The sequence below is a fragment of the Glycine max genome, chromosome 14, assembly GCF_000004515.6.
Source record: "Glycine max cultivar Williams 82 chromosome 14, Glycine_max_v4.0, whole genome shotgun sequence".
NCBI lineage: Eukaryota > Viridiplantae > Streptophyta > Magnoliopsida > Fabales > Fabaceae > Glycine > Glycine max.
This window is the reverse complement of record NC_038250.2, coordinates 7,938,568-8,082,447: the sequence shown is the minus strand read 5'-3', so window position 1 is coordinate 8,082,447 and position 143,880 is coordinate 7,938,568. Positions and strand designations below refer to the sequence as shown.

General features: G+C 32.6%; 14 protein-coding genes and 1 non-coding gene across 24 annotated transcripts; 9 read left to right on the top strand and 6 right to left on the bottom strand.

Moving 5' to 3' along the window:
* Positions 1-5,521: 5,521 nt before the first annotated feature.
* LOC100798382 (peptidyl-prolyl cis-trans isomerase FKBP62) lies at positions 5,522-12,268 on the top strand. 2 transcript variants are annotated; one of them, XM_041009275.1, is made up of 12 exons: positions 5,522-5,857; positions 6,115-6,459; positions 7,025-7,105; positions 7,198-7,278; positions 7,816-7,932; positions 8,542-8,631; positions 9,071-9,246; positions 9,478-9,600; positions 9,691-9,837; positions 10,927-11,054; positions 11,147-11,267; positions 11,987-12,268. In XM_041009275.1, the coding sequence occupies exons 1-12, from the start codon at positions 5,686-5,688 to the stop codon at positions 12,074-12,076; spliced, it is 1,671 nt and encodes a 556-aa protein (XP_040865209.1). In that variant the 5' UTR covers positions 5,522-5,685; the 3' UTR covers positions 12,077-12,268. The 2 variants fall into 2 exon arrangements, with proteins under 2 accessions (XP_040865209.1, XP_003544491.1); XM_003544443.5 differs by having other exon boundaries at positions 5,525-5,857; positions 7,816-8,010.
* Positions 12,269-18,802: 6,534 nt separating this feature from the next.
* Positions 18,803-25,282, top strand: LOC100797494 (WD repeat-containing protein PCN). Of its 2 annotated transcripts, none has more exons than XM_003544441.5 (11): positions 18,803-19,117; positions 19,221-19,355; positions 19,547-19,838; positions 19,936-19,999; positions 20,202-20,315; positions 20,474-20,636; positions 22,013-22,166; positions 22,485-23,062; positions 23,649-23,845; positions 24,218-24,499; positions 24,847-25,282. In XM_003544441.5, the coding sequence occupies exons 1-11, from the start codon at positions 18,956-18,958 to the stop codon at positions 25,133-25,135; spliced, it is 2,430 nt and encodes an 809-aa protein (XP_003544489.1). In that variant the 5' UTR covers positions 18,803-18,955; the 3' UTR covers positions 25,136-25,282. The 2 variants fall into 2 exon arrangements, with proteins under 2 accessions (XP_003544489.1, XP_014628643.1); XM_014773157.3 differs by having other exon boundaries at positions 22,395-23,062.
* Positions 25,283-26,649: 1,367 nt separating this feature from the next.
* Positions 26,650-29,029, bottom strand: LOC100802291 (protein SOB FIVE-LIKE 5). The gene is made up of 5 exons (XM_006595932.4): positions 28,144-29,029; positions 27,457-28,035; positions 27,270-27,350; positions 27,070-27,142; positions 26,650-26,960 (listed from the first exon to the last, which is right to left on the bottom strand). The coding sequence occupies exons 2-5, from the start codon at positions 27,835-27,837 to the stop codon at positions 26,938-26,940; spliced, it is 558 nt and encodes a 185-aa protein (XP_006595995.1). The 5' UTR covers positions 27,838-28,035; positions 28,144-29,029; the 3' UTR covers positions 26,650-26,937.
* An 11,561-nt stretch (positions 29,030-40,590) lies between these two features.
* LOC100801755 (putative nucleobase-ascorbate transporter 10) lies at positions 40,591-45,369 on the bottom strand. The gene is made up of 14 exons (XM_003545296.3): positions 45,216-45,369; positions 44,807-44,904; positions 44,549-44,725; positions 44,338-44,438; positions 44,175-44,250; positions 44,017-44,076; positions 43,339-43,523; positions 42,789-42,885; positions 42,515-42,601; positions 42,360-42,418; positions 42,140-42,231; positions 41,393-41,470; positions 41,159-41,310; positions 40,591-40,809 (listed from the first exon to the last, which is right to left on the bottom strand). Exons 1-14 carry the CDS (start codon positions 45,367-45,369, stop codon positions 40,591-40,593), a joined length of 1,635 nt encoding a protein of 544 aa, XP_003545344.1.
* A 2,441-nt stretch (positions 45,370-47,810) lies between these two features.
* LOC102669116 (uncharacterized) lies at positions 47,811-49,628 on the top strand. Its single transcript, XM_026127632.1, has one exon. It carries the CDS (start codon positions 47,811-47,813, stop codon positions 49,626-49,628), a length of 1,818 nt encoding a protein of 605 aa, XP_025983417.1.
* An 18,141-nt stretch (positions 49,629-67,769) lies between these two features.
* On the top strand, positions 67,770-69,220 carry LOC100800670 (uncharacterized). The gene has a single exon (XM_003545295.5). It carries the CDS (start codon positions 67,947-67,949, stop codon positions 69,051-69,053), a length of 1,107 nt encoding a protein of 368 aa, XP_003545343.1. The 5' UTR covers positions 67,770-67,946; the 3' UTR covers positions 69,054-69,220.
* Positions 69,221-77,893: 8,673 nt separating this feature from the next.
* On the top strand, positions 77,894-80,441 carry LOC100800141 (exocyst complex component EXO70I). Its single transcript, XM_003545294.4, has 2 exons — positions 77,894-78,667; positions 79,125-80,441. Exons 1-2 carry the CDS (start codon positions 77,894-77,896, stop codon positions 80,439-80,441), a joined length of 2,091 nt encoding a protein of 696 aa, XP_003545342.3.
* Positions 80,442-81,077: 636 nt separating this feature from the next.
* On the top strand, positions 81,078-83,365 carry LOC100799602 (F-box protein At3g12350). Its single transcript, XM_003545293.5, has 2 exons — positions 81,078-82,129; positions 82,747-83,365. The coding sequence occupies exons 1-2, from the start codon at positions 81,332-81,334 to the stop codon at positions 83,254-83,256; spliced, it is 1,308 nt and encodes a 435-aa protein (XP_003545341.1). The 5' UTR covers positions 81,078-81,331; the 3' UTR covers positions 83,257-83,365.
* Positions 83,366-84,298: 933 nt separating this feature from the next.
* Positions 84,299-86,370, bottom strand: LOC100527547 (uncharacterized). Of its 3 annotated transcripts, none has more exons than XM_006595473.4 (6): positions 86,251-86,370; positions 85,914-86,107; positions 85,292-85,388; positions 85,166-85,206; positions 84,992-85,081; positions 84,299-84,823 (listed from the first exon to the last, which is right to left on the bottom strand). In XM_006595473.4, exons 2-6 carry the CDS (start codon positions 86,046-86,048, stop codon positions 84,596-84,598), a joined length of 591 nt encoding a protein of 196 aa, XP_006595536.1. In that variant the 5' UTR covers positions 86,049-86,107; positions 86,251-86,370; the 3' UTR covers positions 84,299-84,595.
* Positions 86,371-88,085: 1,715 nt separating this feature from the next.
* Positions 88,086-88,157, top strand: TRNAP-UGG (transfer RNA proline (anticodon UGG)). The gene has a single exon. It is a non-coding gene; the product is annotated as a tRNA-Pro (tRNA).
* Positions 88,158-93,194: 5,037 nt separating this feature from the next.
* Positions 93,195-95,169, top strand: LOC102668716 (uncharacterized). Its single transcript, XM_041009326.1, has 2 exons — positions 93,195-94,434; positions 94,594-95,169. The coding sequence occupies exons 1-2, from the start codon at positions 93,982-93,984 to the stop codon at positions 94,729-94,731; spliced, it is 591 nt and encodes a 196-aa protein (XP_040865260.1). The 5' UTR covers positions 93,195-93,981; the 3' UTR covers positions 94,732-95,169.
* A 2,195-nt stretch (positions 95,170-97,364) lies between these two features.
* LOC100796960 (A-kinase anchor protein 17B) lies at positions 97,365-100,836 on the bottom strand. The gene is made up of 4 exons (XM_003544440.5): positions 100,181-100,836; positions 99,097-99,256; positions 97,980-98,177; positions 97,365-97,834 (listed from the first exon to the last, which is right to left on the bottom strand). The coding sequence occupies exons 1-4, from the start codon at positions 100,789-100,791 to the stop codon at positions 97,829-97,831; spliced, it is 975 nt and encodes a 324-aa protein (XP_003544488.1). The 5' UTR covers positions 100,792-100,836; the 3' UTR covers positions 97,365-97,828.
* Positions 100,837-110,074: 9,238 nt separating this feature from the next.
* Positions 110,075-112,532, top strand: LOC100527274 (hypothetical protein). Of its 3 annotated transcripts, none has more exons than XM_026127627.2 (4): positions 110,078-110,266; positions 110,990-111,095; positions 111,381-111,436; positions 112,304-112,497. In XM_026127627.2, exons 1-3 carry the CDS (start codon positions 110,157-110,159, stop codon positions 111,393-111,395), a joined length of 231 nt encoding a protein of 76 aa, XP_025983412.1. In that variant the 5' UTR covers positions 110,078-110,156; the 3' UTR covers positions 111,396-111,436; positions 112,304-112,497. The 3 variants fall into 3 exon arrangements, 2 of the variants coding, with proteins under 2 accessions (XP_025983412.1, NP_001336913.1); NM_001349984.1 differs by having other exon boundaries at positions 110,080-110,266; positions 111,381-111,441; positions 112,304-112,532; XR_005888168.1 differs by having other exon boundaries at positions 110,075-110,266; positions 110,990-111,441.
* LOC100799086 (protein NPGR1) lies at positions 112,289-117,542 on the bottom strand. Of its 3 annotated transcripts, none has more exons than XM_006595931.4 (7): positions 116,927-117,542; positions 116,577-116,620; positions 116,163-116,467; positions 115,781-116,039; positions 114,256-115,475; positions 113,779-113,926; positions 112,289-113,649 (listed from the first exon to the last, which is right to left on the bottom strand). In XM_006595931.4, exons 3-7 carry the CDS (start codon positions 116,355-116,357, stop codon positions 113,339-113,341), a joined length of 2,133 nt encoding a protein of 710 aa, XP_006595994.1. In that variant the 5' UTR covers positions 116,358-116,467; positions 116,577-116,620; positions 116,927-117,542; the 3' UTR covers positions 112,289-113,338. The 3 variants fall into 3 exon arrangements, with proteins under 3 accessions (XP_006595994.1, XP_040865204.1, XP_006595993.1); XM_041009270.1 differs by lacking the exon at positions 116,577-116,620 and having other exon boundaries at positions 116,927-117,057; positions 117,221-117,542; XM_006595930.4 differs by lacking the exon at positions 116,577-116,620 and having other exon boundaries at positions 116,621-117,542.
* Positions 117,543-120,586: 3,044 nt separating this feature from the next.
* LOC100795910 (interferon-related developmental regulator 1) lies at positions 120,587-126,606 on the bottom strand. 2 transcript variants are annotated; one of them, XM_003544438.5, is made up of 14 exons: positions 126,288-126,606; positions 125,898-126,078; positions 125,435-125,515; positions 124,585-124,679; positions 124,399-124,514; positions 123,889-123,999; positions 123,601-123,710; positions 122,574-122,883; positions 122,260-122,337; positions 122,117-122,167; positions 121,943-122,032; positions 121,723-121,800; positions 121,057-121,135; positions 120,587-120,890 (listed from the first exon to the last, which is right to left on the bottom strand). In XM_003544438.5, the coding sequence occupies exons 1-13, from the start codon at positions 126,295-126,297 to the stop codon at positions 121,091-121,093; spliced, it is 1,356 nt and encodes a 451-aa protein (XP_003544486.1). In that variant the 5' UTR covers positions 126,298-126,606; the 3' UTR covers positions 120,587-120,890; positions 121,057-121,090. The 2 variants fall into 2 exon arrangements, with proteins under 2 accessions (XP_003544486.1, XP_006595991.1); XM_006595928.4 differs by having other exon boundaries at positions 125,898-125,967.
* Between the last annotated feature and the right edge of the window lie 17,274 nt (positions 126,607-143,880).

Here is a 143,880-nt window from a genome sequence, read left to right as displayed (position 1 = left end):
AAAGGTGTATGATGTATTATTTGTTAAAGAAAAGAAACTACAAGGAATGAAGTCTTCCTTTATACCAGAGCACTACTCCTTACAGAGAAAACGGAATTCTCTGCCCAAAAAGACAAACAAATGATTACCCAAAAAAATCCCCCTCACTTTCTCTCTTTTTTCCCATATAATCGAATTCTCACACATGAGTCACACGCACATCCCACTATCTGCCTAAACATGATCATTCTTATTTTGTCCCTTTTTTTCCTCTCCTAGTATAAACTTTCCAAACTTTGGGCTCAGGCAGCAACTTACTTGAGCCCATACTCTTATCTAGAGCCTCATCATTGCCTCCCCCTTGAATAGCAAACTTGTCCTCAAGTTTGAACTCAGGAAACTGGCTTCGAATAACAAACTCTTCTTCCCAAGTGGCCTCCTCAATCGATTTCCCTTTCCACTGAACTAACAACTTATTAACAGTTTCTCCTTGTTTGGAAATGGTCTTAGCAACCTAAACTGCAATAGGCTGAACATAGGATAGTTGGTCTCCCCCTAACTCAATAGGAAGCTCATCCTCAACTCTATAATCCCCAACATATTTTTTTAACAAAGGAATATAAAAAACAGGATGAATATGAGCAGATTTAGGCAGCTGGAGGCGGTAGGCCATTGCACCCACTTTCTAACACACTAGAAATGGGCCATAATACCGAGGGGCCAATTTGGGGCATATGCGAGTAACCATAGTCAGTTGACCATGGGGTCGTAATTTTAAGAAAACCCACTCACCTACTTCAAAACTGCGGTCAATTCGTTTCTTATCCGCTTGAACTTTCATTTGTCCTTGAGCTCTAGCTAAATGAAACTTCAATTGTCTAAGTACTTCATCTCTATCTTGTAATTCCCTGCGTACAACCTCCACCTTAACCTCCCCTAGTAGAAAATAGATTAACTTAGGAGAATGTCTCCCATAAATTGCCTCAAACAGTGTAGTGCCTATGGAGATATGGAAAGTAGTGTTGTACCAGAACTCAACCCATGACAGCCACTGCAACCATGATTTAGGCAGATCCAAAATAAAATACCGCAGAAAAGTCTCCAAACAACGATTAATCACTTTCGTTTGCCCATCTGTTTGAGGATGGTATGCAATACTTATCTTCAACTGTGTCTCTTGCAATTTAAACAACTCTTTCCAAAAACTACTTACGAAAATTGGGTCTCTATTACTGAGTATTGATGCAGGGATACCATGCAGTCGCTCCACTTCCTTAATAAAAATTTCAGCAACTACCCTTGCGGTATAAGGGTGCTTAAGGAGAATAAAGTGGGCATACTTGGACAACCTATCAATGACCACTAAGATGGCCTTAAATCCCTTGGCTTTTAGCAAACCCGTAATGAAGTCCATGGAGATTTCCTACCATACTTGGTAAGGAACATTAAGAGGTTGGAGTAAACCCCCTGGAGCAGTAGCCATGTATTTTTGTCTTTGGCAAATATCACATTCCATGACAAATTGTTGCACACTCTTCTTCATTACCTACCAATACAAATTTGAAGCCTTGTGCCTATATGTTTTGTAGAAACCTGAATGGCCTCTTTGAGGAGTGGCATGGAATTCTTGCAACAACATCGAAATCCAAGGAGATGTCTTCAAAATCACCAATCTGCCCTGGTACAACAATACATCATTACTATAAGAGAATCATTTTTTTGTCTTTGTCCCTTGTTGTAATGCAACAATAATGGGCTTTAATTTGTCATCTTTATGAACCTCGTTAATGATTTTGTCGCACTCCAACCATGTTGGGCAGTGAACTAAACTCTGGAAATGACCCTCTTCATACATGCGGGATAACGCATATTCTCCTTTATTTTCAAGGCCTGGTTTGTACACAAGATCAAAGTAATAACCTAGCAGTTTGACAGCCTAATTCTACTTATCTGAAGTAATAATTTGCTGTAGAAGCAACTATCTTAAGCTTTTCTGATTGATGCACACTACGAAACTTTCTACCTAATAGGTATGGCCTTTAATGCTAGATGGCCAAAGCAACAACCATTAATTCTTTCTCATAAGCTGATTTGATCAGATTTTTTTCGCTAAGGGCCTTGCTGAAATAGGTGATGGGTTTACCTCCTTGCATCAAAATAGCTCCTAGTCCCAAACTTGATGCATCATTTTCTATGACAAACTCCTTAGTGAAATCAGACAATGCTAAGACAGGTGTGGTGGCCATCTTCTATTTCAGCAACTCAAAAGCCTTTTGGGCCGCCTCATTCCACTTGAAACCCTCCTTTTTTGTGAGGTCAGTCAGGGGTTTTGCCACCTTGCCATAATCCTTAATAAATTTTCGATAGTACCCTGCTAATCCTAAAAAACCACAAACCCCTTTTACAGTTTTTGGGATAGGCCATTGCAGCACACTAGCAACCTTATTGGGATCCATTGCTACCCCATTCTTGGAAATAATGTGGCCTAAATACTCCACAGACTTTTGGGCAAAGAAAGATTTCTTTTTATTAGCCACCAATTGATGAACCTACAAGATTTCTAAGACAGTTGCCAAATGTGTCATGTGGGTATTCCAATCTGAGTTGTAGACTAGAATGTCATCGAAGAACACCAATACACACTTTCTCAACAATCCTCTAAAAACCTCATTCATCAACGATTGAAAAGTAGAAGGGGCATTCATTAAACCAAAAGGCATCACTAAGTATTCGAAGTGACCCTCATGGGTTCTAAAAGGGTTTTTATGTATATCTTCAAGCCTAACCCGCACTTGGTGATAACCCGATTTAAGGTCCAATTTAGAAAAGAAATAAGCCCCATGTAGTTCATCTAATAATTCATCAATTATTGGGATTGGGAATTTATCAGGTATTGTTACCTTGTTGATAGCATGATAGTCCACACACATCCTCCACGCAACATCTTTTTTCTTTACCAAAATCACAGGACTAGAAAAGGCGCTTTGGCTGGGCTTGATGATTCCAATATTGAGCATTTCTTTCACATGCTTCTCACTCTCATTTTTCTGGTGATGCGGATAACGATAAAGTCTCACATTTATAGGGCCCTGGCCCACCAACAAAACGGTGGCATGCTCTTTTTTTCGCTCAGGAGGAAGACCTTGAGGTTCCTAAAAAACTTGCTCATATCGTTTAAGTAGAGCCTCAAATTCCTTCTCCTACAACTCACTGCATCCTTTCTCAGATTTAGGTGCTTGCATTTCTCCTGCCAGAAACAATCCAAGTACTACTCATTTTGGTTCATTGAAAAAACTTTGCAAAACATCTTGGGTTATGTTTTGTGAAAGTTCCTCTCTCAGCTCCACCCAATTCTCAGCCAACTGGAATTTCATGACTTGTTATTTCCAGTCAACCCATATTCCTCCCAGAGAAGCCAGCCATGCCATACCAAGGACCATATCAATTCCCTTCAATTCGAACAATAATGCATCTACCTTGATAGAAACATCACCCATGACTATCTCCAATCCTCAACAATGCCCTTGCACCACCGCCATGTAACCATCTCTTAGCTTAATGGTCATGGGTCTAGTATCCTCCACACCTCACCTAATGGTCGACACCATCGTCTTGGAAATGAAGTTATGGGTCGCCCTTCTATCCACGAGAATCAGAAAGGGTACCCCTTTCACCAATCCTCGCAGTTTCATAGTTCAAGGGTGTCATTGCTTGTTGTTAATCAACCCTAAATACCCCATCATACTAACTCACCTCGCTCTCCTCCTTAGCATCTTCATCAATTACCAGAAGCTTGAGATGGTGATCTGGACATTGATGGTTTCAGGGATTAAAAGGACCACCACATTTGAAACACAACCCCTTTTGTCGGTGTTCCAACAGTTCTTGGTATGGAAGATGACACACCATATCCTTGTGTGCCCCCTTTTTCAGTCCTCATGCCTAGGCCTATTATGCCTATTGTCATGCATTTCCTTGCTCTCTCGAGTAGGCTTCCACTCACTGTTACTGATGCGGCCCATTGCATTTGGGCCAAACGAATAATATGAACTGGAGCGATGATAGGAATCCGATCCGAAATGGTTTTGAGCCCCACTGCTCCATAGTGTACTTCCTCGTTGTACTTGTAGCTTGTACTCCACTGCGCGTTCCACATTCAGCAACCTCGACCTCGATAGCAGTCCTAAAGCTCGCATACTATGCACTCTCCCCTTTATACCTTCCTTCAAACCATGGATTAAATAGCCTGCAAATTGTTCATCACGAAGACGTTTAACTTGAGAAGTCAAGTGTTTGAACTCCTGAATGTACTCCTCCACCGAGCCTAGTTGTTATAGGCTCGCAAGCTTCTCAACCATGTCACCCTCTATGATTCCTCCATAGTGCTTAATCAACTCCACTTTGAGCTGCTCCCATGTTAATTTGACATTCTCATCTAGCAACGATTTAAAAAATGCAACGTGTGGCCCTCCATACACAACTGTGCAAGAACATCAAGACTGGTTTCTTGCACTTAGAAGTACACCTCTGCTCATGTTATCCATCCCGCAGGGTCATCGCTATTGACCAACAGTAATTCCACCTTCTTGACCAATTGGTGGAACTCATCCAGGGGCTCTCCTTGAAGTTTCTTCAACCCGTTATTTTGGAGTTTTCGGTCATCGTCTCCGACGTGGTCTTCACCCCTAACGTGTCTCCACCAACGTCTTCTGTTCTTTTAGTTAGTAATACGATCAACTTCTCTTGATTCACGTCAACCTTGAGGTTGAGCACTTGGAGAACATCCTTGATGCTCACGACCTCGTTCTCTAGAGTTGCAACCTTGGCTTCCATTTCCTTTGGTGGCATCCGCAATTTCAAAAGGCTGGCTTAGTGGGTGTGATGAAAAATGCCCTCACAAGGATCCAGCAGGTTGGACCAAATTGATAAGACACCACGTAACGGTAAAAAGAATATACTAAAGAAATAAGATGAATGAAAAGGTGTGTGATGTATTATTTGATAAAGAAAAATAACTCCAAGGAATAAAGTCTTCCCTTACACTAGAGCACTGCTCCTTACAGAGAAAATTAAATTCTCTGTCCAAAAAGACAAACAAATGATTACAAAAAAAAAATGCTCCTCACTCTTCTTCCTTTCCCATGTAACCAAATTCTCACACGAGTCACACACACCCCACTAACTGTATAATTATCATTCCTATTTTGTCCCTTTTTTCCTCTCCTACTATAAACTTTTCAAACTTTGGACTTAAATAGCAACTTACTTAAACCCATACTCCTATCAAGAGTCTCATCACAGATAAACAATTATTATGAGTTACAAATATAAAAGTATTTTACATCATTCAATACATAAACAATTTTCTTTGAATAAATATTTGTTCATGAAAAAAATAGTCTTGTACACCATTAATTCAGTCAAAAACAGTATAAAATTTTGTTATGTTGTTGCCGAGTTCAAATTTAACATGTATAAATAAATTTATTGATTTTTATAGAAATTATTTAAAATTCATACCTAATTAGATTTGATTTCGTCAAAATTTTAAAACCTCAGCATTGAAATTAAACACTATATATTTCATTCAGTTCGAATTAAAAAAATTATTCACGGTTTGTTTGTGTTCCCTGTACTCACTCACTCACAGACACAGTTCAGCAGACACAGAGGCGTGGTTGTTGTTGTTTTGACAATCCGAGGAAAATGGTGGTGGTTTTGTCGGATCAGGATGAATTCGACGAGGAGCCCGGCGAGGTTGTCGATTCGGCGCCACCGCAGAAGGTCGGCGAAGAGAGACAATTCAGCGGTTTCAAGAAGAAGCTTCTCAAACGCGGACAGGGTTGGGAATTCCCCAACTTCGACGACGTCGTAACTGGTTAGTCTTAGTCACCAAAAAGAAATGTTCAATGTTCAATCTACTGATACAAAATTTAGTTATTTACCACCTACGGAGATATAAGGTTGGCGCAGTGGTTGGGGGAAGTGTGAAGGGAGAAGGGAGGGGGGAGACGTCGCAGTTTTGAATTCCCCCAACCGACATTTCTAACAAAAACTAACAAACTAATATTTGCCGAGAATTTTTTTTTACCACTTACCACTACATATAACGTTTTGTTACATTATTCGTTGCAGTTCGCTGTGTTGGAATTGGAACATTGCTCGATGGAACAACGTTTGATTACACTAGGGAGAGGGATCGACCTAGAACGTTTGCTCTGGGCAAAGATGATGTTGCTGCTGGGTTGGACCGTGGGATTTGCACTATGAAGAAAGGGGAGGTGGCATTGTTCACGTTGCCCGGAGATGGTGGTGATGGTGATTTTACGCGTGATTCCGACGGCTCGGTTGTGCGGTTTGAGGTGGAGCTCGTTTCGTGGATCACGGTGGTGGATGTTTGCAAAGATGGTGGAGTTGTCAAGAAGATTATGGAGAAGGGGAGTGGGAACGAGCGCCCCGGTGATCTTGATGAAGTGCTGGGTAATCTAATATAGTTGATTGTGATTGATTATGCATAATGCATGCTTTTTTCCTTCCCATGGATTGAAGATATCACCAAGTTAAGTGTTATATATAGAATTTGATTCTCATAACCATTGAGTGCTTGGATCAGCGCCAGGTTGTTCCAGCATAATGAGTGGTCTTGAGTGAGAGAGTGCTTTGTTGTCCATAATGGTCTTGTCTGAGTTGAATAGGTACACATAATTGTTTCCTGTGAAGGGTGCATGTGATTTCCCACACACAAAAAAAAGACAAATTGATTTTCATATTTTGTTAATGTACAGATTTTTATACTATCAACCAAGTAGAAATTAGATATGATTTTTAAAGTAATTATTACTAAAGGCAATAATCTTATCACACATGGTGATCCATGATTGGATGTCAGTGTAAAAAGCCTTTACACTGTTAGGGCATTTTAATTTGATTCATGTTGTTATTCATTTTGATGTTCTTTTTTTGGTTGCTGTATTGCTTTTGGCATGTTTTATGAATAAAGATTGTGCCGGCTTATTAGTTCTTGTTGGATATTTTGCTTCTGCAGTGAAGTATCAGGTGGTGCTTGATGATGGCACTGTTGTTGTGGAGACACCGGAAGGAGGAGTTGAGTTTCACGTGAAGGATGGTAATAATGTTGAGTTGTGCTCTTTTTTTGATGGAATATAATTTCGTTTTTCTTCTCACAGTTTGTTTGACCAATTATGGTGCTGGTTGTAGGTCATCTTTTTCCTATATTGCCGAAAGTAATCATGACTATGACAAGGGGAGAGAAGGCTGAATTAATTGTCCAACCACAGTGTACGTTTTTTATTGTTCTAATCTGCCTACAATATCTGTATTTTTGTTGTTTTTGGCAACCAGATGAAAGGTTTATTATGTGGGCATATATTTCCTCATTTTGTTGAGATGCACGAAATTTTGGTCTCAAAATATGACTCTGATTGAAATGAAAATGGTGTAACCATCTTTGCAGTCCATTGAAATGATTCTGCCTTCTTCCAGCCAGTTTCTGTTTGCTAGCACTTTGGTTACTTTACCATAATTGCCGTTGATAAATTGATCAGTCTAGGGAACTGCAAGCATCAACATCAGTGCATCAATTGTGAAAGCCAATTGAAAATTAAGCTAGCTTTTGGCATAATTCTTTTCTGTAAATTGGGGTTATTCCATTTATTCTTATTAGATTTTGCTGCTTCTTTCAAATTCTTCTTGGCTACAAATTATTCCATATTTGGATGTCAGCTTGGAATTAAACTTTTATTCATTAGCTTGATGGATATTGCAGTCCACTATCTCTTGTAACTAATTTGGAACTTATTTATATGGTTACTCCAGATGCCTTTGGGGAGAAGGGGAGAGAAGCTGGCAGTGGGCTCTGTTCAATTCCTCCGAATTCAGTGCTGCATGTTAATATTGAATTGGTATCCTTCAAACCTGTCATAAATGTTACTGGTGACTCCAAGGTGATTAAAAAGATTTTGAAAGAAGGAGAGGGTGTTTTCACAGCCAATGAGGGTGCAAATGTTACTGGTAAGAAAACAATACTCATTTAAGCTCAACAGGTTTAACCACTTGGGTTGATGGGTTATTAATGTAGTTGATATGAATCATAATGGATCTAGAATTGTAAGGATTAATGTCATAAGATGCAGGAGGAAATTTCAAATCTATGGCCATGGCCAGATGTTTCATTATAATCTATATTAGCAGAATCTTTGTGTGACTCTAATTTTTCTATTTCTGATTTCTTTCATTTCCTTTAGTGTTTAAATAATAATCTAGACAGGCCACAATAGTACAATCACACAAATAATAATGATACAATGACTATTGTTGTGGCCACCAGAGACAAATAATACAAATTGCACCACGTAACTTGTATATAGCTTCTTTCTAGAATGGTTTCTGGCTAAATACTCCTATTCTAAAAAGTTTGTTGTTTCTTTACAGTAAGAAGGCACTGCAACTACAATTTTATTTATTGTGAAAATTAAAATCCAAGAAGAAAAGAAAGAAAGATCCTCAGTTTACTAATTGCTTTTGATGAAATTGCTATGGCAGTGAGGTTTACAGCTATGCTAGAAGATGGCACTGTATTTGAGAAAAGAGGAATTGGTGAAACACAACCCTTGGAATTCATAACTGATGAGGGTGAGCTTATTCTTATCCTTCTTTTATTATGCTCTTTTGTATGTTTTTTAGTTAGAATATATGAAAATATCTTATCATAACTTGGAATGTCTTAGATTATGCTCTAGGATTAATTTCTCTATTTACTCATCATTTAGTCTCGGTTACCATATTTCCTAATCTAATCATGATTTGTTTCCCTATTTAGTTAATATTATGATTAGTATAAATAAGGGTTAGTGCTCTGTTTTATGAACATATACTCATCAAGACATTGTAATAAATCTCAGTTAATATTGATTCAATGTTTCATTCTATTTTATCTCTTCCTCCCATACCTAAAACTTCATAATTTCAACATACACATTTTCACCCTTGCTTGGTAATGAACTGAGGATTATTGAGTATTTATGACATCCAAGAAGGGATGATAATAGTGTTTTTAATTTGTTGTCTGTAGAACAAGTAATTACTGGTCTAGACCGAGCCGTGGCAACAATGAAGAAGGGTGAGAGAGCGATAGTTAGCATACATCCTGATTATGCATTTGGAAATGTTGAAGTGAGACGAGATCTTGCTATTGTGCCACCAGGCGCGACTGTAGTCTATGACGTTGAGATGATGGATTTTATTAAGGTAAGAGGGTGGAAAAATCTTCCGCCATGTCCATTGAGAAATTGAAGATCACAGGTTTTCCTATAGACTGATGGAAACTTTATCATTTACCAAAAGAGTGGAGAAAACCAAAATGACTTGCAGTATGCTTTAGTTTCTCTTTCAGTCTATAGTTTGTCTGTTAGATACATATATGTATAGTTTCTCATGCAGCATTGCTTTCAATAGTTCTAACTTTTATATGATTGAAAGGAGAAAGCACCATGGGAATTGAATAGTAAGGAGAAAATTGAGGTGGCTGGGAGGATGAAAGAAGAAGGAAATGTATTATTTAAAGGTGGCAATTATCAGCGAGCAGGGAAGAAATATGAAAAGGTAAATCCTTGACTTGTGTTGGCTTTGGGTTATTAAGATTCCTTTAGTTCATGATTTCTGCCAAATCCATGATACCTTGTTCTCTCACAGGCTGCTGATTTTGTTGAAGAAGATGGATCCTTTGGGGATGATGAGCAAAAGCAAGCTCAGACACTGAGAGTGTCATGCTGGTTGAACGGTGCAGCTTGTAGCCTTAAACTTAATGACTTTCCTGGAGCAATCAAGCTATGTTCACAGGTAACAGCCAATCAAGTCATGCATAAGATTTGAAGCAGCCAATTCTATGAGCAGATTGGCTAATTGGAGAGAATAACCATGGTGGGAGAAGTGATAACAAGTTGTATGCTTTAGGTATAACAAATTGGTAGCTTAAGGAAATCAAAATATTTCTCACGAGAGTCCCGGTCTGCTATTTCTGAATTATGAGTTTCTTGAGGTAACTAACTTGTATGCAATAGTCTGATAGAAATTCTTTCGCATAGTGCAAATACTGGGAATTAACTGAGATTACAGAAACAGAAATAATAGTGTTTCAAATATTCAGAGAGTGATAATTGTGTTCTTACAACAAAGCTAGGTTTTTAAGGGGCTAGCTTCCTCTCAAGTTCCTCCCTTTCCACTGAATTATTGCTTTCATCTCCTTGCTCCTTCTCTTTGCTTTTAACAATTAACACTTTAACAGGCTTCACCCTTTTCTCACTCTTCCTTTCCACTACTGTCAGATGTCTAGACAGTTACAAGAGAATCCCTCTTTGTGTCCCCTTTTCCTTATCTCTCTTGCTCACGTGGGTCAATAAGACACCACATTTCCCGTTATGTCTTCACATACAGACTCTAGTAATAGAAGAGTATCTTTATCTGTCAATTATATATTCTGCCAAGTTGTTTCATCAGATGATGATGCATAAATGGCTGTAATGGTCAAGGGGGCTTCAACACTGGTTGTGCTGAGATTGTTCTTTGCATATTTAATATTTAACAGGAATTTTAGTATTGTTGTATGCTAAAGGCACTTATATGTTAAAATTATGAAAAGATTGACACTATATCTTCTCAATTTCTAGATGAATAATGGCAATGCCTAAATGTAACTACCACAGTATGGGCATAGAAAATTATTATGTTGGCATATGCAGATACTGGTAAATTTGTAAAATAGTTAAATGGAAAATTTTCCACATATATTGGAAGCTTCATGTATGCTGATGCGTGCCTGTGTGCAAACAAGGAAATGGATGGATTAATATCAACTCATCATTCAACTTCTAAGATGTATGCCTAGTTATTAGAGTAGCTATCATAATGAATTTCTTACAATTTTCTCAGGTGCTTGATGTTGAATTTTGCAACGTGAAAGCTTTTTACAGACGAGCACAAGCATATATAGAAACTGGAGATTACCTTTTAGCAGATGTAGACATCAAGAAAGCTCTTGTGGTGGACCCACAAAACAGGTACTTAAAAGGGTTGATTATCCAAAAATAAATTACTGTTGGTTTAAAATGGATGCTTCTCATTGAAGAAACAATGATTTTTCATTTTCCAGGGAGGTGAAGGTAATCCAGAAGAAATTGAAGCAACTTCAAGCTGACAGTGACAAAAAAGATGCTAAGCTATATGAAAACATGTTTGCACGTAAAACAAAGGACTCGCCCATGGCTATAAAGGTGAATGTTGTTGTTTAGACTTAGTGACTCTTTTTGCTTGTGAATTTGAAATTAGGAATTTGTCCTGCTTTAAGTCCTGCATACCTATTCTTTTGGGAGAAAATTGAGTACAAGTAGGGTTGAAATAATAGACATACTTCTTTAGAAAAAGAAAAGCTAAAAGGAGAGAAAGTAAAGATGTTAATTTAACCATTAATTTTAGGTAAGGACGTATGGTGCTATGGGTATGATAACAGGGTCGACTTATGTTCACTCTTATATTTTATTGAAAATGTGATTTTGGGGCAGATGCAGAACCCAAATTATTGTTGTTTGTGTGGATCTAGAGTCAGATTGTGTGTATGCACTTGTGAATTGTTCGTCAATGACCGAATCTTAACTAGGAGAGGTTCTTTTTTTAGATCCCTAGGCTTACATTGTTTAATGTGGACATCGTTTTCCGATCTAATAACTGCTTGCGGATCTATGAAGCTAACATGGGTGCTACATAAACATGGAATTTTCCTTCCTAGTCTAGGTTGATGCCTTGATAAGGCAATGGGTAAAAAAAGGTTTCAACAATTCCCATGTTTTGTCACTATAGGATTTTTTTATCATTTCTTCTCCTTATCATTTTGTTCTTAGTCGCTGTTGTTTTTCGTTGTAAAATATAAACACCCAATGTTGTTGCTTCTATTTAAATTGTATTTGTAACTAAAGCTCTTGCTTTTCTCAAACAGAGATTGAAGGTTGAAAAAGATGAGAGGGAAAATGAAGAGGTTGCAAGAATGGAAATTGATGAAGTTGCTGATAGCCCAGTGATTCAATAGTTAATTCTTGTTGAACCTGTATAGATTATAATATAAAGTTTCTATTAACAAAATATATAAACTAGTAAATGGAAGTTGCAAATTCGATTCGGATGAAAATCTACATGTTCCAATAGAATTCATTCATGTATACCATCTTGTAATATTGCCACATTTCAGATGAACATTATACACACTACATTCGCATGCAAATCTTGTTTAATTTTAGCTCTTTACATTTATTTTGGATAGTGATATTGTACCAAACACCATTAGGTGGCTAACAAAAGAAAGTGTACTGTTGTTTAAGATTCTAGTAATATCACTTTGGTCAATGATTTTTTGATCCTTAGGATTTACAATAACTCATTATCGTGTTCGTCCATCAATCAATTGATGGTTAGACTTTCCTTGACAGTGTAATTTAAGAGGAGAGAATGTTTAAATGAGAACTACAATGAATATAAATAGGCAGAATTTGATAGATTTTTTAGCCAATATAATTAAAAATAATTTAATTTAAAGATAAGAGAAAATAAAGGAACATAATAGATAATTGATTAGAATCAGACCTAATTTTATGTAACAAAAAAATCAGAATCAGATTTTATTTTATTACATCCAATCTTCTTCAAAAATATTCAAAATTGCTTTATAATTATAAAACTAACTATACACAAAAATTAGTGAATACTAAAAGAAAGAATTTGAATAAAAATAACATATTTTATAATTTGAATTAGAATTAGAATTAGAATATATGCTTGTGCTACTACTTTGAATATTCAAATCATGAAAATCATACTAATTATAATTACCCTAATTACTATAATTATGAAAGTTTATAAATGAAAAGTAAATAAAAGATATCATTCAAATTTCACCATAAATTTTTTACATTCTTATCATAAATAAGAAATAACTAATAGAGAATATCATTTTAAGAAGTTAAAAATATTTCTTTGTAAGAAAAAAAGAAGTTAAAAATAATTATAATGTGAAAAAAAATATAAATTACAATTTATAATCTGTATTTATCATTAAAAAAATTTATAAATAAAAAGGAATAGATATAGTAATTTGCAATATCTCATTATACTTAGCAACGATTGTAAAAGTAAAAAGTAAAAAATTAAATTAGGGAAATTATAATTTTTATTATATTAAATAAATAATTAAAAATTCAATTCAATTTAATATGCAAACTTAAAAGACATGTATGGAGAGGTGCTATGTGCAATAAAAAAGACATATATAAAGAGGTTATCCGTTTTTCGTGTGTTGCTTACTCTAACTATCATTGCATTCCCTTTTATATATATATATATATATATATATATATATATATATATATATATATTACATTGAAAAATTAACATGATACTTATTTGGGACAATTTTTATTTCAAATGTGATATTTGTTTTAGGATGGAGGGAGTAATACTTTATTGTCAGTTAGAACTATGCATAAAAGAAGCAAAAGTTAGGAACAAAAATTAATTACATATTTACATTGTGAGTATAAGTGGTAAAGTTAATTTATACAACATAATTTGGTCAGATGAGGTGCATGTTTGCCAGGGTGTCAAATTCAATTGGATCGATGTTAGTGAAAAGCAACTATGTGCAACTTCTACTGATTTTGGCTATTTGGACGTGGAGAAAGAGTATTGATCCGCGTTGGTTAATCTTTTTCCAAACACGTACAAAATATAAAGATATGGTTCTCCATAAACAAAGAAACCAACATTAAGTATATTGTTAAGATCATTTCAACAACAATCAGGGAAGCCCTTTTTTCTCATTTAGAAACTGAAAAAATAAAGAAATTACTCTCCATATTTGAAGCAGAAAGATGTTGAGGCATAATATAAGTTTAAGCTCTCTGCTCCCCAATGAACTTAAACCTTAAATATAACATATATGAAAGTTTAAAAGAATACTCTTGACACATGGAAAAGAAGATCTACTTAATAATAGTTCTGAAAGTTGAATGGATTTAATATCTTTCATACATGTTTTGTCACCTAGAGGTTCTTGGGCTTGCACCTATGACTATGTGTCTTGGTTTTACAAGGTTTTTCATCCTATGTTATTCCATTGGAGGAAGGACAACCATCACATGGCTTTGTACATTTACCACCCGTCAGAATATAGTCACAGCTTGGGCAACTACTGGTAGGATAAGTATCAGGTGGAGACTACTCTTGTCAGGTAAAACAAACGATCTTGTTGATTTTTTTTATGCATTGTCGCTGAAAAATAACTATTAATTATAATGTAATTGTTATTGTAGGATTGATTTCAAATAGCGCCAAAAGTTATGAAAAGCTTGTTGAACCTTAGAGTTGTGCCAAAGGACATGGGTCATCATCAATTTATACAACAAGCTTTGGAATTGTTGTAAGAGGGTTTGTGACGCTCTTTACCCCTCACACATATGTACTAATAATAAAAGAAATAAGAAATCATAATTAATTTAAAGTTCTTAAAGCACATTTAAATAAAATCCTTTCAAAATGGTAAAAGACTCACATTCACTTCATTATTACCAGATAAACTTGTCAGAAACATTTTTTGTTCAAAACATCATGTAATTAAGCAAAACTCATGCCTTAATGTCACATCTTATCAGAGCATTGTATCCCGACGTTTTTCAGCACAAGGTTCCTTAAAGCAATTCACCTAGTCATCTGCTTCCACGAACACAAAGTTCGAGATCTTCACATGATCCAAACACAAACAACACACTAGGAGTGAGTTATCACATTCCTAACTAATAGAGAGAAACAAGACAACATGTAGGTATAAATATCATATAAACAAAATAAAACTTACTTAAACATAGCTCACGTTATTTCACCACTTTGTCGCCCAACATCACATCACAACACAACACGTCTCATTCATTTTCACAACATTCACGTATTCAAGGATCAAAACACAATATCACCAAGTCAATCAATATCGATAAATACATAAGCATTATGCAACATATACACAAAGACTCAATCTTATATGCAATGTGGTACCATATCAGTGAAAAATCTCGTCGGGCGCCTAGGAGTACATGACAAGACAAACCACACACTAGTAAGTCAGGTCACTCTCATTAGGTAAAATCATAGGGAGACCAGTTAGGGTCACACTGTTTTGCGAGAATGCTTCAACCATGTGGGATCGACACAACTTAAAGGAGCACTCAAACCAGATGTATTTACCCCCAAGGCCTACACTCCGAAGAGTCCGTCAGGGTCTCTCCCTCCTGATTCAGGTCCAACTCATAAAACATTTTAGTACACATACTCTAGCTATGAACTGTATAAAACACACGACTCCTCAATTGTTCTCAAAATAGTTTTATCTCATCGCGCTTGTGATTAAACTCGTCGGGTCCCCACAGTGGTTCCCATCACAATACTCATCGCGGATTAACTCGTCACCCTTAAAGGGTCTTAGCATTAACTCGTCGCCCTTAAAGGATCTTATAGTTGTGTGATTGTACAATTCATAACTCGCAACTCAATGCACACAACATCTCAACGCACATATATATTACGAGTCAATAGATACTCAATTTATCACATATATTCAGTCTCAATCACAATGGTATAATCCCAAAGTAGCATGTTATCACACCTCATGAATCATATACACTTTACCTATGAACTATGCAATACACACAACTATTTAATTGTTTTCAAAAACATTTTAACTTGTCGTGCTTGTGATTAAACTTGTAGGGTTCCCACAATGGATCTCATCACAATACACGTCACCCTTAAAAGGTCTTACAATTGTGTGATTGCACAGTTCATAGCTCACAACTCAATACACATGTATTTCACATTTCATCACAGGTTCAATTTATCACATACTCACAATTTGAATCACAATTTCATAATCTCAATATAGCAATTTATACAAAAGGTTTATCACAACATGGGGAGTAAAATTCCTCAAATAACTTTACATAATTATATCAAAATCAATTAATCAAAATAATAGGTATGAAAAATAAAAACACCAAGAGAACTCAATTTTATCAACCAATTCACCTCAGGACATTAATATTGTATTTAAAATCATAAAGGAAAAATTCAATAAACATCCCAAAATAAACCCAATTTAATCTTCTAAGGATCTCTACACATGTTCGTTCTAATCCCAATTGCAATAAATTCATTCCTTACCTCTAAGCGGACTCACGTGTGTATTGTGACAGTGATAGCGGCATCTCTAGTGGTTTTCTGAGATTCCTCAAGCTTTTCTTTTGATTGCTCTAATAGGGTTTCCAAGCGTTAGAGAGAATGGAAGGGATTGAAGTCTTCATTCCACTGTATACGTGCGATACATATTTCTCCCTCCACAAACATTATTTTCCAAATCCCAACGGTGAAGATGTGCGTAAATGAACCATGAACCAGATATCCAAATTTCACAACAATCCAACGGTTAAAAATCTAGAATCATAGTTTTACTGAGACAATTTTGGGGTTCTGCGGGAAAAGAAAAAGCTACGATGAAAAGGGTATTTCTCTCAGCTCCGACATATTTTCATAATTCCCAATGGTGAGAATTTTTGGAAACGAGTTCCAAACCTGGTGCTCAAATTTCACGATGATCCAACAGTGAATTAGTCTAAGATCCTCCTTTTTCTGAGACAGGTTTGGTGGTATGCAGGAAAGAGAGGATTTTGGGAGGAGATGGGAAAACGAAATTGAAAGGAAGAGGAGGCGCAGAGAGTATCGTTAGTATAAAAACTGACCTAAGATGCATTTATTTATAGTTAAGATACTTACAACCTATTATTTACTCTATTTTTCTTTGTTTATTATTTTATAAACAAATACTCTATTTTTTATTTCCTATCAAATGAATAAATCAAAAAAAAAATTTTCCCTTCAAACCATTATTTTAATTAATAACATTGTTTCTCCTTGTTCATTTTATTATAAAAAAACCTCGTTATTTTCTAAAACTCTATTTTTTTAACTAAAAAAAACTTTTTAATTTATATACGAAAAATGGGATGTTACAAGGTTTGTAGTTGGGTGTAGTTTTGGACGCAAAGAGACCCAAGAAAAGGACTAGCAAGGATGGTGGCAAAGATGACAGAGGTCATTGACTTTTTGTCGTATTGTTGTATTATTAGTATATTTGGATGCATTATGCACAATTATTGTTGTTCTCGACTTATTTTAGTTTATGTTAGATTGAATTACTTTTTTTTTTTGCGTTCAAGGATTGTTTAAACAACATGCGCCTAGTAATAAGAATTGTTTTTTCAATTGATTCATAAAACAAACATTAACATGAACAACTAAAGAAGCACTAATAATATAAACTTTTCTTAAGAAATACCCAATGTATGATTTTTATAAAGAACAAACATGACTACACAGATGTATTACAATCAGAGCAATGATCTCATCAGCAGATCTGGGTTTCCTTGGTTTGCACAGCAGGGTAAGGACTTCATATGGAGATTGACTAAAAGTTGCATTCAACCCAATTAGACCTTTGCTACTAAAATTTGAAAAGATGAAAAATATTTTTCCTACATCATCGTCGCGTTTAAGCTCCATACACTCGTATTCAACACAACCATCTCCTACATAAATAGGTTGGCGGTAAAAAAAGGTAAAGTAAAATTTTGCTACCTCCAATGGTGTCTATAATTGTTTTCCTTAAAGCATCAAGTGACATATCCTCACTTATTAAGATGACTTTAGAATCACTAGGACATTCAAACAATATCTCTTTAGATGATGAAGTCATTTCATCATCACAATACACAATGATAGGTACATTCTCCATGCTTTCAGTAATATGGTGAATATTAGGGCAAGAAAAACTATTGGAACTTTGGGAATAGTGGTAACCAAGCCTAGAACTCTAACAGATCCTCTTGGAGTGTTGGGAATGAAAATGAAAATTCTAACTAGAGTTTTGGGGATCCTAAAAGTAAAGATTCAAACTGGGACAAGAAAAGTAATTGGAATTTGGATTTGGTGATGCTAACCAAAACACCATTTGGAGAAGCAAAAATAGTTGGAACACAACAAATGCCTCAAGTGATGACTTTGGTCCGACAATATAGACGATTTAGACTGCGTCTATATTTAATATGGTTGGTATGCGTGTAAAAAAAAGTAGTGTTCAGTCAATATGTATTAGGAAAAGTAATGTTCAACCAATAAAAGTAGTGTTGTAGTGTTCAATCAATAAAAAACGCAAAATGTTTTTTTTTCTTTTTTATTCAATTTTTTTTTAAAATAGTACAACAAAATCAAGATTTGGTTATTTAAGTTTTTTTTTATCACAACGGAATAATGATTTTGTTATGATAAGGGGGTGCCAACAATAATAACAACGAAATCTCAATTCTATTGTGATTAAAAAAACTTAAATAACAAAATTGAGATTCCATTGTGATAAGGGGGTGCCAAAAAATAATAATGAAATTGTGATTCCTTTGTTATGTCTAGGGAGAAAAAATATAAAATGGAATCACGATTCCACTGTGATAAGGGGGGATGAATTTGGTTATTCAAAGAAATAATGATGCCATTGTGTAATTATGTGGGAAGGACATTCTCGGAATAAAAAAAATCTGTCTTCCCCTTGGTAGGGGCCAAGAGTAATTCTAGTGGGGCAAATAGTAATCCCCGTGAGAGAAGCTTAATGGGCTTGTGATGCCGAACCCGGAATGTTATATACGGATCCATCCAAATCCAAGTCCCCGCTTAAACCTCAGGAACAAAACCTAACTAATAACTATGGCCGCATTGTGTTACTTTCTCGTCTTCTAGTTTCTCTACCCTACTATTCTTCATTCTTCAAAATCAAAATTTTCACTCGCACCACACTGCACAATTTCGGAGTGTGGCTGGCTCCATGGCTGAACTCTACAGGCTCAGCTCCGTCGAGTGGAGCCCTTCTCCGGTCATCGCTTTAGCCACCAGCTTCGACGGCTCCCGAGTAGCCGCCGCTCGCAAAGACGGCTCCCTCGAAATCTGGCTCGTCTCTCCCGGCTCCATCGGCTGGCACTGTCAGCTGGTAACATCCTAACTAACCATCATTTCACTCTTCAACTTTCTCCTTTACAACGTCGTTCCCTTGTTGTTCTCGTTCTGATTCATTTGATTTTTGGCGCTTGCAGACTATACACGGAAACCCTAACGGAAGAGTGACGTCGCTTATTTGGTGCCCCGGTGGCCCCGACGGAAGCCGCTTGTTTTCGTCCAACATAGATGGCTCCGTTACTAAGTGGGATCTTTTCCACTTGACGCAGAAGGTATCTTTAGGAGATAAGATAATAGTGCGATTCAAGCCTGTGAATTCTTTTAAGTGTTTCATTGAAGCTTGTGAACTATTTTATGTGTTTTTTTTTTTGTCAGGGTAATGTTTGTTTGTTATGGTTTGGTCTTTATTCTTTAAAGTGTTTTTATTGTGTGGGTTGCTTAATTTGACACGTGGTGCTTGCAGACGGTGCTGCCATCGGACGGTGTCACAATCTGGCAAATGGCAGGGACTTTCCCTAAGGGTGACGAGATCGATGATAAAAGGAAGGGTGAAAGAATGGGGAATGGGTTTCATGGTTTTGATGAACATGAGAGCAGTGAAAGTGATGACGATTCTGATTCACCTGGTTCTCCCGAGCTTTCAGTTGGTGAGTATCCACGCGTGGCGATTGCTCTCGACAATGGATGTGTGAAAATTTATGATATCTCCGACACAGATGAATTTATTCATGTAAAATCTATGCCCCGGGTCAAAGGTGAGGTTTTCCTCAAGTTATTTGTCTTGTAGCAGGTTTCCCTTTTGTTGTTTTGCGTTACTCTCATTAAGAGGATGTTTTGTGTTGTGGTTTGCAGGGCGAGTTTTAAGTGTGACTTGGAGTACAGATTCTAATTACGTATATTCAGGAAGTAGTGATGGGTACGTATTGAAGTTGTGATTCATAAAAGTTCATTGTGTGTGCTGCTAAAGTTAATTTATGCTTGTCACCTATTTTCTTTTTTCTAGAAACCAAAATTGTATGCTTGATTTTAAGTAGATCTGGCAACGTAGACATTTATTAATTGGTGTCTTTACATCATTAAGTTTCCTTTATTTATGTTTCTTGTCTGTCTCCTAACAGGTTGATACGATGCTGGAATGCTACATTGGGCAATGAAATCTATAGGATTACAGCTGGACTTGGAGGGTTGGGCAGTGGACATGAACTTTGCATATGGTCATTGCTGTCTTTAAGGTGATAGAGAATGGATCTTTTTGTTGAATTGCCTTCAAAATGAAACTAAATATGCATACTTCTGCAATCCACACCCACCATATTGTTATAATTTTGATGGTAGAGTTCTTTCTTCCTATTTGCAAACTCTTGTAGCTAATTGGTTAGTTATTATCTAGGTCTGGTACACTTGTTAGTGCGGACAGCAGTGGTAGTGTCCAGTTTTGGGACAGTCAACATGGAACTCTCTTGCAAGCACATACTTTACACAAGGGACATGTACACGCTCTGGCAGCATCTCCTAGTCATAATAGGGTGTTCTCTGCTGGTTCTGATGGCCAGGTACTGAGCTGCATGATTTGTGAATCTTATGAAACCGTTTTTATTTATCTTTTTGACATTTCAATTGGCTGCTTATGTATGTGTATTTGGTAGCTGTTTGGCAGTATATATTGACATTACTTGTTAGTTTTTCACACATTTATAAGATGTTATTCGCATAATTGCCATTGTTGTTGAGGTCAAATTCAAGTAGTGGCTATGTATATTTCGCTCTGCACTTTAAATTAATATGTTAATATGTTTTATGTGCTGCCACATGGGAATGTGTATGGTGTTTTCATTGTTGGTAATGTACATATATGAATGCCATATTGCAAAGAATAGTAGAGTTAAAGGTTTAAATAGTATAATGATTGAGAATAAGTGGAAACCAAAAATCACAAGTAGAAATTGAAATGATTAAAAGGATATGGTTGAAATGGACCACTAGAGAGGTAGTTCTATTCTCTCGGATAAGATGAAAGGCATGTGAGGTTTCCACTACTTCTCTCCAAGGATTAAAGATGACAGCGATGATTTTTTTTGGTTAATATTTGGTTGCATAATTTTGTCAATAGAAGTAAGAAACAGTGATTTTTACAAAACATAGAAATTTGTAGTTTGAACATTTGGTTTTTGATATTGAGATGGTTAGAAGCCTTTAGTGTAATTTTATGAAGAGTTGATTTAGCAAGTATCGAATTTCGCATGATTCATAGTGTCTCATCATTTGTGATGATTGATTAATAAGTGAATATTGAAGGTTTGATTTGATAAAATTTGATCTGATCCAATCCGAATCGATTAAAATTAATGTGATCGGATAAAAAAATGCCACAAATCCAATCCAACCAACCCGACTTGTGCCCACCCCTAAGAAATTCAATAACATGAAAAATATTTTTGTTTGTTTTGGATTTCTATTTCTATTTTTAGTTCCATTTCTATTTATAGCAAGTTAGAGTGTTCTTTATTAACTTACAGGCAAATTATTGTGCATTTCATCCATATAATTGAAAAGTATATAGTTTTTTGCTAACCATATGTATAGTCTTTGCATTCTTGTTTGTTTCCTGTTTTTTTTTTGAAAAATAAATAATCTTACATATGTATCTTCTGGATGTTTCCAATGTGTGGGTCACTGTATCTTGAATTGTTCTTAGTGGAGGTCCATTGTTTATCATATTTCAGGATATAAATTTGTATTTTGTCAAGAATAATGAATAATGATGTCCATTGAATAATGAATATTGAGTCAGTATATTGTTTTGTTGCTATTATTTATTCATTAATTTATTCTGTTGTCCTGTTTCCAATCAGTTGCAGTGTTATCTCATTCGTAGTCTGTTGATGATGTGAATTATAATAATGTAGTTTTAGTTTTTTTTTATTTGAAGGTTATTCTTTACAAGCTATCTAGTAGTCAGTCAGCATCATCCGATGATATCAATTCTCCATCAACAATGAAGAGATGGATTTATGTTCACTATGTAAGGGCTCATACACATGACATCAGGGCCCTAGCTGTTGCTGTACCGATAAGTCACGAAGGTCTGTTTGGAAGTTATTGTTCATAAAATTTTTTTGCTATTTTTTTTTTTTGCAAATATTGTATGAGCTGGTTTGGATGAGCTTTGGGTCTAAAGCAAGCATTCTTAGAAAAGTTAAATTTTTGTTTTTAAGAGAAAAGTAAATGTTTTTCTTCTATTTTCTGACAGTCAATATTTCATTACAGCCAACTGTACTTTTCAATGCTGATAAAGTGTTTCTTTGCTGTAGAAAAGCTTATCCAAATGGGCAGTATCTTTTGTTGCTATTTAGGCATTTGGCATGTTCCGTTCCTTAGCTGTGCATTTTTGTGTAGCACAGATATTAAGCCAGAAAAGAGGATTAAAAGAGCTCGACGTGCAGAAAATCCCATTAGTTTCCGTTACCATAAGTGGGCTCATTTGGGGGTTCCTATGCTTATCTCAGCTGGAGATGACACAAAACTTTTTGCATACCCAGCGAAAGAATTCACCATGTTTTCTCCTCATGATATCTGTCCTGCGCCTCAGAGAACACCCATTCAACTAGTGCATAATTCTGTCTTTAACCAACGCAAACTGCTTTTAATCCAATCTTCGCAAAAGATAGAGGTTCATTTGCTACAACTAAAAAAGGTCTGCACCTCTGGAGGCTTTACAAAGAACGATGTAGTGGCTGAAGTCAAGAGTAAGGGATCTCGGAAGATAATTTGCAGCACCATTTCTAATTCAGGGGCACTATTTGCGTACTCTGATCATAAAAAGCCTAGTCTTTTTCAATTGAAAAGGAATGAAGTTGGAAAAATCAAATGGGATGTTAGAAAAAGGGAGCTTCCTCAGATATTACCATTTGGCCATTCTATGATTTTTACTCATGACTCCTCCAAGTTGATAGTAGCAGGTCACGATAAAAGGATATATGTAAGCTAGCAACATGCTTCATCTCTATTATGATTAAATTGTGTTTTATTTAAAGTATGGGTACTTTATTTCATAAGGGAATTTCTTTTGCTTGTCTTTGCAAGAATTTCTGAACTTATCCAAACTATGGTTATTTTACTCTGTACTTTTTGATAATCATGCTGTGCATCATTTGTTGTTTGCTATTCTGGCCCTTGTTTCATTGGAACTTTGTAATTTATTTGGACCTGAAGACTGTTTAAAGTGAATTTATGTTGTTTTCCGTTATTATTATTATTGTCCAGATAGGATTTGAGTGTCAATCAACTGTAATTTGTTATCATATGCTCATGTAAGCTACCCTGTTTTTTCTTTATTTTTGGTGATTTGTTGAACAGTGCCCTTCCACCCACACACACAAATGCATGAGCACTTGTGATGGTTGTTATGATTATTTACTAGAATTTAAGGTTGAATTAATTGTAAATTGATTTGTATAATTAACTTCTAAATTTCTCTTTTGGTTGATTTACTTGTCAGTGGTTTCAGAAGTGTTGAAAAATAATCTATTTGTTTTATCAATACTCTTTGCTTTTGAATGTTATAGGTTGTGCATGTTGGGGGGGCAGATGAAGTTAAGTCAGAATTACTGCATACTTTTACACCCCTTCGCGAATCACAAGATCAAGAATTACCTCCAACTGAGCCACCCATAACAAGATTGTTTACTAGTTCTGATGGGCAGTGGTTGGCAGCTGTGAACTGCTTTGGGGATATATATGTATTTAACTTGGAGATACTAAGGTATTGTTTCTAATATGGTTAACTTTTTGTTTTAATTCAGGAGACCTATTACTGTAGCTGCTTTGCAGCGGATAGCTTGGACATGTTATTGCTTAAGAAAATTGAAAATAAAAGTACAGCCCTTTGGGGGAGACACACAAATACACGATACAATCTTCAGAAGGTTTTGATTGGATGTTGCCTTTCTTTGTGGTAGTTTACAGTATCATATTGTCTGTTTAGGTGTAAAAATAATTTAACTGTTAATTCCTATAGATCCCTTTTTCTTGGCGTGCACTTTGATTGTAGGTGGTGGCAATGACTGCATGAATTATTTGATATTGATATTGATATTTTGTTGTATTTAATAAAATTAACCTGCTTTTGCTACAGCCAGCACTGGTTCATTTCAAGATTGGATGGCGCCTCTGTTACAGCTGGTGGCTTTCCTCCCCAGAACGACAATGTACTGATAGTTACAACTTCCTCAAATCAAGTGTATGCATTTGACATAGAGGCCAAGCAGTTGGGAGAATGGTCCACAAGACACACACATGCTCTTCCTAGGAGATACCTTGAATTTCCTGGTGAAGTTATTGGGCTCTCATTCCCTCCATCAGAAACTTCATCTTCTCCATCGGCAACTTCATCTTCGGTTGTTGTTTACAGCTCCAGGTATGCCTTTTTATTTTCTTTATAAATATGAATTTGACATCTTGCACTGGTGAAATGATAAAAAATTAAATGAGAAGTAAATGTAATGAGAAAATACTTTTTTTTTTTTATATATGAAACTAATGGCTTATTAATTTAATACTCATGATTTATTTTATTTTATTTTTATGTTGTATTTATTACATGTTTTATTCTGGGGCTTCATATATATCATGTCGGTTGGTTTCAGAATTGTGATATTAACCATTCATGACTCAAAATAGGAACTATGATTTCTGAAAATATTGTTTTTCTTTTTATTTATTTTTGAAGTATTTTCTCATGTTTGGAAATTGTTCTATCTTCAGGGCTATGTGCTTGATTGACTTTGGATTGCCCGTGGAGCAAGATGAAAGTGATATGCTAAATACTAAAGATTCAAGGGCAAGGAATTTACAAAATTTTAATGTTAAGAAGAGGATTGAAGTTATGAAGGAACATAATAGGAGGAATTTTGAAGTTATACCTTTCGAGAATCCTGTTTTATTTTTAGGTCATACTGCAAAAAATTCCATCTTTATGGTTGACAAACCGTGGTTGCAAGTGGTTAAGAGTTTAGAAGGCCGACCAGTCCACAGACATATATATGGGACATGAGGCATTAAGCAAACCTAGAGAATTGTTCTCAGCTTGAGGGGATACATTATGGGGATAAAAGTCCCTTGTTTTTCTTTTTGTCTCTTCAGGGCTGGGGACCTAGAATCGTGTATTGTGTTATCATAATCAATTTTGTTCCATTAGTAATAGCTTCACTTCACAATTTATTCTATTTTTTATTTACACATGTTCTGTACTTTTACTTTTGATAGCACAAATTTCAAACCTTGATAGCACAAATTTCAATCACTTGCCGGTTTTTGCTGCTTGTAGTAGAATCTTTTGACACTTCTAACCCTATGATTAAGATGTAATTAAAATTTCGTATAAACAAAGTGTAATTTTGTGCTGTATAATCAATTTGTAGGAAGGAATAACCAATGTTTGGTTTGCTATGGACTACTTCATAAACTCGTTTTTTGATAATTTCGTACTAGTTATTTCCTCGACTGTTATTCGTTGTAATTTAGTATAACTGAAACTATTTTTCATAATGTCATGGTAAGGCATTAATAGGTCTAGGTTGCAGCAAGCGCAAAAAGAAGTACAATTTCAATTGGTCTATTCTTATTTTCTATTCTCTAATTTTGATCACTCGAAAACCAACTTTATTTTTTACATTTTGCATTTTCTAATTTGGTCTATAACTTGCAAAGCAATGTTACACTTTCATTCTAAATCTTGCATCTTCCAACGTAGGCAATGAACGTGTGCTAACACCGTAATTTCCAATTACAAATATTAATTGAATAATACTCAAAAATGACTAGTAAAATCGGGTGTGCTTGTCCGTTTCCAAATATTTGTGTTATTTTTTTCCAATAGATCCATGCAGTTGGTTGGAGTCTGAGGATTTAAAAAATTACGAATAAAAAGATTTTGTTGGATATCCTACCAAAACAAAATATTAAATAATTGTACCGAGTGTTATGAATGGATCACATTTCAAGGGGGTGGCTTTCACAAGGTGGTGGGTCTGCCCCGAAAATGAAGCTTGGCTTTTGGTTGCATTTGGATACAGTGTCCATTTTGGGGTGTGAAGCTCACTTACCTTGCCACATTTACCCACCCAAAGTGGTTGTGAGCTAGGCTGGCAGTGGCTGAACTTAAATCAAGTGGGTCACTACTCATTACTACTAGCCCTTTGGATTTGATATATGCATGCTTCATGGTGAAATGACTTTTTCCTTTTTCTCTAGAATGAGTGGTGAAATTAGTTAATACAGTTTTGTGCTTTATTATTACTGGTGAAAAAGGATGAGTAGTGAATGGAGATATAAGATTGACAAAGTGGTTGGGGAATGATGAAGGGAGAAGCGAGGAGAAACAAGAGATGGCGGATTCGAATCAGCTAGTTGACATTTCAAACAGGACTAATAAACTAATATTTGACGTTAAAAAAAAGAATGAATAGTAAATACCATTTGAAAGAAAGAGGAGTTTGTGGATAGTATCCAAAGAAGAAAACCTGGGAGGTACCAGAGATGCCTGCCACAAATGACAACAAAAGAAAATGGAGGACAGAAACCTTATTCAGTTTCCTATATTCTCTTAGGTTGCTTCCAATAGCATAGGCAGTAGCATAGCAGCAGATTAAAAAAAAAGAGAGGGTAAAATTACAACATAAGAGCTTTTCTTTTTTCAATATTTTGGAAAAAATGAAAAGAGAAAAAGGGGAAAAAAAGAAAGAAAGAAAGAAAAAGAAAAGAAGTTCCTTTTGACAGACATTGAGTAGCTTCTCTCCTTTGACATCCATTCTTCTGGTCTCTCTTTCCACAGCAATGCAGCAATAAACAGTGAACTCATTTCCCTTCATCAAAACCACCTGATCAGTGATGTAACAAAGAACTTGTTAGATATTTCCTTTCAAATCTTTATTTCTTTTTTTTTGAGTAACAAAACAGAATATTTAAGACAAATGGATCTTCATTCACCTTGTTCCTCTGAGGCTAGTTTTCCACCAAGAGACTCTAAGAAACCAAAGTGCTTCTGGAATTTTGTCTTTCTCTGCATAGACCAGCAAATTTAGCTCAACACAATAAAAACTGTGCAATTCAAAGGGCTGGTTGTAGCTATAACTTATAATGCAGAATGAAATGATTTAATAAAAGAATTGGCAATAGAACTTGAGTACCTTTATTCTTGTTGCAGATACACATTGAGAAAAATCCAATGCACTCTCCACTGCTCCATTCCCTGAGAAACTATCTTGCTTCTGTACAACAACAACAGAACCAACCCATTAGCATTTTTTTTAAGAAAAAAAAAATTTGCTGCTAAGGAGAAATTATAGACACATATATTATGTCAGTGACACTAACCTTGTGACTCTCCTTGGAAGAGTTGAAAAAAGGAGAGCTTGCGGTGTCATCAAGAGGTGAAGGCTGTTGACTTCTGCCATATTCTTTGACCTTCTTGTTCTTCTTTTGGGATTCTTTGGCTTTAGAAGAAAGGCAAGGATACCAATTCTGACAATAGCATTCATTATCATAATGTGGAGGTCCAGAAGAAGCATCAGAGACCATGGACAAATCTTCCTCAGAGTACTCCTCCATTCTTGCTCCTTTTCCTTCACACTCCACAACACCACCTCTCCTCTGGTAGTAATTTTCAGAAAGAGAGGATTGGTCCAAATAATGGGTCCAGCCTGATTCACTAGCACTACTGTATTGTGAAGCAGCAGATATATGATGATAATCCATTTCTTTCTTCTAGTATTAACTAGGCACCAAGGTTGGTGTTTTCTATAGATGCTCAATATGTATTGTATGATATGAAAATATGATCAAAGTGAAAGATGAAAGATCATATATAGTGGTAGAGGACCTAGCTAGAGGTAGCTACTTTGCTCTATCTCCCAATGTCTCTTACCCCTTGTGCTTCCTTCTTATGTAGTTCTTCTTCTCAGCATAAGTTAGAAAAGGAGTAAAAGGAGAATTGATAAAAAAGAAAAGAAAAGAAAGAAAAAGAAAAATCATTAAACTAAGAAAGAGAGAGGGGGATTGCACCAGAATTCTAAACTGGTTGTGTCCTTTTGCACAATCCTTTCGTCTTCTTATTTTATCTTTATGCGAATGAATCAATATTGCCAGTTGGCCTTGTGAACGTGTGTGTGTACGAGACTGTCTGCTAGTGAAAGAGTGAGAGAATGTGATAAGGGGAGAGATTATGTATGATTTATGGCAGCATTTGCATTTACATTACCATGATGCTCCCATTAAAAAGATGGTGCTGTCCTTTCAGGACAAAAGTTAATCTTAATTTGGCCAAGTCACAACTAATGATACTTTAATGATTAGCTTTTTGTTTCTATTAATGGTTACGAAGGCTTTGCAAGTTGACTCCACAATAAATGCACTCTGCTCCCTCTCCTAAGGCTTTCCCTATTTTCTTTCTTCCACACCCTCAAACATTGTTTGTGCTTTGCAACAACCAACAAACTATAGTTTCTCCCTTCATTTATTTCTCATTTTTGCTCAACATATACTATGTCAAAAACCAATATTTACCACTCAGTGAAGTTTACCAGTTGTGATGTGAGTGAGGGTTACTTTGGTTTCTTTACCTCTTTGACAGCTGAAATTGGGCAACTGGGCATGTCACTAAAAAGTTAAAGGGCGGGGGGGGTTTACAATTTCAAATTTTTTTTATATGTATAATTGCAATAGTGGAACCATCTCAAGTGTTGTTTAATTTAGTTTGGTTATTCACTTTGACATAAATGACTACTTTGAGTAGTTGTTTGCTCTCTCGTACTAGAAGTTCTACGAATGTGAATCTCCTCAATAGAGCTAGACAGACCCACGATTCATTGAAAGAAACCACTAATGACCACCTGATTTGAATGTCACACTAGTAAGAAGCATTTGTGCATACAATTAAAGACTGCTAGTTAATTACTTATTTGAGTTTTATCTTTCCTTAATGCTTAATTTCTCTCTTTAGTCCCAAGAGGTTTTACTTGGCCATGTTTTCTCTAGTGCTTTCCATTTTTCATGTCGATGATTTTCTTTTGGTAAATAAATATGGTACGATTAGGAGGCATCTTAATTATTATCAGGACGCCAAAGACATGTTAGGACTGTCAATAGAGACTTACCTAAAAAGAATAAACAGTTCTAGTTGGTCACAACTATCTTAACTTTAATCTTGAACGTCAAAAGATCTTCTTTGAGAGAATTACTCAATTCAAACTCATTCATGAAAAAGATGAAAGTTTAATCCAGATCTCTAATCACTAATATCAACTCGCATTGAGTAGTTACCGTTTTTTTTATTCAAATACAAAACGTTACCCATGTGGTATATCTCATAATTTCCTCAATAAATACACTTGAAAGTTACGCAGGAGTCAAATTTAATGCAGAAAGCGAACCACACAAGCCTTGAGAGGACAATGTACAAAAGATAACCATGAGGATGCAAGGGAGTCTAGTACAATTCAGATTCAGAAATGCCGCATAGGTACAATTTGCTCCTAGTGACAAAAACCCACCTCGTCCAAATGGTAGAAAATCCATATAGTACTTACGACACACCTAGGCCCCACTTGAGCTTTGCTCTACCTGTGATTTGGGTGGGGAAAAATATTGTCACATTTGGGTAACATTAGGCTTGGAATCTGATATTATGTATGTAGCTTATTGTATGTATTGTGTACTATGCAATGCATTGAACAGTAAAAAAAAAAACAATTCGTCGGTTGACATGGGAAACGTGATAATAGTATTATGAATAAATCTTGCTTTTCTTAGATTGGTTTCATGCCCTATTTACTATTTAGAATTAATCAATTAAGGGTAGTCACTGACCCTACCACATTGCAAGAAGCCGGTGAACCCTCTCTAAATCTTTTTTATTTTTTCTTGTGTCGATTGACAATGAAATGTGACTTTATGTAAAGATCATAGGGCCACTATATGATTCTGGTCTGACTCCAATTGGTCCCGCCCCTTTTCATAGAATGTGTCCCTTTGCAGGTTTCTAATGCATTCTGCTCTGTTAAGCACTGGGGTTATCCATCTCAATCATAGATCTACCTGTAGAAGGTTCATGTCTAATCCATCATCTTAAATAAACAAACAAACATACACTATTATGTAAATGAAATAATCATGGAATTTAGGAGTTAGGACAGCAATGTTTATCTAATAATGATGAGAACCAAACTGAGAATCTCACTCTAAATCTAAATGGTGTTATCATGCCTATCTTTTCTGCCTTCACTGAATTTGTTATAGTAAATATCTTGGTTTTGAAAGTTTGGAGTATGTCTTTTAGAGACGACAAATATCTTTTGAACTAAGTAAAGCAGTTATAGATTACAAAATTTACTTTCTAAATATTTAATAGAATTGTATACTTAGATATTGAACTAAAATTCTAAATATTTAATATAATTGTAAACTTAAACTCGAGAATACTAATTAAAGTGATTAAAGTAACTGTGATAATTTTGGAGTCTATTTGAGAACACTTTTTTTTTAATGTTGTTATATAAAATAATAAATTTCATATACTATGTGTAATCATTTATAATTTGTCCCAGATGTATGTTAGTATTATGAGACCGTACGATTGGAATGAAGATACTATAGTGTAGGAACTGAATTATAAGTATGATGTGTAAGTAAGAACTAAAAAATGCAAGATATTTAATTTTAATTTACTCTCTACCTTCCAATATGTTGTCATAACACCAGCATAAAGTGTTATAATAATAACATACGACGAAGACCAAATCCAAAATAATTGTACTAGACTAGATTGAAAGGATTTTTTGTACAGTCAAATTAAAAATGAGTCTACATATTAATACCATAAATATATTTTAAACCTAATTTGTTGAAATGGAAAAAAAAATTATATAAATGAAAATCACGTATGGTTACATCCAAAGCACTTATTTTAGAAAAAAAAATCTCATGTTCCATCTGAAAATAAAGTGACAATATGATAGTAAGGCTTAATTAAGTCTCGGGTCTTTAAAATATTTTTTTATTTGATTTTTTTTCCAAATAAGTTTCTTATTAAACATTGTTCTTTACTGAATAGTTCTTTTCTATTTTTCATTTTTTTAATTTCTCCAAATATTATAAATTTTCCTTTTAGTCTTTATACTTTAAGAATTTTTTATTTAGTTCTTCTAAATATGGTGAGATATTCTCATTAATCCTCCTAATTCTCCTTAAGGAGTGCACATATATAAACAACAAAATATATAATTTAACCAAATCTGTTCAAATGGAAAAAATATAGATGAAAAACAGTACTCTTGGTTGCATTCAAAGAACATATTTTTTTTTTAAAAAAAAAAAAACCTGTGTTCACTATAAAAATATAATATAACGATATTATAGTGAGGTTTAATTCAGTTTTTATCTATAAAAATGTATTTTTTTCATTTGATTCTTTTTTTTAAATGAAGTTTTTATAAAACATTTATCTTTACCCTTTGTAGTTTTCGTCTTCTATTTTTTTGTTGAAGGAGTCATCTATTATAGATTTGTGATTTAGTCTTTAAAAAATGTTACAAGTTTTTCATATGATCTTCTTAAATATTACCAATATCTTATTAGGTCTCTAAAAATAGAATACTAAATATTTAGATGAACTAAAAATAAATATAGAAAGAACTATTTAATATTTTTTTTATAAGAGATTCATAAATAAATAAATAAAAACATGATGATAAAAGATGCTTCTAAAGAAAAAGACATAAACCAATCAAAACTCATCCACGCAGATGAGCAGTTCAAATCATCATGTGCTGTGGACTCATATACGTTCCTTCTACTGCTATATAGACTATCAACTAAAAGATAGAGAAATTGAAAAAGAAAGAAAAAGACACTAAAATAATACCCATGACAGAAAGTATCTCATAGACCTTTTCATTTGTTATTATGCAACTAGCAGATACTACTATATCACTGTGCGAGTATGGGGGATTTTCCAGCAGCACAAAGTTTTTGTAACTTTAGTCCCCTTTCATACGGCAAAGTCAAAAATTGCTTATTGCAACAGTGCCTAACCACCGATCGACTAGAAATTCAAAGTCTTGCATGCACCCTTTTTTTCTACTATGCAACTTTCTTTCTCTTTCAAACCCCATCCATGCTACACTACATATCACAGGTGATCAAAGTCAAATAATCTTAAGGTCTAATTTCTACCTATCTATACAAGAGGGTCATAAGGTGGTGTTGTAACTTGGAAGGTTATGAAGAATTCTAAATTTTATATATGTATCGCCCAAAAGGGAATAATAAGTCTACAATATGTGGATAATTGACTCAATTATTATCTACTAAGTGTTGGATGGTTAAGAATTCCACATTGTATGCATGGCCCAAAAGGGTTAATAAGTCTACAACATGTGGCTAATTAGCTCAATTATTATTTACTAAGTGGAATGGTATTAATTAATGAATGAGAAAGCTATTATGAAGCATGGAAATTAATGTAGTGGTTCATATAAATCAAGAGTGACTGAGTGAGTGAGAGTGACTAGTGTATGCAGCAGACGTTGACATAATTTAAAAGTTAAAACTCACTAGTTCTTCTTCAATTTGTCCTTCAAAAACAAAAGTTGAGTCAATGTGAATTCTGAAGCTTCATAGTGGTGATGGTAAAATGCCAACCAACTCTCTCAAAGCGGTAAACTCGCACACGCACTTGTCAGCTAGCTCAGGACCACGAACCACCCTAATGATGTGAATGATTGTTTTTTTCTTTTTTTATTACAATGGTGTAAATGATTTTTTTTTTCTTCAGGTTTTTACTATGGTCTAAAAGATTTAACGCTAGATGAAATTGTAACAACGATATTTGAGTAAATTACATTGAGATCTTGAATTTTGTTTTTAAGATTGCACATGATATATATATATATATAATCGCATATGATATCTTATACTAACTCTCCTTATATATATTTTCTAAAAAAATATCCGTGTAATTTAGTGATGATATTTACATTTTATACACATTTTCATTGTATAATAACTCTGAATAATAAAAACTATAGAATCTTACGGTTTAACATACTCTATATCTTTTCGTTTGCTGAATAAGTTGTACATAAACTTTTTAACATTATATTTATTAGAGATATAGAATATTAATATTATTAGAATTGGCTCTGTAACTCACAATGCATTCATGTAAACTGATTTTTTCATTTTGAGTAAAATCCATCTTTTAGTCTTATTATTTTTTTTTCTATTTTCTCTCTTCTAAACCATGAATTCTAATAATATTTAAATACCTCATATATATATATATATATATATATATATATATATATATATATATATATGATACTATCCGGCCATCTTAAGTTGGAATAAAACGAATGCCATCATAAATATATGAGAAAATTGTTCTAATTTTCCTTCTATTTCATATTTATTAAACAAAATAACTTCTATCACTAAAATCTACCCAAATCCCCTCCTATTTTTAAACATGCTACACTCGAATCCATTTTTTTTCTATTATAAAATATAGACTTAATTATAATATAATTGTTCCCTTAATTATAATTAAAAATTCAATTAAATTTCTCAGTTATTAAAAACATCACAATTGTGTCATTTTCGTAAGCTCCGTTAGTTTATTTGATGAATGTTCTATAAATATTTTTCTTACATAAATTGTATTAACCATCAATGTAAAATTATCTTTTTATGTCCGTTGTATTGATAACGTAAAAATATATATTTACATAAGCTACAAATCTTAATAAAGATATCTTCTTACATCAATTACAAAACGTTCTTATTTTACGTTGATTATATTGACGATCGCACTGCTAGACAACAAAGAATCTATGTCGGTTAAAATCGTAGTTCTACGTCGGGTGTAATTGTATACAGACAACGATTACGACAGTTAAACCTTACTCATCTTTGTAATAAAAGAAGACAACGTCAGGTCCATCCTAGAATATATGGTTCTGTCAATGCATGGTTCTGTCAATATATCTAACATGTAAAGGGTATATTATAGTATTTTTAATAATTAAGAAACTTTTAATAATTCAGAGATTCAATTAAATTTTTATTATAATCAAGAGATCAATAGTACATCAACCCTAAAATACGCAAACATATCTTTATTATAAATTATTTCTTATTGTACAAACACTCTTGATTTATTGAAAACTAAACAAAACTCTTTCTTGTTAATTTATAAATACAGTACAATTAAATTCCTTTATTACAGTAAAAAAAAATTAAAATCATTAATTCTTAGGAGGTGTTTGATAGACAGAAAGTTTTTACTTTAAAGTGATAAACTATAATTTTCATGTTTGATATACAAATTAATAAAAAAAAAGATTGAAAGGAAATTATGATTCCCAAAAATCAATTTTAGATTACTTTCCCATAAAAACATTCTCAAAGAAAGGAAAGAAGAGAAGAAGAGAAGAGAAGAAGAATTCAACTTTTCTTTTTTGATTATATATTTTATATGAATCTTTAACGAGAAACATATTAAAACTAAACAAATGTATCTTATACATTATCGGGAATCATGACCATCAAGAATTAACTTTTCCATTCAATCATGTTTGTTGAGTATAAAAAACTTATTTCCCGCCAAATCCGCCTAAGTGTGGCAAAAGTTTTAGAATAACTTTACAATATTATCTCAAAAAATAAATTATTATTTCATATTTTTTTTCAATTATATAAATTTTTATTAAAACATAATCACACGAATTATTTATAATTAAGATAGAATAAGATATTTTTAAAATCATTTTTAAGAATTAAATAATAAAAAATAAGATCATATTTTTATTGATTTATTTATTAATAATTCACACGATTAAATTTTTATTCAATTATTACAATAATTTTTAAATAATCCTTGTTAGAAATAATATTTATTATGATTTATTTTCTTCTATTATTTTAATATTATCTAAAAATTTGTATCGTTTATATATTAACGATTTCAAATTTGTACTGTTGCCCAGAGATTTTTAATTGTGTAATATACATAAAATAGAAGGGTTTTGGTTGGGTGTAAGTGTATCATATTTATAAAATACAACGAGTTTTAGAGATTTTAGACATCGAAGAAGTGTTATATATGTAAGAAATGTATCATGCCAGACTATGAGCTCCTTCCGGAAAACCTATAATTTTTTTTTAAAAAAAAATGCGTAAACTCTAAGCAATGATGATTGCTATATATAGCTAGGCAGAGGTGTGACCTAGGTATATATTTAGTTAAGCTATTACTTCACGCTGAGTAATTAATTATGATGATAATAATAATAATTAACTTGTTATTATCCCTCGTGATCAGAATAGTCAATATATATAGCTTTGTTTTGATGTTGTACCAAATAAACTGAAACTTTTTTTTAGCCAAATAACATGATTTGATGTTGCTCTAACTCCAGAAGAACATGTAGGATCTAACGCAACTATAAGGCCCTTCACATGAGTTTATTTTTTTTATTGACCACGGTATCCATCACTCAGAGATGTAATACTACTCAAGTGAGGTAAAATCATTATAAATGATAATTTTTTTAATATTTAATATAATTATATACTTAAATTTAAATTTTTTAGTTAAATTTGAAATAATCTTATACTAATTAATTCATGCGCTTGGTGTTCTTCACGTGAATGTTTTTGTTGGCTTTGGGTATTGTGGGAAATATTTTATTATTCCTAGAAAAATAACATGAAAATAAATGTTTATATTTGGTACAAGGCAATAAAAAGCATTTCTAATAAAAAGATTTTTGGAAATGGTAATTTGTGAGGGTAATTTTTTGTGTGTGTGTGATAATTAATACTAGACTCTCATTCTAATCGCTAAAATTGTGAGAAAATGTCATAATAATATTTGGAATTAAAAAAATATCAAATAAATTCTTAAAATTGAAATTTGATAGTCTCGTTAGTATCAGTGGTTAACTTTGTTATGAACTATTTTGATAGTAAGTTGTACATATTATATACTAAAAAATAGTGATCATTTTAATTTCAGGAATTTATTTGTGCTACTATGACAACGTCCCATTGATTTATTATATGTCAGAATTAGTTTTAATAAAATAAAATTTTGTCATTAAAATAAAAAAACAAAACACCAAATTATTTTTTGTTGTGAAAACATCACATTCAGAGACAACAAAAAATTCAAATTGTTGTGTGGCAGTGGCTATATGGGTGAATGCATAAAAAAAAAAGAAGCCGTGGGTGTCAAGTGTCAATAGAAAGGGGAATAGATGTTTCTCTCAGGTGTCAACCAACGACTACTTATATAAGAGAATACCATAAAAATATGTTAATATTCACATTCTGTTGCAAATATAAGTGAGAAGTGCTATATATGGTGCAAATTAAAGCACTTTTTCATAAAAGTTATGTCTCCTAATTAATAATATATTTTTCCAGTAAAAGTAATCTTCATAAATATTTATAAATGACATAGCAAATATAACAATATTACCGACTATTATCCATTAAAAATAAAGAAATTTTGCATGAAAACATAGTAGAGTGCATTTGCTAGGGTGTTGCTGATATGCTTAGCCTTTTAAAAGTGGCATACAAAATTAATAGGTTAGTCATTATTTAGTCCTGTATTCTTGGTTTAAATAGTTTCTAACCATCATCGAGTGCTTGGTGAATTGGTCACTATTAATATATCTCATGTTTTAGAACATAGTCAAACTTATCAAATAATATAGTAATGTAAAATTGAATGACAATGTATAAAAAATGTTTAATTATTTATTTGATTTCTATACCAATATAATCTATACATTTTAGTTTCTATAATTAAAACTACATATTTTAGTCTATATACAAAGCAAAATCTCTATGTTTTAATTTTTGCTGTCGAATATCATTTAATATCGTTAACTATGAAATAACATGGTGCCCCTAACATAGCGTTGGCATGTCTACGCTTATGTTATTATTTTTGTTTTACTCCTTATATTTATACAATTTTTATGTTTTAGTTCATATATTTATACAATTTTTATGTTTTAGTTTTTTTTATACAAGTATCTTTATATTTTTTTAATTCCTATCAAAACATTTTCCCTCTCTTCTTCCTACTCCTTTTTTTAATCGGCAAAATTCAAATGTATATTATTGGGTATCAGAAGTACCAAACAGAAAACGAAAGGTGTAAATAGTTTGTTCTCTCATGAGTTTGGTTTATGTCTCTCCGTGGCTTTTGTTGATCTCTTTTTTGGTTTAATAATTTCTTGGCTTGTTGGTTGCTGAATTCCGTTTAAGTGATGTAAACCTAATTGGTACTTATTACACAATTCCTTTTCCTTTGCAACAGCCATGCATCCTCTTTTGATTAAAAAAAATTGAGATGTCGAACTAATTAAATAATGAGTCAACCAATAATTAGATAATTAATTACAAAACCTAGTTTAATTTTAATACCATGTGAGTATAAACAAATTCTACACAGTCAATCAATTATATATAATTCATTATGGATATAATTATATTTTTAAATAATATTCTTAAAATTAGCAGTTTTTATTATACATAAAAGTATTAGATAACCGTATAAATACATTTAAACTGTAAGTGCATTGTAGGTAGATTCTATAACATGTCTTTACACTATTAAAGCGTAAAAATTCAAATCCTATACATAAAAAGCCTCATTGTATAGGTATATATAAAAATTAAAGTGCCGAAAAAACCACTCAACAACAAGAAGTAAATATTTTTCGGTTCGAAGGGCCACTTATGGCATGAAAAGAGGTTTCAAATTATCATTTATAAGACCATAGGAAAAAGGTTACATTATTTTGAAAATGAAATAACAGCTAAGGGAGAACTTGAAATTCCAAAACCATTCTTTTAAAATGAAATTGTAACCACGAATGCATGGGTGTTCATAATAATAGTGTTAAAAATTAGTTGAATATGTACATGAATGATGGAGGCAGAACACAAGTAGCTGTAAGTGAGTGTGTGTGAGAGAGAGAGAGGCAATAGCAACAGAACGAAGAGCACTAGCTGTAGCTGCGTATGATTCAGAAAGGAAAGCGAAGATCCAGTTACCACTGGCCATGTTTTTCGGGTGATATTCTGTAGCCAATGTTTCAATCTCTCACACAGTGTTGCATTACATTACATTATATTGCATGTCAGCAACATATATTAAGGCCAGATGTGATCGTATCACCCTATAATCCCTAGTTATGATCTGCTGATGAGACTTCTTTCCCATCATCACAAGATACTTGTACTTGTGTGACTGGTTATCACCATTCCACGCACTACTTTCCTGTATATTTATGGCCTTATACAATTTCACCTTACATGTTATAATCTGTACATATGGTAAGAATTAGATTTATATTTTATAAGAATGAAAGTTGAATTCTCACTATTGATATAAAGGCTTTATTATAGAATTTTTAGTATCATAGAATTTCACTTGTTACAATTAATCCATATGATGAAGATTGAGTTCATATATTATAAGGATGTAAGTTAGAATTTTCTTTTTGATATAATTTTTTTATCTATTAGTTGTTAAAATATTAATTTTATGAATAGAATAAATCGAATATGTGACATTCTTCTCTTATACTTCTCTTTTTATCATTTAACTCATTTTATATTTTTTTTAGATCTTATTGACACATAATCTATATGTATCTATATATGTGAGTATTGTTTGAATTTTGAAGTTTATCTTTGATGTTTGTGATATCTTAAAACTTAATTTATCTAAATTTTCTTTTAACCAATAAACAAAATAATTACACTTCATTTAAATTATGTTTATCTCTTTTTTTTTTTTTTGAAAGACCAAAACAATTTTATTAAGACATAAGTAGTTCAAATCAAATAAAGCACCACACGTGCCTTATTTGTTATCACCCAAAAGTACAAAGTACATGCAACACCCTTTATAAAACAGCAGTGCATAAAACAACCCCCCCTTCTCGCATAAACGAAAATTCCCAATCATAAAACAATCCCCCTCGTCACTTAAATTATGTTTATCTTTAATACAATTTTTTATTAAGCTATACTAATATTTTATTACATGAATTGTTGAGATAAACTCAATTTTCATTAGAACAACAAAATAAAACTGCGTAAATTTTGTCACATATGTTTGGTCTTTAGTCTTTGAAAAGTCAACCTTCAAATTTTAGCTGTATGTGTATTCGGGTAAGAAAGGAAGTCGTGTTTACAAATCTACAACATTTCTTATTTTCAAGGTGTTTGTGGATTTTTAGATTTTGAGTTTTAAAAGGCAAATTTTAAAATAGAACATGTTCTATTGAAATGGAACTCAAATGCTATGTCCCCTTACCAAAAAAAGAAATGGATCTAAATGAATTAATTTTTAATTCTATTTCCAAAAATTATCATAGTTTAAGGGTTAGATTTTTAGATTTTCCCTCAATTTATTTTTAATAAACGCATTCTACCATTATCATATTTGTTTGTTACTATTACTATTTACTAGTGTCGTCATTATTATTATCATTAATTACCATTGTCTTTTACTTATTTATATTTATAATTTTACTGTAAAATAATTAATTTAAATATAAAATCAATTACTACAAACAACTTCATTCTTGGAAACGATTCTCCTAGACAGTTCAAATGAATGAATAGTTTTAAAAGCACACGTACTAAAGGTCTATTGTAATTTGTATCTTGTAGGCAACTTGGGCCAGTATCTTGAAATTTTTTAATTCATTTTGCAGGAACGAATTTTGCTTCGGTTAAGATGACAAACAGATTCAGAATACTACTAAAATAAATAAAAGGTTAAATTAGTTTTTTATTCTAATTTTTTATTTAGATTTAATTTGATTTTCTAATTTTTTTATTTAATTTGATCCTTTAATTTTTAAAATTTATTTAATATGATTCTTTAGTCTTTTTTTCTTCAATTTAATCCTTTAAATTTAAAGTCAATTTTTTTTAAAAAAATATGACGGCTTAAAATGATTTAGTGACGATTTTGATTCATCACAAAATATGATTTCTGACCATTTAAGTTAAAGGAATAAATTAAATCTTAAAAATAAATAAAGAATTAAAAAATTAATTTAACCTAAATATCTTCAACGAAATTAAAAATAAAATGTACAAAACCACCAAATGTTAGAGCATGAAGCAAAGCATCATAAATAAGTCGAGTTAATAGCAATTGAACCTTGCATACCAATTGCCCCATATATAGCCTTCATTTGCTATACTAACAAATGCAAAAATATTAAGTGGCTTTTACTTCTTTGATTCCATTAGCTCCAAACATATCATCACTGTGAAACCACATTATAAGAATCCACGTGGAAACCTTGTGACAATAAAATTGAATATAAAGAAAAAGTGAGGAACCACAATTGCATTAATCACGGAAATAGAATAGCCAATAGCAAAACATATTATAAGGTGGTGTCTGCCTTAAATGGGTGGAAAAAACTTATCAAGTTTGCACGGTAAAGAATAGAATTCATCATTCTTAACACATGAGCTGTACAAGCTGAACCTTTCCCACCACTGCAAACCGATGGCTTTACGTGCCGCATCATCTTCACGGGACAGTGTGACATCCAAAACGAAAGCAACCAAGGCAGCAACTGTTGTGTGGGACATGAAGATCACAGTCACAACATCATTGAACTGCACACTCATTCAAATAATGAAATCAATATTATTAATCACTCACTAAGGAAGTGGGAAGTATGTCACATGGCATAAATGAAATTTGTTTTAATTATTCATTCGGTTCTTATACTTGTACAATTTTTACGTTTCAGTCCATACAAATTTCCTTATTAGTCGGTTTTGGTTCTCATACATACATATTTTAGTCTGTTCTAGTCCCTATCATCCAAAATTGTAGGAACTAAAACGGATTAAAAAATGTGTAGGACTACTAGAATGAAGATTGTGCTAGTGTATAGATCAAAATGAATAATCACGACTAACCACGAAATTTCAATGATAGTTTTGGTTAAAGATATCTCACCCATCTAGGAACTCCATGATGTTGCTTCACATGATAATATTCTGTGAAATATTGTGGTATGGAGAGGCCTAGGAAGAATGAGAAGCCCAACACAAATTTGGTTCTGAAATTGTTGAGGTTACAGAATTGGAGAAAACCAAGACCCGCAGAAGCTACACATCCCAAAATAGTAACCAACACTGTTAAGTCCTATCTATATGCAAACACAAAGACTATTAATTAGAGGGAACTTACACACATAGCCGAATAACACACAATATAATGCTGCTATAATTGGCATAGGTACTGAAGCAAAAAATGCTCCAAATTTGCCTGGTTGAAGAAAAAATAACAAGCATACAGCATGAGATATCATGTCATTTAATAAATAGAATAACAAAGCAAGGGAAGCATAAGAAGATCGATACTTGAATTTAATTTATTAATAAAAGAAAAGAAATTCATTTGTTCATGAAAATAGTTTCTTATCCTATCATATTAGACAAACTATTTTTGGCCATATCACTGTTCCATGTTGGATCTACCCATATAAACTATTTTTGGCCATATCACTGTTCCATGTTGGATCTCCAAAACTATATACTACCAAGACTCTGAAATTATAAATAGTATAGAGTATTTACAGCCTACAGTGGTTCATGAACAATAGTTTCTAATCAACAACAAAATTTTATCTCATTAAGTGAGATCGGCTATATACATCACACAACACCACTTGGCATAGGTGAAATCAACAATAGTTTTTAATCATTGGCCAAAAATGCAAGAAAGAAAATCATTGGTTCATCAACATTAGTTTCTCATCTTATCATATTAGAGAGACTAACTTAACCCTAAAATCTAACTCAAGGTGAAAGTTACACCTTTCTCGTATACCACTATTGTTGGGCATATTACAACTCTATGTAGGATCTCCAACACTAGAATACTACCAAGACACTGATATTATGAATAGTATAAGATCATATTGGTCTACCATACCAAATATAGAGAAGAAAATCATAAAACCAGATGATATTTGGACGACTCTTCGGCTTCCTGCTTTTGTCAATGCCAACAAACCTGCATTTTCCCTGTGAAATAGAAGTAAAGCATAAGCAGAAAAATACAGGGGAAAGAGAGTTCCAAGGTAAGATAGCAACCCTGTAATGTAAACCAACTATAAAATTGAGACCTCTAGGAAAAATTTGCCTGAACTTACACTGATGCCGTACATCCAGTTATAGAACCAAACATGCCATTGAGCAAAGTACTTACTCCCTAAAATCACAATAACAACGACACAAGTAAAATGGCCTCACAATCTTTTATGTACACAAGAGTCAAGGGAGACTTGCAAAGTTTGGTGAATCCTACCATCCATCCAGCTCCACGGCTGATAACAGATGGTGGCACTGGTGTGGCACTTCCATATCTTGCCACGGCATAACATGTACCAGTATACTGCATATAAATGTATATCCAAAAATGTTATGTTTCAAGGCAAACAAATAGTGAGCACAAGATGAATATCTAACTGATTTTTCAGTTTTACATGGTTTTCTTTAAGAAAAACTATTGACTAGTTACTGCAGTTTCATTATGATTGAGAGACATGGGATTCTATTAAGAGGTATAGTGTAAGGCCTACCTCAAAAAGAGAAACAAAAGAAGCAGCCATCATAGCAAAAGCCTCCCCAGCATTGAAAGTAGGAGACCCCCATGGGAAGAAGCGAGGAAAATACACCCTGCGTAAATGGTGAACTTTAAGCCCATCTGCTTAAACCCCTAAAGGCTTATATACATGTAGATGTAGAACAAATAAAAAAAGAGCAAGAGTGGTAGTAGGACTCGTAAGGTTATGTTATATGAACAATTCATAACCTCAGATCAATCAATTGAATATTGATTAAATATGAAATCGATCGAACACTACTTGAAATCCACTGTTTGGAAATGAAATCGTCCAAATGTTCCTAGAAATTCTTGCTATAGGCAAAATCATTAAGCATTTTTGCACAACTAAATTTTCATACATACATACATACAACACATTTGTTGTTCATGTGGCCCTATCTTCACATTTCTTAATCTCAAACTTTCTACAATTTTCCTTACAACAGAGAATCATGTTAACCTTTAAAAGCATTAAAATGATAGATCATTAATTGAGAAAAAAACCAGTGTTGAGTTAATCTTACCATGGAGCGGCACTCATAAGTCCAGCACGATCAGTGCGGCAACTATTCTGTGTACTTTCTGGCTTGTGGTTATACAGAGTGCATGAAGTTAGAAACAGTGCAAATAACCATGCACTTGAAACAGTGAATAGCACTGAATACCGGTCAAATATAGGCTTCTTGGTGCCAATATAACGATTAAGATACTGCAGAAGCATAGAACACCATCAAACACTTGCACAAAAGTTAAAGAAGAAAAATCAAATTGGCTTAAATTTATTACTGTCCTATTTTACATTTTTTAAATTCTTTCTATAAATTTAATATATCATCACACAACAACTCTGCTAGTCTACTTCATTTGATAGATGTATTAGAGCTGTTCAGATGAACTTTTTCGTAAGCACTTACAGACAAAAAAAACATGAAGAAAAAATGAAATAGATTTCTCCCATATGTTAAAATTAGTTTATACAGGAGTTAAAATCAGCTTATTTCATTTTTCTTTCTTGTGGAAAAGCTTATATATCCAAACAGGGCCTTAGCAACTTCTACCAAAAAATAGGCCTAATTGCCTAGCACTTGCACCAAATTGTTCTTATTGGTAAATATGTATACAAATCTTTGATTGGTTGGCCCACCAAGATCAAGAAGAATAATGCAACCAGAGCTACAACTATTACAAGGCTAATTACTTGCCTGCGAGATGAAAATAAAGATAATTAGTGCCGGTAGCCCAACTTCAACACATTTTGCCAACTGCAACGATCAAGAAGGGGGGATATAAAGCTGTTGTCAATTCAAAACTTGCAGAAAGCTAACTGAATGGAACATATGGAACTAGGAATCACAAATACCATGGGGAAACCAAGACGATAGAGACCGAGTCCAGTGAAAGTTACATAAGGGGCTACACAGAGTGGACTAAGAAACCTGAGACAATTTAAGTAGTTAAGAAGATAAAATAGTTATTGAAGAAGTTTATCAGCTGATGAAACAAGCCATGAAAATCAAACCAACCTAACAGCATTCCTCCATAAACCGAAAAATCCCAAAGTCATCTGGAAACATGAAGTTATGATCAAGGCACCTTGAATCCCTCTCATTATCTGAGTAAACCTCTAGAAAAGTCAAGCATATTATGGGCTACGTCAGCAAATATCACAAACAGAAAATGAAATGTTCTCTAACATGTAGCGAAAAGATATGAAGCAAAAATAGTTCCATTGACCTCATAGGGATCTGTGTATGAATTATATCTGCTGGCTTGAATAATAGACATTATAGGTATTATGTAAGTGTATGAACCAACAACTACAATTGGAAGTCGAGTTCCGAATAAAGATTGAAGAAATGTGCTTATTCCAGAAACAAACATAAGTGTCTGAATCACTCTAGCCTTCTCAGCCTACATTGAATCAAAGCATTTAGTTTCTATTTATAACATTTAAAACCTCAAAAGCAAACAAAAACTGGAAAAAGTGCTTACATTTCCTCCACCCATTTGAGGAACAAGTATAGTAGGAATCAGAACGGTAATGCCAAGAGTCAGAAGGTAATGCTGAAACCCCAATAGCAGTGCTTCTCCTGCATCATGATGAAACATTCAATTAATCATATAGTCTCTCTGGTCTGTATTATTTTAATAAAAATTCTTCCTTTCAGATCTTCCAAAAGCAAAATGTGACATATCAAAATTTCCTGAACAAACTTGGAATCCTTGTCACACAAGCTACAACATGTAATTAACTAGTAACGCATGATACATAAACACATTAACATTGTAATGATATGTTAGCATTTGTGTTCTAAATTTCAACAAATTACTAAATTTAGAATCAATAATAATTCACATTATCATCATTACTATTATTATAAGTAAAGAACAGTGTACGAACGCCATGGAGGAGGACTCTTGATGCAATATTGAACTCCAGGTAATTGCTCTTGCACAGCATGTGGCTTCACCTCCTCCACTTTTTTGGCGCCACCCCCAGAGTTGTTGTCAGGGGCACTGCTTGCGTTGTTGCATGCAGCATTTTCTTGAGCCATCTTTTGCAGGCATCAAATTAGAAGAAACGTTGAAAACGACTGATCAATTTTCTAATTTAAAGAGAATTGTATTAATTTCAATTGAATGGCCAAATAATTGAAGATTTGGTTTTTATCAGTTGCACATTGGGATTATACACCATTATTTCTACTAATTAATCACATAAAACGGTCTAGTACATTAATACGTTAATTAATTACAATGCTATTCATTTCTGAAGTTTTCAAAACCGGTCATTTATTTTATACGACCAATAAGATATGGCAGAACAGTGGAAGAAAGTTACAATGTTTTTACTATCTGTCAAAAACACACACTCACCAACAAAAGTAAATCCAGTTGGTAAGGATCAATCCATATTCCACAAGGACATGGGTTCTCCGATGTCAATGTGAGAACTTTGTTGGTAGACTATCTTTACGTATAAACCGTCTGTGAGCCTTGAGGCATGCCTTGACCCTGGTGAGAAATCCAACTCACCTAAATTTTATCCCATAAAAAAAACATGCACACTGCCAAAAAAATTTAACGGGAAATGGACAAATGGTGGGTTCAAAAATAGATTTAAATCTCGTTATTATGGTTGACATGAAGAGAGTATCTAGAACTTTTCATATTCTTGTGTTGTCTTGTCAGAATGTAGTGGCTTGAGGTTGTCGGGATGGAAAATGTTTGAAGGTAATGTTGATTATATCAAAGGCGTAAAAAACATGAAATTTGATGAATGTACAAAGATGGCTTTGGAAAGATAAAAACTGCCTGCATTGAAAATTTTCCTCTGCATCAATTAACAGAACCAGGAAGTAAAATGAGCAAGAGCTTAAACTTTTGTGACATTTTAGACCTACATAATTAAGATAAACAACTATACATCGGAGTTGTTCTTTAGAACAACTCCAACAGCACTGCTAATCTCAGTTGCTTAAAATTAAGAATCAGTGCTTAGTTACAATTGGAGTAAGTTTTTTTTTTTTTTCAGATACCATTGGAGTAAGTTATGTGGCATTGCTTATACAAGCAACATTCAGTAATGTTGCTTAACTATGTTCTTTAAAAAAAAATTATAGTTTCAGCATAGGCCAGAATCATTGAAAAAAAAAGGAAAAATAACGGATCATTTTTACAGAATCAAGCTCATACAAATTGATTTAGGACTACAATTGCTCAACGAGAAAATAAAAGAAAACAATCACTAAGAGGCCAATGCAGAATCATTCGAGGACTACCAGGCACAAGGGTCTCTACACTAAATAAATGGAAGTTTCTGGAGAGGTTATGAATTCCACAAAGATCAAGTGAACGAATTTACAAATAAATGTGTGTGGTTTCTTGAATCGAAAGTGTTTTGTAAGTAAGTATTTAATTATTGATGTTAACTTTCTATATGAAATATTCCAGTTAAAAAGATGATACACAACAGGCTCCACCACCCCCCTCCATAAAAAAAATTGAAGATAATACACATCTTGAGGTGTATTTTTATGTCTTTCGACATAAGTTGCCCTTGTAGCCTTTTTTTTCAAGTCATAAATATTCGTTGTGACAATATTTTCTTAAACATAATATTGGATTACATAAATTTGTGAGTTTCTTCTTTTTTTTAAGTATATTTTATTTTTATTCTTTTCAAGCTGTTTCACTCTTCTACCTGCGTGATGTAATGGGGCTTTGCATCCCTCGTAACCCTCCCTCTTAGTTGGCTATTGCTTCCCAGTTGCTTCTGGCACTCCCTTTTTGCCTTCGAGAATATAAAATTACATTCTGAAATGCACTCCCTTTTTTGGTTTCCAGAATGTCCAATCCAGGAGGTAAAAAAACATTTGGAAAAAAGTGCAAGAAGTAACTTGGGAAGTGCAAAAAGCTATGAAGCATCGACACCCCAGCCCTTTGTCGTGTCCGGGTGTCCGACACGATGCCCGTACGACAGGTGTCCACATTCTAATATTTTGGACACCGACACCGACACGATGCCCGTACGACAGGTATCCGTATTCGTGTCGTGTCCGGTGTCCGTGTTAATGTCAATGCTTTATAGGCAAGAAGCAAAAGTCCTCTCAGTTTTGTTTGTTTTGAGCCATGAGCCCGTTTATCACGACAACATCTTAGCGGAAGCTTGTTAATCAGTTAGAAATCTGTTCAGTAGTTAGTTAGTTAGGTAAAAAGATGTTAGAGTTAGTTTCCTAATGTAACTAACTGAACTACTCAAAGCGCTTATCTTTCCTCTGCAACTCTGCAAGGATATAAATGCATAATAAATGCAGCAATAAAGAGCTCATGCAGTATTTGGTCATCTTTACGTGTTTTACGCATTTTACTACATTTTCTCTCTCTATGGCATGATACGCTTGTTAATATGGTATCAGAGCTCTTCTTGTGAAGAGTTTTGCTGTGTCACCATTTTCACGCTCACGTTTTTGCTCTTTTTCATCGTTTTCTCACCATGAACGAGTTACTACTGAACTCGGAAAGCTATCTCTATCTCCACCCAAGTGAGAACCCAGCTGTTGCACTAGTTTCTCCAGCTTTAGATTCCAGCAATTACCATTCATGGAGTAGGTCCATGATAACGACATTGAGCGCCAAGAACAAAGTAGAATTCGTAAATGGAAAAGCACCCGAGCCACTGAAGACCGATAGAACATACGGGGCGTGGAGTCGCTGCAACAACATGGTGGTATCCTGGTTAGTTCATTCAGTGTCCATCTCCATTAGACAAAGTGTCTTATGGATGGACAAAGCGGAAGAAATTTGGAATGACTTGAAGTCTCGATACGCACAAGGGGATCTTCTAAGAGTTTCTGAACTCCAACAAGAAGCTTCATCCATCAAGCAAGGATCTCTTTCGGTTACGGAGTATTTTACAAAGCTACGAGTCATATGGGACAAGATCGAAAACTTCAGACCCAATCCCATATGTTCATGCACTGTCAAGTGTACTTGCTTAGTGCTCACCACCATAGCTCAACGAAAACGAGAAGATCGAGCCATGCAGTTCCTGCGAGGGTTGAACGAACAGTATAGCAATATACGATCTCATGTATTACTCATGGACCTAATACCTACAATACCGAAAATCTTCTCGTACGTGGCACAGCAGGAAAGACAACTTACAGGTAACAACTCTTTATCAAGCTTTAATCTTGAAACTAAAGAAGGACCTTCCATTAATGCTGTCAAAAGTGTTTGTGAATTCTGTGGATGCATTGGCCATAATGAAAGTGTTTGTTATAAGAAGCACGGAGTACCTCCGAATTACGATGGGAAAGGGAAAGGATACAACACAAGAAAGACATGTACTTACTGCGAGAAACTTGGACACACAATAGATGTTTGCTACAAGAAACACGGGTATCCCCCAGGATTCAAATTCAACAATGGCAAAACAATAGCTAACAATGTAGTGGCAGTAGAAGAAAAAGCCACAGATGACCAGATACTACCCCAAGAATCCCAAGAACTGGTTCGTTTCTCACCTGAGCAATACAAGGCACTGCTAGCTTTAATACAACAGCCATCGGCCGAAAACTCAGCATCCATCAAGCCACAGGTCGCTTCTATTTCATCTTGTTCCAATAACGATGCAACAGGTATAATTCTGTCTTGCGAAAAAGCCAATTCTACCTCCTGGATCTTAGATTCAGGAGCCACTGATCATGTTTCCTCCTCCCTAACAAACTTTCACTCATATCATCAAATTAATCCCATCACAGTTAAATTACCAAATGGTCACCTTGTCTATGCTACCCACTTAGGCACAGTGCAACTTTCTACATTCATTACACTAATTGATGTCTTATACGTACCTTCTTTTACTTTCAACTTAATATCTATATCAAAGCTTGTGTTCTCTACTAACTGCAAATTAATATATTCATCAAATATTTGTATTTTACAGGATACCAATACCAAGGTGAGGATTGGTACAACTAACGTGAGTCGCGATCTCTATCAATTCACCCCCGAAGCATCAAAATCACACACCATATGTTCCACTATTACACACCCAAAATGTAAAGTCCTTCCTATAAATCTGTGGCACTTTCGTATGGATCATCCTTCCCTCGAAAGATTACAAGCCATGCAGTCCTATTATCGATTTTTGAACAACAACAAAAACTTCATATGCAATACATGCCATTATGCAAAGCATAAGAGATTACCTTTCTCTTCTAGCATCTCTCATGCATCAAATAAATTTGAGCTTTTACATATCGATATTTGGGGGCCGTGCTCCAAAACATCCATGCATGGGCACTGATATTTCTTAACCATCATAGATGACTTCTCCCGATATACATGGACTCATCTCATGCACACAAAAGCCGAAACACGTAAAATCATTACTGATTTCATTGCATATGTTGAAACTCAATTTGATAGTAAAGTTAAAATTTTAAGAAGCGATAATGGAGTTGAATTTCTCATGCATGATTTCTATGCTCGAAAAGGTATATTCCATCAAACTACTTGTGTCGAAACGCTCGAGCAAAATGGCATTGCAGAAAGAAAGCATCAACATCTCTTGAATGTCACACGAGCACTCTTATATCAAGCACAGCTTCCACTTAATTTCTGGTGTTTTGCATTGCTTCATGCTGCATACCTCATAAATTGTATTCCTACCCCTTTTTTGAAAGACAAATCTCCTTATGAAAAACTATATGCGACACCCTGTGATATCTCTAATCTTCGCGTTTTTGGGTGCTTATGTTACGTTAGTACTCTCCAGAATCATAGACAGAAGCTTGATCCTTGAGCTCATCCTTGCATATTTCTTGGTTTTAAACCACATACAAAAGGGTATCTCGTTTATAATCTTCATTCTCATAACATAACTGCTTCTCGCAATATTGTTTTTTATGAGGATCATTTCCCAATATTACATGAAACCCAACACTCCAATAATACACATACCCATATCTCATCAATTCCCTTCTCTAGCAACACCCAAATCCCTGACACTACAATAACACACACAACCAACCCAAACAATCCTACCTACCTCATGATACCTTCTATCAACTCACCTCCCTCTTCTACTCAGGACAACTCACCTTCCCCCACCTCATCGGACACCCAGCTTACGTCGTTCTACGAGAACGAGACATCCACCCACATACTTACAGGACTTTCATCGCGTTCTCACTTCACCTGCTGATACCTCCTCGACCAAGGTTAAGTACCCTCTCCACTCTGTCTTATCTTATTCTCGTTTGTCTCATTCCCATAAACACTTTATCATGTCTATAACCGCGACTGCTGAACCCAGTTCATATGCTGAGGCTTCTAGCTATGACTGTTGGATTAAAGCCATGCAGGCCGAGTTAAAGGCTCTTCAACAGAACCAAACTTGGATTCTAACTCCACTTCCTCCACACAAAAAGGCCATTGGATGTCGCTGGGTTTACAAAATCAAGCACAATGCGGATGGAACCATTGAAAGATACAAAGCGCGACTAGTAGCAAAAGGATACACCCATCAGGAAGGCTTGGATTTTCTTGATACCTTTTCCCCCGTGGCCAAGCTTACCACTGTCCGATTGCTTTTAGCCCTTGCTGCTCTTCGTAACTGGCACCTTAGACAACTCGATGTCAACAATGCTTTTCTTCATGGGGATCTTAATGAAGAAGTTTATCTGAAGCTTCCACCAGGACTGATTGTAGATAATCCCAACCTCGTTTGTCGCCTTCAGCGTTCCTTATATGGACTCAAACAAGCAAGTCGACAATGGTTCACACGACTCTCGTCATTTCTTCTCTCCCAAGGATTTCGTCAATCTTCAGCTGACCACTCGCTTTTCTTATACTCTAACAATGATAATAATGTAACAACTATTCTTGTTTATGTTGACGACATCATCTTGGCAGGAGATAACCTCAAGACTATAACTCACTTTACCAAGCTTCTCGATCAAACTTTCAGCATTAAGGATCTCGGTATTATGAAGTTCTTCCTCGGACTCGAGGTTGCTCGTTCAAGTCACGGCATACACTTATGTCAACGCAAATATGCCTTGGATATTCTATCAGATTCCGGTATGCTTGGTTCCCGACCTACCTCTACTCCCATGGATTACTCTACATGTTTAAGTGCTTCCATGGGAACCCCATTATCAGAAACTTCTGCTTCTTCCTATAGACGCTTAATCGACCACCTCATATATCTTACGAACACCCGACCCGATATTACTCATGTCGTTCAACAGCTAAGTCAATATATGGCTAATCCCACTTCCACACACTCTCAAACTGCTTTTCGAATCTTACGCTACCTCAAAGGATCTCCTGGTTCGGGCATCTTCTTTGCGGCTCACGGTACACTCGCTCTCAAGGCATTCAGTGACTCCGATTGGGCAGGATGCCGCGACACACGATGCTCCATCACTGGCTTCTCAGTTTATCTAGGTGATTCTCTCATTTCCTGGCGATCCAAGAAGCAATCTACAGTCTCTTGCAGTTCCTCTGAGGCGGAGTATCGAGCCTTGGCCTCCACTACATGTGAACTTCAATGGCTTAGCTACCTCCTTCACGATTTTCGGGTCCCTTTTCTTCAACCTGCAACTCTCTATTGTGACAATCAATCCGCCATTCAAATAACTTCAAACCCAGTTTTCCATAAACGTACTAAACACATTGAGATCGACTGCCATATTGTGCGAGACAAAGTAAACGCAGGCTTATTAAAACTTCTTCCCGTTTCTTCTTCAATGCAGCTTGCCGACATCTTCACGAAACCTCTTTCCCCTGCTCTTTTTCAAGGTTTATGTTCCAAGCTGGGAATGAAGAACATCCATTCCCAACTTGAGGGGGCTCTTAGCGGAAGCTTGTTAATCAGTTAGAAATTTGTTCAGTAGTTAGTTAGTTAGGTAAAAAAATGTGAGAGTTAGTTTCCTAATGTAACTAACTGAACTACTCAAAGCGCTTCTCTTTCCTCTGCAACTCTGCAAGGATATAAATGCATAATAAATGCAGCAATAAAGAGCTCATGCAGTATTTGGTCATCTTTACGTGTTTTACGCATTTTACTACATTTTCTCTCTCTATGGCACGATACGCTTGTTAATACAACAAAAAACCATAAAAAAACAGTGTTCATCTCTCTCTCTCTCTCTCTGAAAGTGTGCATGAATATGATACCGAGGCCTGTTTTTGTAAAGCTTTAAATGTTCTCCAGCATCATATAGTAAGGATGTTGTTTAATCACACTCAAATCAATGAAAAGATTTCTAACTCCCAAGTCCCAAAGACCAAACAATTTCCAAGTCAGTTAAAATTTCCCAATTATCACCTAGCGTATGGATCAATTGGCGTGGACCAATTGAGTTTGCAAAAAGTATGGGTGCATGTTTGGAAACACATTCTCAGGCCTCCAAAATGACGTTCACCTCAAAAGATACATTTGAACCCCTTCCATGAACAAATGTTTACCTCCTAACCAATAGATTTCCAAACAGTTTTACATGTCCTGCTTTTTCAAAATTGGATTTTCAGATAAAATTGTACTCTCAAACATATTTTGGAATAATCAAACATATTTTTAAACTAATTTTACTCTCAAACATACTTTTAGAATATTTCATTTGAAAATCCAAACATAACCCTAAACTAGGGGTGTTGATGAGTTGATTTGGTTTAAGTTTAGGATAAAGTTAATTCCGAATCGATTAAGATCAAATTGATTTAATACGGGTTATAAAGTTATGATAAAAAAAATATTATATTTTAAAGTTTTTATATGTACTTATTGTGTCGTTTATTTGATACATTTTTTTTATTTTATGTTAATTCAAGATGAAAAATATTCCTTATTTTTTAATTATTACTTGTTTACATGATTTAGTATTTAGGGTTTTTTATTATCACTTTTATATATCTTATTAATTCTTTTACTAAAATATGATAAAATAAAATTTCATCATAAGTATGTCTAAATTAAGACACTCAAAGACATTAGGTAAAATCACAAGAAAATCAAAATAGCTGAAAAATAAAGAATAGACAAAAAAAAGAAAAATAAAACACTAAAATCTAAAATATATTAATGTAAGAATTAAAAAATTACAGATGAGGCCGTCTAATTGGTTTATTTCGTATTTTGAAATGAAAGAAACTGACTGCTCAAAGAAAGAAATGAACGAAACTGATCAACAAAACCATCCTAAATAATTCAATTTGAATATTTGGATTCGTCGAATCAATCTAATCTAATAAATATCCCTAATTTAAGCTTATACAGTAATCCTTACCATGTCGAGTAAGATTAAAAGTGTCATCCCCTTTACCATAGTGTCATTTCCTTCCTTCCATTTTTCATTCATTAAAAAGATGTGTATTTTTTAGACAAATATATATAGGAATTATTACATAATTTTTATAACATAAAATGAAATGTAATTTTATTGATTCCTATATTTATATATTATTAAGATTGTTTGTGTCAAAATTTATTAAAATTAAATAATAATAAAAAAATAATCAAATGAATTATATTTTAATATATTTTAAAATATTCATATTATATGAATTTAAATTTATATCAATCGAGATATCAAATGATTTTGAATTAATATAAAATTTTATACATGTAATTTATGTGAAAGAAATTTTCAATCCAATGATGAGTTTTAAAAAAATATTATTAAGTTAAAAATTATAAAATAATATAATAATTATCTGAGTTACGTCGATATAATTTTATCTTTTATTATATATATATATATATATATATATATATATATATATATTAAAAGTTATATTTATGATGATTTCTAATTAAATAATAATTTAAAATTTACGTATGTTTGTACAACTCATTTTTTCTAATATTATCATATCTGCTAAAAATAAAAGATATGATAAGACGGCAGTTTTTTGTAGGTTCTTATGATATAACCGTATCGATCTAGTTGTTAGTTTTCTTAAGGAATTAAAGGGGCCTGACATTCCAAATAAATTTCTTTTAAAATTATTTTTATATTAATTTTCATTTTTTTTGCTTTTCTGTGATTTTTATGTTAAATATTCTCTTATTTTAATTATGTAATGTATAGATTAGTAAGATCCAAAAATTAAAATCTAAATCTATTAGAGTTATGTACTAATTGCAGCAGTAGCTCAGTTACTAGTCAATAAGTCTTAAACTTTAGACTTCATCACACCATATCAATTCTTTATAATATCTATAATTGTACTTGTTTTAAGATAAATAATTATATATATATATATATATATATATATATATATATATATATATATATATATATATAAACCGTTCAATTTATAAAATACCTAGTCATGTTGGGTGTACGGTACAAAAATAGTCTGGACAACGCATCATTATATTGAACACACAAACAATAAATTTAGAACATGATCTTAGGTCATCTTCAATATGATCTCCTCCCCCTCCCCCATATTCTCTTATTCCTTTCTTCTTTCTTTCCTCTCCCTTTGCTTCGATCATCTCTTCTTCCCCCACCCACCCGCTCCAATCCACGTTTCTTGCGATGCTCCGATTTGTGCCTCATGACTGTGTGAGCCTTCGATCTAGCCATGGGTTGTGGCTACCTATGTGTGTTCATTGACATGTCTCTCCGCAAGGTTGTTATAATTATTTTATTTTAAAATTATATTGTTATGTATTTTGTTCTGGATGTGTACTATTGTTGTTAATATGCTACTCTTCTTCTTTTTTTGTTGATTTATTTCTTCCCTTCTTCTAGCAAGAATCAATTAGGGAAAAAGACAATAAAAATTATTTTTAAAAAAAACATGTAGATCTTAAAGGTTCTTCTACAAGAACCAAAACTCTAGCATGGTGATCTTGAGGGAGTCTCTGGTAGTTGGATCTTAAAATCACAGATCTTCAGCTTAATATCTCTCCAAGATCACCTATTGGAGATGGTCTTCGCTCAGTTTTGTGCGGAAGTTTTTAGTTGTGGGGCCCACACTTCATTTCCAAAAAAATTGTGACCATTTCATGCATCTCAAACTGTTGAAATTCATCGTAGATCAGGTTTTCCTTGCATTTCACTTCTTTTTCATCGTAGATCAGGTTTGAAGAATTGTATCATTTCACCAAAGGGTATGGGCTATTAGCACTTAAATTAACTTGTTTCTTTCCTTGTGAGCTAACATGATTAGCATGCTTTTGGAAGCGGTGAAATGTCGTGGAAAAGAAGGGCAAATTGACCTAATGAGGTTAGTTTTACAAACTAATTCCTAAATTAGGTATATTTTAAAACATATTACCAAGGGAGTCTCTTTTTTACGTAATGCATGAAGTATATCGCCAGCATGCATAGTGATACCACCTTGGGACGGACACGTGGCTTTTCCGCCACTGCCACTGGCGAAATAGCCAGTGGTTTTCGCCACTGGAGCTGGCGACTTAGGGGCAATGCTTTTCGCCAGTTTGACTAGCGAGTTACCTGCAGCGGGGCGTAGGTGTTGTGGCTAGGGGTTCAGGCTTGTAGCGTTCAGAGCAGGCTGGTTTCACAACCAGGGCTGGTGAAACAGGCATGCATATTTTGCCACTACCATTGGCGAAATAGGTGTGCTTTAAATAGCCACTTCGTTTTGATGTTCAACCTAGCCTTTACTTTGTTGTTCAGCCTTTGAAATTTCTGAGCATTCAAGTGTTTTTAAAGTTTCTCAATCAATAATTTCTCTAGCATCAATTTATTTGAAGTAATTATTTTGAGCCTGGAATAAAGTTTTAATGTCAAGTTTAGTATAGTATTTTTTTAATTAGATTTGTTTATTTTGAAGGTATTATTGTTAAGATTAATTATTTATAATAGCAATTTCCTTGATGTTTTGTTCTGCCTTTAAAATTTTTATTTTGAAAGGTTCAAGTTTTTTAAGTTTATGTCATCATATTTATTTGAAGTAATTAATTTTTTGTTAGAATAAAGTTTTAATCTGAAGTTTTAGTGTAGTATTTTTTGTTATTACAAATTTTTATTTTGAATTTATTATTATTATGATTAATTATTTATAATATTGTTTTTGTAGGTATATGATGAATTCGGTACAACAATCTTGTATTTCAATGAAGGGTATATGAAGAGAATGATGGTGTAATCTTTGAAGGCAGTAAAAAAGTGTTTCAGATTAAACGTGAAATTAGTTTCAATGCTTTGAAAAAAAAAATTGGAGATAAGGTAAAGTTAGAAAATAATGAAATTATTTCTGCTATAAGTTGTAGATTTGTAGTTTCTGAAAAATATGTTGCTTTGCAAATTTGTGACGACGAAGATGTTGAAACTATGATCGAAAGTTTTCAACAACAAGAACAAATGTCAGTTCTAGAATTGTACATAGAAAAGGATGTTGTTAGTGGTTCTATGTTTCATTCTGCAAATTCTGTTACATCATGTGAAAATAATTTATCTAATAATGAGTCGAAACCGCCAAGAAATGTAAACAATTTACATGATGATAAAGATGATGATGATGATTATTTTGTGTCTAACTCATACGTTGAAGAGTCTTTAGACAAAGATGATAGTGTTGACGATATATCTGATACAGACGATGAAGTCACCAACATGATTCAACTAAGAATTGTTCATCCAACAAAAGGTATATTTTATTAGCTCTCTTGTCGAGGATAACCGTCGACCCTAAAATCAGCTCGATTGTTCCATTGATGAATCATTGGGGCGAACAGTTGCCCCTAATTCTCTTCATGTTTGCCTTTGAGTGTTATGCCATGAATATTCAAGGGTTGCGAAGGACACCCTGGAATTGATTGTTGCATTTCAAATTGTTTCAGCACTCTATCAGGTTGGTGTCATTCAATAACTTGGAAACAAATTAGTGGCACCACCGCGCACCACGCAACACTTTCAACTAAACAAATTGGAGGTAACACCAACATAACATTTGTTGTGTAAGGCTCCCACACAAACCGCATATAACACAGTTGTTTATTTTCAGTGAAATATGACATATTATTTATTATTTAACCAATACAGTAACATGTTCTTACCTCATTTCGTTTCATACTATCTAATTTGCGACGAAAAACTATCAAATCATCATTGCCGATATATTGATTTTCACGTCGAAGCCACCTACAAAAAAAACTTTAAATTAATATACGTTACATTATTAGGTATTTTGAAACGAATTCTCATTTTTTTTCTACTAACCTGTGCCCGAGTGGTTTATTTTCTATTAGGGGAGGAGTCATCTTTGGAGTCAAACTTGTACATCGTTCCCATGCCCACATTTGTATTAAGATACACATACCTCCAATTGATTTAACTTTATAATCGGTGGCGCTGCACATCTCTATATAAATAACCAAGTACGGCAGGTCCCTATGCATACGTGCTGCACTCTCTAAAGTCATGTAAAAATTACAGGTACCTTAGGAAAACTTTGTTACTGCCTTTGTCAACAAATAAGACACCTTCAATGAATCTTAGAATCCATGCACGGGTAAACCTTTCTACTTGTTGTAGGTTACCGTCATGGTTATTTAATTGTGAAAAATGGTGAGTCAACCAACTTAATTTAATCATACTACCTTGAAGTTCACCTTCTTGTGGTTCGACTCCTAACAATTCTTCACATAAATCATTCCAATTAAGATTTGTTGGACCAGTTAATGGTGACCCATCCACACAGAGACCTAATAAAACAGAGACATCTTGAAGAGTAATTGTGCATTCTCCGCATCTCATGTGAAAAGTATGTGTTTTTGGCCTCCATCTTTCTATCAAGACACTAATTAATGACGCATTTATTTTTAAGTATTTCATATTCATAATCCAGTAAAAACCAGATGGCTGAAGTAGATGAATAATTTAATCTGGTATTTCTTTTTGACCTTGATAAGTGGGGACAACTCGTCTAATGTGTAATTTTCTATCTTCTTCCCCATTCCAAATATGTTCTGAAACATGTTTATGTTGCATCCATAAAACGTCATCATCAATTGGACCAGACTTGATTTTTATATTTGATGAGCATGATGAGGAAAATGTCATTGATACTGTAAAATAAAATATAATACAATAAGTTGACAAAAAAATTTATACTTTATTTGTACATAAAAAAATTAAGTACATTTAGAAAAACATAATTAAATATATATACCAAATAAATAAAATTTAAATAAATAACAAATATATATATATATATATATATATATATATATATATATATATATATTTGAATTTACATATTTGAATAACAAAATATAGTATACAAATAATAAAATTTAAATATATTCTGCAAATAAATTAAAATACATACAAATAAAAATTTAAATAAAAAAAAACATATATATATATATATATATATTTGAATAACAAAATTTAAATATATTTTACAAATAATTTAAAATACATACAAAGACAAATTTAAATAAATAATAAAATATATATTTCAATTAAGAAAAATTAAATAAAATATATTATACAAATAAATTAAAATACAAAGAAAAATTAATATGTAAATAAAAATTTAAACAATATATATACAAAATTAATAATGTACCATATATTTGAATAATAACTTAGAATATCTGAACCAAATAATATTAACACACCAACTAAAATTAACGTAAACACACACACACACACCAATACCTCTCGAACGGTGTTTCGCCACTACCAATGGCAACACCCTGAAAAGCCTATGCCTCTAAAAAACCTCTGCACCTCTGCGTGCTGCTCTACAAGCCTTCGTAGCCCTCTGCACCTACGCCCCGCTGTAGGTAATTCGCCAATCAAACTGGTGGAAAGCATTGCCCCTAAGTCGCCAGTTCCAGTGGCAAAAACCATTGGCTATTTCGCCAGTGGCAGTGGTGGAAAAGTCCCGTGTCCGTCCCGGGTGGTACCGCCATGCATGCTGGCGATATACTTGCATACATTACGTAAAAAAGAAACCCCTTTGTAATATGTTTTAAAACAAACCTAGTTTAAGAATTAGTTTGTAAAACTAACCCCGTTAGGTCAATTTGCCCTTCTTTTCCACGACATTTCACCGCTTCCAAAAGCATGCTAATCATGTTAGCTCACAAGGAAAGAAACAAGTTAATTTAAGTGCTAATAGCCCATACCCTTTGGTTAAATGATACAATTCTTCAAACAAACACATCTTATAATTTTTGGTGAAGAGTTGACTTTTTACACTAGAGGAGTATTTTTTTTTAATTACAAAAATGAATAAATTGTGTTTCAAACTACGACTTGTTATGTGTGTATATAATTTTAAGATTAAAATATATTTTTTATCCTTAAAAAATTGAAAGGAATATATGAACTTACATGTATAACTTTTTTACATTAATCATATGAAAAATCAACATTAAAAAAAGTTATATTTATATTAATTATATACATAACTAATGTAAAAAATTACAATTGTAGGTTTGGAACAACTAAACCTACATTCATCGACATGTATGAAGTCTATGATCTTCAACAACTTTGTGTTTCCAATTTTTCCACAGTTGTCAAGGTCACTTGCAAGTTTCTTTCAATATAGAGTCCTAAGTGGTCAAACCTCCATGGACAAGGCTTCTTGTATGAAGTAGAATCATCTAACATCATAATAAAATAAAATTTAAAAAAAATACATTCAAACAAACAGTCTAATGAGAGAGAAAATCAACTTGAAAATAAGATAATCATAAAATAAATTATAAATAAAAGATATAAATTCACCGAACATATACCACATGACTTCTTAGCAGTAAATACTTACCCGTTATTAGCACAAGAATATTCTTATGACCATGGACAATAGATAAACTCAATCATGCATTTATCCTGACAATGTACAATATATATGTTGAAAAACCCATTTTCATTTATAGTATGTTAAGATTAAAAACACTAAAAAAAAGTCTCATAAAAGTGTGATGTGGAACTTCAACCAAAGATATCACAAAAGATAGAATAAAGATCCAATATTGAGATGGTGTGTGGTGGTCAATAGTGTCTCAATCGGTGGCGGATCCAAGACCCTAAGTCAGTGGGTACAAATTATAAAAAATAAAATCAGTGAGTTCAATTATATAAATATAGATGAAATCAAATATAAAAATATAAGATTTTATTTATAAATTTGGTGAATTTTAAAAAATGAGAAGATGCAAGTACACACCCTCACATAGTTGTAGGTCCGTCACTGCCAATGATCTCAATAGTGCACAATGATCATATGTATGGTAGTGGTCAATGGTTTGATGATTTTCAGTGTTAGTTGGTTTTTGGTGTGTGCCTATATGGGTGGTGATTAAACAACAAGAGTGATTTTTTAAGAGGAGTGAATCTGTAAAGAATAAAAGTGTTTCACCATTGATGTTGAAAACAAAAACTAAAGGACAAGGGAATCCATAATATAACACTACCAAACAATGGTTTCTTCACATGATCCTCACTTCTCTATTTTGTCAATGACTCAATTAATAGTTGTTGAAGAAAGGGGAAGTAGGAAAAAAGAAAGAAAATTTTAATAACACTAAAAGTCTAAAACAACATTAATTTTCTGTGTTTTTAATTTTAGGCTTTAATTTGCTTTTAAAAGAAATGGTTGGATGAGATTTATTAACATTATTTCCTCACTTTTTTCCTAATGAAAGAGGATATGCTCCCACAAAAAGTAATGTGTGAAATACACATTTTTTTCCTTTTTAAGTAACATGTATCCTCCGTTCCGTTGGATAGACAATTCAATTTGAGCTTGGTACCTAGGACTACTATGGCTAAGCGACTATAATTTGAGATCTTTAGTTAAGTTAGACTATCCTACACTAATTGATACACATTTAAAAGATAGAAAAGAAAAAATATTGATAATATATAAGAGAATGAGGAAAGTGAGAAATTCAATCTTCAAATTGGCTGTTCTAATTTATAATAAAAGAGTAGATTTTTCATATTTTAACTTGTTTCAAATAATTTATTATCTGAAAAAGATAATATATTTTTATTTTATTTTCATTTATAAAAAAATTTATTAAAAAATGAGATAATAGTAACAAATTATATTATGTTAATGATTTTGTATTATAATAAAGGGTTTTGACTATTTTTTAGTTTTTAAAAGTTTTTTCAGTGTTTAATTCCTTTTAAAAAAATACAATTACTTAAATAAACTCTTTTTGTAAAAAATAAAAAATACTTTGTTTAATTTTTGTGTGAATAAGATTTATTTTAAAACAATAATTTTTATTTTTAGTTTAGAGGTTTTATCAATAAAGATCAAACGTTTTTATTGAAAGTTAAAATAAATAGTACAGTAATTAAAATAAAGTAACATAATTTTAAAATAACCAATATTTAATGTATGTAACACACTAGATAATAAATATAATTTTATATAACTAAAAGTTGTAATAAATAAATATTTTTGAATATATATAAATTATATTTTACTTAAATTTTGTAATAAATATTTTTAACATATACGTTATATTTAAGATTTGTAACAAAAATGTCATTAATTCCGTTAACATCATCTGACTCTACAGACTTAAAATGTATTTTTGAAATTTGAAGGATTAATATTTTTTTTTTCAATTGGAGGGTCCAAATTTATTTAAGCTTATAAAATTATTAAAATTAAACTTAGAGATAAAGAGAAAGACAATTAAGAAGATAAGATATATAAATAACAAAATAAAGATAGGATAATCTGAGATAGTTGAGAAAAAAAAAACTTGTTAGATTAACAATTATGTAAAGGTTTTACATAAACACCACTTGGATTTGTTTTACTAAACTACCGTATTAAGTTATAGATGTATCTATGAGGAAAAATTATTTTGAAGGTTTGAAATTACTGATTTAAAGGCTTTATAATGACAACATTATGATTTTTTTCTTTCTCCAATATATTCATTATAGAAGTAATCCATGATGTCATTCTTAAACCACTATTACCTATGATTACCACTCAAAAAATCATAGCACAAAGATCATATTATCCTTCATGAGTCGTGTTTGACTTAAATAAGTTTGGTTTGCTTAAAAAACTTAAGACCAAAGATAACCTAGTGCTTGTCATATGTTATTTTATAGGCTTAACTTTATCGTTTTCAAAACCTAGTTTAGTCTATTAAACAACTTGATAGGAGTCTAATCGACCTTTGCATAAGACAAATCATGTAAGTTACTTTTTAGACCTTCAAATAGGTTAAGCTAAGTCTTAAAAAAATATTTAAAACTTGTAAACAAATTAGACTCAATTGTGTAATTATAAACCATGTTAGATTCCACTTTTATAATAAAATAATAAAATATTTAGATAAGTCTATTGCATATTTAACATTTATTTTATATAAATATCAATGTAAAACTTAAATACTTTTTTATCCAGGTAAATATGTATTTTTTAAGATTTCTTTTTGTTTTTAATCATTGTAAATGATATTTTTTAAAATTCTTGATTAGATGACATTTTTGTTGATAATAAATTTTTTTATATAACACTTGCTGACGTTTATTATTTATGTCAACAACTTATTTATAGCTACGTGAATAATTTTTATCAATAAAGATTAACGAAAAAATATAAAAAAGATTTTAAATTTTTTCACAAAGACTTAAATAAATTATAAATTAATGCTACTGTGGTTCGTATTTATTATAAGAACTAATTACTTAATTCATCAAGATAAAAAAATAATTAATTTAATTAATAACAATAAATTTATTCTAAACTTATATATTTTTTCAAAAATATCATTATCGTTAAAAAATATATTTAAAAAGTTGTAAAGAAAATTATATTTAAAAAAAAGGTTGATATAGTAACCAAGTCAAGCACCGCTAACATTGATGTTTAAATTCCAAGACAAAAATAATTGGAATAGTAGCATGGGGTGGATTAGAACTTACTTGTGGCTGACTTGATAAATCATGAGACACTTCAGTGGGATGTCCAGCGGATTCAACAGTTATTTCAAGCTTCTGATGCTAGAAAAATTCTTTCTATTCCACTCAGAAGGAGATATAATACAGATTGTCTGATATGGAAATTCACCACCGATGGCCAATATACTGTAAAATCTAGCTATTTTCATGCTCTTGGGAGAAATCAAGCTAGCTTACCAAACATCATCCAATTCCTTCTCCGGAAAACTTTGGAAGAAATTGTGGGCAGTTCCTACAATCCCAAAATTCTTAAATTTAGTTTGGAGATAAGAGCCTAGCTAGTTTGACTCCCCTTTGGGGGGGAGAATGGATGTTGATGAAGATAGTAAATTTGTTGTCTGGTTTGAGAAGTGCTTGGACCTGGGTGACTTGGAGTTTGTGACTAGGATATGTGAGTTTCTTTGGATCCTTTGGTATGCCAGAAACCAATTGGTATTTCAAAAGAAACATGTTCCCCTATGCTTGTGTTGATTCTGATTTGTGTACAGTTGAGAGGAATTGTATGTCAAAATGGACTAAACCACCCAATGCATCAAGGCTAATTTCGATGCTGCAGTAAGAAGGAACATAGGTGTTATATATCGAGACTAATCTTTGTTTATCCCTTGCTGTTATGAACCTCAAGTGGCAGAGGCAATTGCATTCAGATGGGCTATAGAAACGACAAATCAGCTTTTGTTTGGAAGGTTCCAGTTCGAGTCAGATTGCAAGAGATTTTTGAATGCTTGGAACAACGGCCACTTTCATGATAAAAGCTACTTTTCAGGTATTCTCTAAGACTGTTCTCTGTTGATAAATTATAGAAATCTGCATCCTTTCAATTTTGTAAATAGATTAGCCAAATTAGCTTTTTTTGTTAAAGGGAGATATTGGGTTGAGGAAATTCCCCCCAGTTTCTCAGTATTGTATCTGGTGATGTTAGGTCTATTGACCCTTCTTCTTAATAAAGCATCGACATTGTAAAAAAAAAAAAGACGCAGTTCCATCTTTGTCGTCAGTATTAAAAAATAGCAAAACAGAAATTGTATTAATATAAAATTTCATATATATATTAAAAAATGTATATAACAAATAGAAACAAAAAAAATCGTGGGAGGAAAAAATAACTAAATATAGAAAAACAAATCAAATATCATTACAAAAAATATTGTAGATCTATTCTATAAATGAACATAAACAATATTGTAACAAAAAACAGAGCAAGAGATCAATTAATGCATTGTGTCAAGACAAAAAGGACAAAGATGTTATTTTTATTTTTTCTTTTTCATTTTATTTATTTTATATCATATTATTTTCCTTATTTTTTTTAAAAGTGTTATATTAACAAATTTAGTAGGAAAAACATTACTCTAAATATGGTTTTTTTTTACAGAGACTGCATGTATCTTTCAGTAATTCTATTGGAGTTGAATAAGATTACAAATTTCTGAAGAAAAAAAAAAGACTACAAAGCTACAAGTGAAATCAAAGTCAATTTCTAAAAAGGAAGGATCCTTTTGATTAGAGGTTTGTACTTGATAGTAATGGTAAATTTTATTATTTAATATAAGTAAATGCTAATAAGAAGAATGTCAGCATAATCTGTGATATATTGACAAAAATTTATTTGAAATCATCAATTTTAATATATCTTATTTTAGAATGATATAAAATAAAAATATATACATCAGTGATATTAAAAATTTATTCTCAATGATTTTTAGATGTTTACTAGAGATTGGTGTAATATTCTTCCTTTAACATAATTATTTTTTAGGTTATTTAACATAATTACTTAAAGATCGAACTCGTTTGTATACTAAAAGTGATATAACATATAATTTTTAAAATATATTAAAATATGAATAATTTAATTATTATTTTTTATAGCCGTTCAACTTTGATAAAACTAACAAAAAAATTAAGATATTATAAAATTATAATTCAACCAAACAAAATCCTTTATATGAAATTATTGATGATATAATGGTTAACCAGAGTTACACCAATATAGATAAAACTCTCACTATAATTAATGCTTAAATTAAACTTAAAATGTGTAGAACTTTGTAACCCAAAACATGACTAGAAGCAACCTTAGCAGATGGAGTACATTGAAACAGTTTCATTAAGAGTTTCTTGTCATGATATTGATATATATATGCTTTAACAGTGTAAATCGTTTCACACGGTTTGATGAATGGGAAATAAAATCACCGAATCAGGAGGGGCTTGAGGAGAGACGTGGCTAAGCACTAAGCATGCAGCATCAACATACTATCCAAGTTCAAAGTTCAAGATTCGAAATGAAACACACGTACCATAGCAGTAATAGTAAGCCATTAATTAGTGGTATTAATTAACTACTACCAACTAGCAGTCTTTTGTTCACCCAAAAAGAAAAAAAAAAAACCTACTACTATCAATCTTCTGTAATGGGGTACTAATTAATAATCAAATTATTTATCAAAAAATACGTTAGGACTTAGGAATCAACGGCGGATGCCCCCACAAGATTTTTTTTCTCAATTGTATAATAATAATAATAAAAATTGATACTAATTTTATTACTTTATTCTTTTTATTTTATATAATATTGAAAATGAAAAAAATTATAAAACACTTTTAAAGTATAGAAATATATACATGTGAATTATAATTTGTAAAAATTTAAGTATTCTTTGTCATCACATTATGTATTTTATAAAATTTTGTGATATTTTTTTTGGTTTAAATGTAATTTTGGTCTCTTATTTTTTAAAATCTTTAAACTCAATTTCTTTATTTTAAAATAAAGACATTTAGTCCTCATGTTTTTTAAAAATTATAATTTTAATTCTTCTATTTTTAGTAAGACATTTAATTTTGACTTTTGTAAAAAAAATTATTTTAATCCTTTCAAAATATTGATGGGTAAAAAATTAATCTAATGAGACCCAAATTTAGTAGTGTGATACGAGATTATTTATTTAATTCATATCATAATCAAGTTAATCTCTTAATAATCAATAATTTTAGTTTGATTAAATAACCAAAATAGTAGATTTTGCAAATTGGAGACTAAAATGTGTCTATTTTAAATAAAATGATCAAAATTAAAGATTTTGAAAAAACATAAAACTAATGTCTTTATTTTAAAATAGAAAGATGAAAATTACATTTAAGCACTTTTTAAATTAAATTAAGAATAAAATTAATTATAAAATTTTGAATTTAAGGCATAAATTATTAAAAGTTATTTCAACCAAAATCAATTTTAAACCTAGAATAAATTTTAAATTTATACTTAACATAAAATCAAATATATAAAAATATATCCAAAATTAATTATCAATTCATAATTAATTTAAAACATGAAATAAACACGCGCTATATAATAATTAGACACATTAATTACATTTTTAATTCTAGAACTAGAATTAGTGCTACTTCAAAGTTGAAAACAGTGAATTTTTACTAACATTTACAGCCATTTTTTCTTCTTCTTCTTCTTAAGATTCATTGTCATATGTATGGTTGATTGTAATGAGTTGGCGGGCAGTATATACTGACTCTCCAATCGGATTGAATCTCATTGATTGCATGCAATGGGAGAGGGTGTTGATGCCACATGCATGTGGAAACACAACAAATGTAACCGACTGGGAAAGTGTTTGAAGAAACTAGGGGAGAAAAAGACAGGGCGACCAAACCAATCCTCATAGGTGTTTTCATGCATGGCACTCTACACCACACGCGTTATGATCACAGCCCCCTTTTCGTATAATAAGCCAGCCACACACACCTCATTGGCCTTAATTATTCATTCCTGACCCTCCCTCTTCTTAAATATGGCTGCATCAATTGTTTTTGTTACCTTAATTTCACATACTTCCACACTTCCAAAATAAGTATTGTACTAGATTATTTATAAGAAAACTAATAGTAAATTGATAAGGGTTTCGATAATTATTTCTTTTAAGACATGGGTTAAAATATTTCTATTTTAAGTTTCTTAATCAATAATCTTAAAATATTGATCAATATTTGCCAATAAATAAAAAGAATAATAATTTTATAAAATTAGTTTTATTAAATAAACGAAAAAGAATAAGATTAATATTAGATTAAAAAACTAAAATATTATTTTAGGTTTATCGGTGAAAAATAACATTACATGCATATTTTAAGATAAGTTTTTTTTTTCTTTTTCTTGAATACAACCGTTATTTTGAACGGATTGAGCACTCTATTTCTCATTGTACCACTCCCCTAACTAGCTTGAACGTTCTTATCCAATCCAATAGTAGTGTTAAAAATTAAAATTACCAATAGTATCTCTATGTATGTGTAACCATGCATGGACCCACTTTCACTGCCCAATCCCCACATGTCCTCCTTCATGAGCCTAGCCAACACGTACCCACCGTACAATATACAAGTGTCATTTTCTCCTTTCTTCTTCCTTCATGTTGCCTACCTCTCATTGGTCACTTCTCCTATACTTCAATTCCACCAAACAAAACTCTTCTCGGATCCTCACCACGCTCATTTTAGTCACACACCTTAAGCCTCCATCCTTTATAACTCTCCCCATTTGCCCTCTTTTCTCAACAATAATGCTCCCATAGGAGATATAATAATAATAATCCTCTCATTCTGCCTCAGCCTTATTGCACTACACAAACCCTCACATTGGTAGCTAGCTATCCACCATGATCAAGACCTTGAATCCTTACCCAAATCCAGCAAAAACTGCTGAGATCATGTCAAGGTACAGGCCAATAGCACCAAAGCCTGAAACCTCTCCAAACTCGTCCATGAGTGAGGGCTCTTGTTCCTCTCTCTCCCAGAAGATCAATCAATCTCCTTACCTTAGGAATTTATGGCCACAGCTTCAAGCCAGGCCCACCAGGACTAGAAAGAGAGGTAGAGCTCCTTTGACACTACCCTCTTCCTCCCTCAAGAGACACAAAACAACACATATCCTAGGTTTTTGTCCCCCTTGTCATGTTGTTACATCATCCCCAGCCAAAAACCTTTCTTTTCAGGGTTTTGCTCCTCTTCCTAACCATGGACTTGGAGTGCTCAATTGCACCATGGAAAATAACAACACTCTCACCGCAAATCCAAGCTTAGTGACACTTCCACTCCTTCCATGTTCTCCTTGTCCTGCACCCAAATTGGAATCAAACTCAACATTAACCAAGCCTTGTGTGGGAGAAGTAATAGATTTGAACACCAAGGTGAGTGTTCCTGAAGAGAAAGATCTCTTGCAGCAACTTCAAAAACCAGTTTCTTCCAACATCAATGTCATAACACCTCAACCAGTTCGCCCCATTGGTTCTTCCATAAGTGTTGTGTGCATTAGTGAAGACTTAACTCTGCCACCTCTATCTCAAACACCAAAAAGGCCAAATGAGGTTGAACAAGAGGTTGAGAATGAACCCTTGCCAGCTGTCATATCAGACTCAAACCACAGAATCAGGATGGCAAATTCTGCATACAAGGAGATGGTGGGCCAGCCATTATGTCCTTGGCTTGAGTCCATGGTGAATAATAATGGTGGTGGTGAATGCAAGAGGATCAGTGGTGAGGTAACACTTCATCTTAGTGACTCAACTATTGTTCCAACTTCATCAAACGGTTTCTCTTGCTGGGTGAGGATAGAGTGGCAGAGTGAACACAACAATAAGAAGAACTGTGTCAATGCTTTCTGTGATGTTATGAAGTTGGCCTGTGAATCCAGGGACTATCTCTTCACATGGAGGTTCCACACTCGTACTACCAGGGAAGCTTCTCAATCAAGTTGCAACGCTTGAAAAAGTAATATATCTTAATCAATGCACATATAGTTTTCTTAGCTAGACTCTTGGTATGTATGATGATCCTAATTTTCTTGTCTGCTATCGACATACATATATGTACATGGTTATATAGTAGTATTATTAGGGATGATCAAATATAGTTTTTCTATGTTTCTTTTTTACTAAAATGTCTTCAAGACCTTGTTCTTCTGAGAGATCAAAATATGTATCAAGAACCAAGCTATTTAGTAGTTAATTAGTACTAGTACTATATAGTATTTAGTATTTAGTTACTATATAAACTCTTTTCCATATACAAATTCGGGAAATTAAACGGATGTGCTCGATTATATTATTTTTAACTTAGCTTACAGTTTCACATGAACAAAGAGATCAAATGGGGGAAATTGCACCATTTTTTTCTGGCTTTTTTTGCCGAATGAAATTGTCTATACTTATAATATTTATTAGGACGTAATTAATAAAGAGGTTGAACCTGATAAAAACAAGGTGGTGAGATGGAGACGTAACTGCCTCGGTTTTTAATTATAAGGTGGTCTTCATCTAGACTACTGAGGGAGGTAATTTGGGGAAAAGAGTGGAATTTATTGCAAGGGATGATGGAGAAAGTAAAAGAGGACATCACGAAAAGGGTGAGGCAAGAAAAAGGTTCTTAAAACATTGAGGCAGAGACACCTTTTAAACAAGGTTCCAAGTCACGATGGAGCAATCTCCCCTTTAGGGATGTGTATATGAGGCCTCTTTAGCTTACCTTTAGGGATGTGTATATGAGGCCTCTTTAGCTTACGTGCAAATAAGTCCTATGATCTTATTTTACAAACAAGATAATGTGATCTAAGTAATGGTACGTCAAGTAGTAATGCCGTGACATCAAGTATTCAATTAATGTGTGTATATCAATCAAATTAAAGCTTATGGTTTTACACATAATTAGGACTCTATATGAGTATATTTGGGTACTTCTGGTACCCACATTAATTACTTATATGCAATTATCTTAACTGAAAAAAAAAGTTGACAAGTTTTTATTGAGATCGTTGTTTATTTTATTTTTTTACATTTTCTTGTGATTCTGACAATAATATTTTTTTTAGGGGTAGTAAGATTCTAAAAATTTTATACACAGTAATAAAGATAATTTATTATTGTATCTAATTATCTTTATTACTCTACTAGAATGTAGTGACCTGCGTGTCATGTAAGGCTAAATAGTTAATAGTTTTTAAATAGTTAATAGTTTTTAAGAAAAAAAGAAAAATTAAAATTATGATTAAATAACATTATATTATAATATAATGTCAAGTTTTATTTTCTACAATTTAGTTGTGATTTTTTTATTTTTTTTCTTTAAACTAATATAGGGATCTAAAATTTTAGGATGAAAAACACTTATTGGGTTATAATGCTAAAGTTTTTTGTTTTTTTCTTGTTACCAAAGCTAACGTCTAACGCTTTTAATTAGTATGTAGAAATATAATTCTTAAATTAATTTGAAATGTATTTTGCTGAAACTTGTATTCCATTTAATTCGATTTCAAAGTAGAAATATAATTCTTAAATTAATTTGAAATGTATTTTGTTGAAACTTGTATTCCATTTAATTCGATTTCAAATTAAATTATAATTAAATTATATTTCTTAATTGGGTGCGACACTAATTAAACTATATTCATTGATGAATAAATTTTTAATTGATAAATAATTTTATTTTTAATTGATAAATAATTTTAAAAAAAATTATTACATTTTATATCGAGATTTTAACCTGCTTTCCATCAACACCATTTGAAATAAAATGGTATTTTATTAGAATTAAGATTAGACACTCACTATATCCAAGTTCTCATAAGTATAATCAAATTATGGTGTTTCACATTAGAAAACAAGTCAGGTTTGAAGGTTTGAAGTCATGAGTAAATTCTCATAAGTATAATCAAATTATGGTGTTTCACATTAGAAAACAAGTCAGGTTTGAAGGTTTGAAGTCATGAGTAAATTCGCAAAAGAAAACATTAGAAAACAAGTCAGGTTTGAAGGTTTGAAGTCATGAGTAAATTCGCAAAAGAAAAGATTAATCATGAAATGAAAAACGAAAAAACAAAATTTTCTACAGTGTATATGTTTCTTAAATATTAGGGTAAATAATGTGTACAAATTTTAAAAACAAATTACAATTATTATTATTATTTCAAATAAATTTATTGCATAGATCCAGATATATACTTTCCTTTTATAAAACATTTTAGTATCTATAGAGTATAGATATAGATTACATACATTTCCTGTCCAATCATCTCCTTTAGGTGCAGTTAATTAATCATCAATTAAAATAATAAAATTAAAAAATTAAGAGAAATATTAATCAAAGATATTGATTAAGAAACTTAAATTAGAAATATTTTTATTAGAGGCGAAAAATTATTATATTTTTCATAATTTTTTTTATATTCTCTTATCATTTATAATAAATAATTTTTTTTTAAAATTTTTTAACCAATATCCTATAAGAGTATTAGTTAACAACACTATCATAATCTTTTTTATGTTCTCTTATCATTTATAATAAATAATTTTTTTAATTATTTAACCAATATAATAAATAATTTTTTTTAATTCTTTAACCAATATCCTATTAGAATATTAGTTAACAACACTAAAGGTTGAAGTTTGAGTAATTTATCCATAATTTATCCACGTACATGTATAGGATACCAAATCATGATTTTGAGCAAATGCCTTTGGCGTTAATTTGTTGTTAAAGCTGAGGCCTGCCTATCACTATTCACTAATGTAGGCAAGCAGCTTTGCAGGTGGTCTCTAACCATTAGCAACGGATTTTCCCACATTTTATTTCACGAGAAAGAAAAATACCAAGGGTGAAAGTTACGAATATATTTTCCTAAAATTGTTAGTGATTGTGTCAATTGCACTATCACCCAGAACACTAAGCTTGACCTTGAAGATAGAAAAAAAAAGATACTAAACAAGAGAGCTATTTTATTCAAAAGGAGAAAATTATGCACAATTTCGCACACACACTTGTGTGATCCTTTATATCTCACAATTCTATCTACATTACAGCCAAACAGAAAATAACAAAATGTTAACTAGTTAACTCCTAACTACCACTAAATAATGTCTGAATTGACTCCAAACTTCAACAAAAATGACTAAAGAATTGAAAATTGGGTAATATAATTTGTTAGATATTTGTTTTTTATATATTTTTATTTTTTCTTCGATCATGTTTGATAATTACACATTTCTCTTTTTTTAGATAACAATTACACATTTCTTACTGCTTTGATATAAAAGATTTAGTATGAAATAGTGCACAAAGTGATGACATTAATTGCGAGAAGCAGCTGCAAAGTTAATTTCTAATTATAATTTTCAGTGAATTATACTCCCGTGTTTGCATTACATTATTCTTTTTTAATTTTAAAAATTATACTTTCTCTTATTGAGATCTCATATAACCAAATTTTGTAATTTAGTGGAGCTGTCTCTAGCTTATGAAAAGATGAGCAGATAAAGGTTAATATGATTTTGTTGAATGTGCTAATAGGGTGGTTCTTGCATGTAGTAGCATTCCTTAACCTAAACAGATAACAAAAAAGGGTTAATTTTTTAATGAAAACTTAATTTAATTAAAAATACAATTAATAGGTACTTTATATGTAAATATCATAATATTTGAATTATAAATATAAAAAAATATAAATTTCATACACAGGTATAACTTTTACAACAAATTATATTCTTACATAAATCAAGTGGGTGAACGTTGATGTCACCTAAGGGTAAAAAAAAATTCAAGAAAAAATATAATCAAGTTATAAGAATTAATATTTACAGTAACTTGAAATCCTAACATGGACACAATTAGTGGCGTAAACAAGTCAAGCTCTTTAAGCTTGTAGTTAACATGTGTAAAATATGAATAACTCAAATTTGACTCATTTATACAATTAAGCCTAATAGAAAGTTTTGACTTATTAAGAAATATTAAGCTTGAGTTTGTCTTGTTTAGTTCATTTATAACAATTTTTGTTAATAAAGTTTTTCTTAAATAACTTTTTAAATTTATCAATATAATATTTAATAACTATTTTAATACCAAATAATTATCTACTGATTAGTAAAATGAGCTTAACATATCATAAGTGAAATTAAAAAATTAATAAAAGTGTACTAGATAATTAATTTAATGTTTTTAAAAGAAAAATATATTTTCATAAAAAAAATCATTTATATATATATATATATATATATATATATATATATATATATATATATATATATATATATATATAAATGAGCTATTCACAAAAAACTTAATAAGCCTAATTTTAAGTTTTGAATTTATTTATTTAATTAAACCAATAATTTCTGAATAATTCACAAATAGTTTGATTCATTTACACTCATACATACATTTAATTATTCTCAGTTTTAGTAACAATTAGTTTTAAACACTTATATATATATATTTTAGGATTTAAAAAAATGAAGTTAAATTAAAAACACACCTATTGTCAATTTTAAAACTTTGCATTATTGTTATTTTATTTTCTATAATTAAAAACTAAAAGGAAACAAAATTAATTATATGTTTGATGTTATAAGTTTTAATGACCGGAAAAGTAATAATTCTGGTCGCTAATGCGACTTTTTATTATTATAAAAAAATACTTATCTAAGGTAAAATAAATTCTTTCGTAATATGTATTAGGAGTACAATTTTTATGTGCTTATATTATTAATTAACTAATTCAAAATCATTATTTAGATACAGCTTTTAAAGTAATAATTATATAAGCCAAAAAACTTATTATACGTGCATAATGATATCTAATTAGATAATAACAATAATAACTATTTGTACTTTAGACTATTGTAATTAAATTTTGCAAATTTATATCTTATTAGACGATTAAAATTAAAGTGCAAAATATGTAACTTAAATAATAACTACAATATAAGCTAACAAAAATTAGTTTAGTCTGTCAAAATCAACTCATCTAATTTTTTTTAAAACAAAAAAACTGTAATTTCACTCTACAATTTTTAAATGATTCAGAACTTCCGCGAACACGAAGACATAATATAGGAGGACGTAGGTTCAATCTTCTAGAATTTGGAAACAGAAAAACTTTTTTTTGAATTTTATGCTTAATCAATGACATAATCAAGATTACTAAAAAAAATATGCTTTTAACATTGTTATCTAACATTAATTTTTAGAAAATTGACTAGTTTAACATGGGTTATTATAAGTAAATATTGATTTTTATCAAATCAATATTGTGATTGATCCCTTAATATTGGTTTTCAAAACATCCCTTGAATCCTTCAACTTGCCTCACGGTCACCTGGGTCGCTTTTACTGCACGCGTTCTCTCATCTTTTCTTTGGGTCCTCAATTCTTGGGAGGTTCAAGCACTTTGTTGAACTTTTTTGAAGGAATTTCAAAATCCTGTGAGCCTTCTCTCCATCTAAGGGAAGTCTAACCCTACCCTCACCTGTATCCCAAAAGGTCGAGTAAAGTTAAATTAATTAATGTAACCATTAAACAAACATTACAATGGTTTAAAACAATAACACACCAATTAAGTCATATAAATTCTTATGATAAAAAAAATCACTTATAGTGCGTTTGTACAGAGAATTTTAACTAAAAAAAGTAATTTATCAGAGAATTTAAATTTCTGTAATTTAGAATTCATTGTTTGGATCCTTTTTATGAAAAATTTAAAATTTTAGAATTTTAAAACAGAATTTTAAATAACTAAAAATCTGGAATTTCAATTTCTTTTTAAAAGGTGAGAAATTGAAATTCTTTTCTTACAGTCTTCTCCGTCTGAGCTCTTAAAATATCGATCGAGTGTGAGCATAGAGGAATACTTATAACTAACACATCAACCATATTTTCTTTTTTTTATTCATTTTTTTCATTCTCATTTTTAATTTTTTTATCCAAACACAAAATTTTGAAAATAAAAGAATTTCAGTTGAAGTATTTGAAATTCTTAAAATTTAAAATTTCTCAGAATTTTAAATTTCTCCATCCAAACACATTCTTAGTATATTATTTTTTGGTATAATTAGGAGATATTTAAAAAAAAATTATTTAATATCCAACTAATCTTCTTTACCAATTAGTGCATTTTGAGATAAAATACTTTCAATTGTACTTTATGTCCAAGCCGAATCTTAAATTCCAAACCTTAATTAGTTAAGAGATATAAGTATCAAACTACTTACTATATTATTAATGCAAGAGATGATTGCAAGATGTAACTCTCACTAGTCTTGTGTATATTATATATATATATATATATATATATATATATATATATATATATATATATATATATATATATATATATATATATATATATATATATAATATGGCTACGTGACTACATAAAACTATAAAAAGCAAAAATTAAAGAGTCAAAAAAGGATATATAGCATGCTTTTGGTGGTGGTAAGGTGAACCAAAATCAATTATAAAATTAGAATTACCGTGAAACAAAAGGTGATTTATAGTTACTTTCAAAAAATTATGGTGATACCGCATTATGATTTTGAAAGGATATTCAAATATGTTATTAGTTAGTCATTTTTTTGGTGAAACCTCATTCATCGCTTCAAGGTAACACGCTCATATGTTGGAGCCTTTTAGATGTCTACTATTCTGTGGAGTTTGGAGATAAGAGTAGTGAAAGGCTCGTGACAAAGAATTTTGGTGAAGAATTCAGCTAACTAAGCTTGAGATGGAACATGCAAAAGGCGCGACTCGCAAGATACAACAATTGTGTCTTTTCACAAGATAAATTTTAATTTGAAAATTTCCAATTGTTAGGTGCCTCCGTGAAAAATCAGATTTGTAGCCATGCATGCAAAAGTATACTTTGGTTGTCACAATTAATATAAGATCGATCGGGGTATGTGTGCATTAATTGAACATTCAGATCATAGAGCAAATTTAAAAGCCACTAAAGTTTACAAAGAAAATTAAAACGGGTGGTTTATATTATGCTTCTATAAGGAAGAACAAGACATAAATATAGTGTTTTGTATCTTAGTGTGCCAAGAGACAAGTGAAGAATCAAGAAAAAAAAACACTGCTAAGAGGTGAAACACCTTGAGTCTAAACGCACTTTTTTTTACACTAAACCTGATATTACATTGTCATCTAGTAAACAAAAACATTGTTTAAAAAATAGATTATAATAATTTCAAAAAGTGTTTGGATTATAGTTCCATTCAACTAAACTCATGTTAAACTAAATCTATCACTCAAATTATTTTTTACTTTCTGTTTATGTATGGTGAAGTGTAAAATTTTATTTCAACTTGATTTGATATGATATATCTATCATGAAACTTGTACAGATAGATTAGCCTCTTAGAAGACTAATATAATAGATTTATTGGTGAGACTTTGTTCCGAGCATAATTATTAGCTTTTTTTAAAAAAAATAATACACAAGCTGTCACATACTATAGGTTTAGGTAGAGTTATGTTTTTGCTTCTGTCATGGATTTGGTTCTTGTCCTCCACCCCCACGATGTTTGTCACGTGTCTTTTTTTTTTTTTTATCATTAGTATAATTTCGGGCTTTGTTGTTTAGGCATTTTGGTTTAGGTGGTGCGAATCTAATTAATTAAGATCATTTGAGTCAATTGATCCTAGTTTAGCCTTTTGTTTAAAAAAAATAATTTCAAATTGATTCTAATAAATTTCCTAACACATGCTTAATAATTTCTTTCCTGAAAAATCTAGGACCGAGTCCATTTGGACTTTCAATGTTATTGGGATTATTATTAAGGTAAATAATCTCTTTTGTCATTAAATGTGTAATATAAATGTGTTCCTAAAAAATAAAAATGCAAAATTTAATCATCGAAAGTACAAAGTACGACAAATGTATCCGACTGTTAACTTTCATATGTCATCGTTAATAAAATAGTTTACATGACACAGACAGATAAATTTTTCACTCAAACGATTGCCAATGTAATCATCTCTAATTGTCAGCATAGGAACATTTTTGTCATATAATATATTTTTTTAATTTTCATCTTTCCACCTTGCTGATAAATGTGTTTTTGAAAGATGAAAATACAAAATCTAGTCCCCGAAAGTGTAAAAAGTATAATAAATATATCCGAATGTTAATAGTAAATTGTGATTAATTATTATAATTTTGAAAAAATTTATAATGATTGCGACAAAATTTTGGAAGAACTATATCACATTAGTAAGTCTGTTTCCGTTATATAATTTTGAAATTATCAACATAAAAAGAAAAGAAAAAGAAATAGAAATTTTACCATAAAACGATAAGAAAATTATTGTTTTTGTTTAATCAAACGCTATTTATTTAACTTTTTTTTATAAATTTTTCATAATAAAATATGAATGTCAGTAAGCTATTTTATTAACGTGAAGGATCAAAGTTAATGACCGGATGTATTTATCCCATTTTTTATATTTTCGAAATTAAATTTTATATTTTCATTAGCTATTTAACATATTCTTAATTATATCCACTAAATGGTGTGTAATATCCACTAAACGGTGTGTTTGAACCAATGAGGAATAAAGACACCGGCTTTGCATATTAGAAACAGCCCAGTTGTCGTTTTGTTTGTTTCTCACAATCGAATGCCATATGTCTCCCTCGTTCACATCGACGCCAACCTTTTCCACCTCTTCTTCTTCCGCCTCCGACAATACGTTCAAACTCTTTGGTCTCACTCCATCTCTTCATATAATACTCATTCGTCCCAAAGGAAACAATATGCAATGCCCAAAAAACATGGCATTGGAAGAAGACCCAACAACACTTCTCAAGCTCGAGTCAGCATGTTCCGACCTAAAAACCCTACTTCGAGCCTCCGAGGAAACAGAAGAAAACCTGGGAAACACAGACACAAGGCTCGATCTTTTACAAAGATCACTCTCCACAGCCTCCAAGAGAATCGTCCCTTTACAATCCCTAGCCATGTCGAGGAAAGCCCTCGACTCGAGAATCACCAGAGCCTTGGCCCCGGCACTTGCACTCCTCAACACGTTCAAGTTGACAGAATGTCTCCAGAACAGTCTCGTCGAGCTCTCGACGAGGCTGTCCTCGGAGAAGCCGCTTCAGAAGCGGCTTGAGAGGCTTCTGGAGTACACTAAATACGTGGATCAACTGAACGAGGGGTTAAGCAACATAAGTGATGAGGTGGAAGTGGTGATCCAGAAGCTGCAGGAGGTGGTGGAGTTCATAAGCCGGACAAAGGCGGCAGACCAGTACCGGGAGGCAAGGCTGAGGGAGGCTCTGGGGACTCTGAAGGGGCTGTATGAGATTGAGGTGGATGAGATGAGATTTCAGGGGCTGCTGGACCAGGCGTTGGTGCATGTGCAGGATGAGTTTGAAGGGTTGTTGCTGAGGATGAAGCTTAGGAACCTGCAGGGGGATTTGGTGCACCAACATGGTGATGATTTCAGGGAATTGGGGTCGGAACTGGAAATTGAAGTCCTCAGAAGAATTTCAACCACACTTGCTGCCAATGATTGCCTAGACATATGCATTGATATATACGTCAAGGTAATTAATAATTAACCCTGATCATCACAAATAATCATCACTCTATTGGCATATTGTGTGTTAAAAAGTGATTAAAAAAATGTGATATGAACTAATCATAAAGTAAGATTAGATTGGTTCGTTTCATATTTAAAAACATCTCCTACATAGAAGTATAGCAACTTGCATCAAAACAATGTAGTATTTAACGTTTTTCATCAATATTATATTCATACAGCAAAATTATAGAATAACTAATAATCGAGGTTGGTAAAATATGTTTTTAATCTTTATATTAATTTTCATTAAATTTTATTTGCAGCTTGCGAACTTTCGTATGGTGTAATTCAATTCCTAAATTTTATATAAATAAAAAAGTATTTTTAATCCCTTCTCATATAAGCTAAAAAAAATACAGAAGCTTAAGGACTAAAACAAGTTGTGTATAAAAAAATAATTCTGTTATGTGATGGAACAGGCAAGATATAGAAGGGCTGCAAAGGCACTAATGAAGCTAAACCCAGATTACCTGAGAACATACACCCCAGAAGGAATCGAAGAAATGGAGTGGGAAACCTTAGAGACAGCCACAACCCTTTGGATCCAACACTTGGAAGTGGCAGTAAAGAAAGTCCTCCTTGCAGAAAAGAAACTCTGCGAGAGAGTCTTGGGAGATTTCATGGAGGGACTAATCTGGCCAGAATGCTTCATCAAGATTTCCGACAAGATCATGGCCGTATTCTTTCGCTTCGGCGAAGGCGTGGCCCGGAGCAGCAAAGAGCCCCAGAAGCTTTTCAAACTCTTAGACATGTTCGAGTCCTTGGAGAAACTCAAGCCCGAGATGTCACAAATATTCGAAGGCGAACCTGGCTTAGACATATGCACAAGGTTCCGCGAGTTGGAAAAACTCATCATCGATGCTTCGAGCAAAGTTTTATGGGAATTCGGCCTCCAAATCGAAGGCAGCATCGACGGTCTTCCACCTGCTCAAGACGGTTCTGTTCCAAAACTTGTGAGATACGCTATCAACTATCTCAAGTACCTCACCACGGTTAATTACAGAACATCAATGGTTAAGGTTCTCCGAACACAACAAACATGGGAAGATAGAAGTATCAATGACATGTCTTCGGACGAGGGTTTGTTAAAGCATGCAATTAGCAATGTCATGGAGGCGCTGCAGCGGAACATTGAGGCAAAGCGTATGTGTTGTAGGGACAAGGTTTTGGTGCACGTGTTCACGATGAACACGTATTGGTACATTTATATGAGGACGAAGGACACAGAGCTTGGTGAGGTGTTGGGTGAGAGGTGCATGAAAGAGGATTACAAGGCTGTGGCGGAGGAAAGTGCTTACTTGTATCAGAAGCAAGCGTGGGGTGGTTTGGTTAGGGTTTTGGATGGAAATGATGTGAGGGGGGAAGGGAAAGGGAGTGTGGGAAGAGTGGTGAGTGAGAAGATTGAAGCTTTTTTCAAGGGTTTGAATGAGGTTTGTGAGAGCCATGCTAGAGGGGTGTATAGTATACCTGATGTGGATTTGAGGGAACAAATGAGGGAAGCTACTGTGAGGCTTGTGGTGCCTGCTTATGCCGAGTTTTTGGAGGGTTATTCAGGGTTGTTGCAGAGGAAAGGGTACCCGAGTGTTGAGAGGGTGAAAGAGTTGGTGGGGAAGGCTTTTGATTGGGGGAAGTTGAAGAGGAGGACTTCTGCAGCTTCTAGTGATTGGAATGCTGCAAGGAACTCTGGGTCTTTAGAGAGGGATGTTAGATCAGGCAATGGTGGAGGTGATATTTGAGGATTCACAATGCCTCCTCCTCTTGTATTGAGTCTCACACTGCAATTCATGCAGCTTGGACAAAAGTAAAAACATTGATGTTACAACTAACAACTGTAAGATATGAAGTCATGAATTAATATTCTTCTTTGTTTTGGGATCTGGAACGAAATGTTTAGGAGAAAAGATATAAGTAAATTCAATGTACCATGTGAGTTATCAGTTGTGAAGATAAATTAAAGGTAAGTAAATTATACTCTATTTATTTTTGTGCTTTTCATCTAGAAAATGTTTTCTAAATACCTGAAATGATAGTTACAGGTAGTTTAAGAGAGTGATAAAAGAGATAAACAAGAAAGATATGTATAAAATAAAAAATAATAAATTGATTTTTCCATAAATTCACATGATAAATTAACAGTATAATCTATTTCTTAAGTAAGAAATAACATCAATACCATTCGTGAGAAGAACTAAAAATAATTTTTTATAAAATATATGATCTAAATTAGATAATAAGAAAATACAAATAATGTTTTTTTTTGGTAATAGTTTGGTGAAAATTTGGAAGTTCAAAAATAAATCAATTGATATAATGATATTTTTTTAACCAATAAAATGAATTGATAAAATAAATTGTGATATTCGATTAAGCCATGAGCCGTGGGGAGAGAAAGGTCGACCATACGAATCAACCACGAAATTTCAGTTAAAAAAGGGAGCTTAGTGGAGACGTGAGGATTGTTGCCGTTTAGACTGATACGCACGACATGGTTTCCCTAACAACAGAGTAATGTAATGCTGGTAAGGGGGAATGATTCCATAGCGTGGAAGAATCTACCAAACTCCAACCATCTATATCTCTTCTTCTTTCACTCAATTACAAGATTTGTTCCCCAAAAGACGCAAGAATGGCGAATAACGAGAACGAGACATGTTCCTTCACCGATTTCCCAGAGGACATTCAGGTGTCCATCCTCTCGTTCCTGGGCCCATCGGAGATCGCAACCCTAGCCTGCACCTCGAAGAAACTGGGCTCTCTCTGCTCCACCGTCTCCAAGCTCTGGTTCTCTATGTGCGAGCGCAGGTGGGGCTCCAACACCCGCATCACCCAATGGGCCCAAAAGCCCGCCATCTCCTTCAAGCAACTCTACCACACCCTCCACCGCTGGGAGAATCTCCTCGGCTTCTGGCGCCGAAGCGGAACCGGAATCCCTTCCTTGCTCTTCTTCGAGTGGGGCCCATCCTTCATCTCCGCTTCTAGGGTTTCCCCTTCCGACTCCGATTCGAACACCTATGGTGTCACCAAAACGCCGTTCCTCTGGATGAGCCTCTCTGAGGAGGGACACGTGGTCACGTTTCTCGATCCCGACGGGAGGAGATCCGATTTCAAACCCGAGAATCGGAGCGAATTGGTGGCTGTGGATGTGAGTTTCATGGGGAAGACGCATTTTGTTGTGGAGGAGAAGCGGGTTAGGGGGGGTGATGACGATGTCGTGGTGGCGGAGAGCGGATCGCCGCCGGAGAGACTGATGGCGGAGATTTACCAGCATTTCGCGAACCCGCGGAGCCCCGGGAGTGATCGGTCCAGGAGGCAGAGGCGGCGCGAGAAGGAGAGGCTCTACGGGAGGAAGTGGGAGCCTCAGCATTTTGTCAAGATTGTCAACTGCTCGCCGACTCCGGCCCGCCCATTGCAGGGCCTGTGGAAGGTGTTTTATTGCTCAAAATTGTTGTATTTTGTGCTCAATTCAATTGTGTTCTCAGTGGTGATTTGATTATTGATGTCATTAACTAGTTTGGCTTTGTCATGGTTTTTTGAGTCATGATAATCAAACTGCTAAATGTTGAATTGAGCAACAGAAATAGTCATGATCAAAATGTTGATAGATCTCAATTTTGGTGGTTTTTGGGCTCTCCACAACTGGAATTATAGCTGCATTAGCCACGTTTGTCTGCAATGTGAAGGATAGCAACAAAACCACTGCTGCAATTTAGAACATTGACTATGGTTGTTGAAAATTGGGAAGTTGCTAGATGTTGAGAAAGATGGGAAAATTTGATCTTTGTCGTCTCTTAATTAGACAATGTGGAAAGATAAGTGGATTTGGATTGGAAGATCTTGTGCATCTATATATTATTGATTTCATTTCAATGTAGATCAGCAACCATCTGTCTGTGTTGGTTGCATTTTGAGTGAACCTTGGATATACTCCTAAATTTGCCTTTATCTTTTTAAATCTATTATGATTTTGGAGATGAGTGATGGTGGAGTTTTTTCTTGTGGTTGTATGATGGTTCATTGGATGTTTTACTGTCATTGTTGCAGGGAATTTGCGGTGACATGAGTTTGGCATTTTACCTTGTGGCATATGATGACATTGGGGGTATTGCCTGCCGGTGGATTGGGGATCCTCCTGACCATTTTTCAGGACAGGCCCCGGTTTTCTGGACGTCTAATGCTACGTTTCTGGAATCTCCCTTTTCTCCAGAGGAAGAATCTTTGTATGACAGTCGTGTTCATCTTCAACCGCTTCAACTGGGCAATGAAGTTCTTGAGCAGTTCCCTTTGTCGGACTGTGAATTGGTAAATCAAATTCAGCAGTTCCAGTTGTCAGGCAATGTGGTAAACCGAATTCATCACATAAGTTCAAGTTATGATTTAGTTGTTCCAGGCCTTGCTGGAACAATGAATCGAAGGAGTGCAGAAGGAAGGATTTGGCAGTACCGAAATGGTACTTTTGGATTTGGATTCCTTTCGGACAATTTTGTCATAGACATGAAACATATTGTCCACAATGGTTGTATTGTGGATACTGTAAATTCTTCTGCTAATTGATTCCCTTCTGCATTTTTTATTCATAGATAAATCATATAGCCAGATGTCACCTAAACTCTGTGGCATAGTGTATTATTAGTTTTGAAATAATAACAATTTGTTTAGATGGTATGCTGTCTTGCTTCCCCTCCCTCCTCTTGATGTTCGATGGCTGTTTCTTCTTTTAGCTGTGTTGTAGAGCAATAGCTATTTAATTGCAAGAGCATGCCATTCCGACTAGCCTATGACATCCTTTAATTTGGAGATAGGACTCAACAATATTGTTACAAATCTACTAGTGAACTAAAGTCTTATTAGTGGCCTTGTTTGGATTTTCAATGACAAGTAAAATGAAATGGAATAAAATTGTCATTCATTGTCTTGATATTTATGGAGGAAAGTTTTCATTTCATTTTGTGGAAGTGAGCTGGTTGTAAGGAGAATAATAAAGAACAAGTTTGCTCCAGCTCATATCCTCCAATTAAGGGAGAAGAAAAATAGAAGTCTTGAATGAAATGAGATGGTATGAATTTAACCATGTTTCATTTCATTCCATCATATTTTAATTCATCCAAATGTTGGCAACTAATGCCTTTTGATTCTATTCTTCTCCATTTCATCTTTTTTCATCAGTTTAAACATAACCTTGGATTTTAGCGTTACCTTTATTTGCTCAAATGTTTCACTTCTATAGTATCATCAGGACTCTTGTTTCTACTGCCAATATCCCACAAGTTTTAGAATAAAATATCTAAAATGTATTTGAATAGATGCGGGCTGAAATTTGGATATAAACAGAATTCTCAAACATGCTATAAGCAAATATTTGGGTTTGTTTTCTTTTTTTACTGTCCCTTACCTTTTATCCAAACTACTGAAAGTCATTTGGTTTTCCATTGTTTGTGGTTTTAGTTATCTTAAAAGAGTGGCCTTTCACAATAGTGCTTACTCGCTCTTTCTTCAACAAGTCAGAAAATAAAATCTCATTGTGCAACTGTCAAACTTGGATTCAGAGGTAGGACAACAATAGTTGGACTGGAATGGAAATTGGGCAGATGGGAAGTAGGAAACCAAAATTGGGTGTAACGATTGTATATAATATCAATTGGAAGTCCATGAGAGTGTTAAGAAGTGCAGTAACATGTACTTCTAAATCACACATTTTGAATCAAACGCTCACAACAACCAAAAACATATGGTGAAGATCCGCACACTTTGTCTAACAAAAAATAGAATACCATATTTGTCACGGGTAAAGAGCTTCCCGGACTGCAAAGTAATGGTAAAAGCAAGAGAGAGTAGAAATATATGGTGCACAAATATGAAACTTGAGAAAGCAAAATTCTGAGACTCGACTCCTTCATGTCTCTGCGGAAACTTCTTCACCATTGATTTTCCCATTAGTCGCACTCTTCTCATTGTCACCTTCAAGTTGGGTTAAATTGCCCTTCTCCTTGATCAATTGGACATGGTGGTGTTTGCAGTAGAGTTTTCCCTCGTGTGCTATGTAATTGGAAGGACTGATAACACACCCTCCATGGCAGCATTTAAAACAACTCTTATGGTAAGGAGTTCCATTCACAGTAACCTACATCACAAAATATTGATTCCATAAGCAGAACAAGTAATTTTGTACTCATTCCTCAACATCAGGGTTTTAGATTAGACAAGGATGATGAATTGTGTGCCAATGAATAGAGATGCTTTGGCGGCATTAGCTTGTGTTAGTAGACAAACATTATGGTTGTATTCTTACCTTCTCAGTGGGATACACCGTTTTCTGACAACCAGCACATTTTTCCCTTGTTCCACCAAACATACTTGAGACTTTGGCTGCTGCAGGTTTCTAATTAAAACAGCTCAAAAAATTAGATAAATCCTGAAAAATTGAATGTTCTGTTGTGCATTGCAAGAACCTGAAATTTATTACCTCTTCCAAATTTTTCTCTGGCTTGGCAATTTTTGGTGTCCCTAGTTAGGCAAAAGGAAGTCAGGTTGAATAACTAAGAAAAGCATAGTGAGACATTTAATAATTAGATTTTTGATCCTTTGTTACCTTCAAAGCTTTTGTCAAGGCTCCCAGTTCTTTTGAACAGTTGGTCAAAATGTGGCTTGCAGTAAAGAACTCCCTCAAAAGAGTTGTAGTTGCTCAGCTGCAGATAGATACATTAATTAGTCAGAAAACATCATTTAATGAAAATTGCAATGTGCTAACAAGCCTTTAATACACCAAAAGGGAAAAGAGGTTCCTAATTTCCTATATCATTTATCAGTATTATCATGAAATCATGGAAAGTTTTGAGACAGAGACATAATATGTTCTTAAGAAGAAAGTGCTTAAAATTATATATAAAGAAAAAGAACTCTGAATTACTACTTAAAGGAAATGCTTCTAAGATTGATGTTAGTCATTATTCTGTTTCCCTGTGTGTTTGGAAACACAGTGCAAACGTGATAAACCACATTCATCAGAAGCAACTTGAAGTAACTTCCATGTATTTTGATCCTTAGACATGGAGAGAAGGTGGCGATCTGCGACCCAATTCTTTCCAAACACGCTATCCAGCACATTCACATGCCTTCTAATAACCAAATTACAGACACCAGATCCAAAGCTAGAAGCCTGAACTAGATAGAGACTATATAATCAACAAGAATTGTAAAAGAGGGAGAGAGACCTTGAGGGTTCCTTTGCAGTGATGGCATCTGAAGCAAGCTTTGTGGAACACTCGGTTATCCGCGGTCAACTTATCAACCAGATAAACCGTTTTGTCGCAGGCCATACACTTCTGGGTTGTTCCTGCAAATGCCATTCTTTCTTTATCTTCTAACCTCACTAACACAAGCTATGATCTCTGCGTGTGTGTGTCACCTAGGGGAAGAACAGGACAATGAAGATTGAGGAGGAGACAAAGGAAAAAAAAGTGAAGAAGCAAGCAGAAAATTGCGGAGACTAAAGCAAACTTCCAAACAATTATAATGTCACTGACAATCATTTTGATCAAATGTTAGCACCTAACTACACACTTTTCCCTCGTATATTTTGATGTTCTAACACTGTCTTCAACTGTGAATATAAATGCGTAAAAACAAAGAAAAAAAAAACATTTTAGTTTAACATGTACGTGACATGTTTGTACAGTCAACTGTTTAGTGATAACTCTGATTTTTGTTTGTTACCAAAGCGTTTTGCATCATTTCTCTAATAGTTGTTAACATTATTAACAAATTTAGCCGACGCACTTTGGAACATGGATGTACAAAGCATGAGCCTACCAGCTAGAATTCATTGGCCTTTTGCTTCAAAGGCTAATTAACTAAGCACTTTCCATCTGTTACCAATAATTTTAAATTATCTGCATCATCTTTTTAATAATTCTCTTTGATATTTATTTTATAGAAATATTAAATAAAATTATTATTTTTTATATTAAATATACCTATCTTTTTCATTTAATACTTTTTTTTTTATAAAAAGACACTATTATATTCTACAAATTTATTGATTTTTAATATGTTATACTTTCAAATCATTTTAATATGTTATTCTATCAAATCACAAACTATTATATTCTACAAATTTATTAATTTTTACAATAAATATAATCACACATTATAACTTTGATCTGTTAACAATTGTAATTATCCTAACAATACATAAAAAATTAAATCTTTACTTATGAAATACAAAGATATTCATTAAATTGTACCTAGCTACAAAATTATGAACACCTAGTAAGTATCAAATTAAATCCTAATTAAGTGTATTCTCTAGTTTGTAGTTATTAAAAAGGTTTAATAGTGATGCATGATAATATAAACTATTTTTATACTTTTATGTAATCATAATTCGTTGTTAATATGATTATAATAAAAGTAAATAATCTTATTATATATAATAGGTTGTGATTAGATGATAATGTGTCTGCCCTCAACCTGAATTAACAAGTATACTGATTGCAACACTATCATAATGGTCGAGACATGAATAAGATAAAAAAAATTAAATAAAAATATAAAATAGTGTATAATTCATTTTCTCTTATTAAAATAAGTCTCCCAAAACCTGAAAATCTGAGAGGGTAATCACATAATGTGTTTTTCATTAGAAAGCTACTTTGTAATTGTGGGGACCCATGGCTTCAAAATCGCAACTGCCAGCACCTTATCATTCAACATCCAGCTGGCTTGCTTTCATTCTAGAACTAGAATCCCACTTCTTTTCAAATAGTAACACATAATTTCTTGAGTTACAAGGATGGATGACGTTTTCATTTATGTCTATGATGGACCAAACTAAGCACCCTTTGCTACTCACAACCCTCGGGTGATTGTATAGACATCAAGATATAGAGCTACAAAAAAGTAGCTAGTGCTTTTCTTTTTTCTTAATATCATCACATCTAATACAATTATGGATCTAGGTAGGTGTAAATCTCTTTAAATATTTGGGTAGGGTGGAAATATTATATAAAGTTGAGTGAGGAGTAAATATCACACATTATAATTTAACGAAAAAAATTGTATTTAAATTTTATCATGCTTAAATTTTTTTTGAATTAACAACAATAACACATTACATATAAAATTAATCTCTAATCTAATAACTTGAAAGATACACATAATGATTCAAATAAAAAAAATGTCACACACTGTAATTTGGCACAAACATTCAATGATGGGTTGTAGACTGTACGTGCTATGGTTATTGCGATCTAGCTTCCCACTCCAATTATGATGACAGCTTGAATTAGTCTATTACTGTCCCACTACGAAGGCTTTACACGATGGAATTTCTTAACATGGTTCGTTGATAAGTTATTTATAACTTAGAGTATTTACAAGAAACAGGGCATTTGGTCTAGTGGTATGATTCTCGCTTTGGGTGCGAGAGGTCCCGAGTTCGATTCTCGGAATGCCCCAATTTCTTAATTTTTAATTAACGAATTTGTTTGTCATTTGGTTTTAAAATATTATTTCGTCAAAAGCGCAATTAAATTTGCAATTATTACTTCGTCGAATAATGATAATATTATAATTACTGAAAATTGCGTTCTAGATGGATAGTAATATATATATATATATATATATATATATGTGTAGAAGTCACGTGGAATAGAATAGTGATTCTTCCGACTTTTTTAGACAACGAATCGGAAGATATTAAGGAATTAATTCAAATAGAAATAAGAGAATAAATATGTAATTAATCTTTCTTTGATTCTTTTTTATACTTAATGAAATGGGGTAAAACATAAATCTTATTATTCCTATCAATATCAATCGTACCTGAATATTATATTTCGCAATACATTTTAGGCCATTTTTAAGTTTTTTTTATTAATTAATTATTCGGTAAATAAATTTTTCTTACTAATTTTTAGTATTTTTTAAATATTATTTGAAGTAATCTTTTTTATAATGTTAATTTCTATTGTGCAATTTTTTATATTTTTTTATTTTTATTCTCAATATATTTATATAATTTTTTTATTATCCTTTTTAAATAAATTATGATTTTATAGTTTTTCTATCATTTTTATCCTCAATATAATTTTATTTTTTTCTATAATTTAATAAGTTAGCTTTCTATTACTTTTGTTTCCTCTGCTCTGCAATTTTTTTTTGGAAGGCTGTTCTGCAACTTACATTCAAATCAGTTTACATCAGTTTAAGAAAACCTGGAACAATGAAATTCATGATTATAATTGATTATTCGTAGAAAATTATAATGATTTTGGGAAGTACTAACTTACTATTTTCACTCTTTATAAGTTGTTTTAATATTATGGTTGTGTGGTTAATCAAACCATACTACTAGTTTGTTTGGATGAAAAATAAATGACAAAGAAAAGAAACTAGAGAAAATATAGTAACAAAAATGCATTATTTAAATGGATAAAAAAATGTGTAAATTTTTTTATATAAATATTGTCCATGTATGAAAGTTGTATATACGAACATAATGTTACGGATAAAAAAAATACGAACATAATGTTGATTAATAATAAACTATGTAAATTCCAAATTTCGGAATTTATGAAATGTACACACAAACATCCATATATATCTCCCCATGTTTAATAGTATCTTTCAAGTTTCAACATGTGGGGATAGAATATTTTAATTTTGAGACTAGATCGGGAGCAATCTATTCCTCATATTTAATTATAGCTGTATATACTATATATTGAGTGTATTCAATTCATTGACTATGATGTAAATAAATAATGCTTTGGAGATGCAAGCAAAGTCAGTAATGACACTTCCTCTTACGTGAGTATTGTGGTATATCCACAATTGCTTGCTGACAATACACTTGCTTAGAATTTTCAGCAAACAGAAAATCTAATAAAAATCGATGAATTGAATTTGGACAATACAAATAATAATTGATAAGTTTTTGAAGCAAAAAAATTATTTAATAATGTGAAGACTCCACGTATATCTACATCGAGATTGATCTTTATTCGTCAACAATTTTAACAAGTGAAAAAAAAATAAGGATAGAAAAGTGATTTTTGAGATCGTTTCAACGTGCAGCCTAAGTTTGTATTTATAGCACGCTAAGGATACCAAATTGCAGATCAAATCAAAATTATTATTGATAGTATTCTTTTTTAAGATATATTATTTCTTGTTGCCTTTTATTGCTAACCATTTAGCAATTAAAATTGAAATAATAATTGCCCAAGTCAAACTTCTATCTATCCGTCTTTTCAACCCAAATTCTAAATACAAAATCATACATTTTTGTTTCTCTTCTTTCATCAAATCTTTCATATTATTTATATTTTCAGTGCTAGCAAAAATATAATAATATTTCAACTTTTTGAAATCAATTAATGATTTGATCATATTAAATTCTCTAATTTAATTAATCATCAAATTTTAAAATAACTTCTTTAACAGATATTAGAACACTCGTTTGTGTGTGATCTCGTAGGTTCAATACTAAGTCGGTAATATATTAATCAAATTAATATCCTAATCAAGATAGGCGTTTAGCAACACTCCTTAACGTCTGGATAGCATGAAGTAGCATTTTACTTTCAAAAACTACCAGAAGATTAGTGTAATCATTTCTTTCATCTTTACAGCTCTGGGTTAACTCTAGAGTATGGTATTACTGTCAAACCATTTTGAGTTAACTCATAATGACTTAAGAAACTGATTTCTTTTTTCATTTAATTTTCCTGACCAGGATATAATTTTATTCATAGAGTTCAAACTCATTACCAAGAGTTGATGGATTCCTTCTTGATTAATCATTAATTCTACAAGTATTTAATCATATCCAATATCCATTCAACAAGTGCTCTAAAGCATTAGGTGTTCGGAATCAAAATACAACAAATAACCTATTAATTACTATGATAATCTCAGGTCAAAGAAAGCTATTATACCTCTTCTTGAGAATTTTATATTGACAGTTTATGGTAAATTTTAACCATTAAAAAATTTTAATTAAGTCAGTTCAATGATCACATCAACATGTGAGTCGTCTATATATGCAAATTAATAAATGAGATCTATTAATATTTATCCAATAAATACTATCACATATATATTAATCTATCCGGATTATTGATATCATATTTATAATAATCATATGATCAAGAAAGATTTAGATTAAAATTAGAAAAAACTTGTTTCTCATTATCATAATCTCTATTATAATAACAAGTCTTTATTTTTAATCAAAGACATTATCAAATGGACTATTTAATCAAATAGTAAAATATGACAATGAAAATAAAATAATATTTTATTATTAGAATTGATTACATGATGACTTGGATCGTGAGCATACAAATTTATTCCGAACATATATGACAACTAGCATAACAAATGAATACTCTAAAATAGGGAGTAAAAGAAATAAGAAGAAATACACTTAATATCCCCCTCAAGTTGGAATCATAATGTTGAGAAGGCCCAACTTGTGAATGTTTGTGTGAAAAGAACTTGAATGAAGAGCTTTAGTAAAGATGTCTGCTAGTTGTTTAGAAGAACAAATTGGTAACAAATATATCTGTCTATATTGTAATTTTTTCACACAACATGACAATCAATTTTGTAGGCAACACAATATCATAAACATATATCAAGATTGCAATAAGAGAATTGTTAACTTTCTTGATAAAGAGAGAATAATATGTTGTAGATTGAGAAAAACAAAGAGAGGAAAGAGCTTGAGATAGCTTGAAGTACCATTGGTAACTAGCCTGCTTTAAATTGTACAAAGACTTGTTGAGTTTGTAAACCTTATTTGAGGAAGATGTTGCAATGCCTGGAGGGAGAGACATGTATACTTCTTCATGCAAGTCTCCATGGAGAAAAGCATCGTTAACGTTGAGTTGTTCCAAGTGTCGATCATTGATAGTTGCTTGTGCCAAAATAGTTTTAATAGTAGTCCTTTTAGCATCTGGTTAAAAACTCTCAAAATAGTCCACCCTTTTTATTTGAGTATAACCTTTAGCTACTAATTTGGCTTTATAGCTTTCAACCTTACCATTGGCATGATATTTGATTTTATATACCCATTTACATCCAATGGGATGTTTTCCCGAAGAAAGGTCAACAATACTCCAAGTGTTATTCACTTCTAAAGCTCCTACTTAGCTTTCATGGCATCTTTCCAACAATCATAAGCACATGCTTCTTCATAGTTCTTTGGTTCACATAAGTAACTAACAGAAAGACAAAAATCTTTAAAGGAAGCAGACCAATTATTGTAGGTGTGACACCCTCTACCCCGACGTACATATAAATAAACAAAACATATAAAAATACTGATAAAAAAATTCACGTAGGTAAAAGATTCACATTCACTTCACTATTACCAAATTGAAGTTATTAAAAACATATCCGGCTCATAACAAGACCGTCAAAGTTTACAAATTTTTTTTTGTTAAATTAGTGAGGTAAAATAAATTAAAGTAACATCATGCGATTAAAATAAAAACTCATCCCTAATGTCACATCCTATCAGAGCATTGTGTTCCAACGTCCTATAGTACGAGGTTCTTTAAAGTCATTCACCTAGTCATCTGTTCCCACGAACACAAAGTTCGAGATCATCACAAGATCCAAACACAAATAACACATGGGGAGTGAGTTATCACATTTTAAAAAATAAAACAAATAAACAAAGACAAATCAAAATAAATTATAAAAATAATTATAACATAGTTAAACTTAATACAATACACGTCTTCACCACTTTATCATTTAAATGACTAAACTTAATTAAAAATTAGGTGAAGATAAGAATTGATTTAAATTGGGCTCAAGGTCCAATCCATATAAAAGAGTCACCTTAGGTCAAATGTTAGATTAACCTAGATCAACACCTACGAGTAAGATTTTCAATATGAGATCTTGATAGGAGAATATTGTTCTTTGTGTCTCGCACCAAGGAGTCCAATCCATTCCAAACTCTTTTAAATAACAATCAAGATCATTGTATAAGGTGTTTTTTTTTACGTATCATTACTCTTAGTAGAATATTTACATATTAGAGGATCAAAGTGCCTTCTGAAGGCACTCGCTCATTCATTTTTTAGAAAAATTTAGCTTTATTGGTCTAAAAGCTTAATTTGTCAAGAGATTGATCGCCTCAGAGTTCAATCTAGACATCAACTTAGTCCATTTCGGTCTGGTCATCAACTTAATCTATTTCGGACATATCATGACATTAGCTTAGTCCATTTCGAACAGATCATTACATCATTTTGGTCCACCTTAAATGCATTAACTTGGTTGATTTCATTCAAGAGTAAAATTTACAAAATGGTAATTAGTACTAACTTTGTTCTTATAATTTATAAAATAGTATATAATAATTATATTATAACTTATTTCTCATAAAAATGAACGAAGGTACTGTTATCTTAAATTTTAAAATAACATGGAAAAAAACAATTTTTTTAATGAAAAGATATAAAAAAAATGGAGGTAATATCACGATTTATTATTTGCGAACAAAGTTTCAGATTGTTGGTTTAATCAACAATGATTGATATTTGCATAAAAAAAAAACAAAAAACAATGTTTGATATTTCAGGCTACTTAAGATGAAACAGTCCATTAATTAACTTATCTAAATTAAACGTTACAAAACTAATTCCATAAAGCTAAAATTTCAAACACTATCGATTCACCGTTACATCAGAAATAATATACAGTATATAATTCTTGACATTGACTAAGAGCTCCGGCCCCCAATGTTTTTCATTGACAACTACATTTGATGACATTAATTCCAGGCTCCATATTCAAACCATGCTCTTCTAGAATACATTATCTATCGATATAAATTATTAATTTGCGGCATTTTGTAACTTGTTTCATGAACGCAAAGACTAATTCCACATCCTTCTCCCCAAGAAATTAACATGTTCTCTGAAGTCTAATTTATATAAATCCTTGAATCACTTCTTACGGCACTCTAGTCTATCTGCTCCAATTAAATTCATATTGTACAAATGGTCAACAAAGACCAAACTAAAAAAACAAGACACTGTTCATTTCTTCCCTCTAGTCAAAAATCGATAACATCCTTTCAGAAGCTTCTATAATTAAGATCATTGCTTTAAAAGTTTAAAACCTTTTGTTTTATTTATGAGTTGACTCTCGAGCCCTTCTTTGGTCTAGTCATCTCTATCTTTGTCTGTTTAAACCCATTATCATAAGCACCATACCTTCACAAAAACAAAAAAAAAAAACTGCTCCATAACGAATATGCTGAACCCTTTTGTTTGTGGCACTTTCCATAACGAATATGATGATGAACCATGTCTTGCAAGTCCTAATTCTAGCCCCAGAAAATATAAAAGAAAAGTTAGCAAGAACAACCCTTATTCCGCTCGTGGCCTAGACAAGTTTTCTGAGCTTTTGGCTGATCTTGATGAGAAGAGGCAGAAGATTTATTCACAGATGAACCCTCATGACATCTCTTTCGTTCGCTTTGTATACTCCAACACTAATGATGATATTGTTCCTGTTGTGGTCAAGGTGAAAAACAACAAGGATCAGAAACACAGCAAGAGCCAAGAACTCAAAGTGGTGAGAGCAAGAACAACAACAATGACGTTGACTCATACATCAGAGTACTCAATGGACAAGTCTGCAACAACTGATCAAGAAAACCCTGCTGAAGAAAGAAAGCAACACCAGATAGAAACTCATGCAAAGGTAGCTAAGAAGAAGAACAACTTTTCTTGGGATATGGGGAAGCCTTCTTTCTATGTTCCTGTGGTTATGATATTGATTTTGTTGCTCTTGATTGTGTTTGGAAGATCCGTTACAACTCTTTCCATTTGTATTTTCTGGTATGTGATCTCCACTTTGAAGGGTAGTTCATCATCAAACACATCGAAGTCCATGACGAAGAAGGATTATGTTAGAGGGTTGAGTGAAAAGAAGATTGTGATCAATGAAGGGACAAGGAAAAAAAATATGTTAGAGGGTGGAGTGAAAAAATGGTGGTGAGTGAAGGGAGCAAGAAGAAAGATTATGTTAGAGGATGGAGTGAAAAGAAGATGGCAAGTACTGATGGGTTACTTTCTCCCAGAAGTGGTGATTGAGGCTTTCCAAGGACAAGGTTCATGCATGCACAGAATTCCCATAAGAAAAGCTGGTGTGAAGAATGAAGAATATCTGTTAGTAATTCTTTTTTCTTCTTTCTTTGTTTCTTCTTAGTATTTTTCCATTTCTGAACTGGGAATAGAGTTTTTTTTTCTTCTTTTTTTGTGTTGGTGTCAATACATGTAGGTTTTCTTTTTGACGTGCTTGAGACGGGTTTCATTTCTTCTCTTCTCGTTACATGTTCTGAGTGTAAATTACGGTAGAAATTGTGAATTAGGCTTAATGACAATCCATATATGCCATCTTTGTTTGCTTCACATTGGGTGGTGAAATGTTCGTAAATTTCTTATTGATTGAAAACAAGTGGTGACAATTGGTCAAAAGTTAAACAACTAAAACTACAGAAGATCAAAGTTGTTATATACTTGTTGGATCGGCATTAACTGACCTTAAAAAAGAAATTAATATACAACACTAAATAATATTCTTTTCTCATTAGGTAAATTTGACCATGTGAATTACATATTGACTTGGTGTTAAAAACCTCTACTTTAGATATACTTCTGTATTAATTTTCTTATCATTTTGTGATATACTTAGAAACTTGTAATGTGGCATCTCCAATCTTTACCTCAGTGATTTTTCTGGTATTTCTTCCTAAAATTACAATGATATGCTTAGGGATCTTATTTTCAAGAGCTATATTTCAGTGAAATTTCATCCAACGAATAATTAGTTCCTATACCACATAGGTTTTAGAACCATTCCATTCGAAGATCCCGAGTAATTTCGTCAAACTTAATATTTTTCCATTAAGCATGGATCTCGTGATCCATTCATGAGAAAAATTACCTATGAAAACAACCCCATGTTTTAACTTTGACTTTTCCGGACAATTTCATTCGCATTTTACTTTTCTTTTTTGCTAAACTGATATTTGATGGGTTAATAAAAAATGTTAGGAATAAAAAACTTTTCTTCCAATCCGGGCGCTTAGCTTAGCATAGCAGGTGGAGTAGCCCCTAACCTGTCATCTAACATTAATGAAATTTTATCTATCATAAGTTTAATTGACTCACTAGTGTTCTTTTTTTTTTGTTCAAAGAAGTATCTAATCTTACTTGTAAGAAACTTTCGGATAAACCCAAGACAATCAATAGTTATATTAAATCAATTAAATATATCGTAACATTGTTTATTGTGATAATTATTAGTTAAGAATTCATCAATATTTTAGTAGTACACTTAATTTATGTTTACTTATTACCTCTACTTTTTTATTTGTGGTTCAAGATCATAACCAAGGTTCAGAAATGTGATTAATATTTTTTTTTTGTTAAACATATTTGTACTTTCTTAATGTCATTTATCTCTTATTCATTATTTTAATATTAACTACACTATTACTCTTCCCCAACGAAATATGTAAAGTAAAAAATAGTAACTAATGTTATCTTAAATTTTTAAAGAATTTAATGGTGATATATTAATGATGTAAAATTATTTTTCACTCACTCACAAATAATTGATGTTATAAATTTTAAAATAATTATTATAAAAATTAATAAAATTATCAAATTTAATAGATTATAATTGAACAATAATGTAAAATTAGTTTATAATGTCAATGCATAGTTTTTTTTCATTTTTAAAATGCATGCATTTTTTAAATAAGACAGTTGAAAGATATAGAAATAAAATTAAAACTTAAATACTTTTTTCGTTCTTGTAGTAGTATATTTTTTATTTTTGTCCTTGTAATTTTTTTTTGTTTTAATTCTTATAAGACGTGTTTGTTTTGTTGACGAAAATGAAAAATAAAATACTAAATTATAAGGGGGGGAATATTTAAGCCTAAAATTAATAAACTTATGCAAAAAAATTTCGCCGCTGGAGGCGTTGAGTCTACTTATTGTGCATAAAGATGTTAAGTTCCCATCCTTACCTGACATTATTGAATCAGAAAACATTCCAGCACTTGTTAGTCTTAATCCACTGCGCCCATGGACTTCCGCCTTAGTCTTAATCCTCGCTCTTGTCCTCATCTTAACCCTATTTTAATTTGGACTTGAAAAACTAATTCTTATTTTCTAATAAAAATAAACATTTTATAATAAACTTATGATTAAAACTAATTTAAAAACACATTTTAATTGTATTCGACAGTTTAAAATAAATTTGATCAAAATCATTTTTATTTTATTCATCATAAAAAATAACGAAGCATTATCCCAAAAAACCTCTTTCCTCTAATCTATTTTTCACGGGGCAGAGTAAGTATTCATTCACTATCAATCCACGTCGGTCTACTCTTATTTTATGTATTACTTCAGCGTAAGCTCAAATAGAGCAAGGGTCTTCCTCTCGAAAAATCAGCAGAACACCTTATAATTTATGACAGAAAATAACTCTCATTCTGTGCTTTAGAAGCATATTTCCACACCAACCATTCCGTTGTTCTTGCACCGTAAGGCGTAAGGCAAGTAACAGTCAATGACTAGAGAAAAAATAATTATGACTTAGCAGATATGCAACACTTTAACGAGTTCAACAAGATACAATATGAAAAGTATCATTCTTCTCACTGTATCATTTTACAGCACATCCAAATGATATTAACTCAATTCAGCCAAAATAAGATTTTGGTCCGACAATTTAGCAAATAAGATTTCCATTTGGGAAGAGCTAATCAAAGTAAGTACTGCCTGCTAATGTTAACTGATTGCACAACATGAAAGGAAAAGAAAGGATATTATTTGGGATGAGTGTGGATCCGTAAAAATAGCAGTGTTTTAATGACTCATCATAATTTGGGTCAACTCAAGTCAGTACAGTTAATCTCTGAATATAATCCCCATTATCCCAAGTCATAAGCTTGAGTTGACCCAAGTCAATGATCCCTAGAAATTGTATGCAGCCGATGTACCAAACTTGAGTCAGTCCATGATCAAAATGCTTTCAAATTTGTACCCATAATAATTTTAAAAAAAGCTTTCAGTCCTCATTCCTGCATTAAGTAAAGGGGTTTCTAGTCAGTATTGGCATACTTGACTCACAGACGACCAAACTAGTGATCCAAAGGACAAGATTTAAAAGGAAAAAGAAAAATGCTTGGAACAATAAGAGAGCCACTTGACATATGAAAATCTAACCTTGAATCTCCTGGGGCGCACAGTATCTGGACTGTGGCGAGAATTGTAGGCCTGACGTCTTGGAGCTTCGCTTCTGTAATGATCAGCTGCCCTTGTGGATACCATGTTATTCTTCTCTTGAATTTGATTCCTTGAGTTCCGAAAGAATCCATCTTTGTCCCAACTAACCTCATAATCGGCCTTTAGTTGTGACCCTTGCTGCTCGTTGACAAATCATAAATCATCACCAAGAAATCATTTATCAGACATAAACACATTCAACCTTTAATCTTGCAAAATATTCTTCATGTCAACTGGGACGCATCCGGAAACCTATTAAGCCTATTAAGGGAGGGAGAAGGGGGGAGCTAAATTTTTTTTCTTCCTCTATAATTTTTATTTTAAATGATAATAACCTTAAATGTTATCATAAAAACAAAATTAATTTTATTCTAGTTATTACCTTAACCATTACAGTAATAATAACAAACACAACTGACCTTAATTATTATTATAATAATAACACAGATAATTAATTTACACATTCACCATGATTACATTTTTTTTTTTTTTGGAAAATTTCAAGGGTTGGGGTCCTGGCCCCCCCCCCCCCCCCCCCGCCCCTTCTCCATCTGTCCCTGCATGTCAATTGCTACCCAATTTTTTATCAGTTATAATCATGAAGTCATTGAGAGTCACAACTTCTTACGGAAACAGCTTACAACTTATATGAAAAGATTTTAAACCTATTTCCTGTTTGATTATTGGATAACTTATTGGATAACTTATATATCGATGGATACATGATAAGCACTTATTTAATAAGTTTTCAACAATCTATTCCCCCTTTCAACAGCTATGATCATGAAATCAATACGAGTTGCAGCCACTTATGAAAACAACTTACAATTACAATTTGTATGAACATAGTTTAACTCTATTTCCTCTTTGATTATAGAAACAACTTATATATAAGCACTAATCAATTAAGTTCTTTACCCAAACACATCAATTAAGTTCATTACACAGATGCATCACAATTAAGGTTGTGAAGTTTTACTACAGCACTTCGGACATCATGGTCATGCATGATTTCACAATTAAGGAAAGAAAAATAACTCAGAAACTAAGCCAATACCTTTTGCAACGACCGACCACACAGAACTTTCATTGCATCATGGAAGTCTCTATATCTCTCAAACTGAACCACAATCTTGCAGTAAAGGCCCGAAACTAGGTCTCCGCTATCTTCATTTGCATCCTTACCAAAATCATCATCCTCAGCAACATTAAGATTCCTATTGAAGAACCAAAACAGTTAAAGTAAAATCAGATTAATGAAAGTAACACAGTAGCTATGTTTGGATAAAATGTGTTTAGTTCCCAAAATATTTAGTTGACCAAAACTGATTTTAGTCTTTATATTTTAAGGACGGTAGTTCTGATCTTTGTATTTCTGAAATGTGGTAGGTTTCATCCCTGGCAAGTCAAAATGAAGTATATGGTAAAGGATGAAATAACCTCATTTCAGAAACATGAAGACCAAAATCACCATTTTTAAAATCCTATACGGACTAAAATCAGTTTTGACGAAATAGACCTAAAATGCATTTTACCCCCAAGTTAAATACAATAATTCTCAGTCTCACATACGCTGCACAAGAATAAACAATCAATGTTGTCCTTAAAGCATTGCCCAGTCCCGTAAGTGCATGTATAGATTAAAGTTTGCAAACAAGTTTGAGTAAAACTTAATTTTGCAAAAGCAACCCAAGTCTTTCTTTTGCAAAACTGAGTTTCAAGACAAAATTTTCATCTGCAAACACACTTTTGGGGGTAACCAAACATGTTACTAAAATGAGTTTACTCTCCAAAAGTACATTCAACACCCATAATTGCTTTTTTCAACTTATAACCAAACATGCTCTAAGTAGTCCTTAAAGTAATAAAATGATATAATTAATCCCCCAAGTATCGAATATTCATTAGTCTAGTCTGTAAATTGATAATTTCATATACTTAACTAACATTTAAAGACCAATTTGGAGGACTACTTAGCATGATTTCTAATACTTGGATTGGAAGGTTACTTACATAGTTTTCTTTGTTTCTTTCTTCTTTTTTTCTTTTTTTTTTCACTTTAAGGTTAAAATACAAGGTTAATTCGGCAGCACAAAAACGATTCAAAATCATTTTTAAGTAAAATCACATAAGAAACAGACCTTATTTTGCCGAAAGTGGAGAAGATGGTGTGAGTAACTAGCATGGAGGGCTTAGACGAAACCCTAGGCTCAGCGAACCACCGCGACGGAACGCCTCTCAGAACAACGGTATCAGGTTCGCGCCGACTTCGAAACGCGGAATGCTCCTCCCAATCCTTCTTCATTCCTTGAAAATCATCCGAAACAGGAACCGTAGCGGCGAGTCTGAACTTAACGCCCTCGAGGTTGAGTTCGATCCCGTTAAGCTTCTCCGTTAATCGGAAGCGGTGATTCTCCGTTCGGAAGGAAGAGAGGTCCCATATGCGGAGCGTTCCGGCGGCGACGGGGTCGTCGCGCTTGCGTTTCTTGAGGTCCTTGAGGCGCGTGAGGTGGAGGTCGTCGTCCTCGGGGAGCGTGAGGGAGTGGGAGGAGTGGAGGAAGTCGATGAGTGCGCGCTTCATCTTCCATTCGTCGATTGGGTGGGAGAGTGTGAGGGGCGTGGAAGGGTACACCGTGAGGTTGAGCTTCACGCGCGGGACTAGGCGAAGACCGTTCTCGATCTCCAACGGCTTCAACGCTTCTTCTTCCCCTTCTTCATTATTCTTCTTCTGCTGCTGCTCCTCACTACTCATTTTCCTTGCTTTGCTAATCAGAATGAAACGCGGTCGTTTTCTGCTTTCTTTCCTGGCTAAGTAGTCTATGATATAAGCTTCTATTTTTATTTTTTTTTTGTTTAGTTGAAAAAAAAATGAAAAGAAAATCTCAAGAAAAATTTAATTTAAGAAACAAAAATTTTATTTTTCTTTTCTTTTCACTTTTCATCCAATTTAAATTTTGAAATTTTATTTTCCCTTTCATTTTTTTTCCTCCTTACCAATCATAGGGTTAAATGCACTTGGATGGTGTCTTTGGGATAAGTTTCAAAAAGTGACATATATCTCATATTTCTATGGTTTACTTTAACTCAAATATAAGAAGTATATGAAACACTTTTTTTAGTACAATCCTTCAAACACATCATTCAATAAAAATTTATTAAAAACTATGAAAAAGGGATTCAACCATTAAATATGACATAGGATCTACCAAATTTGTCATCTATTATGTATATATTCATTCTAGATTTATATATAAGCAAAAATTAACTATTTTCACATTGTTTAAGGAAGTTAGTTGAATTCATTTCATTTCACTGAATGATGTCATGAATCTCAAGTAAAAAATAAATTTACTCCTAAAATGTCTTTAATTAAAACCTGATATAATGAATAAAATAGAAGAATCGTCGAAAATAAAGTTGTAATTAAATTAAGAGTATTTTAAAAATGATATTATTAAATGAAAACAAAAATTAGTTAAATTTATTTATATTTAAGTCTAAGATATAAGGTGCAACCTATAATGGTCTGGCATGATAAGGCTATAGTGGTTTGGCATGATAATTTGTGTATGATATACAAATTTTTTTAACCCTTGAATTCATCAAGATGTATAATGTTATCTTGAACCTTTCCTTACCAGAACATTTCTTCCACAAATGTCCAATTTCCCAACATCTTTCACAATGTCTCCGACAATGACACCTCACCGACGTAGCTCCAGCGCTATCATAAATTTGTCTCCATCGCGATAAGAAAACAAAAATATTATACCAATCACAGGCTTTCCACTACAATCCCCTTTCAACCTCAAATTGAAATGCAAAATCCTCGACGACTCCTCCTTGTCCACAGCCTTCAAACCTTCAAACAAAAAAAAATGATAACAAAAACACAACTAACAGAATGAGTTGAACAAGTGTGAGGCGTGATGTTGAAAGACACAATGGAAATCGTGTCCTTGAAACCCTACCATCTATATGGCCATTGTCCAAGGTAACGAACACCACTAAACCTGAGCCCTTTGTACACGACCATCGTGCACTCACTCACTGAGTTTTGTTTGTGTTTCTTTTATCAAAGGACTACACAAAAGAGCTCATTGTCGCACACATTCGGCGACTCCTTGACATCGTGGCCTGCACCACCACCTCCTTCATCACCGTCGCAAAACCCCTCATCAGCAAGTCCAAAGACCTCACTGAACCTGGTTCAGAAAATTGATTCAAAACAAATTCGAAACCCAAACTCGTGGATCCAAAATTGGACCTAGCCAATGCCAAAAGCGACAAAGCTGATATGAATGTATGAATACATGATTTTAATGATGCCAAAGTAGAATCAAACAAGGTTGCTTTAAAGGAGAAACATTGCTTCAAGATTAATACAAGGTTGCTTCAACAAACAAAGTCTTGCTTCAAGATTAACTAAAGATCAAGTCTTGCCTCAAAACAAAGTGTTTTCAAGACATCCAAGGCTCTGGTAATCGATTACCAGGCAGTGTAATCGATTACCAAAAGACAATTTTGAAAAATAGCTATTAAAAAGGGTTTTGAATTTGAATTTTGAACTTGTAATCGATTACCAGATGTTTGTAATCGATTACCAGCAACAGAATTCTTGAAATTCAAATTCAAAAGTCATGACCCTTCAAAATATAATTGTGTAATCAATTACCAGAAACCTGTAATCGATTACCAGTGAAAAATTTCATAAAAAGCTTTTTGAAAAGACACAACTCTTCAAACCATTTTGAAAAGGAACAAAAGACCTATATATATGTGTGTCTGACTTCAAAAAGCAAGAGGGAGATATTCCAAGAGAACTTCATTGTCAAATGCTCTCTCAACAACTCTTGGGCAAACGCTTGCAAATCTATTGAGAGTTCATCCAGGAACTTCAAATTGTATTATCCACTCTAAAGGAGAGAAATCTTTTTGTTCTTCTCAGAAAGTCAATTGTAATCAAGAGACTGGTTGTCTTTTGAATTGTGAGTTTCCCGAACACAAGGGAAAATGATTCCTTGGGTGTTCAGAAGTTGTAAAAAGAATTTTTATAAAGATAGTGGAAAATCTCAAGTGGATTGTTTGAGGATTGGACGTAGGCACGAGAAGTGGCCGAACCAATATAAATCGAGTTTGCATTTCTCTCTTCCCTTATCTCATTTATGCTATTGCAATCAATTTTGTCTTGCATGTTTAAAGAACATTATTAAATTGATTGATGCTTCTTATTTTGTATTATGAGCCTATCATTTAGAAGGGGGTTAAAAGTTTGTTAGTGGGAAATTTTGAAACTTAATTCACCCTCCTCTTAAGTTATTGAGGTCACTTGTCCAACAGCTGATACTGACATATCTCTGTGTCCACCTCCCAAGCCCAGATGTCAAGGCAATGACTCAGCATACAAAAGGAAATGACTTAGCACACAAAGATCAATTCAAACCCTCTGAATCATAGGCATCTAATTAATTGAGTCATAAAAGTCATTTCATGTCATTTATTTTAGATTTCAATCAATGATTTGTTTGTTGATTTATAGGAACTAATTTAGCTAATTAGTTTTAAATACAAATGTAAATAAAAGCTATGAAAACCTCTATATATTGGCACTGTAATTTTTGAATAATCAATCAAGTTGAATCCATTCTCTATATGGCATCAGTATAGGCATACTCCCATGAGTTAAGATCCATGGTCGGCTCAACCAATTCTTCCGTAGCAACTACTAACAATAACACTCAAAATGGGACAACAACAACCTAATCCAACCCAGTAGTATTTTTCAACTTGGGAACACAGATAACAATCAAGCATTCAACTACCAACTATCATGTGTGGCATCGTGAAGCGAGTTCCCTTTAATCCGACATGAAGTTGTTCGATTATGTGGATAGATCCACTCCCTCCCAATAACCAGAGATCACCCAGGATGGTGCAACCATTCATAATCCAGCATATGAAACATGGTTTTGCCAAGATCAGCTCATAGTGAGCTTGCTCCTATATGCTATGAATGAAAGAGACATCATAGCTCTTACAGCCTACGAGACCTCTCGCCAACTGTAGTCGACTTTTGAAGCCAAATACGTGAATCCATCGTGTTCTTATGTTATGTCTTTTAAAAATAAACTCCAACATAACCGTAAAGGATCTCAATCTGTCACAGAATATATGTTCTTTGTCAAAAGAATAGATGATGAACTATATGTTATTGACCATGTAATATCAAATGATGATGTAACTCTTTATGTGCTTAATGGTTTAAGTGCAAAATACAGGGACATTTTGCATCAATACACACAAGAGACCGTCCCTTCTCCTTTGAAGAACTACACAGTCATTTGGTTGCCCGCGAGGAATTTTTGAAACGTGATGACTATCCCTCTGAAGTATTAGTTCTCACTACCAACTTTCATCAAAAGAATAAGCAGTTTTGGTCCCATCACTCAAACCAGTGGGATCATGGTGGGTTCTCTACTCATAGTCCACATGGAAATGAGTTCTTTTCACAAAATCAAAGCTTTAATTATCGACAAGGTGGCCAACAACGCAAGCGTTTTCCTGGTCCATAAAGCAGAAATAATAAACCCTCTGCCAAATGCCAATTTTGTGACCTCGAAGTACATATAGTCAAATATTGCCCACAACTATCTCACCATCCTGTTTCCAACTTTGCAGTTTCCATTGCTATTCCCTCCATTAATTGGGTGCTTGACACAGGTGCAAGCCACCATGTGACAAGTGATCTTCGTAACCTCAGCCTTCACTCTCATTATGATGGCCTAGATGAAGTAACAATAGGTGATGGTACAGGTTTTCCCATTACTCATGTTGCTTCTGCCAAACTTTCCACCTTCACCTATTCCTTTACTTTGCATGAAGTTTTGTGTGTTCCTAAAGCACGTCATAATTTCATATCCATTTCAAAATTATGTCAAAGCAATAATGTTTATGTTGAATTTCACCCTTTTTCTTTTTGTGTGAAGGATCATACAATGGGCGTGACATTGATGCATGACCAAAGTAGCGGTGACATATACACCCTTCAACCCACAACAAAACACTTATCACCCACTCAAGCAACAACACTATCCACCATTCGACCCCCTCCACTCCTCTGGCATGCTCGTCTTGGTCACCCTTCCCTGGAAATTCTACAACAAGTTTTCAAGGGTAATGACTCTGTCAATATGCCTAAATCTCATCTTAACTATTCTTCTCGTCAATTAAATAAGAGTCATAAATTACCATTTAGTGAATCCTTTGTAACATCAAACTCAACATTAGAACTTATGTATTCTGATGTTTGGGGACCTTTACCAATTCTCTTAATAAATGGCTTCCATTATTATCTCATTTTTGTTGATCATTTAACCCGATATGTATGGTTGTTTACATTAAAATTCAAAAGTGACGTGTTTGATGTTTTTCCTAAATTTTGTGCTCAAGTAGAATCTTTCTTCAATAAAAAAAATTTGTTCTCTTTACACCAATGAGGGAACTGAATACATAAAACTCAAATCAGTCAAAACCATGGCATTTCACACTATATTTCTCCACCCTACACCCTTGAACATGTTGGACTTACAGAAAGAAAGCACTGACACATTGTCGAAACTAGTCTTACACTACTTAATCATGCCTCCATGCCTCCAAAATATTGGTGTTATGCTTTCCTGACAGTCGTGCACCTCATAAATCGCATGCCCACCCCAAACCTTCAAAATAACACACCTTTCTCCAAACTCTTTTACAAGCCCATATCCTACACACATCTAAAGGTATTTGGGTGTCTATGTTATCCTTGGCTTCATCCATATTCAAATCATAAACGTGATCATCACAACATTCCTTGAGTCTTTCTTAGCTACTCTTCACAACATCATGCCTACAAATATCTTGACCAAGTCAACAATAAAATTTACATTTTTAGGCATGTGGTGTTCTTTGAAAACTAATTTCCATTCTCTTCCCCTTCAAAAGGCACAACAATACCTTCACTCCCTGACCTCACTTCACAATTTGCTTCTCCAATTTCTCCACCCTCTTTGACACGCCAACAAACAAATCCCATTCAAACACTTGAATCTCATTCCTTAATTCAACATTACTTATCCCTCATCTATGAGAACCCACACACATCACCCTCTCACTCAACAACTCCACTACAACCAACCCAACTAACCACCACGCCAACCCTAATTGATACTACACCAATGGATGTCATTGCCTCACCATCATCAAATCACTCACCACTACTTGATCGTGCATCAACACTAGCTCTTTTTAGTCCAGCTACTCGATCCATGCACAATATCCATAAGCCCAACAAAAGTTTTCTTTTAACTACCAAGCATCCCCTTCCATCCACCATTGAACCAACATGTGTCTCCGAGGCAATGAAATCACCAAAATGGCATGAGGCTATGAGTAATGAATTTAATGCATTACTTGCACAAGGTACTTGAGATCTAGTTCCAAGAGACCAGTCATAAAATGTTATTGGATGCAAATGGGTCTTCCGTATCAAAAGAAATCTAGATGGATCAATTTCGAGGTATAAAGTGAGACTAGTGGCCAAGGGATTCCATCAAAGACCAGGTCTTAATTATACACAAACCTTTAGTGTTGTTATTAAACCTGCTACAGTTCACTTGGTACTCTCTATTGCTCTCTATCATCAATGGGTCATTAGACAGCTGGATGTGATAATGCTTTTTCTACATGGTCACTTGAAAAAAGTGGTGTTCATGGCTCAACCACCTGGGTTCATCAATCCTGAATTTGCCAATCATGTTTGTCGTTTAAAAAAATAAATTTATGAGCTCAAGCAACCCCAGGCATGGTTCAATGCTTTACACTCCTTTCCATGTTTATATGGTTTTCATGCCTCAAAATCAAACTCCTCTCTTTTCATCCTCAATCAAGGTAACATTTTAATGTATGCACTTGTATATATGGATGACATTTTAATTATAGGCTCATATACTTCAGCCATCCAACATTGCATTTCTTCTTTGGCCCAATAATTTTCCATCAAAGATTTGGGTGTCTTCATTATTTCTTAGGCATAGAGGCTATTCCTACCAAGACAAGTCTTTTACTCAGTCAACACAAATATATCTGTGACCTTCTTGAAAAGGCAAAAATGTTAGAAGCAAAAGAGGTTCAAACTCCACTTTCCACTAGCACGTCTCTTACATTAAACGATGGCACTACAATTGTAGACCAGGCTCAGTACAAAAGCATTATTGGTGCTTTCCAATATTTATCCATGACTAGACCAGACATTGCCTACTCAGCCAATCGGCTAGCACAATTCATGCACAAACCCATCACTATACATATGACAGCTCTAAAACTCCTCCTGCCATATCTCAAAGCTACAATATTTCATGGACTTCATCTCCACAGAGGGTCATCACCGTCTCTTTATGCCTTTAGTGATGTCAATTGGGCATGTAACAAGGAAGATTATACTTCAACTTCCGCTCATCTTGTTTTCTATGGAAGGAGCCTCATCTCTTGGAAATCTTCCAAACAACGTGCAATAGCTTGTTCATCCACAAAAGCTGAATATCGATCCCTAGCAACAACCTTAGCTGAACTCACATGGATTTGATATTTACTTTCTGAACTTTGCATCCAAGTTCAACATGTCCCGACCATCTACTGTGACAATCTCAGTGCCACCTATCTTTCAATTAATCCGGTAATGCACAGTAGGATGAAGCATATAGCAATTGATGTGCACTTTGTCCGTGACCTCGTTCAACTGGGCATTCTTCGAGTTCAACATGTCTCCACCACGGACCAACTTGTCGATTGCCTCACAAAACCCTTATCGGCAGCGCCATCACCTTCTCAAGACCAAGATTGGTATCCTTGATGGCACACTTCTCTTGCGGTAGCGTGTCAAGGAAATGACTCAACATACAAAAGGAAATAACTCAGCACACAAAGATCAATTCAAATCCTCTGAATCATAGGCATCCGATTGCATCTAATTGATAGAGTCATAAGAGTCCTTTCATGTCATTTATTTTAGATTTCAGCCAATGATTTGTTTGCTGGTTTATAGGAACTTATTTAGCTAACTAGTTTTAAATACGAATGTAAATAACATCTATGAAAACCTCTATATATTGGCACTGTAATTTCTGAATAATCAATCAAGTTGAATCCATTCTCTATATCAAACAAAGTCGTGACGAAGATGGATCTGCAATAGCAGTGGAGCTACGTCGTTGGAGGTGCATTATCGAAGCATGTGGAAGATGTGGTGGGGAAAGAAATGTTTTGATGATAAAAGGCTGATGATAACATTATACATGCACTTGATGAATTTAAGAACTAAAAAATTTGTATATCATACACAAATTACCATACTAAAATAATAAAGTTGTGTAATTTCTTATGACATCATTAAAAAATAAAAATAAAATAAGGCTCATAAAGATATATATCACTTTTGTTCTTAAAGTGATGGAGAGTAATACCACTTATCTTTATCTGAGAAGTAATTTAAAAATTATCACCATTTGATCATTTTTTTAAAAAAAAAATCCTTATTTTGATCAAAAGCCTCCGATAGGTGCATCTTTGGATTGTAGGCTTGTATTGTAGCCTTATAGCTTTAATGCTTTATCTATATTTTATGTAAAAACTTATTTTTTCTTTTCTTTATTCTGGAAATGCTACCCTTACTTTCATTGAGCCAATGTATTGTGGAAGAAAATCTTGGGGTGGTCTATGCATTAATTTGTAATAATATTTTTTATCCGTAAATGTTTGTTAGAATCATTCAACCTATGTTATATCTCTTAATTGTCATCATGTTGATATAACCTTCTAGTTGTCAAAAATTAAATGCTAGCAATTATTTATCAACAAAAGCTCTAAATTATTTATCAAAAAAGAAAAATAGAAGCTCTGATTATAACTGTGGTTCTAACCTTTGTCCAATTAATTACTTTTTCTGGTCAAAATGTTTTTAGATTATTTGCACCGTGATGTCTGAATCTGATCTTTCATCCAAGTGTTAGTTTATCATTCTGATCAGTCCCAAAGATATTGAGAAACATTGTCTTTGAAGGCATAATGGAGAGTTATGTGTTTATAGCTCTCTTTGAAGGTAATTGAAGCATTGGTTTAATATGTTAATTTTGATGCAGTGGCTTTTATGCGAAAGTGGAGCATGTTCCTATCGAACCATGGACTACATGAATCAATAAAAAAGGTGACCCTCGGTATTGATGATACCTTGGATCAACTAAGATTTAATTTAACGAAAGAGATTAATCTTTTAGAACATGATAAATTAAAATTAAAATTTTCATTGGAAAAGATACCCGTATTATTGTCTGATCTGTCCTGAAGGAGGAAACAAAATAAAAAGATACCTTGGCTCTACTTTTGTCATTTCCCGTTAACAAAGTCTAGCACAATCTTTTTTCCTTGCGGAATATTCTTTGATGTAAACCATAATTCCCCCCGTTTTACTTATTTTATTGAGTTGTATATGTCATAGTTTCATTTTAAAAAATAAAATTCCCTTTTAAAAGTTAAAATATTTTTTTTTCAAAAAAAAAACATGCAAAGTATATACAACTCATTAGTGAATAGTGCAATTATTTTTTGGTACATCTATTTTCATTTTTGTAGGTAGTAATATTATCTATTACTATTATTAAAAATAATTATCTCATTTAATGTATATATTTATTATTTCTAATTCGTCTTTTAATTATTTTTAAAAATTATTTATAATAACAAGTGGTTACTGTTTAATAATTTTTTAACATGACAATTATTACAATTATATCTAACTAAAAAACAGTTATTAAATATAATTTTTTCAGTTATTGTACCAAAGAATGATTTTACAGTTAACTTGCGTAGTAGTAATTAATGAATAAGCAATCCCATGCTTCAAATGAAAACGTGGAAGCACACAGTCACAAACTGAACGCGGAATAAACACGTGGACTTGGAAATCTAACCCTCCTTCCTTAAATTTTGCAACCTTAAATAGTATTTTACTCATGGTGATAGAAATTGTAAGAGAAAGAGAAAGCCCAGATCACAGAAGCAGAGGAAGAGAGAGAAACACCAAAGATGGGTCTTTGCTTTGGTTGCTTCGGCGTAGACAAACGCATGAGCAAGGAAGAAGAGAGATTGGCCTCTGAAGAAGCGCGTGCCAAAGCTGCTGAAGCCGCACAGAAAAGGTTTTACCTTTATCCATTCCTCAATTTTCCCTTTTTTTATTAATTCAATTTCGTGAATATTCTCAATTCCTGCAAAAAAGTAAAATATACTGATTTGGTTTTTTATTTGTATACCCACATGGTATAGTTAGATCCTTAATCATTGTAGTACTTGTGTTGATTAAATATGTATATGCTTTTGATTTCTCTTTTGCTTTTATTTCTAGCCAGTCACACTTTTTGGTGTTTTTTTTATCCCTTCAGAACATTATGAACCCCAATTTTAAATAAATTAAAGAAAAAGTGAATTTTGCTAACTATTGTCTAAACTTCAATTCAGTATAATATTTTTTTTACAGTTTCAAGGCCTTAATTTTGTTTTTAGAGCTCATTGCTGCTAAGTAATTCATTCCATACACTACAGACATTAAACAACTATCTCAAATCACAATCATTAGGGAAAATTCAATTTCAATGTCCAGGGGGATTATTTTCTTCATGTCACTGTTAGGTACTACTACATGTTCTGAAATGTGTTTGTGGAAGTAGTCACAATAGAAAATGCGTGCAAGGCTCACTGCAATTAACAAATAGATAATGGAATGAAGTCTACTTTTAGAAATGGGGGTGAAGCATGAAACAACCAGAGACATTTGAATGTTGTTATAAAGGTTTTTTATTGGTTAATGAATGCATAGGTAAAGTAACTGTAGACAAACTTATAGGTTTTGATTGGAATTATAGGCAAGAGCAATTTGAGAATTCTGCAGCAGGACGAGCTGCTCGTGCACAGCAACAAGCAATGGCAAAGCAATCTGCAAATACCAACAAAGGCGAACCAGTTCTAAAGGTTGGTTTGGTGATTCAAGATGCCACTTATGGTTTTGGCAACTATTGATACTGAAATTATATCTGCTAAAGTATTGTCATATAATTCTGGAGATAGATTCAGTGCTTCTTTATTAAGTGTTTATTGCTATTAGCTTTTTAATTTCTTTAAGAATGTCATTGCCCTGTAATATGCTGCTCTCTTGCCCATGCTTTTTGACTAACAATCTTCAAATAGATATGTACCATACTCATTTTATTAGACCTCACTAATGCGATATTTGGACTCTTTCAATTGTGGATGCAGTGGCAAATGAGTTGAGGTTAGACATTCTGTCAGTTGGAGTTAACTTTTTATTACGTGTAAGGTGAATGATCTATCTGATGAATTCTACTTTTGCTCATTTATTTAGTAATGCAATTTAGTTTAGTTTTAAATTCTATGAAAAATAACTCTTTTATTATTTAGCATTAACATGTATTAATGTATATGAAAATATGTAGACATGGTAGATGTCGAGGATAAAAGTTTTGAGTTTATGCTTTCTTTGGACACCAATTTGGAGAAATGTGAAGAAACCTAATCTAAACAGACAAAAGCACTTTTGGTCTCTCTCTCTTTTTTTTTGGCTGTAAACAAGATTTACATTAACAAAAGTTTAATGTCTAAAGTAGTGCTGCTTGCTGTCCAAATTTCAGTGGAAAAAAAAACAGATCGTTTTGAGTATACATTTCAATAAAATGTTATTGATAATTAAATTTGTACTTTTTTATGAACATTTTGTTCAAGCACTGTATATGTAGTAATATAGCAGTATCTGCAAAATGCTACTCAACTACACTGGCCCTTCTTTCACATGAACACAGTAATTAAAAATTTAAAATGCAAGGGGGAGGGTAGCAAAATATTTGGTTTCTGATTTAGACTAGGTTCATTCGGTTGCTTTCAATCAATATTCCATTTTTTTTGGAGTAAATCTGTCATTTAGAAATCTTCCTCTAAACTAGGCAAAAACAAACTGACATACCCATTACTGAATCTTTCCAACTCAGTTGAATTAGTTTAACTTCACTGACTGCTTCACACACTGATATTATGTTTGTACATTGTGAAAGATATAGTGATAAAGTAAAAACCAATATCAAGTACCTTTTGATTTTGCTGAATGTAAATGTCTCTTTATTGTTTTGATCATTTTGTTTCATTTGTTTTCTTTTCGTGTGTTACAGTATCGATGACAGGTCCAACCAGAATTATATGCTCTGCATGCTTCCCTTGTTCCGAAGATGTAAAGATCTTTATTGCAATAATTGTATCACAAGCGCGATTTGTTGTTTTCCAGACCAAGAAATAATGTTTGAATGTAAATTTGTAAAGAAATCGTGGTGAATGGAAACCGGGATAAATAGAGATTGTAGTTTCATTTGATTTTTTTTACCCTCCATTGCATGACATTTTTGCAACTCCATTTACTTTCTACAAACATTTAACTCATCTTGTTTACTTTACCAGCTTTAAACATCTTACATATATAGAATGAGTGAAGCCAGCCTTTAAAATGATAACTCTAAAATTGTGCTTTATTTAATTTGCGCGAGTATTGTCAGTAGGACTAAAAACCTTCTGTCCTACTCCATCTTCGGCTACTCTAAGAATAAAGTCTAATTTTTCAACTTATTTTGAAAAAAAAATTGTATAATTGTCAGTTTTCTGGAAGTGTTTTTGAAAATAAGCAAAATCATAGTGGTAAAAAAGTTATTTAACCAATCACTTAAAGAAATTCTTATCACATGAGCTTTAAGTTATAAGTATTACTTTTTCTAAAGTAAGGTGTGTGTTATACAAAAAGAATGAAGAGTTATAACTATCAATTGAAGGCGCAGGCTGAGACTTAAAGTAGTCAATTAGCAACACAAGCTATATTTGTGTGTGAACTTTACGTACAGGGATTAACCTCACCTGACACCTCAAAGGAGACCCAAAAAACTATAGTACATTCTGCTTGACATTATGTTATAAAGAATTCTATACCACTTGGGAAGCCAAACTTCTGTCCTTCCGTGTCAAATGTGAAGGACATTCCATTGGAACATAATGAAGTAAATCTATAAATAAGTAGCTAGATATAACTACTATATAGGTTTCTCAACAAATATTAACCATGGGTACGTTTTCTTTTCCATCAGTTGCTGCTCATGGTTTTTTGTATAATGCTCTTGGTTGAACTCAACCACAAAAACTTAACAGTACTCCCAAGGTCTCGGTCACTCAAATTTTTGCACTGGAGCTGAAAGCTTCAGCTCATATGCAGCTTGAAAGCAATCTGCCGCTTGTTGTAACGAGCCTTCCATTTTTGAAACCAATCCAAGGTTAAACCATGCATCATGGTTTGTGGGGTCTAATCTCAAAGCATTCATTAAAAAGCTTCTTGCTATTGGAAGTGATTGCATTCCAAGTTTAAGTAACAATTTTGCTGTTGAAATAATACTGGGAATGTAATCCGGTTCTATTGACAACGAGACTGAGAAGGAAACAAAGGCCTCCTTATGCAAAGATTGAGCTTCAAACAACAACCCTGTCATTATCACAACCAGGTAATTGCAGATTGGTGATTTGTTAAGTTATGGTGCTGTAAACACAAAACACAGAAACATACAGCAGTTCAACAATGAAAACATGAACACTCAGGTGTCAGGTTCCATACCAGTAATATGCCAACTTCTGGGAGAAAAAAATTCTATCAACTGGGCCTTGTCAACACAAGCTTTTGCATCAAGAAAGGAACTAATATCTGCATAAATGGTAGCCAAATCCTGCCAAGCTTCCATTTCCAACTTCTGTTCTGTTAATGCCTGCAAACAGATGAAAAGTCAAGAAGGGAAATTCTTCTCACAGATTCAGAAGACGAATTAAATACTTACACATGCAATATTCAAAACTGTCCTAGTCATAAATAATATTTTACTATAAGCATTGGATGTTGGACCAGAAAAATGAAAATTTCTAGCACATAATCAGGTAGGGAACTATTTGTTAATGCTTTTAAATTTAATTAACTAGTCTCATTTCTCAGCAACTTCCAACAGACAAAAGTAATGCTTGATTTGCTTCTTTAGTCAATTTTAATACAAGTCTATACAATGGATATTGTAGTGTTATTCCCTTGAACAATAATACAAACCTCATGCCTGAATGTCTTAGCTTGTAGCCAATGCTCTTTTCTTGCTTCAATTACAGCTAGCAAGATTCTGTAGGTCTCAATTGCTTGCTTGGGTTGCTGCTGAGTAATTTGAAGTACAGCTTTCAGTCTCAGTAGTTCTAACTGATCTATACTGCCAGCCTCATCTAAAGCAAAATCAACTATAGTTTTGGCGTCCTGAAACCGCTGCTGTGCTGATACTATGAGTGCTAACAGCTGCCAACCTCTTCTTGAGCTGCCAGCCATCATGTCTGAGTAAATCATTATATTGTCATAAGCTGCATTTAGATTTCTTTGAATTGCGTTTTCCAGTCCAAGGCTGAACATCACTTCTGGGTCATTATTTCCATTTAGGGCAGCATCACTTAGAAACTTCAAAGACTCTCTTTGAAATATAATTCTTTCAGAATCCAGTACAGATGTTCTAGCAGCAGCTCCATGGCAAATGCCAAGAAATTTTTGGCCCTGACCCAAAAAATGCTTATTTTGATGTTTGGCTAGATCAATAACTTCCTGTGATAATTTAATTCCTTCACGAGCATGGTTTGGATTTAGAGAATACAGCTTTGCACCAAACAAAAATGAAGGAAAATGGGGTCTATGCTTTGCTTCAGAACTACCACAAGCCTTCCTCAAAAGGTTCAAGGCTATATCATTCTGTCCTGCTGCACTGTAACAAAGAGCAAGAAAGTACCACCTCTCGGCTCGATCATAAACACCTGGAAGGATCTTCTCTACATGATCCGCTAATGATTCAAACATCCCAGTAATTGAAAGTGAAAATGTAAGATTATCCATTATTTCAGGGTCCCAATCTATTTCCTGAAGTGCCATCTTTCCTGAAAGTATTAATAGCAAAAGTATAGCCTCTTCAGTGCCACTCATAGGTGTTGTTAGACCATTCACTTGCAACTGAGGGGGCAGGTTTACTTCAACACCTCCATAGAGTAGTGTGGTAGCTAAATCTTTTTGCACACAGGCCAACCTCCGCGGCTCCAAATTCCAGGGCTTGACTAGAGCCCGCCGATAAGCAGTGACAGCTTCATCTGGCAAACCTGCCTTGATCCATAGATTTGGAAGCAACTCCAATGCTCTGTGGAACATTTCTTGCAACTTACAAGCTTCACCAATACCCTCAGGCATTCCATTAGGAAGAGCAGATTCAACTGTATCCACAGCAATTCTGCACTCCTTTGCAGCCTCTGGTAAATAAGAAAGCAGCAATAATTAGAATCCGCAGCCTTGAGTGCCAAACCACACATGTGTAAGTAGCTTCTTCTCAGGCCAAAAAACAGAAAAAACTTATACATAATACATAACACATAATGTAGCTACATTCATAATGCATTGATGCTAATATGAGCAATTGTTCAAGATTGTCTTAACAATAGAGTAAAACTTTCAATATCCTACATGCAAAAGTTACAGCTCTTAGCAAGAGCATGCTAAATCAAACAAAATACAAGAATATGTAAAACATCTGAAAGAGATATGAAGGTGGTGATACCAGTGTATCGCCCAAGTTCTTCTAAGGATTTGGATTTAAGCAAAATCGCCTCAAGAAGCAGGCTTACTGAATGCATTGACATCACATTAGGAAGCCCATTATCCACCTTGGAACGTGGCTTTCTTTGTTTGATTCTTTCAGCTATAGCCCTTATCATCCTTGGGGCCAAAGCCCTTATGTCTATACCCTCAAAAACTTGAAGGGCGGCATCAAAGTTCCCTCTTTGATATTCAAGCCTCCCCAACAAAGCCCGAGCTTCCTTCAATTCACCAGAAAAGAGAAATTAAAATCAAACAGTAGTCTTATGTTAACAGAAAATAATTTCACAACATGCAACTTTGACAAATAATTTCACAAAGTAAGTTACACTAATTCCTACTACCTCATAGTTTAATGAGAGAGCTTCTTTTAAAGTAGATTCAACATCTTCTACTTGTGTTTCATCAAATTTGGATTCCCAATCCCCAGTCCTTGAAGAAAGGCCACTTGCAGAGAAATCCCTTGTTGCCAAGGAGTCTGGTGACCGTGGTGGCGCCTCTTCAAATTTGAATTGCTCCCCGGAACAAGCACACAACATCTTCCAAAAAGTGTGGATTTCAAAGTGAACCCAACACAAATGACTTCTCGCTTCTCAGTGCACCCTTTCACAAGGGGCTCAGCTCAACACCTTCAACAAACACGGTTCTTCTGAAATTCAACAATGCATTACAATTTGTAAATAAATACGTGAACACAGTTGAAATGTTTGGGGTGGACTATCATTACTATTGACAATGCCACATAACATTGGTCTTACCTTTAAGTAGCAAAATGAAGAATATCACAAAGTACCCTTTATACCTTAAATTTGAAATTTCACAACGCGTGTCATGAAACGATTGACAGAACATAATAGTGCTAAGAATAACACGTTCATGTAACGGAAAACCAAACCAGTAACCACATAACTTATGGGAACACAGAAAAAGGGAAAGGGAGAAAAGAGACACAGATATGACAGATTTTTCAAAGGTAATGATGGATGTCATAAGAAAGAGAGGAAAGGAAGAAAGGTTTTCTAGATAAACACGGGTGGACATGTGAAAGCTGAGAAAGGAGAGAGAACAAACAAACAATAATAAGAACACTACAGTGCCTTGGACTTACCATAGCTCAGATTCCAAAGACCTGAACCTTATCAGTGTTTGACGCCATGAAAGCTACCCTTCTGTTGAACTTTCTGTTTCTATGTTTGGATTACTTGAAATTGGTCCTCATTGGTTAAAAGGACACACCCCCTTAAAAAATTCAAAACTTTTTAAGCCTAAATAAAGAACAACCCAACCAAGAACCAAATAACCAATCCAAAGCTTATAGAAATGTACAGAACTAATTATAAACTAGAATCACAGATCTATCAGACTTTATATAGTATATCTATAGTTTTTAATAATCTCTCACTCTTCAAATGTGGTGCAGAGGAGATGTTGTTGGTAGATTGTTTGAGTTGGTTTCAAGTTTCAACAATGCTGGTGTATGTGTTCACACTTGACACCACACATGATGGTGATAGTGGTATGGGGAAGTAAAGAAAGTGGCTTGAAAGTTGGAGCAAACATTTAAACAGAAGAAAGTGAAATGAAAGGAAAAACAAAGGCAGTGTTGTCGACGTGGGATGCCACCAACAAGAGGCAACAGAGCAAAAGGAACCTCTTCAACCTGTCCCCATTTGGTGTCGCCATAAATGTTGTTTTACTTTCGTAGCTTTTTGTCAGTCAGTGTATCTAAAACATACATAAATAATGATTTGGATATGGTTGAAAACTTGAAATACTCCACTTTGAAATAATCAAAGAGAAATGTTAAAAGGAAACCTTCTTTTGAAATTTATTCGAAAAATACAAAAAAATTATGGATTTCACTTGATTGAAGAAGTCTAACTGAATAGATTCAATAATAATATACGTAAGTTTTTAGAGCAGTAATTTTTTAAAACAGAAGAATTTTTAAAATTATTTTGCTGACAATTAAACTCATTGATTTATATATAATTTTATATGACAATTTAAATTATTTATAAAAAATCTAAAATATAATTTATATATTTTAAAAAATTATTAATTATAATTTATAAGTATAATTATATAACAAATATTTATCTTATACAATACACAAACTAAAATATTAATTAAAACTAAAAGTTAGTTTATTAATAAAGAGAAAAATACATGTAAGATTTAATTTAAAACAATAATATTTTGCTGATGAAAGTTAATGGTATATAACTAATTTGAATAAAAAAGAATGATATAATTTTTTTAGATTTGTTAAACAATAATGTTATTTCGACGAATGTTAAGTTGCACAACTCCATGAATCAATTATGTGAGTCAATTTTCTTTTTCAAATAAATATTAATTAAAAATATTAGAATAAAAATAAGTTTTTGACACAAATTACACATTCATACAGATTTAACGAACTGTGTTGTTGGTTTTAATGTAATAAAATATATATAATTTTTAATAAAAATATGTGATTATTTTATTTAATATATTTTATATTTTAAAATATTTATAAATAATAAATCTTGGATCCACAAAATGTCTTATTTTGGGCAGTTTGGTATTTTTTGGTTGTAAAAATCATTAATAATTCATTCATAATTAATATTCTTTTAAAAAATCATTTTTGATAGACATTAAAACAAAATTATTTAATCTACTTTGTAATATCATGGAACACAAATAAGATTTTAAGATTTTTAATTTCAATAAACTTATTTTAGTATATATAACAATAACATGAATAATTAATATTATATTATAAGTTATACATGCATTAGAAAAATAATTAAAATTTGATTTTGATAATGACTTTAATTTTTTAAATAAAAACCCTAATTTGTGCACTGTGTAAAACTTTACACTGCATATGCATTAAATTAAAATAAACACTAATTTGTTCTTTAACCAATTTTAAGACACTAGTATCTCTATATCAAAATACTAAAAAAGAAAATAACTTTAGTAAAAAAACATTTTAAAGGATTTTTATTATTTTATATTCATAAAAGAGTTTAATTTTTATATAATGTGAACATAATTCTTTCACATTCCTAATTCTCACTAATTTTAAAATTAATCATTTTTTTCAACTAGGATGGTTTTTTTATTAGTGGAAATTTATATATTTTTGCTCAGCAACGAACTAAATCCTTGACACTAGGATGGTTTAAGAGAGAAGTAATAGGATGAAAACGATTTTTTTAAAAAAATGAGTATGGATCTCATGTTTTTATCAGTTTACTTTAATTTAAATATATATTATTTTCTTTCCATTCTACTAAATTCACCCTCAAAGAAACCGGAACAAATTTACCGATTTTTTCGGCTGAATTTCCTTAAACAATGGTTGATAAAACTATGATAAGTCATGCGTTAATCAAGCTTGTTTGTTTTCCAAAAGAAAAAATATTTTAACCATTTTAAGTTTTGACAGTCAATGAAAATTTTCAAGTTAGTGGTTGGGAAAAAGAAGCAATGATGCTAGCAGAACATTCAAAAGGAAGCACATGGAGAAATCCATGGAACAGAACTCAAGTGAGGTGGCTATCACGTGGAGCTGAGTGATTTCATGGGAATCTATTGAGTGAAGGTTAAAAAAGAAAGAAGCATGGAGTGAATCTTTGGCTTTTGTTTTGTCGTTAGCTAATTTTCTACATACTCGTGTCATGTCACCTTCCTCATACTTCATACTTTACAGCTTCAACGCATTTCCCAATTTTTATTCTGAAATTATTGAGTTTTGATTAATAAGTCAAGCCCATAAATTTACTTAGAGGAACAAAACTTTTTAACTCTTTGTTTTTTCTATTAAAGAAAAAACTATTAAATTAAAAAAGTTAACTAGCAAATGTAAATAATATTACTATTGTATTAATATTTCTAATACTTTTTAGATTATATATTTGTTTTTTATTAGAGATTATATATTTGTTACTTTATTTAAAGTTTTAAACTAGCTATTTTTAAGTCTATTAATCTATTTCGAGATTAAAAAAATTAACCCATTTAAAATATTACGATGAAGTGCATTTTTTAATAAACTTTCAAGCCAAAACTTGAAAGAGTCATACCAAATCGGCAAATCTTAAAAAAAGACATTAAATAAATAATAATTTTGATAAATCAAGCTTAGACTCTATAAAGTGTAAAATTTAACATAATTCATATAATTTTTTATCCCAGACAATCTTTAAAGGTATATTACCTGCTACAGCAGGTTTTTTTTTTTTTTTCAATAGCCAAGAGCCCTTGTATAAGAAAAACTATCCCAACTCTGTGTCAACTTTGTTATAGGCCTACTGCTTTCTTGATGCAGGGCAACCAGCACTGAAGCAGATGCTGTTAAGACATGCATGAACTACCAGTTAAATCACTTCCAGATCCTCATTTTATGGGGGCAAATCACAATCCTCTCACGTTAAACTCATATCTTGACTAGTGGCTATACCTTTCTCATTTTTTTGCAACCCATACACATCCTCAACAGTTTCTTCCAGTTTAGCCTAATCCAACTCACCAGCCCCCTAACAACCTCTAATGTGTTTGGAAGCGTTCTCATAATGTGCGCATATAAAAAAAAAGGGCAAAAGCTATTTGAGTTTGGATCTCCTCATGTAACATTTTATGTCCAGGGAAATCTCATCCCTTAATTAAAAATTAGAGTTAAAATTTAAATAATAGAAAAAGGGGGGCACGAGATTTTGATAGTAGAAATTTTCATGGAAAGAATCCAAGTAAAAATCTCACTGGAGAAGATCCATTTATGAATAAACAGAAGAGAAATTTACTTGTAAAAAATTACTCAACTTTTTATACAACTAATAAAAAAAAAAAAAAAAAAGAGAAACCGCCTTGACGAAGCAGTGTTGGAAGCAAACGCTGATATCTTCAATTTGAAACTAGAATAAAGGAAAACTCACGCTATGTAACCTCAGCAGATTATACACAGACGAGGCTTTTGAGTCATGGCACGGCAATATATCACTCACTGATTGCACTGAAATTAGCTTTATAATAGACTTCTTTTATTGCATTACAATGTATAATCTCAATCGCTGTTACCGCTGCAAATGAAGAATCATTTTGGATGTCATTAACGTGCATGCATCACGAAAACATCATGTCAAGCTGGCATAGAAATAATTTTCCTAGCCATTAAGTCAAAAGGGCTGGAGAGCAGAAAAAAATGAAGTATAAAATTAATGATCGAATTATCAAATGAACACAAACCCTGCTAATTATTAGATGTCCCTCTCAAAACGCATCAGTCATCAACCATATTGGCTGCGTAGTGACCCAAGTTTCTGCCCTGTAATTTACCAGGACAAAAAGAAAATGAAGGAAACAAAATTCAGTACGGAATGACTAATTGACTATTAAGGGTAACCCCATACGATGACTGCATAAATGGCAAAGCATGATTATACTAACAGCCGTATTTGCAACTACGACCAAATTTGGAAACCACTGAAAAAACACCAATAACTATTGACACTCAACTGTGTACAGAAATTTTATAGTTACATGTGTAATAAACAGTCTAGACAAATAGATTGAGAAAATTAGTTTGAAATCCCTCCAAGAAGATTTTGTCAAACAGATTGAATACTCTTATTGGCTCAGTTCACAAGAATCTCTCACCTCAGAAATCCCCCACATTCAAATTGAGAGGGAGCCTTAGCTCACTCCAAGGTCAGGACTGAGGAAGGCAAGCCGTGTTTTTCACATGGCACAAGCAAGTAAGCAACAACTCACCCCTTGTTTCTTGCAGCAAAAATTATCATAGTTGTCTAGTAATTTCATATGGTATTCAAAGTACCCCATTCTTAACCATTAACCAAGCATTTTAAACAGGAAAATAAGACTTAATGATCTTCATATGGCAAGGAAACCAACCTCAGATAACAACCGTTGCTTATTAAGTAATTGGGTCCTAGCCTTGTTCTGAACTGAATTTGGAGACTTAAACATTCTCTGCAGGAAGGAGAATGATGCAGATCAGCACACAATGACAAGACACGGGGGAAAAGTATATAACATGACAAAGTAGCCAACAGATAAGAGGACATTCAGTAACAAAAATGACAGTGAAACACAATCAGTCATAGAAACCAACCTTCTCACCACTAGACATCCGATGTTCATTGTTATTAAGATATCTTCTCTTGGGTGTGAAATTAAATACTTCTTGAAGGAACTCATTTTCCTGATTCACCAAGGAAGAAGAAGGGCAAATGAAAAATGTTAAATTAACAACTGAAATGATGAAAAATGCCAAGAGAAAGCCAACCTGCATATGCTTGACGAACCCTCCCCCTAAAAAGTGCTTGAGAAAGTTCAACTGCAAAAAACGCATGTTAAAATGTTAATGCAGAAAAGGAAAGCTTTGTAAGAAAAAAGTTTAAAAAACAGATAAATGAAAAAGCAAAAAACCTGTATCATTTGGGACCATGAAGATGTCTGCAGTGAATCACCACCAATTTTCATTGAAATTTCAGGAGAGTAACCATACTAGTAAGCACAAGGTATTAAAGTAAGGTCAGTAAAGAAGCCTGTGTTCCATAAGCAATATATCTTCTACTAAAAAAGGGTGACCTAGTGCACAAGGCTCCCGCTAAGTGATGTTTGGGGAGGGCGTAAATGTATGTAGCCTTACCCCTACTTAGTGAATCAGGTCACAAGGCAGCAACCTACTTATAGAATATAAATTAGTAAATTACAAAAAATTAAAAAGACAGCTTAAGTACCTCAAAAAAGTCTACGATATCTCGGAACAAGTTCCTCTGATTATTCAGATCTTTCTTAGCAGAACCTTTTCCACCAGCCTCCACAGAAAGGTTTTTGACTTGATTGATGACCTTCGCTTTCAATCCTTGTAAATGGGTATAACTTTCCTGCCGATTAATCTCTTCTTGAGTCATATCACTTGCACCCTTAGAATCAGCAGAAAATTTCTCTGTGATTCCAATCTCAAAAATTACAACCAGTGCTTCGCCAGCAGCAATACGCACAGGCCGGTCTTCCTTGTCTAGAAGACTTGATAAATAAGATATTGAACTGCATTAACAACAAAAGCAATTATTTGGACCTCAGGCAATGAAACAAGCATAAAACACAAAGTAAGGAATTTAAATATTTAATTCAATTGGAGTTTTGAAATGAATTTGAGTCTATTAATTCTAATTTGAAATCAAAATTAAAATTTACACATTAATTTCAATTCCATCATCTAAACTGACCCTTAATGTACTTTTAATTATTATTTTTTTTATCATTTTTCCTGCCCTCCTTTTTGCATGGTATTCCAAGTTGCATTAAGTTGCATGAGAGAAAACTTCTCCAGTATTCATTACACTTCCCAACACAATCTCATCCTCCCTGCCCTGCCCTCCCTTAAACTTCCACTCTAAATCTTCTGGTATTCAAATCCTACACACCCATTTTCATGAGAAAGAGGTCCAAATATTTTTATATTACCAAACTGCCAGTCAACTATAAAAATGGATGCACAGACTCTCTTCATTCTCTTCCCCACTGGCAAGGAAGGAATGAGTCAACAAGTTGGGGACACTATTCAGTAATCTCCAGTGCAGATCTGAACTGCCCTCAAGTTGGGAGTTTAGAGGGGCAAATCCTGCTAAGCACAGTCCCAGATCATCTGTATAACTTAACTATATAAAGCCAATTAAAGGTACATGAAATGCACTATTGCACATTACCTAAAGCTAGTGTGTGATTAAATGAACATGGATACAAAGAAACAGGATTGCTTACTTTTGCCAATTTTTAGAATTTAGCTTCAAATCGCTCATGGTAGATACGAGAAAGGACCAAGCAGATACCACAGCAGTTATTAATGGAGCAGAAGGTTTGACTGCAACTACCTAAACAATGAAATAGCTGAAGCAGTAAATTTAAGGGAGAAAAATTAAGAGCACTAATGAGAAAGAAAGAGCATTCATCATCAAAGGCAACATAGTTATTACCAGAAGCATAATACACTAGGGATGGATAAGCAAAATAGAAATAAAACTAACAAGTATATTTGAAACAGATGCCTACATTGGAACCCAATCTGGGATGAATCACTCGCCACAGTATGTCCATCGATCTCTCTGTTTCCTCTAGACCATTCCCACCAACAAAAGTGATTATAGCCAAGCATTCCAGCAACTATAAAAATAATGGCATTGAACAGAGAAGATTCAGAATCGGTATCTCTAATGAATCAGAAGGCAAATTTTGAGTACAAAAGACTTCCCAGATATCCAAAACTCCTACTTACTGTTAAAATTCATGAGAAAGTAAAACATGAGAAAATGAGTGAAAGTTGAGAGTATTGTGAAATCTTTGGTATTTTGATATCTAACCACTGAGAGCTTGTCCAGAGTATATATATACTCCTGGAATCAATTGAAAATGTAATGATTAGTTACAACTGATTAGAAGTGGAAACATAGAAGAAAACTGACTTCTGAAAGCCAAATGGGTTTGGTCTTCACAGGCTCAATTTACAACAGAAAACAGCAACTACAATAACTACAAAGTAATGTATATCTCTCTAACACATACTGAAGGAATTTTTGTCAAATCTGATTTAGATGTGAGGAATTCATCAAGAGGACGAACTGATTCCTCAAATATTTCACGTGCATTATCACTACACCCGACAGTCAGGGACAACAAACCTACAAAATAATCAAATTGATATTTAATTATACGAAGGCAACATCAAACATAAGTTAATCAAAATCTTACCAATGGCATGTGATGTCAAAGCTATCTCCTTTGCAGATGCCTTTTTGGATCCCTTTTTTATTAAAGCAAGGCACTGATGTAATAAAGTAGCAAATCTGATAAAGGAAAGGACCTCAAGGTTATGATAACCATATATTTAATGAGATAAATGAACAGATGGGTAAGATATAACATCTCTGTACTTAACATGAATACTGTTTGACATTGAAAATGTATCTAGCAACCACCGGGATGGGTAAGAATTCCTGTTCAATACATTCGGCAGACTCTTAAATTTTGCAAGAAATAAACAAAAGTGGGGCTATTGGAACCCCAACTACCTATTCATACTCTCCACTAAATGCTTTTCATCACAATTTCCTAAATTTCTGCCAACTAAATTGCAATTTAGTGATGGAAATAAATTATTTAGTTGAGAGAAATATAGATTTAGAATTTGCAATTAAAAGTGGTCAGTGTGGAATGTGAATAGCCATTGGAAGTGCCAATAGCCACACCCATTATAGAAACACTGCTAAACCAATTTCAGTGCTTTCAGACCTAAATTGAGCTTCCAAACAGGCACTAAGTTGATTTCATCTTTCCTATGCAATCAAAATAGAGTTCAACTCAAAGTCAAAGTTATCCACTGAAGGCCAAAGAAGGAACACTCCACACCCCACAGTTTACAAGATATATGGTTAGGTTAGACAAATCACACATATCAATTATCTTCATGTTACTTTTGCAAGTTGTAACACATAAGGAAATTAACTAGGTAAATGGCATAATCATTATAATGGAATATACCCAGAAGGTTGAATGACAGAAAACTGAGAAATGTTTAAAAAAATAAATGATAGATACTTACTTCTTGTCGACAAACTGATGCTGCATTTTGCTACTGAATGCCCCAATGATCACTGACAACGCTCTCTCCCTCGTGGAATCCCTTTATTCCCAAAAACAGACAAAATTAAAATAAGAATAAGCCAATAAGGGTCTTAAAGTCATAGGGGGGGATATTTTTAAACATCCCGATAAACACTTTTCTCATTCTACTTCCTTAATCAGTGTGGTTAGCATTTGCATAAGAATAAATAATCCATGCATTGACTGTATAAAAAGTCTTCTACATTATCATTCAATTCAATCACAATCTACCGTATAAAAATCATATCACCAATGATTTCTGAATAGTTGACATGAGTTTAGTCTTAAAATCAAATTAGCTCTAATGGCAATTTGCAATGCTAAACCCTTATAATTGGAAAGTGGAAACTTATGTAAGTACAAGTACCTTTTCTCATCTATATATTTAAAAAAAAGGGTACCTTTTTTCATCCAAAGCATCGAGAGCTTGATCGAGCAGAGCATCTTGATCGAAGTGCACTTCTTCGTTCCCTGAGACGGAGACGGAGACGTGATCAGTTCGGGAAGTTGATGACGAACTCACACTACTACTACTATCATCGTCGTTATCCAACATTGCAGTATTTTTACGTTGAGAATTACCTACCCATACATCACCACAACACAACACAACCAACAACTTCAAACTCCATAATTCATTCATTCGTCCCCGAAACGACGACATCATAATGGCATTTAACATTCTCATATTAATTAATTAATTAATTAAGCAATTGTAAGTAACACATGATGGATCAGATAATTAACATAAACCCTAGGAAAAGAAGTAGATTAAGGTGTTTAGTTCTTACGTTTTCCCATAACGGTAGCGGCTCCTACGCTGCTGAGTTTGGTAGTAACTGCTAAGCGTCAGAAGGTGTTACAAGATTGAATGGAAATATGACGGAAAAGTATGATGTGGAAGGAATTGAACGGAACGGAATTGGGAGTGAATGAGGATGATAGAAACAAGTAGAATGGTGGTGGATGATAAGCCATGAAAATAATTCAAGGGAAGAGGGATTGTTTCGGATTCAGAATAAAAACCAGCAGAGAGAGAGAGAGAGAGAGAGAGAGAGAAGGTAAAGAGCTTTGTTTGTTTTTATGTGTGAATTGTGAAGATGAAAAATGAGGAAGGGTTGAGACTTGAAAGGGTATTATTCAAACTAGTGTGGAATATTCGCAATGAGGTGTACCCATGCTCTGTACCGTGCAGTGGTTGCGTGGCACATCACACACCCTTGCCCTTGACTCAATCAATTTTGCTATGGTCTTTTTTTTTTCTTCCTTTAACCGAATTGATTAAAATATATTTTTCATTTTCATAAGAATAAAAAATATATTTTAACTTTAACAAATTAAGTATCTTACAAACTATTATTACATGAGTGCTTTATTGTTGACTCAATATTTAAATTTAATATCATTAAGTTGAAATAATTAACACACAAATTATGTTGATACTGACAATTTTCTTTCGGGAATTATTTGATTGGGAAAAAGAAAGAAAATATTTAAATTAAAACAGAGATAAAGACGTGAAATTTTTTTTTAAAAAAAAACTTTTTATAAAAACTTGAAAATTAAAAAAAGAAATCTTTCTTTCTTCCTATTTGTGAATACATGCATAATGTTTCTTTATTAACATAAAAGAGTTCAACTCATCGATGTAAATATTTTTAATTTGTGAATTCATCAAAAGGTCGGTTTAGCATAGAATTGATAATAATATACGAGAATTTCGATTTATAATATGTGTGAATATTCTTTAAAATCATGATAATTATCTCAGAATTATGATGCTACCATAATTTTTCCATATAACTATATATTATTTCATATTTATCGTAATTTTATAATTAATTTTAACTCATCTCATCATCAGTCTAAGCATACTATTAATTAATGTACACTAGAAAAATTAATGCAGACTGAGAAAAGGTACCTTTAATTTGTGAGTAATAATTTTTTTTATCACACGTGAGTACTAAAATTTTGTCTTCATTAATTAACTTACGGTTAGATTAGTGTAGTAGTCATTAAAAGGAAGGTTAGCTCGTGTTTAGATATCTGTCTCTAGAATGTCATGTTGGAAAAAAAAAGGGTAATTTTGTTCTCAAACATCAATTAGTCTTACATTTTAAGCTTGTTAACCAAAAAATGTTGAAAAATAAATGTTCACACTCATAAATGACCATAAATGATCATCAAAACACAATAAATATTATAATAACAAACACAATAATTATATTTCAGTATCACAAAAATAATTACAAAATTACAATTCAACTCAAATAATGTATTATTTTATAAACTCGATTATCTCACTCAATGATTATAAGAAATAATAAAACTCTCACATATTCTTCTCTTAGCAAACAATAAAGTGATTTTATTTCACAATCTCTTTTCTCACATAATCTCCCTTCATATTGTGTTTTTCCATTAATTATCTTCTCTATTAAAATAAAAATTATCACCAACTATAATAAATAAACTTTTTTGTAAGTTAAAATAAAAATAACTTTTAATATATCTATTCAACTAAAATTCATCTAGTAAAATACATTTTTTTACTTTGTATTAAAATAACGTAAACCTTAATAATAAAAATTTAATTATATATATATATATATATATATATAATCTTTTGACTTAAAACTCTAAAAAATAATATAAGGTGGTAGGGATTAATCTTGATCAAATTTGCCACCGTCTTTCTTAACTTTTATCTCGCAGTTTGATCTTGTGTGTTGCAATAACTTCACGTGCAGTACCTCCAAACCTCGTTAACTGGGGGCAAAATGTGGAACTGGGTGGAAAAACATCTAAAATATAATTATAAATTATAATATAAGATGAGTTAGTTTAACTTAAAGAAATAATTTTAAAATAAATGCTTTTTATTTAAGTATTTTTTTTAATAAGTATATAGAATTTATTTCTTAAAATAAATAAATAAATAAATTTTTTAAGTAAAAATAATTTAGACAAATATACTAAAAATAAAAAAAAATGTTTTATTAAAACAAATAATTATTTCAATAAATAAATTACAATAAACTGTATTATAATAAATATATTATGTGAGTAGGAAGTAATATAATACTCGCACAAACTCATACCCAAACTTGTAAAGTTCTTGAAAAATTTATACTTTTTGTACAAATGATTTATACAAGTATCTATAACTCTATAAGTCTGATTGCTATTGCTATCTGAGCTTAAACTTGGAGGCATTAATTATTCATGGATGATGTGTGACACCAGCAATGGTTTGGTCCGGAGAAATTGGTGGGACAGGATGGTCGAATATGGATGCATCATGCATGTTCAGTGCATCTAAATTAAGCATATATGTGACCTTTTTCTATGTTCTCACTCGGATGATAAAAGTAAGGTAGACTAATAAATGAATTGAGCTGAATTTGTTTGTCTTTACAATTTGGGTGTGAATTATATAAAATGATTTAAAAATTCCAAGTCCCATTAATCAACTAATTTTGCTTTAATGTCCTTTGCAAAGACAATTCTAAAGTTACAGAAGCGAGATGAAATTAAAGTAGAGATATAGTAGTATGAGAAAGAGTTGCCTATTTATCATAGGCACAGCACGGAGGCCAGAGCTATTAGTGAAATAATTTGCAGACCAAATATACTTACTTAGCTTTCCAACTACTATGCAAACATTACCAAAGTCCGAAGCAATCACTGCTAGAAAAGTGCCTATTACATGGAAAATTTTATGTGAATTTTGTAAAAAAATTCGCAAGAAATGCGTTTCCAATGGATTTTCTTACGGATTTAAAATCGCAAGTAAATCCTTCAAAGATTGTACATTTGCAGGAATTTTAAAATTCAAATTTTCTTCCAAAATTCAAATTTTCTGCAAAATAAATAGATACTTTTTTCTGCAGATGTACATTTGCAGGAATTTTCCTAAGGATTTAAAATCTGAAACAAAGTCTGTTGGAAATTTTCCTGCAAATTTTATATCCGTAAGAAATAACCTATAGACTTTGCTTTAGATTTAAATCCGCAGGAAAGTTCTACGAATTTAAAAATTATTTTAAAAAAACTGAAATTTACCAAAAAAAACATCTAAATTTATTTTTAAAATCTATGAAATTTAATTTAATTTTTAAATATATTAATAAAATTATATAATTTACACACATGCTTACTGTGATTTCAAAAATGTAGTTTGTTGGCTTTTCCTTGACTTGTGCCTTTGACAAGGCTTCAAAAGCATTTTGTCCCTCGTATATATGCTGGTGAGCTGAGTTGCACGAGAATTTCCCAATGAAGAGATTCAACAAAAAATCCTTCAGTTTTTATAAACACCAATTTAATACCTCATATAATAAGGAAAGACATATTATTCATCCATAACAAAAGAAAATGGAAATCCTTATGTCCTTAGAAAATGCATTCTAGAAAAGTTACATGCTTTGTTTTGAGAATCCTTGCTTCTTTGAGCTCTTTTATGTGAAAATATTGTAATTTTTCCTGTGCAACAAAAGTCACTAGATCAGTAAAGTAGAACAACGTAGCTCGTGGTTAATATTTCATAACATTAACTCCAGATAAAAATAAATAAAAACCCTTCCCTGTATGATTGAACCTGTGATTAACAATGATCATGATAAATAAATCAAACTAAACAAAAATTGTAGGTCAAATCAATGAATAAGGCACAAATTATGTTTGCCAGAGAAATTTTGAACATCTATCCATGTAGATCTATAAATTAATCTACTCAAATTAACTAAGAAAAAAAAAAGTAGAATTTAGATCATATCAGTCTATAAATTATAAGAACTTAGGCATAAAATAAAAGGGGGGAATGCAGAAAGGTACTTATACTTACTGTGCAGGAATCTCTCCAAACAACTGCAAATAGTCAAATACAAATCATCCGGGCATCAATAGAGACAAACTAAAATTTGAAACTCAGCTCCAAGAGATTAAGGCAAGATTCATAAACATGTATATCTCAGTGTGTATATCAACCACTCTAGAATTTGAAAGTGAGAAGACAGAGGTTCATATATACTATAGTAATGCTTGTAGCATTTTCATGTAGTAGAAGAGTACCTATAACATTATTGTAGCATAAGATATGAAATGGCATCATAGACATACCCGATTATGTCATGAAAAACAAAAGCAACAAAAACTGAAGCAAGGGCTTCATTGAAAAGGATGAGTTTGCCAAAGCAACAAAAGTTCATTAGCAAATGAATTATCATATGCAGTCATCAGCAACAGAACATATAATTGGGAGTATATAATTTGATCTGATATAATCTGGTCACTATTTGATAATTGCAAACATAAATTACTTTGAAACATGATAAAAAGCAATATGGACTAAAATGTAATTATTCTAAAAATAAGAATGTAGGCTTCAATAAGAAGCAATACAAAAGCTTTTTTCCACCAGGTGTAATAAGCTATACAGATCAAATGATAACATTACCCAAGTTGTCATGTCACAAATAAAAGTTTCATTCAGATAAAAAATAAAAAAGATTTACTCTAAATAATCAATAGAGACATGTCCAATACCCTGGTCATCCCATTTCCCATCATCATTCAGACGATATACCTTAACACACTGAAATCCAATTAGAAGAGAGACTAAGTAAAAAGAAATCATCATATATGCCTCTTAACCACAGTTTATAGCAATATAGAAGCAAAGGTTGTAAGAACACATTCCACAGAAATTAACAAGCTTTTCTTGCCACCTGATAGACATATTATAGATCCTTTTGTGTTTTCATTTTTAAAGTCTAGATTTGAAAAGAAAAAAAAAAACACAACACCAAAATGAAAGGGAAAGTGGTCTTCATGATTGCAGACCAAGTGCTATATACAATGCGGATAATGAGAGTGCATTTAAGTAAGAAGCAAGAAGCCTTATCCATATACATTTAACGAAACATGTTTTCTTTTCTCAATGAATATTTGACGGAAGATAATGGAATGAAAACATTGAACAACTCAAAGATATGACTTACAAATGTGACAATGACATGGCATGCTCCTTCCTCAATGTAACTCAAACAATTATCAGATTTTATTCCCCCTCCAACTTGCAGACCGCCTAAATTTTACCAGTCCTCCACGCTAAGTTCAGCCGATGAAAGATCTAAAAGTTTTAAAGCTATCATCAACCATAAAAGACATAGTGATTGTTATATATATAGGCATAGCATAGACACTTTGAAGACCAATACATATGGTCTTGTGTCAACAAAATGGTCAAAACAGAAAAAAAAAAAAAAAAAAAAAAAAGTCACCCAATAGGACAATTAAAAAACAAGATGCAATTGAACATTAGCCAAATAATCTATGTCCTGTATCATTTTACTTTTCTACTTTGGAGTGTAAATTCAATCCACGATTAAACTATAGAGGCAGGAAACAAAAGGCACTATATCACTATAGTTTTATAGTAACTAAACTTTTATTTCTTTATAATAATTAGTGAAAGCTTTGAATTGTTATTTAGATAGGTGACACCCTAATACCCCATGACTAACGGAAAAAGCTTTGTACATATAGTGACCACCAAGATAATAGCAACACATCATTAGAAGATTAAATTGAACCATAAGTCCATAACTAATGCACTGCCCAGTGACGCAACAACAACTTCACAAATTCTACCATCACATATTAACGGTAATAAAATTCAAACAGATAAAATATAGAATACTAGAATACTGCATAGTCTTTTCCAAATTGTGTTTGAAATTTTCACTTAATAAAAGAAGTAATAACTCGTTGCGAAAGGAATTATAAGCTAAAAAAAATGACAATCAAATCAATTTCAGTTGAGGCACCACTGCAAAAACTGCATGTCTAAGAACACAATTAAATTACAAACTCCATCATAATCAGATTATACAAATAATATTCAATTGAGAAAATAGAGAATCATAATAATAACAATTATCGAAGCAAACTCCTTCACGAAACGCACATAATGTCACTGTGCAGAAATTTCACGAAACATACAACTGAGGAGCGTACTTCGCAGATTCAAATGAGAAACAGCAAAGCACCGAACGAGAATGAGATAAACGAAGCAACGAGCAAACGACAAATTACAACCTCATTTTTCAAACGAGCAAACTCATAACACTTTTTAGCACCAAAGGAACGAACCTCGAAGCACAACGAAGCTTCTCACCTAATTTTTACTTTAGAAGAAAAGAAAGGGTTAGAAACGAAACCCTAGAAAATTAAGAACAAATGAAGAAGAAAAGAGAGATTGATAGGGCTTACCGATGAAATTAGATATACAAGGGAGAGAACGAGAGACGCAACGCATACTGATATTGGCACTTGCTATTTACACGCTATTTTGCTAACTACACCCCTATGCACCATTTTTGCATCTTGATTTTATTCTGTAGGAACTATTATTTTTCTAGGAAATAAAATTGACAGAAAATTCCGCAGAAACATTACCTGCAAATATATGTCCACAGGAAAATTTGCAGGAAAATTCCTGCAAATTGTTTTCAACAAAAAAATAACAACAAATACCTGCGGATTTTTTTGCATAAAAAACCACAGCAAATACATGTGGATTTTCTTTTCACGACAAAATCCGCAGGAAATTAGCAAATTTCTAATAGTAAATGCCTCAGAGTTCTATACAAGCAGCAAGTGTCATTTAATTTCAGTTCCAATACCATATCAGTGCACAAGAAAGACAGAGACACTGACTTAAGCCTAATGTTGTGAGCTTGTGACGGTTTTAAGTTTACCTAACAAAACATAAATAAGTTGGAAAATGAGTGTGATCAATTCAAATCAGATTCCAAGCCACTTACACTTCTAAGGAGGAACCAAATTATGACAACTTCATACATAGACTTCCCGAAGATATTCTTCCACATTACATTATTGATGAAGTTTCATTTGTCAATTCATATGTAGATTATCAATTAATCATTATGATTTAGGAAGTTTCTATGGTTCAACAAGAAGGTGTTTGGTAAGAAAAAAGTTTCTAACTTTTTTGAGAATCTTAATTTCTTACTTATGTTGATATCCGTTTTAAAAATAATAAGATTATTGAGAAACATTGCTTCCCAATGATTTTTTTAACAAGATTTTAACAAACTTTTCTATAAAAAGGTGAAAATCTTATTTTTTTTTTAATTTAATTTTACTTTCACCACATTAAAATATCATATTATTCTTATTAATGTGATAAATAATTAAAATAACTAACAAAAATATTATATAATTCTTCAATTCCTATTTATCTAAATGTTTCCTATAGTCACTCACATAAATTTTATTGATTTTCAAGAAACATGGAAAAAAATTCCTTATCAAACAATCAGTTATTGAAGTGAGCATTTTCTAGAAATCCGTACATGCCAAAGAAAAAACGCTACGTACGAAACTCTTTCACCCAAGATTTCATAAATTGTAATCCACACTAATTAAAAATGGTTTCATTTTCAATTTTATATACATTAAGCTCTGAAGAGATTAATTCTCACATTCATAGTGTCTGAAGTATGAACATTTGGAAATAACCAATAAAATCCATCAATCTATCTACATCCCCATTAAGAAAAGGACTTAACAGAGAATATCTACAACAAAAATTAAGTGATGGTTTTCAAATTTCTAGATGAATGCAGATGAATTTCTACTTCATGGATTGCCGGAACATCATTGGCACCAGAAACTGCAACAACCGCTTCAAACGTTGTCTCAAAATGTTGTCAAAATCACGATCTAAATTGCGATCCCGGATCGTAGAATCGTACGATTCATAAGATTCAGCATCAAACATTAAAATTGTAATTTTCAATTGGCAAATGGAACGACCCATTATTAGAGCCCAAACCGAACCCTGGTATATATCATCCACTCTCGTATAACCTAAATTCCATCCATCCAGAAACCTTAGCTTCTTCATTTCGAATCCTGATACGTTTTTCGCTTTCACTGAATATGGCAAAAAGAAAAGTGGATGAATTGGACAACACTGAAATCATCGAGAAGACAAGAAGCAAGGGCATTGAATCCAGCAACAACGTGGCTTTGAGGGAGGAAACGTGTAAACAAATTTCTAGGTATTTCTACATCAACGTCGTTCCCTTGAAAGTTGCAGAAAGTGAAGGTTTTCAGAAAATGTGCAACCATTTTGGAGGCCCTACCTTCAAGCCACTCTCTTACATGGTTATTAAACTCTAGAGTTAACTACTCTTACGAGTTTACGAGTTCACTTACCCTTTGAGAGTTAATTTGTGTGTAAACTTTCTTTTTAATAGACTTTGGGTAGATTTTATAAACTCTAAGTAAACTCGATAGACTCTCGAGTTTACCGCCGAGTCAACAAATTAAAAAAATTAAACTAAAATATAAATCATTTTGGGGTTTTCTGTCTTTTTAATATTCAACGTACTTTCATTTAGTGTGTTAGTTCGAGATAAAAAAAATTCTCACATTTAATAACATTAAACCTTTGTTCTCTAATAATCTATTACTACTATAACATCGATAAGTTATTATCTAGTAGTGATGCATTACTAGACTTGATTATTTAAGTATTCTAAAATTTATGATTTACTATTTTACTTTACAATATTGTTGAAATGTTTAATTGGTATGTTATTTATAAATATTTTGTTATTATTTTTATATGAAGTGAACTCTTACGAGTCTACGAATTAAATCTACGAATCAAGTCTATAGAACTCACACGAATTTATGTAAACTCTCGAATTTAATAACCTTGTCCTTCTTATGATGAACTTAGAGGGAAGTATTTGAAGCAAGAAGTGGCTGAGATCAAGGAATCAATAAAGGATCATAAAGCTATGTGGAAGAAAACAAGGTGCTCTGTCTTGATTGATGATTAGACTAATAGCGAAGGGGTCACTATTTGCAATTTCTTTGTTAACTGCCCCAAAGGTACTGTTTTTCTTAGATCTGTTAATGCATCTGACATGTGTAAAACTGTTGATGACATTTTTAAAATGATTTATGATGTTGTGGAGGAAGTTGGTAAAGAAAATGTTGTTCAAGTTGGAATGAATCTAACTATAAAGCTGCTGAGAAACTATTGGTGGAGAAAAGGAAGAGACTTTTTTGGATGCCTTGTGTTGTTGACAACATTACTTTGATGTTGGAGGATTTTGTGAAAAAGTTGCAGATCCATAGAGACACGGTTGCCAATGGGAGGAGAATTACATCTTATATATATTCAATGAGTTCTCTCGTTGCTTTGTTGCATCACTTTACTAAGGGAAAAGATTTGATTAAACTAGGAGTGACTAAATTTGCCACATGTTATCTAACTTTAAACTATATATCTCTATGACAACAAGGGAGCATTGGAGAAGATGTTTTCATCCAAACAATGGAAATCCAATTTTTTTTATGGAACAACAGGTGAGAAAGTTGCTAAAAGTATTGTTATGGATCATAAGTTTTGGAAAAGTATTGTGGTTTGCTTGAAAGGTGCTAATCCTTTGATCAAGTTGCTTCATTTGGTGAGTTCAGACACCAAACCAGCCATAGGTTTCATTTATGAGGAAATGAAGCAAGCAAAAGAGAAGAAGATACAACATGCCTTTAAATGTGTCAAGAAACAGTAAGTTTTTATTGTTCTCTAACTCACTGTCAATATGAATTTGAATTGTACCATTAATGTTCTTTGTTTGGAACTACTTCTGATAAGTGTTTTTTTTTTTTTAGTTTTATGACTCTATGGGACATCATAGATGAAAGATAGGACAGAAAAATTCTTAAGCCTTTGCATGCTACAGCTTATTATCTTAACCCTAAGTTTCATTATAATCCTAATTGCAAAGAAGATTATGAAGTTAAACATGGGTTGTGAGAGTCTATATACAAGATCGTAACAAAGCAAGATTGGCCTAAGGTTGATCCTATGCTTGAAGATTTCAAGCATGCAAGAAACTATTTTGGAAAAGAATTAGCCAAGGTTGCAATTTAAAACAAAAATCCAGCTAATTGGTGGGATTCTTATGGTTTTGAATATCCTGAGATTCAACATTTTGCTCGACAACCAATTCTTTTGGGTGTGCGGATAACCAGAATGCCTTTGACATGGTAAAATTCGTTAGTTTCTCTTTTAAACCCACCTATTTAGCCATTTATTTATTTGGTTTTTATTTGTTTAGGTACACATGAAGAGCAGAAATCGTTTGAGACAACATTGAATGATGTACTGCTAGTGATGTCTAATTCAAAGTTGGCCAAAAGGCACTAAGCTGGAAAGGCCATTGAATATAGCATAGATGATCTCTCTTCTGATGATGAAAGTTCATCTAGCAATGTAAGGGTCAGAGTTAGACGACATAGTCTTCTATGTTCCAAATGAAGATGATAAGCTTAAAGGTCAAGTTGGAGAAGATGTTAATAATGATAATGCTGATGTAGATAACCTACGAATTCCTGATGATGATGATGATGATGAAGATGTTGATGATGAAGATGGTGCAAGAAATGCAACAGATGATATCGTGGATGGAGATGGAAGCTACATGGAAGATAAAGTTGTGATGATTTTGACGTTAATGAATTGTTGCATTAGTCTTATTTTCTGTCGTGTGTTGTCAAACTTTTTAATTGTTTAGTGTTATGAAATATGAACTATGACTTTGATCAAAGGGCTATGATTTGCTTAGTGTTTATAAAATTCAATTTATCATGCATTCTGTTTTAGCACTATATTTATATGATCTTGAAATGATTTTGTTTATTTTAATAGTAGAACCATAACTTGAAGTGTTCGACAACCTGATCTCAAAAAACTAAAGGCCACCTGTTAGCTTAAACTCCACATGTTCAAGCAATTGCCTGTATGGTATTAGTTTTGTCTCCATTAAAAACACCTATAACGGATATGTGGGGGGAAATCACGTTTCAATAAGTGTGTGTGTGAACCTTTACATTATTATTATTTTCATTTTTACTTTGAGTAAATTATTCTTGCCTCTTTTTGAGATATGTTTAAATTATACAATCTCTTCCTCTTATTTTAAAATACACATTATGCTGCAGAAGTTGGTTAGAAACAAATTGTAGTTTCAAAGCACATGATCAAGTAAAATAACCAAGTTTTATACTAATATTTTCATGTTTTAATGAAAAAATGTGCTGGATTTATTCCATGAATAGGGACTATTAAAATGGGCAACGTTTTGAGTACCAAAATAAACATATGGACTAGGTTTTGTTTGTTGTAATTAAACAATGTTGTAATGTGCTGGTGGGTGGACATTAACTTATGTAAGAAAATTAACATTGCAAATAAGACTATCACTATCTATAATTTTTTATATATGCTCCTGTCCCCTCCTCCCTAAATGCCTTCACTAATCACTATCTTAATGATCCCTATAAATCACGTTTTCTAGTCATAGAAATTTCATGATGATTAATTTGCTTTGGTGGCTCTGCAACTTCCAGAAAGGTCTATATTTTGACAGTGAAATAAAACAAATAATGTGATTAGATGAAGCAAGTATACTGGAAATGGTTAAGCCTAATAAACTGAGGCAGCTTATGAATCAGAAGACCTAGGGAACATTGTTACTGTTAACTTTACCCGTGCATTTTGTAAATATTTTAGCTTTTTACCATATATATATATATATATATATATATATATATATATATTTTATTTTATTTTTATTTTTATTTTTTTTATGAAGAAAATTCATTGTCTGGACGCTCAACATATGTCCATTACAAAGCTTGAAACTTAGTGAGTACTACAACTGTACATTTCTATTTTGCTTTGTTAATAGTAGTGTGAGTTGGAGAGATGCTCAAGGAATGGTGTTTGGGATAATGGGAATGGAAAGGAGAGGAATGAGTTAGTGTTGGAAAGGAATAGGACTGCAAGGTACTCTCCTAGTCCTGACAACAATTTACAATGGTTGTTGGCTTTACTTGACTTGCATGAGAGAAATTTTTGGAGAAATTAAAGTAATCGAAGATTAATAATATCTATGTAATATATACTTAAAATTTTCAATTAACAATAAAAAAATTAATAATATTCAATTATGTATTATATGGAGATTAATGAAAAACATAATAATCCAGGATCACTTAATAATTTCTAATTTCTCAATGAAATGAGTACGTGAAAAGTAGATCAAATCATGCACATTGCAAGAAGCGTGCTTGGTTTGTATTAACATAGAAGGTTCATAAGGTGTTCTTTTAATTTGATGTTGTTAATTATGCTCTGCAGTTCTTGTGTAAACCACATATGCCCTATATATTATTATTATTATTATTCTTGATGTGTGGTTTGTTAAATCACCTTGCCTGCATTTTTCTTTCAGTGAGTAGCATGCTTCTTCAATTTACTCTTAATACCCATAAATCATAATTCCTATACATGTGCAACTCCTCATGGGAATACAGAACTTTATGTCCAATATCCCATCCATCTAATGGTAAATAAGGCAGAGTTGAATAAGGAACTAATATCTCGTAACATCAGAAACTAGCTAAGGTTATAATATTCATTAGGAGAAATATGTACATTTAGTTTCTAATCTAAGATTAGAGTCTTTGTTAAGAGAAATGTCTACATTTAAATTTTCAATCATACTTCAAAGTTGAAACATAATTGCTTATATACGTGAATAAAGAAAACAAGGCAAAGAGCTTCTTTACCAGCAAACCTTTCTTTTGTATCCATGCAAGAGTGATTGATGGGGGTCTTCATCAAGGGAAACATCCTTATCATTTGAGTCTACAACTTTGTCACATGTACCTAAATTTTTCAGTTGCTCGTAATCATAACTCGTAAGCACCAGCAAAACCCCTCTACCACCCCCATCACTTTCTTTGTAGAATTAAATGGTTCAACTTTCTCAAGTTTAGACTTTTCTTGGGGAAATCATTATCAAGTGAGTGATAACCCAAATTCCAACAGTGCAGTCTCACTGGTGTTTCTGGAAAATCAATCTTCATTTTTTAATGAACGAATATTAATTATTAATTATTTTATTTTTTATTAATAAAAATTATTTAAACTCACAGTTTCTTTCTTCTCTCTTATTCTTTCAATCATCAAATCAATCTTATAACTCCAATCAATACTAGTTTTTGTTTTTGACAACTTGATTTAAGTAGAATTTGCATAGAAAAAACGAGAACCAAATGTGTAGTGTGTAAGATGTGTTTGCTAAATATACTATTTTAATTACATATTACAAATATTAAATTACGGTAAAAAAACAATAATGGCTAACACAATATACATTCAATTTCAATGATACTAAATACATATAAAAAAATGTCTTATAAAGAATCTAAGTACTAACTGACCTAAGAATCTCTCAAATGGAGAATAAGGGAAATACCAATGATAGGGAAATTTGTGGTTGTATTTTATGTTTACACACGCGTGCAGTCCATATCTAATCACACTCAATTGCTTCATTTGCTTGTTTGTGACATATGTCAAGTCCCACCCCCATGTCCCTTGTCTCCTTATCCCTTCCGACTTATCCCATTATTTGTTCCCTCCATTTATAGTTTCCCCATATTTTATGACGTCAATTTTTGTGGGATCATCCACGTCAAATCACAAGACCAAAGTGTCAAAGTTTTAAAATTACACTACTTTGAGTCCTTTCGCATTAGTTTTCTCTTTAGAGGTGCAGCCAACAAACAGAGTTCAATTACAAGTGATTTGAGTTTGATGAGGTTAATGTTAGATGCGTTCAACTATTTTTCATAGGCCAGGCCAACTCTTTTTTCTTTGGGATTAAGTATTGACACTTCAAAAACAAAAATGTAATTTCATAGATTAAACCCCCAGAAAATCATCACCACTTTATAATTATAAATTGATCAATCAAGTATTACGTTTACAAATTTTCTTCTAATGTTAGTGGTGAGAGCAAGTTTGAACTCCAAGATTTACATCTATACTACTGGAATTTCTTATCTACGAGAGTTACTATTCATCGAAATAGATTTTCTTAGATACAATAAGTATTTGATTTTTAGTTTTTTCATATATAAGCAAAAAGAATTTATTATAACAAGATGAAACCATATGCTAAGACAGTACAAGTATTTTTAGTATTATTCTTAAATCAAATATAGGAGTTTTATCTTACTAATCTATGTTACATTTCTCCCTCCAATTTTAATATCTTATTATTAAAAACAACTTGATATACCCACATTCTCCCTCCCTTTGGCCACTTTTCATCCTCCTGCATAATAATGTTCTTCGTATATTTATAAAATGTTTAAATATTATTTAGGTATATGATATATTTATAAAAAATTATTTGATGATGTAACAATATCTCAAACTGATATATATTAAAAAGATTTATTCTCAAGGTGATATATTATCATTTAACTTTAATAACTTAAAAACAAAAAAAATAATATATCAAAAATTAAATACAAGAAAAAATTTATCAGAAATCTAAAATAAAAATGAGTCATATATTATATACCTAAAACATATTTAAGTACTGATTAATATATTTTCATATATATGAAGGGTTTTATGTACTCACTCCAAATCCTATGGCGTGTCTTGGGGCAAGTGGCTAGAGCGGGGAAAGCAGCGTGAACCGTATTGCTAGGACGATTACATGCAGGTTGTTGGCTACTATTTGAATAGACATTTCTTGGTGACATGGGGTCCGGCTTGATTGCATATACACATGCAAATACCAAATAGGTTCTACAAAAAGGATGTAATGTTAATGGAATAGCAAATGGATGGATAAGATAAATCCTAATATGTATTGTAATGGATTAAATTAAAATAATTTATTAATTAATTTTTATCTATTAAAAATTATTTAATAATTTATTCAATTCATTCATTAATACTTTTTTCATGAATGAATATCTATCAAATCCATATAATATATACATATATATATATAATTTAAAACTTAATTATTTTTAGTTTAAAATAATACTTTCCTGAACTCATATATAAACAAAAATAACTAATTTTAAATTACTTAAGAAAGTTAGTTCACATCATTTAATTTTCTTAATCTCAAGTAAAACTTAAGGTTATTTATAAAATATCCTTCATTAGAACTTGCTATCATGAATAAAAATGAATCATTGAAAATCAAATTAAAATTAAATGAAAGGTATTTTAAGAATGATAGCACTAAATAGAACAGAATTAGTTAGATTTATTTATATTTAAGTTCAACATATAAGATCATTTTTTTGCTTATATATGATTCTAGAGGGAGTATATTTTAAAAAATTCACAATACTTTGTAAATTAATAATAGCCCCCAACAAATGTTGATCGAAGTTGTTTTCGGTTGACCTCGATCAAGATTAATTTTTTACAAACATCGGTCGAGACTATTTTTTAAACAACGTTGATCGATGGTATTTTTTAGTCAATATCAACCAAATTTTTGTCAATATTTTTTTGGTTAAGGTCGACTAGGTTTATTTGGTCAATGTCAATGATTGTTTTTTACCAACATTGGACTAGTGGTTAAATGGATGGATTTAAGTCTATCCATTTGTTTTATTCTTTTGTAATGGATGGGTTGGACGGATTGGATGAATGGTGAATAAATAGATTCATTTGTCACCCCTAAATGTTAGGGTCTCTTTGAGTGTTTATTTTCTATTTTTATTTTTTTTTATTTTGTGAAATAATTTTCATTTTTAAATTTTTAAGATTTAGAAAAGATGTATTGAAAATAAAGTACTTTAAGGTATAATTGTATTTTCACTTCTTTAAAAAAATTGAAAACATTGATTTGTTATTTTTAATTTTGGATCTATTTTCAAAGTATTTTCTAAATTTCAAACAAACATATTTTTACTCTTATTTTCTATTTTCTTTAAAAATAAAAAGAAAAAACTCTAAAATCAAGCATCACCTTATAACCATGCAAGTTCAGGACTACTCTAGCGGCATCATACAATATGCATCATAGCATTATGCTGGAATTTACTTGCTGCGTTATTGTACTTTATTTGCGGGTGGAAGTTACATCTTGTGCTCTTTTCCACTCCCATATTAATAGTGTGTTAGTTTGTCTTTAAAAAAAAAAAAAAAAAAACTTAGCTACGATTTGCACCTCAGTTCACTATAGTGAGGGGATTAGTTTCTTTCTAAAGATCCAACTCTATTGTTTTAAAAGTTTTCTACAAATTGAAATTTTCATACTTTTTTACATTATTGTGAAATTTACTTGACAAAACATTTATATAAAAATTTCATTTTTCAATTTAAAACATGTAGATAAAAACTGACATGAATTATTATGTTTATTTTTATTTAAATCACGTGAATATTTTATATTAAACATGAATAATTTTTTTATATAAAAACATATATGAAAATATACAAAAAAAAATAAGTAAAAATATATATACCAGATGAGAATGAAAATTTTAATTAACATGTTATATTAACAAATCCAATTGATCCGATTTTATTTAATACATTATCAAATCTTATTAATTAAATAAATTTAAATTCACATATCAAAATTTTGAATGAGATAGATTATAGATAGAAATATATACCCGTGCAACACCCATAACAGTAGCCTTAAGATGGCAGTTTTCCAATAGATAAAAGCCACTGCATAAATTTATTTTGAAACAAAAGAAGCATAATTTGTCCACTTAACATAAATACAGTTGCTTTAGAAAACGTATAATGTTTATTTGGATGGGATCTTCATTAAATTTGGGTTGCAAGTATGCATATTTCATTGCTTACGCGCGTGCAACAAATTTAGCTTAGTGAGATCATTTGGATTGATTGAATGGCAATGGTGAAGCCCGAGCCAGCAATTGAATTGAACTTGATCAAGTACATATCATGCAGATCAAAGTCAAAATATGGTACACCAAAGTCACATCCAAAACCCTATTCTTAACGTAGAGATTTTCAACCCACAACGAGGTGGGAGCTTGGTGGCTATACGCGTGCGAAAAAAGGAAAATTATTACAAACTTTTCTTTATCCTGATACACGTTGGAAATGTATGGAAAAATAAAAAGGAAACAAGACTAGATAAATAAAGTGTATGGACTTCATGTTTTATAGTGGATTTTAATGATTATGTCTAAAAACTCCTTCGAACAATTCACGTCCGTAATAATACAATAGAAAGACTTTATCATCCATTTTATCTTTGTATTATTCCTTGTAGTGAGTGGATTTGATACTCTATACGATTTCGGTGACCACTCGGAAATAGCAAAATGATAATTCTATATAGCCAATCCCTATATTGGTTCTGTTGATAAGTATCGCAACACTTACTTTGTATAAAAGCTTGTGTGTTTGATTCTCATTATCAACAAAAATATGTCTTGTCATTCGAGGATAATGCG

Coding starts and splice junctions, on each gene's coding strand:
- LOC100798382 (XM_003544443.5), top strand. CDS start 5,686: ATGGTGGTGGTTTTGTCGGATCAGGATGAATTCGACGAGGAGCCCGGC. Junction 5,858..6,114: donor CTTCGACGACGTCGTAACTG/GTTAGTCTTAGT, acceptor TATTCGTTGCAG/TTCGCTGTGTTGGAATTGGA. Junction 9,838..10,926: donor CAATCAAGCTATGTTCACAG/GTAACAGCCAAT, acceptor CAATTTTCTCAG/GTGCTTGATGTTGAATTTTG.
- LOC100797494 (XM_014773157.3), top strand. CDS start 18,956: ATGGCTGAACTCTACAGGCTCAGCTCCGTCGAGTGGAGCCCTTCTCCG. Junction 20,000..20,201: donor TATTCAGGAAGTAGTGATGG/GTACGTATTGAA, acceptor GTCTCCTAACAG/GTTGATACGATGCTGGAATG. Junction 23,846..24,217: donor TTTAACTTGGAGATACTAAG/GTATTGTTTCTA, acceptor CTTTTGCTACAG/CCAGCACTGGTTCATTTCAA.
- LOC100802291 (XM_006595932.4), bottom strand. CDS start 27,837: ATGGATTATCATCATATATCTGCTGCTTCACAATACAGTAGTGCTAGT. Junction 27,351..27,456: donor CTTCCAAGGAGAGTCACAAG/GTTAGTGTCACT, acceptor GTTGTTGTACAG/AAGCAAGATAGTTTCTCAGG. Junction 27,143..27,269: donor TATCTGCAACAAGAATAAAG/GTACTCAAGTTC, acceptor TGGTCTATGCAG/AGAAAGACAAAATTCCAGAA.
- LOC100801755 (XM_003545296.3), bottom strand. CDS start 45,369: ATGGCTCAAGAAAATGCTGCATGCAACAACGCAAGCAGTGCCCCTGAC. Junction 43,524..44,016: donor TCTTTATTTTCATCTCGCAG/GCAAGTAATTAG, acceptor ATGCTTCTGCAG/TATCTTAATCGTTATATTGG. Junction 42,232..42,359: donor ACTGGATGTACGGCATCAGT/GTAAGTTCAGGC, acceptor TCTATTTCACAG/GGAAAATGCAGGTTTGTTGG.
- LOC102669116 (XM_026127632.1), top strand. CDS start 47,811: ATGAACGAGTTACTACTGAACTCGGAAAGCTATCTCTATCTCCACCCA.
- LOC100800670 (XM_003545295.5), top strand. CDS start 67,947: ATGATCAAGACCTTGAATCCTTACCCAAATCCAGCAAAAACTGCTGAG.
- LOC100800141 (XM_003545294.4), top strand. CDS start 77,894: ATGGCATTGGAAGAAGACCCAACAACACTTCTCAAGCTCGAGTCAGCA. Junction 78,668..79,124: donor GCATTGATATATACGTCAAG/GTAATTAATAAT, acceptor GTGATGGAACAG/GCAAGATATAGAAGGGCTGC.
- LOC100799602 (XM_003545293.5), top strand. CDS start 81,332: ATGGCGAATAACGAGAACGAGACATGTTCCTTCACCGATTTCCCAGAG. Junction 82,130..82,746: donor CATTGCAGGGCCTGTGGAAG/GTGTTTTATTGC, acceptor TCATTGTTGCAG/GGAATTTGCGGTGACATGAG.
- LOC100527547 (XM_006595473.4), bottom strand. CDS start 86,048: ATGGCATTTGCAGGAACAACCCAGAAGTGTATGGCCTGCGACAAAACG. Junction 85,389..85,913: donor ACTGCAAAGGAACCCTCAAG/GTCTCTCTCCCT, acceptor ATCTATCTGCAG/CTGAGCAACTACAACTCTTT. Junction 84,824..84,991: donor CGGTGTATCCCACTGAGAAG/GTAAGAATACAA, acceptor TTTGTGATGTAG/GTTACTGTGAATGGAACTCC.
- LOC102668716 (XM_041009326.1), top strand. CDS start 93,982: ATGCTGAACCCTTTTGTTTGTGGCACTTTCCATAACGAATATGATGAT. Junction 94,435..94,593: donor AGATAGAAACTCATGCAAAG/GTAGCTAAGAAG, acceptor TCCACTTTGAAG/GGTAGTTCATCATCAAACAC.
- LOC100796960 (XM_003544440.5), bottom strand. CDS start 100,791: ATGAGTAGTGAGGAGCAGCAGCAGAAGAAGAATAATGAAGAAGGGGAA. Junction 99,257..100,180: donor TCCACTTTCGGCAAAATAAG/GTCTGTTTCTTA, acceptor GTTCTTCAATAG/GAATCTTAATGTTGCTGAGG. Junction 98,178..99,096: donor GTGGTCGGTCGTTGCAAAAG/GTATTGGCTTAG, acceptor GTCAACGAGCAG/CAAGGGTCACAACTAAAGGC.
- LOC100527274 (NM_001349984.1), top strand. CDS start 110,157: ATGGGTCTTTGCTTTGGTTGCTTCGGCGTAGACAAACGCATGAGCAAG. Junction 110,267..110,989: donor GCTGAAGCCGCACAGAAAAG/GTTTTACCTTTA, acceptor TTGGAATTATAG/GCAAGAGCAATTTGAGAATT.
- LOC100799086 (XM_006595930.4), bottom strand. CDS start 116,357: ATGTTGTGTGCTTGTTCCGGGGAGCAATTCAAATTTGAAGAGGCGCCA. Junction 115,476..115,780: donor AGAACTTGGGCGATACACTG/GTATCACCACCT, acceptor CTTATTTACCAG/AGGCTGCAAAGGAGTGCAGA. Junction 113,650..113,778: donor CAGAAGTTGGCATATTACTG/GTATGGAACCTG, acceptor TGATAATGACAG/GGTTGTTGTTTGAAGCTCAA.
- LOC100795910 (XM_003544438.5), bottom strand. Junction 125,516..125,897: donor GATGCTTTGGATGAAAAAAG/GTACCCTTTTTT, acceptor TTGGGAATAAAG/GGATTCCACGAGGGAGAGAG. Junction 124,515..124,584: donor TTTGACATCACATGCCATTG/GTAAGATTTTGA, acceptor ATTATTTTGTAG/GTTTGTTGTCCCTGACTGTC.